The 125,756-nt window shown below is 40.3% G+C and overlaps 2 protein-coding genes across 3 annotated transcripts; one reads left to right on the top strand and one right to left on the bottom strand.

Moving 5' to 3' along the window:
- The first annotated feature begins 32,373 nt into the window (after positions 1-32,373).
- On the top strand, positions 32,374-80,121 carry SYTL5 (synaptotagmin like 5). The gene is made up of 17 exons (XM_058854820.1): positions 32,374-32,492; positions 41,643-41,858; positions 51,452-51,564; positions 52,816-52,948; positions 54,780-54,905; positions 57,616-57,754; positions 59,073-59,202; positions 61,015-61,121; positions 65,008-65,100; positions 69,110-69,175; positions 70,138-70,316; positions 71,162-71,264; positions 73,362-73,523; positions 76,581-76,689; positions 78,101-78,236; positions 79,094-79,302; positions 79,906-80,121. The coding sequence occupies exons 1-17, from the start codon at positions 32,374-32,376 to the stop codon at positions 80,046-80,048; spliced, it is 2,283 nt and encodes a 760-aa protein (XP_058710803.1). The 3' UTR covers positions 80,049-80,121.
- A 10,377-nt stretch (positions 80,122-90,498) lies between these two features.
- On the bottom strand, positions 90,499-112,635 carry SRPX (sushi repeat containing protein X-linked). Of its 2 annotated transcripts, XM_058850312.1 has the most exons (10): positions 112,547-112,629; positions 109,258-109,317; positions 103,472-103,663; positions 102,389-102,565; positions 99,218-99,344; positions 96,383-96,504; positions 95,559-95,738; positions 95,003-95,136; positions 93,580-93,701; positions 90,499-91,471 (listed from the first exon to the last, which is right to left on the bottom strand). In XM_058850312.1, the coding sequence occupies exons 1-10, from the start codon at positions 112,614-112,616 to the stop codon at positions 91,291-91,293; spliced, it is 1,365 nt and encodes a 454-aa protein (XP_058706295.1). In that variant the 5' UTR covers positions 112,617-112,629; the 3' UTR covers positions 90,499-91,290. The 2 variants fall into 2 exon arrangements, with proteins under 2 accessions (XP_058706295.1, XP_058706302.1); XM_058850319.1 differs by lacking the exon at positions 109,258-109,317 and having other exon boundaries at positions 112,547-112,635.
- Positions 112,636-125,756: the final 13,121 nt, after the last annotated feature.

The following is a 125,756-nucleotide window of genomic DNA, read 5'->3' as shown; positions in this document are numbered from 1 at the left end:
GTCGATAATGAAGCATTTCTAAATTATAAAAGACTGAGATTAAGACTAGGATGTTTTTATGCACAGCACACTGTAGCAAAATTCACAGGCTGGATGTTTTTAAACAAAATCTTTTAAAAACAGTTCCTATTTTCACTTAAATGTTTATACATCATGAAATCTGTCGTCTTCAAACACACATGTTGTGGGAGTATTTGGGCATGAGCTCTCAAAATTTATAATTTTACAACAGCATTATGATGACTGCTTAAATAACATTTAAAACAAAACCACATTCCATGTATTTAATCTAATATTATTTACCAGAAGCAAATGAAGAGTTACAATCATGTGAATAGGCTGTCTTGGTACATTTTGATGTTTGCACAATAAGGTCACTGAAGGTTATTTTCTTTACCACACATGAGTATTTACAGAAATCTTGATAAACAAAACAGTTGCATCAGAACTCATTCAAATTTCTGAACCTCCACAGTCATATGAATATTCTCAATAAAACTTATTTCTGACTTGGTTTTATTACTAGGGAGGCTACTCTTATATTTAATTAAATAAAATAAATTTAGATTTCAATATGGAGATCACATATTGTTCCTGAACCATCTGTGATGAATTTTGATTTGAGGGATGAAGTAATTCATTACATTTTGAACAAATAGATCTTGAGCCCTTCTCAGTTGAAATCAGCTTATTTCTGCATTAAAAAAAAAAATAAAAAATATAGACTGATAGAATTGATTTGCTTTCAGACTATTTTTAAATTTTGATCACTAGAAATTCCCACTGAACTGCTTTGCACATTGCTTTGCTAATGGCTTTGGGAAAATAAATATATTCTATAGCACTCATTTGAACTCCTTGGGAAATAAAGGGGAAATAAAGTCTTTTCCAGCCACACATACAATCACATATTACTTGGGTTGCTGAGTCCCAAGTTACAGCTATAATTGCTACAAAAATGTTAATTCACTATACCTTATCATAGATGTAAAATCTAGTAATATGTCCTAAATGCAGTGTCCCTTGCTTTGGTTAGATATATTCTCATTTTTTTATCTTACCGGGACAAAGAGGTGGCTTTCAGAAAAAAAGCCAAGCAATATCATGGAGAATGCCTATTGCTGTGATATGTGCTAGGCTTTTCCTCCAGCACTCTGCTCCTGAGCTGTTCCTGCTCTGTATTTACCACATCGTGGGGAAAACGACTGAAGTGGAGCAAATGACAAACAATGCATCTTCCTCCCCTGCTCCAATCAAGTTGATATTCAAAGGCCTTCAAGTAATACCTGCCACCCTGCTGCCTTTTTTGTGTCTCTAATTGCTGAGTATCAGTGAACAAAGTGATGCTGGCAGCCGGCAGGCTGGAGGAAAGTGCTGCTCTCAGCTGTGATGTGCAGAGGGAGCTGTGATCCCGAGGCAGCAGCTTGGTCCATGGGCCCAGCCTCGGGCACTGCTGGATCCATGTCCAAGGAAGATGCTGGGCACTGCTGGATCCATGTCCAAGGAAGATGCTGGGCACTGCTGGATCCATGTCCAAGGAAGATGGAACCAGCTGTGCCTGATGTGGAGGCAGCTCCTGGCGTCTTCTCACAGAGCCCACTCCTGCAGCCCCCCAGCCACTGCCTGCACATCATCCTGCAAACTCAGCACAGGAGGTTTGTGCCATTGCTTGGTACCTCTGTGCCAGCACAGGAGGGAGCAAAGTGGGAAATCAGATCCCTGTGCTAAGCCAGAAATCTCTTGTTCTCTCTGTAGGCAAGAGTTTGCCTATTTCCCAAAAGCAACAGATAGAAATGTTCTCAAGGAGCACCACTGACAGAATCAACTAGCCTAAGACCCTCTGTCTCTTTATTTGAGGCTAACATCAGAGCCCCTTCTAAGTTTACAGATTTTCTCATAGCAATAATCACCTCATAAGAGTACTGCTGTGAGCAAGAGTATTTAGCAAAACATCATGCAAATGAAACAGAAACAAATTAGAGACTTTTTCCATGTCATTGAGCTTTCTAAATGGTGAAGAATTATTTTATAAAACAAATGAAAGTATTTTTTGCTGTGCAGATGTAAGTTTGTCACCCTAGTTATTTCTCCAAACCCTGTTTTAAATGCAGAATGCAGCTTCTCTGTTCCTAAGCCGTGTTTCTTGTCAAGGACAAGTTGAACCAATTTGTTTGAGCTAAAATGTCCTTTCAGTTTCTGACCAGAATGAGAAGCACTGATGAATAAATCCTGTCTTAGCTGTCTGTTGCTGGTGTTAACAAGTACCTTTGCTTGCAGCAGGATAATTCCATAGAAAGACAAATTTGAGGATCAAAGAGATGGTACACCATGTTAATTCAATAAAACCCTGCAGTTTTATAGACCCTTTTTCTGGCTGGCTCATACCAAAGTATTGCAGTGAGTCAGGATGATGCAAAGACATTGGTGAAATATTTTGGTTTTAGAGTAGTTCTGTGGCAGCAAACAGAGGAAAAGGAAGAGTTTTGCCCGAACCCCCAGAAATTTTTGCAATCCATATATTATATTGACAGGCTCTAAGGGTCCGTGTCTGGATTTTCAGCTAAGTAGCTGTAGTCATCTTGAAGAGTTTTAGGGAAGTTTTGTTAGAAGAAATGCCATAACTCTTCACCAGTCCAGCAAAATTGTTGAGGTTAAGTGTAAAAAAAATATAATTAGGGAGCTAGGAGAAGACTGTTTCTTTTTATTCTCTATTGTGTGGAATTTTAGGGGTGTTCTGAGGTTTTTTTCCTCTGCATCTTCTAAAAAGTCCTAAATCTTGTCAATTGACAATTGGTTAGAAGATGACTAACATTTCATTCTCTTGAACTATATTCTTGATGAACCTTCCAAATTTTATATTTAGGAAATCAGCTGGTTTTATTAAACAATTCTGAAGTTTGTAGAGGCTATTAAAATTATTTGCAATAAAACATTTGTGAAAACCACAATTATTTTACTGGTTAATTTGCTAATTAGTAAAATTGTAGCTAGCTATTATGAAGTAAAGTTCTAAAAAATACTTTGATACATTTAGGATGAAATTATATGTTTGGATCCCAGTCTATGCTTTGCAGGTGTATCATAAATATTCAAGTTCTTTCAATGTTTTTTTCAGTGTTGCCTGGAGAAATATTTTTCAACATGGAACACCAGGTACCTGGATATTAACTGAACCCTTCTTTATGCAACGCTTCATTCTACAGCTCTGACTCACTTTGCACAGTTCTTTCTTTTGCAAAAAATGGCATAGCTGCCACCAAAATAATTGTCTAAATAAATAGTACACACAGTAATGGGGTTTGTAAGAGCATTCCCTTAGCTTGCATGAGTCCATTCTAGGCAGTAATTCAAATACTGGCTTCATACAGTGAGGCACTAATTAGGGTCTTCTCTTATTCTTCTTCTTTTAAATGTATTAAAGAAAAGCAGGAGTGAGTAAATAGATCCCTCATTTTATGCTGTGAGAAAGGGAAATATAAATGTGTTGCTGCATCTGATATTTCTGAGTCTGCTTTTAACTTCTCCTTTAAAAGGAACAGGAGATGCTGTAATTACTCAGAAAAGCTTTTTGTAAATACCTGCTTTTCTAAATCTTTTCAGGGGCTGAAACAGAAATGGCCTTGTCTCAAAAGAGCTAATGTCACCAGTTCTCCCTTTTACATTTCTAAGTCTGTCACATACAATTTTTCTGTTGGTGTAGTAACTAACATAAAAGAAAATCTTTGCAAAGTGTTGCCCTCTTGTACAAGAGGCTTCATTCTTCCTGTATAACATTTCCTGCATCTTGGTTTTGACAATACTTAGAATGGAGAGGAAGAGAAGTCTGAGATCACAGTAAACAACTGGAATGAAGCTTGGAAAATGCCACATTTCTCTCAGAGGGAAGCTTGGCTGTGTGATAAGAAAACCTCTTCATGTCATGTAAGTAAAAAACAGTGGCTCAAGTAAGGTCAGGGATAAGAACCTCTGACTTGCAGCCCAGTGCCATTGCTACAAAGACAAAATCCAAGTCCTAAGAAAAGCAGGTGGGTCTGGATCACAATTCTGCTTGGTTGTACTGACCACATGAAGATTCATAATGTACACTGAGAAGAAGATTGCTGGGGCTACATCAAATTCTAACAAACCCTGTATGTCACACACTCACCAAGCAGGAATTGTGAAGGAACAGTCTCAAATGAAATTAAATGTATTTTAAAGTTAAATTAATTCAGCAGGCATAATAATATTGATGAAATTAAATTGGCTTTTTCCAAGAAGGAGCTCTGAGTGAACTGATGAATGGTCTGAGGAAGCATGGTGCTATTGCTCCTGAAGCACTTACTGTATTTCTTTTTGAAATATTATCTTGCCTTTTTATTAATTACTGCATAAAACCAGTCATTTTTTCTAAACATAAATTTGAGGTTTTTCCCCTTTCAGCTGGAAGTGCAAAGAAGCACATCAGTATCACAGGCCACATTAAAAATTTTAACAGAGAGTCTTTTTACAGAAATGCCAAAGAGTCCTTAATTTAAAATGCAGAATATACAAGATCTCAAACCACTGGGAAAAAAAAAATACTCAAAAAACAAAGCCATAGAAATAGGACACTTTCTGTGAAATATCTTCCTTAATTTTTTGACTTAATTTTTTAGATGGTACTTCTGAGGTCTCTATTTTTCATCAATACCTCCAGGAAGTGATAGCTCAAAACCCTGAGCACAGAGTTGGCAAAATACACAATCCTCTCTCCATGATGGCTGCAATTACACTTTTGGAATATAGCCCAGGGAGTGCTCAACTGGGCAATGAGAACTTGCATATCTCAGCTTCTTCCACCATGGGTTTTGTTGGGTTTTTTTAATTTTCTTTTTTTTTTTTTTTTTTTCAAATTCTGCTCCTAGCACATGTATTATCCAGGAGAAAAATGTAAATGGCTGTTCCAGAGTAGATCTCCCTGTTAACAGCTATGGGTGTTTTTCAAAAATCTCTTTTCTATTTCATGGTGAATGATCTCTTACTCAAAACCTTTAAGTTTAGAAAATTGCTTCAATAGCCTATTTTTCTGATATTTACTGGCAGATTAAGTGCAGAGCACTCAATGCTACCTGAAATGGAAGTAAACTAGGTTTTGTTCATTCATGTTATTTGAGCTGACCTGTGTGTAATTTGCACAAGTTCTTCCCATTTGGAAGAATTCGTGGCTGGGTGAGCCAGGATGTCAATAAATGATGAAGTTTCTTGATTTCTGGTGTATGGAATTAGCAGTTCTGTATCCAGAGAAGAAAACTGACTGCAAAACCTCTGTCCCAGAGGACAAGAGAGTTGTCACAGTACTCTGGAAAAGGGCCACAAGCACTGCAATTCATCCTTAATGAAGCTGCAGCCTGGGACCACAGTTGGCTAATTACAGCAATGCAAGTGTTACTGATGGAGATTGGAGTCACCAAAGAAGTAGCAACAAGAACTCTTATCTTTGTTCTAAATAGGTCACAGATTTGTGAAATCCTGGTTAACAAACCCCTTGGTTCATGTGTTCTGTTATGGATCACAAAGGGTGATTAATAAATATGGACTGATATGGGCAATGCCACCTAAATTATATGGGGCCTCCAGTTCCTATGGGTGGCTGCATTCTGTCTCAAGAGAAACACAACAGGTCTGTGATGTTTCCCAGAAATTCTCCTTGTACTTGGATATCTGGTTGGCAATGCTGTACCTGAGCTCTTGATGTGCAAATAGCTGTGAGCCCTTCCTTTCACCAGCTGCCCAAATAACATTTGTAAGGTGAAACCGTAAAAAACCCCACGTAAATCTGGAGCTGTTGTTTTAATACTTTAAATGAAATCTTGTATTACAGAATATATTCACTTGGGTAGCTTTTTAAATAATGATTCACACTGTTATAGAGAGCAATGTGTTATTCCAGTAATTGCAGGCAGAGGATGTACCTGAGCATTTAATTTACAGCAGGTCCCTTCAATAACTTTCCCTGAACGAGTCAAAAAACAATGTTATGAGTATAACATGTATCAAACTCAAATTATGTTCCAAAGGTAGTGTATTTTTATACTAGCCAATTAAATATTGTACCTCCCAATAATAAATTTTTTTCAACATATGCATTATTTGGGAGAACACAAACCCAGTGTTTTTTAAGAAATAGTTTGTGGGTAATGAGTAACTTTACATTGCTATTGTGCATAAATTGCAAATTTCATGCTATTTTTTTTTATGTGAAAGCTGAGCAGGAGATTCTGGTTGCATGCATCAGAATTTTTTGAAAGTTATAAAATTTCACAGCTATGAAAAAGAAAGGCTCAACTATTTTCATGTGGCCTATCTCTGTTTATCCCACCGGTTTCAGAACAGTATTTAACATGTAAGGAAGTGCATGTAAATGCTAAATTAGTTTCCTTATCTTTTTTAATTGCCTGCTGTGTGAGCTCTTCAGGTACCTGAGGGCGAATGAATCATCCAATTCATCTGGATTCATCGAGATGAGATTTTTACTGTGTTGTTTTGAATTTTGGAATATTTTGTAATACTTGTAGCTGTTTGATAAATCCAGCTCACTTGAACCATTGGAAGTGATGGTCACAAAGCTTAATAAGTGTTGCTTACAGGTGTATGGAGGGCAGCTATGTCGAGTGCCTTTTATTATACTCTTAAATACAGTTCTACCCTTTGGACACTTCCCTCAGGTGCAGATACACCTGTTATTTAATAAAGATTGAAAAAGTAAAACTGGGAAGTAAATGTTTTTTCTTTTCCCTTTCCAAACCCTTTCTGAGAAATCACAGAATCGCCCCCTGAGCTGCCGGTTCTGCACTACGAAATCCCCTCTGGAAACTAGGAGATGATCCTAATGGGAATCGCATCCTTCCTAACCCTGTCGGAAAGGTGGGGTGACTTGACCTGGGTCCCCACTGTCCCCCCTGCATGGGACAGCGGTGGCACCCGGGGCGGGCGGCGAATGGGGAGAGGGAAGGGAGAGGAGAAGGGGGGGACGGGAGCAGGAGGAGAGGGGAGAAGGAGGAGAAGGGGAGAGAGGTGCTGCTGCGGAGGCGCTCCTGCCCTGCCCCGCTCCGCCGGCTGCTCCGCTCCCGCCAGCATCCCAGACCGGCTCCTGCCCGCATTCCCTGCCCGGCTCCCTCCCGCATCCCTGCCCGGCTCCCTCCCGCATCCCTGCCCGGCTCCTGCCCGCATCCCTGCCCGGCTCCTGTCCGCATCCCGACCAGGCTCCCTCCCGCATCCCGATCCGGCTCCCTCCCGCATCCCTGCCCGGCTCCCTCCCGCATCCCTGCCCGGCTCCTGACCGCATCCCTGCCCGGCTCCTGTCCGCATCCCGACCAGGCTCCCTCCCGCATCCCGATCCGGCTCCCTCCCGCATCCCTGCCCGGCTCCCTCCCGCATCCCTGCCCGGCTCCTGACCGCATCCCTGCCCGCTCCCCCCCGCATCCCTGCCCGGCTCCCAGCCGGCGAGAGGCGCTGCGGGAGCGCGGCCGCGGGGCCGGATCGGCAGCGGGAGAGGTGCGGGGGGACGCGGTGGAGGCGGCTCCGCTCCCGGCGGGGCGGCTGGGCTGGAGCCACCCCCGGGAGCCGCGGGAGGAGCGCGGTGGCGGAGGGGTGACAGGCTGGCTGTCGCAGGGCTGCACCTGCGGGGTCGCTGCGAGCCTGCCCCGTGTGAGAGCGGGGCTGTCCGGGCTCCGTGCGGGCTGTGCGCCCCGCTCCAGGAGCCCAGCCCGAGGCAGAGGGACTTCGCCTCCCGGCCCCGCCGGGCTGCGGAGCCGGCAGCAGCAGCAGCCCTCGGCGGCGGCAGCGATGCTGCTGCTCGTACGTGATTTTCCTCTCCTGCCGAGGTTCCTGGTGAGTCCGTCATTCTTAACAGCAGCTGTTTTGGGGGGTGTTTTGGTTTTGTCCTCTTTTTTTCCCTTTTCTTTACCCCGAGAGCAGAACCCGAGGAGGGAGCCTGAGAGACCCTTCTGGAGAACCTCCCGCCGGAGCCCTGCCCCGAGCGGGCAGCGCTGGCCCGGCTCCCCCCGCCGACACAGGGTGCTTTGGTGTTGATAACTTGGTAGGGGATGCCTGTATATTTGGTTGGGGGTTTATTTTTGAACTATGCTTCCTACAAGGTGTTACTGTGAAAACCCGAGGCGATGGATCTTGCCCGTCAGTGATGCCGCCTGGGGTTGCTGTACCGTGGGAGGGATGATGAAGAACGGGCTCGCAGTTGTTCTTCTCGCCACTGGGCAGGTGAGCGGCTCTGTGGCGCCCAGGTGAAGATCTGTCCTTGCCGTATGCTGCCTAAATTTTTCTTCCTCTGAAAAGTATAGTTACTTACTCTTAAATACAATAATGTATAACTTCGGTTTTGTTTTATGGCTATACAAAGAAAATAATAAATTATGGGGGCTGAGAACCAATTACACAGTCGTTTTGGATGCTTGACAGCTCCTGAATGCAGCTAACCACCACTCATTTCAATATTCCAAATGTGGAGTCATAGCATGGGAACAGTTAGGGACTCTGCACCCCGGAGTCAGTGATTCTTGGAAAGCCTTGGCAGGAAACATTTAATGTGACTGCTGGGGAAGTAGCCCTTTCAATGAATTTGAGAAGACAGAGGAGCAGGTAGGACAATTACTCCTAAGAGCACGTGTGTTACTATTTTGCTGCGTGCACTTCAGCTGAGAGATTTGTTCAAGGTGCAGCCCAGTAAGCATTTTAAAGACCCTTGCAGTAGAGATGCTTGGGACATTTGCTGGTTTTGGTGGAGCCAAAAGGAAGACGTGGTTGGATCCTTGCCTAAAAAGGTTGAGGTGGGGAATGACCTCTTTAGTTAAGAAAATAGGGTTTAAGAACAGCCAGTGCTGGAAATTTGAAGTTGAACTTCCTGAGGCTAGACAGAGAAGGCAGTTTTTAAAAATAAAAGTACTCATTAGACTAATAAGTTCTTAGAGGTTTTCATCACTAAAAAACTAAACCAAGGATATTTTCTCTAAAGGTAGGTTTATTTCTAGCAGGACTTAGTATGGGTAAATCTTATGGGCTATATGTCAGGGAGGCCAGAACAAGTGATCATAATGAACCCTTATTACCTCGATTAGTGTACCACCAGGAAAACCCCACCAGCTCTGGGAACATACTCTCCATGCATTCTCTTTCCTTCACTTCCTGACTTCCCTGATGTAAAAGGGCTCAATAATACTTACAGCAGCTCTGAGGAGAAGAATTTGAGGGTGTTGGTTGATGGGAAGCTCAGCATGACCTGGCCATGTGCCCTTGAATCCCATAAAGCCAAATGTGTCCTGGGCTCCATCAGCAGCAGGGTGGGCAGCAGGTCTGGGGGGGATTCTGCCCCTCTGCTCTGGTGAGACTCCACCTGCAGCACTTCCCCAGCCCTGGAGCCCCCAGCATGGGAAGAATGTGGACCTGCTGTGAGTCCAGAGGAGACCACAAAGATAATCAGGGGGCTGGAGCTCCTCTGCTATCAGGACAGGCTGAAAGGGTTGGGGTTCTTCAGCCTGGAGAAGGCTCTGGGGAAGACTTTGTAGCACCTTTCAGTACCTAGAGGGGGCTACAAGAAAGCTGGAGGGGGACTTTTGACAAAGAGATATCGTGATAGGACAAGGGGTAATGCCTTTAAGCTGAAAGAGGGTTGATTTAGATTGAATATTAGGAAGAAATTCTTCATCATAAGGTTGGTGTGGTACTGGAGCAGATTGCCAGAGACACTGTGAATGACCCATTCCTGGAAGTGTTGAAGGCCATGCTGGGTGGGGCTTTGATCAGAACCTGTCCAGTGGGAGCTGTCTCTGCCCATGGCAGGAGGGATGGAAGTGGATGAACTTCTAGGTCCCTTCCAACCCCAGCCATTCTTTGTTTCTGTGACATCAATGGTTAGACTTTCCCTGTATGTTTTTCTGTGTATCTTTAATATTAATAATTCCACAAGGGCAATTAGACCCAGGGGGTTCCATGTTTCTGTTTTCCATCTAAGCAATTATGGAGGAGGAGAGTTGCTATTCATAGATCTGAGTAAAGGTTTGAGGAATGTGGTTTGTAAGGCTCAGGTGTGGGTACAATTCCCAGACACTATCAAAGTGTTTAAACATTTGAAATTATTTAACATGTTAACATTTCTAAGCAGCCTTCAGCACTATGTTTACGCTTAAGAAATACTTAGTAGGGTGTTTGACTTTTTTCAGTTTCATGGGAGTTGAAATCTGAAGTTCTTTAGGGATGAAGAAATGCTTATTTAACCAAAATTCTATGTGAATTTTTGCTTGTAGCTGTATTTTTTCGTAGTGGCAAGACAGTAGCCATGAAGAATCTTATTAAACAATTTTCAGTGTGATGGTGTAGTCACCTGTTGTCTGCCTGTCTGCAAAACATGTTTGTATTACATAATGTTCTAAGTCTCCTAAGTGGTGTTTGAAAGCAAGCCATTTGTCACTTGGAGATTATATTTTTCACTGCATGACACAGCTGATGACTTTTTGAGCAGTTTTCTGTGCTTTGAATCTGAGCTTGCCTTCTTACTTCTGCAGCCACTGCAGAGCTCTAGAGAAGGTCAGTCTTGGGCAGAGTTCTACTTATTATTGGTTCTGAACCCTCATTCATTTTCCTGAATCTTTGCACAAAATCCCTGGTGCCTCCTGAGTCAGGGAAGAGAAGAATGGAGGAAATAAGGATCCAAATCCCCATTCTCGCAACATTAAGAAAATAAATAGGCTAATAATGCCAAGATTAACAGGTGTTTATACACACATGCAAATTTGCAAGTCTTCAGTTAAATAAATATTCAATTAATTTAACATATGGTCTAGGAATTAGCATCCATTCACTGTAGGTATTAGTGCAGCAATTGGAGTTGTTGCATCATGGACTGTGTTAACATCAACAGCCAAGAACATGAGATTTGTGTGGGGAATGGAGGGTCTTAATCCTGCCTAAAATACTCCAGAATGCTGAAATATGAGGAAGGTGAGCGTTCTTAAAACCTGTAGGTTTGAAACATATTTGAGTTTTGCACTGAAGATTAATAGTAAACAAACAAAAGCAACACAGCTGCTTGCATGGAAATATTGCACTGCAGAACCCACTTTTTCTAACAGTGCTTTTTAAACTAGCTGTTGTTTCTGTGATGTTTTTCACAGTTGCCAGCTATGAAACAGCTTCCTTGTCTCTAGTCATGTCTGGAGTAGAAGTAAAAGTATTTTTGTCTCTCAGTGAGAATTTCTATTCCTTTTTATTCTACAGATGCATTTTAAACCTTTCAAATATTTTAAAATTCAGATGCTGCAGTAGTGAAACTGTTGGCATTTTTATGCAGATTAAAGCTCTCTTTATTTTTATTACCAATGTGAAGGTTTAGAGAGGAAAAAAATAATGAGTTTTTAATGGGAATGTAGTTCTTAACTCCATCTAGCTTTGAAACTCTCCCTGTCAGAACAATATGGATGAGTAGGAAGCAGTTAGGAGGAGAACAGCGATTAATGCACTGAAGAATAATGATTTATTAGGTAAGAATGAAAATTAAATTTATTAGGTAAGACTGAAAACGACTGCTAGGGAATTATGGCAGCAAAGAAAGGTGGAGAAGTTTGAGAAACCTGTGCAAACACAAGTGTCACCTGGCTGGTGAGGGATAAATGAGGAGTGCCCTGGGAGGGGGTGGGAATTCTGTGTGCCATGTGTGATTGTAAACCCTGTGCTTCCATTAGGGAGTGGTTGTTTGGCTTTGACCCTCCTCCATCCAGATGCAGAATCCAACTGGAGTTTATTGATGCCAATTTAACCATGCATTCTCCCAGCTGGGCTCTCAGCTTTGGGCACTAGAAATAATATTGCTTTGGATTTCCTGTTTTTCCTGGATGTATTTTGGCAGGAGTTTGTTTTTTTGGTTATGATTGTGAGAACCTTTAATGGAATTATTTAAATTGTATCATCCATGATAAAGTAGAAGTCCCTCTTGATCAAGTTTTTTTCTTACAAACTCTTTTTGAGAACACCTCTGATTTTGCAGGAATTTGCTGTTTGCCATGACATCACTTTAAACCACGACCTTGCCAGTGACATTTCATTTTGATTGAGCAGAAACACATCAAAATGATTTGTGGTACACTGGTTTTGAAAGTGCACATTCTCAATTAAGTGTCTAAATAATTAATGTCATAGTTGTTATATTTGAATTGAAATTATGAACTCACTTCTGATGAATTTTGTGAAAACATTTTAATATTTGGTTGCCACTCCATGTTTCCTAATATGAGAAGACTGTGTTTGGGAGCAAAAGCAGTTAAGAATTCAGTGTCAGGCTTGGTGAAGACATTGATACCTGTAAAAGTTCTCTCTCTGAAAATGCAGTCTGTCTTCTGTCCCATTCCTGTGCCTGTTGAACCTGAAGGTTCTGGGTTTCAGTCATTGAACCTCAGCATTCATTCACATCTTGGTTTCTGATGGGATTGATCTGAGCCAGTTCTGTTACCAAAGACAGAATAATTTCATTAAATTCATTTTAAACATACTGTAGATTGATTCAGAGGCTCACTATGTCTATCGTGGGCCACCTTAAAATGCACAGCAAAATCACAAATAATGCTTTTTTTCCCTGACTTTTCTCTGTTTAATTGAAAAAAAATGTTTTAACAGCAATAACTGTTCCTGAACTTTAAATCTGTGTGATACCATATTTGATTTGATATCAAAACCAGCCATCAGAAAATACGTCATGGATGAGTGCAAGTTAGTTTGGGGTGTGCCAATGTGTGCCACTAGCACACCAACAGCTGATCTCAACTATAAAAACCCCATGAGCTTGTGAAAATTGAGGCACTTTAATTGCACAAGTTGGAATAGTTTTTTTGAACATGTTATGTGTAGCTCATGTTTTTTTGATTGCTCAAGGATAAAAAGCTAAAAGTATTCCAAGTCTTTTTTGATACTCTTCCCTTTTGATTTGATATGATTCTACTGATTCTCCTTGGCAGTAGACCACTCTTCATGTATAAACTTGCACTTTTTTCCAAACTGAGTTTGTTTCTGGCATTCTCAAAAAAGCCCCTTTTGAAATTCTGGTTTTTATTAATGGGGAGGGAATGAAACCTGGTTCAAAGTTTTCACTGTGACATTCAAGGAACAGAGGAATTTCAGGAGGGGCAGGACAATATATCATCATGTGGCAGCCTCACACAGAATGTGAGAATTTGGTTTTGGGTTGTTTTGGGTTTTTTTTCATTGCTGTTGTTTAATTGGTAGTTTTAATAACAAAATAACCAGTAACAAGACAGGGAATAAGCAGGAGGCCAGTGACAACTAGCAACCTGTGTCTGTGGTTTAGAAAGAGTTTATTTGCTCCCACTGGATTTCTGTTGAGTTTTGAAGGACCTTGTATACCTGATCAGTTTGTGGTTCATTTTAAAAGCATAGAGAGAAACTTGCTCTTTTGAAAGAGTACATAAAAATAGCAATGGAAAATACCTCTCTAATATTGAAATGTGTTCCCTGTGGTTTGATGTATTTTGTTTACCGGTGACTATGGATGGTGCAAAAAGAAAATAGGCCAACAGCAATCTAAAAATGAGAATCTTTTAATCTGTCAATCACTAGTCAAGCAAATGTTTCTGAATTAGCTGAATGTGATTTCTTTTTGTACTATAAAATGTCTATGTCCTGAAATTAAGAACATATGACTATATCCTTTGACCATTAATACATTATGAGTTTTCTGCCCTTATTTAAGGGATTCCATGGTGTTGATCCACCCAGCTTATTACTTCTGAATCTCCAGTGAAACCTGGTGGAATCTGAGGATGGTGATTTGATAAACACACAGTATGGTACAGAACAATTTTGGCTTTCTGTCTGGTTTTTCTGTTTGGTTTTGTGCACTGCAGTATATAATCCTCAGTAGCAGAGGTTGACTTCTCCCATTGTGTTTTGAAGCCCTGGCATAAAATGAAACATAAATAGAAGATCAGCATGATCATGATGGTGTCATAATGAAATGCTGTGTGGTACTTGAGATGTTTTGGATTCTTCAGAAATAAATATAAATTCTGCAAATTATGCTTTTTGGATGAAAATGTGTCCAGTGGTTCCACCAAAGGAAGAGTGTGTTTTAATGTGCTCAGGTGCTGTGCTGATTTACTGTAGTTCCCTGGACAACTGAGACCTTTTGGTTTTTCTCCAACAGCTGCAACACCATTCTATTAAAAGTGTTGGGTTTGAGGGAAACTAAAAATGGAGCTGAAGCCAACTGAACAATATAACAATTCAATTTCTTCAGCAGAGCTGTATCAGTTTATATTACCAGAGAGGTTGGATCTCTGTATTTAACGCAGTTCAAACTGGGCTCTTGTTTCTTGTGGACAATTCTATCTGGCACAATGGATGGGGAGAGTCCTTTTAGTGTCCTTCCAGAGATGAATTTAAATGGTTCATTCCTCACATGTGGACACTCAGTTATATGTGGGAACCCCTGCACATCTGGAAATCTGCTGGGGGCTGGAAGAAGAACTGGAGGCTGGTAATTCTCAGTCTTTAATGAAAACCCAAAACTGAGATGTGCATGTTCAAGGGGACAGATTTTAGTGTCAATCTTGACAATCAAATTAGGCTTTCCAAGGTTTGTGGCAGTTCTGCATTGGAAAAACATCTAAACTGGATTGACTTGAGTAGGTTTTAGTCTAGACTGAATGTGAACAGAATGATTGTTGCAGTCATGATGGCTGAAACACAAAGGAAATAGCTTTGAGCTCTAGCAAAACCAGATGGCTTTTCACAGGTCTAATTATTTCACCCTCAGAGTTTCTTTTCCTACCCCTGGTACAATTACTCTTCAATTTTTTGTTCCTGTGGAGCACTAAAGACAGAGTGACTGCCAAAATACTGTTACACCTTCCCCACATTAAATGACTTTAATTATTTATGTGTCTAGAGACCTCAGGTAGGGTGGGGGTGAGAGAAGCTGCTACAAAATGGAAAAAAAAAAACCAAAAAAGGAAAAGCAGGCAAGTGGAAAACAGCAAAATAGTATTTAAGGCTCACAACCATTAACTGTGATACATTTCAATGATGTTTCATGCCCTGTGATAGTGCAGTTTTTCTTGCTCTCTGAGACCAAAACATAAAAGCATTTGCCTTATGCCAGAAAGTACAAGAGGAGTGAAGCAAATACCAAGGAATACTTTCATTTTCCATTCTACAATTGTCCATAAATCAAAACTTAAATGAAACTATGCCTCTATGCTTATTTAATTAAATTTGTGTCTGGATTGATGTAATTACCAGAGCTGATAGTCTAAAAATCAAAGCCAGCTTTCTAAATTCTGTGAAATCTCCAAACTGAGTTGTTTCTATACTGATGCCCCAAGGTATTAGTCTTAGGTTTCAGTGCCTTGTTCTCTCAATCTACAGTTTAATTAACTTTTGCACCATTTATAGTGTTGGTTTAGATGAGAAAGCAATCAAAGGAATTTTTTTTTGGTGCATAGTGTTTCTTCTTCTAACTAAACAAATAGTCTCAGCTGTTCCAGAAGTTTGAATTTCTTTGTTTAAGGGTTGAAAAGATGGTTATAGAAGTCTTAAAAGGACCTCCCTTCCGTTAAGAGTGGGGACAAGAGAGCAGGTGGAATTAACTGTTTTAGATGCACTATAAGTGGCATAACCAGCAATTCTTATAGATCAGGTTGCCTGATGCATCTTGCACATAATATATTTTTCACTTTGTATTTATTTTATTTTGTGATTGTGGTTGGTTTTTGTTTATTTTTTGGGTTTTATTTTTCTTCACATTATTCCAAAATTTCCTGAATTCGACCATTGGGAACTTTGTCTTCATGTACTTGGTAGACTTTGCAAGACTTTTTGAACTTGTATGAATTATGCCTTCCTCCACAAATTTAAAACATGGTTTTGACCAGATAAATTTTAACAGCATCTGCAAAAAAATATTCCCTGACAGAAAATGTTTCCCATCCTTTTAATTCTGAAGTCCCTTTCCTAAGACCTGTGTATGAATTTTTGAGAATGGAAATGGTGTGCATCTATGACAAAGTAAAGCAATGTTTACTTCCCTGCTATTTTCAGAATGTTCTTTTAGAATATATCCCTAAGCATTAGTGTGAGTATTGAAAAAAACCTAATTTTTGATAGGCAACATGGCAAAGTTATTAGGAAATTGGTGTTTTATAATGGAAAAAAAACCTGTTAGTTTTTAATGGAGAGGCTTCCTGGCCAACCTGATGTGATATGCCAGGCAGGAAAGGAGGGATCCTATTTGCCACAGAAAATAAAAGGAGAATTTTAGCAATTTGATACAATGTGTGCATTTTAGTGCAATGTCTGGTATACCCATAATATCAGTGAGCCTCGTGGCCCTGGATGTGTTTTTCCTTGGCATAATCCCTTGGAGTTCTCCCTGTGCTGGCTGCAAGCAGAAGCAGAAAGAAGAAAGAGATTGGCTGTGTTTCCTTCTTTGTACCAGCCTGCTGCTCCTCCTGGAGGATTATCCCTTTCCATATTTTTGCATGGGTTTAGGAGTTCTCAGGAGAAGTGGTGAACTGATAATCTGCATGACAAAATATCACAGAACAAAAGCATTCAAGAAACTTCCCAAGAATTTGGGGGTTTTATAATAGCTTACATGAAAATTACTTGTATAGATAGAGCTTTAATTTTAGAAATCTCTGTAATAAATTACTGAGGAGACACAATCCAACTGAAGAGCTGGAGAGAGCCAAGTAATACTAAAACTGCCTTTAAATACCTTTAAATGAATTGTAGTGAGCTTTGCCTGCTACCACAGCAGAGGTGAATATATGAAAAGCTGATGAAAATTTCAGAGCTTAGTACAACAAAAATGTCAGCAGGTAAATTGGTGCATGGATTTTGAGAATAGTTTCATGGGATATTATATATATATATATATATATATATATATATATATATATATATATGAAATATTGTGTATTCCCCAAAATTCTGCTGACTCTGACAGTCTAAATCCTTCTTACCCAATTCTGTGGCAGCAGGAAAATGAGAAGTCTGAGTAATCTGTGTCAAAGTGATCAGCTAATCTTCCTTCTGCAGGCTGGAGAGAATGTTCCAGTATCTAAAATCATTTGTACACTTCATATCCAATCATATCTTCCCTTTGTCTCCACAGCAGGCCATGAGTAATCTTCTTGTCAACTGGTTTGTAACAGCAATAAGGCCTGCACTTAGTACATCTAAGAGCAATGAATTAATTTATTAAATCAATTTTAGCCCACACCTAGAGACCTGGAAATCTAATTGTGCCTCTCCTTCTGCCTTCACTGGTAGGACATCCCTGTTCCCAAACATTTGGACTGTGTATAAGTAATTAACCTTTTTATTCTTTTTTTTTAATTCAAACAGAGTATTTTTGAGTATCCTGGCTTACTCACTTCACAAACAATTGAGGAGAACATCCCACATGTGAGATCATCTCCCATTGAGCTCCTCAGTTAGACAGAGACAGCCTCTCCTTTATCTGCCAAGAATCCCAGGGACTTTCTAATCTGGAAAATCAGATTTTGTTCACTTGTGGGCAAGGTATCCTTGGCCCACACCATCTCCAGACCTCTTGTTTCTCATCCCCTGATGTGTGCAGACTTGTATCCCTGTGTCATGGGAACACCTCTGCCCTGAGCTGTGGGATGGGTGCTTGCCATGCACTTCGGGTTATTTTGGGATGGTTGGATCTGCACAGGGAAACTGCAGCTGGGAATTTGGCTCCCTGCTGGGCTGGAACCAGGAGAGATGTTAAGGTGTGGTGCTACACAGCAGATTTTATCCTCATCTCATCTGGCAGATGTGTGGTGAGCTGACCAGACGGGTTTGCTCACAAACAAAAAAAGGGAAAAGCACTTGGGTTGCTGTGAGGGAGACTGAACATTAAAGCAGCTTAAGGTGGGAGCTGAGTAAATCCAATAGATGAGATTTGACAGCTCTGCATCTCTGATGGTAAAGTTCCTCTTAGAAAGGAAAAATGTGATGTTAAGATATGAAGTAATTTCTATAGTGTGTCTGTTCATTAGTTTGCCAAACCCACTCAGTAACACTAGCAAAACGTGTCAAAGTTGGTCATGTCTTGGTTGGGAAATCAATGATCTAAAAGTTGATCTTTTCTGTAGAGAAGCACAGCTCAACCTGCAACCATTTTATCTTGCCTTTCCTTTTTGTTACCCTCCCCCACCTCCCCCCCCCCAAAAAAAAGTGCTTTAGCTCTAATTTAATTCAAGGAAAGCTCAAAATTTTAGTGTCATTAATGGAGTGCTGCTCCCTGCTTGAACACCACGTGTTTCCTTATGGCAGGGGAGCTCGCTGAGGATGCTGTGTGCAAACAGCTCAGCACCCTGGGGTCTCTCTGTGAGGGCTGGAGTTCATACTGTGCTTGACCTACGGGCTGGCAGGGCTGTGCCATCAAACAGGCTGCTAAACAATGCTGAGTTCAGCCAGAAAGTTCTTCCATCTGCCATCCTGAATTGCTTCATAATGCACAGTGCTTCTCTTTTTAAGAGGCTATGCAGAAATGCTACAGGTAGTTTATTTTTAAATGTAAGAGATGAAGGAGTGGAGGGAGAGGCTGAGAGTCTGAATACATTTGCTAAAACATGGCTTGGAGTTTCCAGGACTCATTATTTCAGAGAAGTAACTGCCCTTTCTAAGGGTGACCTGTTATTTCAGAAATGTCTTGCAGTTTTCTCAGTAACAAATTAAAATACTGAAGACAATGTTGTCTTCAGATATTATTTTCAACAAGTATTTAACACTGAATTAGCCCTATAGAGAGATTGCAGGTTGATAAGGGGATAAGGTTAGCCTCTCTTGTTTTGGGGTTGGTCTGTAGCTTTTTGGGGTAAATTTCCAGCAGTTGAGAAACTTCAGTGATCTGTTTCCAAGTAAAATCCCCTCACACTGGAGGAGGATGTTTTGTTCTTTCAATGTGCTTTTCATAGCCTGAGGTGTGTTCTTTACAAAGCTGTGCTTCTCATTCAATAAATCACATGTGGCAAAGACAAAGCTACTTTAGTTATGTTCATTGTTGTATTTTCAGCTTTTGAACAGCAGTTTGTAATGTAGGATTTTCCTGGATTTTACTGCTTCTTCTTGTGCATTGTGCAGCCCTAATAACATTCTAACTTCAACTTTTTTTGTTTCACTTTTGCATCTTTTTAAAATGTTACACAAGGAAAAGCTGATAGAAGTATGAGTCCTGCAGTGTCTTCTAAGAAGATGCTGTCTCACAGCTGGAAAGGACATTTAGCTTATGTGACAGAGTTTCTCAGTGTCTCTTGCTATCCTTCTGTGTGGGAATAATTATGTTTAGAACAATGCTGATGCTTTTAGACAAAAGTTACGGAGAAGTTTCAGATTTCCAGTAGATTTTAGATGCTCTGTTGAATAGGAATATGGAAATATAATCTTGTAACTGGTTTTCCAGTTTATCAGTTTTCCTGTTCAATCACTTTTTATTAAACACAGTCATTGCTCTACAGTTCTGCACTGGTGTGCATCTAAAAAAAATTGTAACAGATAAATCTGGGGGACTCCCCCTTAAAAAAATAGGTTTTGTGGCTTTTTGGAGGGGGAAGTATTTGAAGGGGAGGAGGAAGATAAGTGAAGGATTTCTATTCCCTATAACAAGGTGAAGAATTTTGCACTTCAGGGCATGACACTCAAACTGCTGTGTGTCCATGATTTTCTTAAAAATAATATAGGATTATGGATACATTATATACTTGAAAAATCAAGCTGTCTGAAAATGGAGTGTCCAGACAACAAGATATTTTTGATTACCAGAGTGTTTCCCTTCCTGACCTGCTGTTAACTTATAGGATTTTGGTTTTCTAAATAAAAATTAATCAGTGTTTGTAAGGTACTTGGACACGTGTGTACAAGTATGATATAAAAACTCAAGTCTTCTATTAATTCTGTATTCAGGAGTGAGAAAATGCATCACTAATGAGACATGGGCTATTTGCTGAATGGTAGAATTTGGAACAAATTTTGGGCAGCTGCCTTACCATTATCTTTCCTGATTGTTGAATGGAACAGAAATCCTGTGGAAAACAAGATTTGTGGTTGTGCATTTTTAAAATCTTTTCATATTGCCAAGTGAACTGAATAAAAATTGGCACATTTTTAAGGTGTTGAACAGTTGAAAGCCTGATGTAGTACCAAAAGCTGTACCTAAGACCTTGTGTCTTACAGGTTTTGTTTTGTTTCCTGAAGAATTCCAGGAATATCATTCACAATAGAGCAACACTTGTTTAGGGGGATTGTGCACACACACAATCTTAACTGCTGAGGGTTGGAATATTACTGATATCCACAAGTGGTAAAGGTAGGAGTTACTATAGACTTACACACATCACTTAGGATGATCAGAAAGAGTTTTTGTTAGGTTGCCTTTTTTGTTTGTGTTTATTTACTCTGGTTTCTGGAAACATTCCTGTAGGGACTTTAAATTAAAGAGGAAAAGTGTGTTTGAGCTGCTGTTTTGCAGTAATCAGAGAGGAAAGACTAAATATGTAGACAGAGTCAAAACCATGGGCTTTTTTAAAACTGGGGAGGCTTTTTCTTCAGTCATAAAATAACAGACTTCTAGTCCTGACAGGTTCTTCCCCTTCAGACTGAGGGGACCCACATGCTTGTCTGTCCCCAAAAGGCTGCATGCAGGAACACAGGGCAATATCCACTGGGGAGCAGTGTTCTAAGACCAACAGACTGGAAAGAACACTTGATCTATTATGGAATAAAACACCAAAAAATCAGGTTTCCCGCCCTTCCTTAGTCATCTCAATTTATCATGTAAGGAAGCTTTTTTTTTTTTTTTTCCCAGAGTATCTTGGAATACAAGGTAATCTGCCTCTGACAAGTTGCATTTAGGAATCCTTTTGAGAGGAATCCCTGCTAGGCTGAGAGCAGGAGCTGTGTGCAGCAGCAAGCTGATACACTCACTGGTGTGGGGAAAATAACAAAACCTACCCCAAACCTCTGCTCTGAGAGAGTCAGTGATGGAATAGATAAATCTTATTAACCTTTAGTCCCTAGCTAAAATTTGTGTCCTTATCACTCCTAAGTACTCCCCGAGGGCATCTACTAAGCTATAGCTGCTGCACATGGTATGTAAGGAGAAGTGCTCAGCTGTGGAACGTGGGTATCTAGCTTTGGATCACTGGAAAAAATGTACTTCTATTCACAGTGAAAATTATTAACCAGGCTTCCATAAATATATCCTTGTCACTTATAACCTGTACTGGTAAATGCAAAACTTGGCTTTACGGTCAAGTTGTGATGGGATGACTGCTGTGGGGTAGGAAAAGGCAGCACCAATGGCAAGAGACACCATTCTTAGCAGCTCCTGACTGTGTCCTGACTGTCCTGGAGGTGTTCTTTCCAGGTGAGGACATGGGGCCACCACCATTCTGGGCTGGCAGACTTTGGTTGCCCTCTCTGTGCACACTGACTGTCTCAACTTGTTCTGTTCTGCAAGATTTTTCATAGATCTTCTACAGGAAGGGTGCACCCACTGTGTTTTCTGTCTCACACCCTGACTGCTGAGTACTTTGACCCTCACATAATGATCAATTTTTGTATAATTTCAAATGGCATAAACTGTATTGCAAATGTAATTAAAAAGCTGAAACACTTATTATGCAGATAGCTCCAGTAAATCTTGGCCAAAAGGAAGCAGAAAGATGCTGCAGAAAGGTCAAGTTGTGATTAATATCCTATGAATGCAGCTCTGTGCAGTCTTTCTCCTGAATAATTTGTCTTTTCCCATTCCACCTAAAAGCTGGTGTCCCAGTGTTATGTTGCCTGTGCTCAGCACCTGTTCTTCTGGAAATTTGGACAACTAGCTCTAGGATGGGCAGACAGTCTGGAAGTTCAGTTCTAGGTTCTTGAACTCTTTTGCTCCTGGTGCCACTGGAATTACACATCTAGATGGAAAGAGAGAGATATGTATGGCATGTATGCTATGGTAACAAAGGGAACATGTAGTGAAGAAATATGATTAAAGGTGTCTCTGTGCTGGAGTAGGAGCTGCTTCTTGAGAGCTTCTGTGTCTTCCTGCTGTTTGTACAGAACCCACTAACATTATATTATGGAATTGCCTTGGCAGATCACAGCCAGAAGGGTAGATGAGAAAGCTTGTGATCCTTTCTTGCAGTTATCAAAAACTATCATAGTATCATGTATATTAGATGCCATTTGTCTGAAAAATTCAGATTGCTGACAAAGACTGGCCTCAGGTCTTGTAAGGTATATCTACAATGGACATCTGGCATCTTCTGTCATGTTCTATAAAATAGTGTTTAGCAGTTGCACCCAGCTCCTTCTGGTTTGGAGCACTTCCCCCACAGTGATCCCTTGTGCAGCTTTGAACTTCACTCCTGTCCTTGGCTGCTGCTCAGTGACCACTGCTGGAGACTGTGCTGCTGAAGAGCTGTGGTTGTTTTTTGTGCAAAGTAGACAGAAGCCAGTCTGTTCAGCACTGTCAGCTTCAGCTGTGTGCCCTTGCCTCAGGAGATATCCATCTGAGGCACTGGATGGGCTGCACTGCAAGGGCAGAGCTTTAAAATGGCAATGGGAGCCACCCCAGATGCTCCTCTGGTTTGAATAACAATATTTTCAGAGGAATCTGCCACTTCTCTTTGTCATACAGTGTGTGAAAAAGGATGCTGATCCTGTGCCTGCTGCTGGCAGACAGACCATATGGGCTGAAAGAGCTCCTTGGATTCCTTGGGGTCCTAAGGAGATCCAGCTGCAGAGTTCAGCTCCTTTCTCAGTGATCTCACTCTGCACCTCAGCCATAAACAGCACATGGCTGCTCCCCACAGACCATCTCCTGTTCCTTTGAGCTGTTCTGGATAGACACTGTACAAATCTCACCTTGGAAAGCAACAGGAAGGCTCCACATAGTGCACTACCTCCTCTGCCCTGCTGGAAGGGACCCTCAGGGCTCTGACAGCTGATGCACAACCCAGACTTCAGAGAGACAGCAGTGTAACCTGTGAGAATACATTTTCTAACTAGGTTTTGGTGGGTTTTTCCCCCTGCCTGCCACAAGAATTTTGGAAAATTATATTCTTATATATGCAGGCTTTCAAACCATGTTCATTTTGAGGCAGATACTCTGGAGGAACACATGGATGCATTTAATGGAAGATTTAACAGACCCGTTAGCTTTATTTGCTGTTTGTAGAAAAAGCTTTGTAGCATTGTATTTATTGGAAAACAAAACAAGACAACACTCCAAGCTCATCCCACTCTCTGATTAAGCTGTTTATATCCTCTGGTAGGTTTCTGGATGAGTGTCCTTGTGGCCAGCCCGTTTTATGATGGAAATGAGAAGTAGGACACATTTGCTCATATGTTTTGCATGCCTGAGTTTGAGGTAGTCATGCTTCATCCCCTTCACAGTCAGTGGAGAGAAATGGATGCTACCAGACAAGGGCTCCTCTGACCTTTTTTAAAATGTTCCCATCAAGATGAGGTGAGTCATGCCCTGGAAATGCCTGTTTCTCTCTGCTGCTTGTGGAGAGGGACTGGAATGATTAGGTCAGAAGAAATAAGAGAAATTATAGAATAGAGTCATGGTTTGAATTAGGAGGGACCTTTGACGATTACCCTAGTCCAAAGTCCACAAACAATCCTGATCTCCACCTCTACCCTGTGCAAGTGAGTCTCATAAAGACTTTTCATACCTCTGTAGAGAGAAGTCAAAATGTATGATGTGATACCTTTGGCATGCATGAAGATCAAACTTATTTCTTTCCATTAAAATGTAAATCCTGTTGCTTTGTTAAATCAAATAGAAAGTCATTATCAAGAATAGTGGACAATGAGTGTTACTGCTCCACAGTGTTGTGGCAGAGAGGAAAACAAGCTGAAATAATGGGGGAGGGTTCTCATCTCCTACAGACACACACCACATGCACCTGTCCTCATTCAAAGCACTCACACAAGGTTTGTATTCCCTTCTCCCCATGCCCACAGAGGATTTCACTGGCTTGGTGGGTGCTTCCCAAATGAGTCCTTCTCTAGGTGTTACTTCCCTCTTCTCTGACTCTGCAGCAGTTCCTCAGCAGTCTTCCTGCAGCCCTTTTGCAGAGCTCAGAGAGAATCTCATTTTGGTTTGTTCATGAAGAAAGCAAAATCAATGACAGATTTTTTTCAAGTGGACTAAACCTCAGATGAGTCATGAGTTTTTCTGCAAAATGAAATGTTTGATGAAGTGAAGGCACTTCCTTTGGAGTACTCTTAGTTCAGCAAATTAGTGAAAATATTTGAATTTGAAGATGCAAATACATTTCTATTGTGTTTGAAGAGTCCTCATCCATTTCTGTCCAACATATCTGCTGCTGGTTCTCTGGTGAGAAAATTCAGCTGGGAAAATTCAGCATTTTCTACTTCATCACAGATGAGGCTCCTGTAACAGTGCTGCAGTACAGATCACTGTCCCAGGGATCTCATAACATCAGACAGCGGCTGCAGCCTCAAGTCCCAGTGGAGACTGGGACCTTGAGGAGGATGAATGGAGGTTGTGACCAGATCTGACCAGGAATGCACACGAGAGGGGATTTGGGGTGTCCTGTGTGAGCTGCTCCATTCCTGTGTATCCTGGTGTCAGCTGCAACCATGTCATAACACAATATGTCTCAATTTAACTTCTAAACCTTCTTGATATTATAAAGAAACACTAGTAGTTAGAAAGAAGAATTAGGAATTTTGCTGGCATTGTACTTGCTTTCAATTTCTAAAAGAATTCAGGGCCAAGAAATGACTTCTTGCTCCCAAAACACATTGTCTATTGTAACGTGGGGAAAGGATACTGCAAATTTTTAGAAGAATTGATAAACTTTCTTCAACTTGTCTTAGTCAAATTTCATAGTGGTGAGCCTTGGTTAAATTCATAATTTATGCAGGTATTAAGCAAAATGTGTAAGGTTGATATTGGAATTTGTTTTACAACTGTGCAAAATCCATTCTATTCTAGACCTCAGTTTACTGCTTTTCTTTCCATTTCATCACAGAAAGTGTAATGACGCAGGGACTTACTTAAGTATATTAAAGCAAAGTTCAGTGCTGAACGATTTGCTGCCTTCACACACACTGTGACTAAGAATAAGACTGAGATGACTCAAGCCCTAACTCACATTTTTATGGCTGATTTAACATTGCACAGATGCTATTTGCTTAACAATAGCAGAAATATTGTTCCTTCATTCATTCTTTGATTTGGCAAACTGATGCATTGACTTTTCTTTCCATTCTTGCCCTGGGAAGTATCTTCTTTTCTGGCTAAATACTCTGCCAGAAAGGTAAACCATATTTACCCAATGATGAGCAAAACAAAAGAAACATGTTCCCACCCTATAATATCATTCTTCCTACTCCTTGCCTCCTGTTTGTAAATAAATTATCTTAAACATGACAGATTCCCCTGAATCCTCTCTTAACACAGAAATATTCTTAGATATTTGTTTATTCCAAAGCATCTCTGAAGGAGTTAAATTCTTCCATTGTTTTGTAGGATCTCTAGGGAGCTCAGGCTTATGCTCACAAACAAACTGCCTGGTGTTCCCTCTACCTCTGCTCTGTTCTGCACTTGATCCCCTGCTGGAATGCCTGCTGTGTTTTTCCCAGTTTGGAAAATAATCCAAGCTGCTTGGGGTGGCAGCCAGCAGCGTCTCTGTGGAGAGCTTTCTCTGGGCAGTGCTGTTTCCTGCTCCTGAGGGCTGTAACCTGACTGCACAGTTGCATGGGCCTAAATTTCTACAGACAATGTAATTTATTTTTAAAATGCCTTTTTTTGTGTTACTTAATGCTTTTTATGAGGGCTGACAAACAAGCAGAGGGAGACCTGTAGAAGGAGCAGTGTTTAATGAATGCTCAGGCTGTCAGTGCTCAGCTTAGTCCTACTCTCTTATTTGTACAATCAGGCAAGTTAATTTATTGCTTTCTTACACAGCAAGGTCTGCTCCGTAGACTTAATGAGCTTTAAGATTATTGCTGTAGTCTTTAAACACTCATGATTTTGGTTTTGAAATATTATTACAGTAATTGTAGAAATTAGCTGTAGCTCGCAGGCGTTGACTGTGGTTGGAGAGATCTGCAGTCCTGTAGGAAGGTACACAGCAGCTCTGCCAGACAGCTGGAACTGTGCCCAGCCTAAAAAAATGAACTGCTTCTGAGTCCATTGGCTTTGTTTGATTAACAAATCTGAGTTTTTCTAATTACTCTGAAGTCAAACACACTCATACTACACTAGTTAGGAAGCAGTAGACAGAAGGAATCATATTTTCAGCTTTTCTCTCAGCCTGCAATCACTCCAGTGCACTGACACCTATTTATATGTGCTTTGAATGACTCTTCAAACAACGTTGCTGTCACTCATACATGATCCTTTCTTTATTGCAGTACATGACTTCCCAATTCATAAATCTTCCAGCTCTTACATCTAAGGGTCTTTGAAATTCTTAACCAAAGAATCTGCTTACTATTTACATTGTAATACTGACCAGAGCTCTCACTCAGCCTAATCCACGTGCAATTAACCAAGATCACATTCAACAAGTGTGGTTGGTTTTCCTTCCTTGCCTCTTGACTTTGGTGTCTTGACTGGCTCTTTCTCACCTCACAAATTTGTTGATTTTGTGCAACAAGCATTTCCTGGTCCTTCAGGACCTGCTGACGCCTGGTTTGCTCACCTGGGCGTGTGCCCTCTGCAAATACACTGCTGGGAAGTGAAGCTGGTCTTTCTTGCTCCTGTTCATGGCATTCTGCAAGCAGCATTAAGTGAGAGCAGGAGGAGAACCAAGCTGGCTGCTACAGCTTCAGCATGGTAAGCTTTACATTTGTGCATTTTTACACCTTCCTGCTCTTTTATTAGAATAAATGTGGGAAGCCCTTCCCCTCCTTCCCCCATCATTGGTTGAAATATGGCTGTGGGCCTCAGAAAAAGAGAAAAAGAGCTGTGGATGTGGACCATGCTTTGGTGGCTACCTAATACCTGATGCCATCTTAGTTTTGGATTTTACTTCAGACCCCCATGTGAATGAATTCAGTGTACAGAGAATCTGTGTTTTAGGCAGCACATATATGATATGTGTCTCTTTTCATGTGAGTGTTGAAGCTGTGTGCACTGGATTTAGCTTCACCCTGCTGTGATCTACAGTGCCAGCACTGAGCTGGGAGGTGGAACCTGTGGCTTCCTGAAGCATAGGGAAGACTTAATAAAGCCATTAATCCTGTTCCTGCAGAGTTTCCAGCTAGGCTGCTGTACCTCATGCAGCTTTGGTTCAAGCAATGATTGGTGCCTTTTCAGGAGATCATCTATCCCAGCTTCTCAGGTGGCAAAAGTCAATTACAGCCACCACACCATGCTGCATTCGGCTGCTCTTGTTAGGAATTTCCTTACCAGTATGAAAATACAGTTTATGCCAATCCTAAATACACCCATGCTAGTAAATATACATAGTGCAAACAACATTTTTCTGCTGGTAAAGGATTTCCTGCCAGCAGTAGGTGGAAGCTCTGTCACTCAGGCAATGTGAGGCAATGCTGTGGTTCCTGTACCACTGCAGTCAGTGTATGTGGAAAATGTTGCCTCTGTTGCTGAGTCACTAAATTGTTCCATGTCCTGCCTTCCAGCTAAGTAAACCTAATGGTTCAGCCGTGGGAGCAATTTCTTGCATCAGGCAATTTGATGACAGAGCCATTGAAGAAAAGAGGATAATTCCTCTCCCTTCATCTTGCTTCCTTTCAGCTTTGTCTCTAGAGAGCAGGATGCTTCTCCTCCTTCCCAGGAAGATGGGGGAGAGATGAAGCAGAAGTGTTTTGGAGTGCAGATGACTGTTGTCTTGCTGGGCTCGGGAGGATGCCCATGGCAGGAACATTCATGGTCACTGTGCCTGTGGTGACTGCAAACATCACTGACTGAGAGGATTCACCACAATTCCTGTGGCTCTGGACTGATGTCCCTCCGGGAGGTTCAGTTTTGGGGGTGCTGTAATTGTCACAAGCAGCCTTGTGGCTAGAGTTAGCAAAAATAAATGGTGTGTTCTTCCACACTGTAATGCTTTTTATTTTCTCCTTTTTTGTTTAGTTGTTGTTGTTTACTTTTAGGCAATCCTTAATTCTTTTGTCTTGGGAGGGTGAGCAAGTGTTCTCTGGACAGACACAGTACCTGTGTGCAGTGGATGCTGTTACATTTTATATTAATAAGTGTGTGTTATTTCTAATGTATCCTCCCACAACAATTGCTTCAGGGAGTAAAACTCTATTCTAGAGACACATTTCTGTGGGGGTAAGAGAAGTGGCAAAAGCATGGGTGATAGTCTCACTGAGCATCTTTTCTACCCTTCCCATGAGGCAAGGGAAAACAACCACCTACTTGAGAAGCTCGTTTACACACAGCCTTGGGATTATGTCACAGTGGAGCAGGAATGAATGAAGTGTCTCCTTCCTCTGCAAATCTGATATCAGATCATTCCTTTAATCTGGTTTAAGAAATTAATGTTCTGTCTACATACTGAATGTAGATTAGAACAAAACCCATCCTTTCAGGGGAGGTTTGCATTTTTCACAGTGTCCTAACTCATGTTTTAGTGCTCCTCAAATGCTCTGTTATGTGAAATCTTCACTCACTTTAGGATGAAAACAACTACATTTCCTAATCAGCCCCAGGGCTGCTTAATAAAACATCAGAAGTCTGTTAAAAGGAGCATTATCACCTTTTAAAGGCTGGCTGGCTGGTTTTGTTTTTAAACCCTAGGTTGATTAATGATTCAGCTTTTGTCAACTAATTTATTCTGGACCATTTAGAGAGAGAGCAAAAGTAGCACGGAAAAGGAGAAGAGCAAATTTTCCTATTAAGTCTTAATTTGAAATACAGGCCTGGTCTCTAATAATGTGTTGTCTAAAGCAGGGAAGTCTTAAGTGGTAAGTTATTAAAAACAGCATCTCTTTACTCGTAAGTCTCTGTAACTACAGAGCAAATGTTGCTGCAGGTTGTGATGTCATTGCTCTCCTGTTTAACAACTGTGTGTGCCACAGAAATGCCCAGCACTGACCACAAAGGGCAGGGGGCCAAACCTGGTGTTTCCTTCTGTGAGGTGGGGGATGTTTTGGCACATCTTGTCCCAGCACAAGGCAGAGCAAGCAGCAGTCTTTAGAGTTTCAACACAGAATCTGTCTAACTAGGCAGGACTGATGTAGGATGGAGGACCAAGGATTTTTTACTATATCTGCTTCCTGAGGAGTAAAGATACCTGCAGTATCTTCAGTCCTAAAAGTTAACCTGGCAAGGGTAACATTGCCTAAGAATTATAAAAGAATTGGGAAACCTGTTTTATACAGAGTTAACTACTGCCACTACTTCAGCTAGTCTGGGGTACAGAATATCACCTAGGCAGAGATCATGAGTGTAACAAGTTTAGAAAGAAGCCTGTCTGAGCAAAGAGGAGTTTCTCTTGAGATATTTCCAGAAGCTTCCTCAAGGAGAGAGTATCTGGTTAGGAAAGGGTATTTTTGAGTGGCAATTTCATAGTGCAGCAGATCTGGAAGGTGAGGTGAGTCTGGATCTTACTGTCAGTTATCTGGTAGGTGCACATGTGTTGGACAGGTGGAGGACAGGAAAACTGGGCTGTTTCTCCATCAGGTCTGTTACTGCAGCCTGAGCACAAAACCTGCATTGCTGATGTGCTCAGTGTGCCAGAGCTGTTCCCCCACCAAAGCAATAAGGTCATTGGAGGATGCTGCTTTTTAAGACTCTCATTGGTGAGGTTTACATCTTGCTAATGCTGAATATGAGACCATTAGACAGGCAGCCATCCTGGTTCTGTAGGAGGATTCTGCTGCTAACTGACAGTGTATTTTAATCTACATAAAACTGGTTGAACACATAGGCAGGTAAAATTGTATTTCCTGGTAGCTGCCAAATCCCTCAGTTAGGTGACAAGGACAGTCAAAATCCACAAGATTTTGTCACAGACGGGACTGAAGGATAAATTCTGAGGAATGTTCAGTAAAAATAGTAAGAAAACCACACAAACCATTGTGAATAAAATTAAACTTCAGTTCATTTTAGTCATTCTACTAGAATAGAATCTACTACATACATATTTTTGTTAATGTGGGTAATATGAATGTAATTTATGTATTTATTATGTTCAGATATTATTAGTAGTAGTATGTACAGATATAATGTACAGATATAATGTAATTGTCTGTCCATCTGGTAAACTTCATAATGCTCTGCATTATTTTCTGTATTGCAAACACTGACGTAGTTTCTGTTTGTCTTTACAAACAAGACTCTAATGATTTCTAGTGAAGATTTGCAAAGTTCACCATAATTCAGTTGCCAGCAAGAGATACCAGAATTCTGTTGAATAGACCACTGTGGTTTAGGATTTCTTCCCTGTAAGAAACTGAATGATCTTTCAGGTGAATTACATCTGGCACAGGAGTGTGTAGCACTCTTTGAGATTTTGTCTGACTTACCTGACAGTTTGTGGTCTCATCACTCTTACCAGTGCTTAGTTCTGCTCTGGGCTCTGTGTATTTGATCCTCCAGGTGGCAAATGAAATAACTGGATTCCCATTTGTGGCTTTAAAAACTTTAGATGTCGTATGTGCCTCCCTGCACTGAGAGAAAAATCTCTCAGGACATTTAAGGATCAGCAACACACTTAGTCAAAGGGAATATTTGGGGCTTGTGTATGGTCTTGTAGGAGTACTAATCTCTTTAGAGTTAAAAGAAAAGCTGAGAAGAAATTACCAGATGTCAAGTTAACCTTATCAAGTAGTTTTTCTCTTCCCCTGAATTCCCAGTGCCAGGACATCTCACAAGGTAGAGTGCTCTTGGCAGCCTGCTTGCACTGTGGTTGTGCAAGAAGCCCTGGTTACCTGGGCTTCATCATCAACTGGGCAGCACATCATCAACTCAATAATGCTACTGTCAGAGACAATTTTTAACAAATTAATAATTTTGTTGTCCTGAATTTCTGATTGTTTCACTCAGTCTTTCCCCTTTACCTCTTGGCTTTCCATTTCCAATAAAACCTGGTCCTTTTTTCCCCAGTTAAAAATAATTAATGGTCATGAGAGTAATGCTTCATGTCACCCATGCTACCCCTGCAAGGAAAATCAGCAAACAGAATTTCAGACCACTTTGACTAGAGAAGCAGTGACTCAGTGAGATTTGTGCTGATGCCCCATGCTCCCCAGTTTGCTGCTGTTAGGATCTGGTTGGGTTAAAGGTACTGCTTTCACCAGGCATTTTTCTAGGCAGTTCAAGGGAGAACCTGACCTCATTAATAACAAAGAACAGTTCACATCTTGGATTTCTTCCTTTTGTTTACAAGTAATTTGGTCTTATGGTATGAATAGAAATATATTTTTCAAGAACTGAAGAGCAAACTTAATGGTCCAGCACTGGGTTGTTTTTGGGTTGGTTTTTTTTTGGGGGGGGCGGGGGGAAGTGTGATGTTTTTTCCTATTAAAATAAATGCAGAGAATCAAAGTATTGTTTTTTCCACCTGTGTTTTTATTACTAAGTGGTTGTATGTCTAAGGCAGCAATCTAACCAAAAGCAGTTGTCTATGGTTTGCTGGTTTCCCAATTTTCAGCAATAAGAAATTTATAACTGGCACTCCCGACTTGTATTTCTGCCTTGCATTGACTTCTTGTGTGTTTCAATTTGTGTATCAGCTTCCTGTCCCAATTTCTTACTTGATGAAAGTGACCTGATAGTTGGATCTGTACTGCAGAAACAATGAGATTTTTTTCTCTTTTCTTAGGAAAAAATACCAAACTCTTATGTTTATGTGTGTAAGTAGCCCTTGAGATAACCTGGTAAGTCTGTAGGCTGTTCCTCAGTGGTTTCCAAACCATTATTAGATTTAGCTTTTGTCAAATCAGACTCTGATGGTAATTTCAAAAGTCACCCATACATGTTTGTTTTGACTTTCAGGTAGTTTGATATAAATATACCCAGTGATTTTGTGGCTCCAAACTACAATTATTCAGGAGACTGATTCTGCACCTGTGGATGCAATCTGAAGGCTTGCAGTGAGCATTGGCCAGGACCCAAGGGCACTCAATAACCAGGAAAATGACTGCCTTTCCCAAGGAAGAAGCAAAGGAGAAACCTTCATTTCTTGTATAGCTGGAAGGAAAAGCAATACAATCTTGACAGCCAGTTAATTTAAAAAAACATTTTTCAAAATACCTCTTGACTGTGTGGATCTTGTAACTCTGACACAAACGTGCCTTTGGACTTGTGCAAATAAATCATTGGAAGTATTGATTGGGCAAAGTGGTCACTGATAGAGTGACTGAAGGATCATGACGAAGCACTTGGAGATCATCAATTTGTCATTTTTGCTGGAGCACGAAAGGGAAACAATATTGGGAGTATTGAAGAGAGATGAGTACTTGAAAAAAGTTGAAGATAAAAGAATAAGGTAACCCTTTTTGTTATTGCTTATAATGATATGGTTGGTAGATATTTTTGTGGTACCCAGCAAAAGTTTCTATATGTCTCACATGAGGATGGATGCTGAGAGATGACACAGCTAATTATAAGTTCAAGTAAATTGTGTTAAAAAGAAAATTGCTTGCTAGTATGGTTCTCAGCAAACAAAAAACATGTCCATTGCTTAAAGAGAAAAGTATAAGAAAGATAGCAAGTGCAAAAATACTCAGCAATGGTTTTTAAACTTCAGATTCTGTAGATTTAGTCTGGTTTGGCTGAATTTCCCCCTGTGAATGGAAAGCTTTAGTAAGGCACTTGAACTCTCCTCCTCTGAGAGGAGCTGCACACAGATCCTGCCTTCAGAGCTGACTGAGGGAGAGAAGTTTGGAAAGATGTCAGAGGGACAGAAAGCTGGCACCTGCCTCTGTTCAGGACCTTCTACAGCATGGGACAAATGCATGATGGTGCCCTTCCTTCTGTTGTGGTGCTTACAGAACAGGGAGGAGGGACACCTCATTTTGCAAGTGACTTGGATTTACTAATAAATAAAATTTAAAATCTCATGTATTTATCTCAAAAGTCACTGATGGGAGAAGTGCCTGTGTTATTAGTAGAGTCCATGTGCTTCTTTCTACTCAGAAAAGTAAAAATCGAAGTTCAGAGGACAATGTGAGGAGGCAGGCTGAGCCAGCAGTTTTAGAAGGCTCAGTTTGAGTTAGTTCAGCTAAGTATCAGTTCTGGAAAGGTCCCTATGCTTTTCAAAGATAGTTTTTCTGCTTCATTTCACTTCCCCCCACTGCTCTTGTGAAGTTTCACGCAGTGTTGGTTCTGAGAAAGAGGCTTGGTGTGGATGGATGCAGCACTGGATGCTGGTGAGGCTGCTGAATATAATGAATTTCAGAGGAAAAATTTCCTGCCCTTGCTGGTTTCTGCCCATGAATCCCAAGGCCAGGCTGCATTGCTCTTCCCTTTGACTTTCTAAAAACATTTTAGACATTGCAAAGGTGTATGCTCAGCACCTGCTGAAGCTTCTACTGTGTAAAACAAATTATCTGTATATTTATGCAGACTTAGCCACAGGCTTTGAAAGCTTCTCTCCTCCAGCTGAAGCCAGTCTAAGTGCAATGCCCCTGTTGGTGTGCAGCCCACTCACCTGGGGAGCACAGTGGCTCACCTAAAAGGAGGGGGTGAAAACTGGCTGCTTCTGCTGCTGCCAGACTGGAAGGAAAGGTGTTTCTTTAAGGTGGTGTGGGAAAATTAATTATTTTGTCTCCTTAATGGTTTGTGAGATGAAGAAGAAAACAGATGGAGCACTGTTTGTTCCAGGCATTCTGCTCTATTTAGTAATAAAATAAAAATTTCAAATAAAGTATTTTGGTTTCCTGAGGTGGTGGCCTTGGAAATGTGTGATGTGCCAATAATCATCTGTCAAAGCATCAGTATGGAGTACATCAGATCCCCAGATTCCTAAAGCCCCTGAAAGCTTTTTTCTACTATTGTCATTTCCCAGTCTCAAATGGAAATTTGAAACTCCTGAGGTTTTGTTGTTTTTTTGTTTCATTTGGTTAGGTTGGGGTTTCTTTTGTTGCTGTTTTCTTTTTTTTAAATATGATGGCTTAACTCCCCAAATTTTCTCCTTTTTATGGCATTGCTGGAATTCACTCTGCCAAATCTGCTATGTCTGGGAACCCCTGGAGGGTACAGCTCAGCACAGTCCAGTGAAGTTGCAGTGGTATTGGCTTATTTGGTAAAAATGGAAGAAGCACCCTAAGAAAATACTCAAAATGAAGTTCATCTGAAATATAATGCTAATAAGAATAATTAATGATGCAATGTGGTGCTTCTGCATACTTCTAGAACCTGTGTACCAACCAATTGGCTTCATATTTATTGTCACGAGACTTTACTTTGCCTGATAACAGTGGAATGTGGTCTATAAAATATTTCCAGAATATAAAAACTATAAAGAATTTGATGGTTAACTGCTTCCTAGGAGACTTTTTAATTTTTTTTTCTTAGTACAACTTGGCAAGGCTCTATAATCATGGCTTATAAGCACACTTCAGAGGAACATTTGTTGTCTTTAAAATTCCATTTGGTACAATCTGTTATATACTTTAGTGAAGTACTTTGCAAAAGAGCAAGTCCCTTTTTATTTGTTTTCGAGGCATTTTCCACTCTGGGAAGATGCTTACTTGTACATTGTATTGAAGAATTCTTATTTTCCTGTTCCATTCTCTCTGAATCTATCTTGATAATTGTTTTTTTTCTCTTCCTATTAGTTTTCAAATGCCCTTGTAACTTAAAAAGACCTTTCTATTCATTATGAAAGCAATGGGCAAATGTGGGAGGATGTTCTGATAATGAAATTGTTAAGGGTTGTTTTTACTATCTCTTGTGCTTGTATTCTGGAGTGCAGGTGGCTCTTATATTTTTGTTTGATGCACAATTATTTCACCCACATGAGAGAGAAACACAGAAGTCATCAAGTTCTTTTTCTGAGGTCTAGTTTTGATAATACAGATAATAAATCTCCTCAATAAAGATTATGATTTATGTTCTTAATTCTAAGTGTGCACCTTGCATGAGATGGATAAAACTGGAAGTTTTATTTGAATATTATTTGAAGGTGCTAATAGATTACTTGTAGAAATAACTTACAGTGTTGTAAACATTGCTTTATGATGTGTTTGGTTTTTTTTGTCAGTTGAATTACCATCATGTTTTTTTCAATTGCTAAGATTATTTGAGTAAAATCATCCATTCTTACCTTAACTATTATTTTAGGGTATAAAATGCAAAGTTCCTTTCCATTCTTTATGGAGCACAGCTATGAATGCCATGCTTTTAGAGGAGATAGAGTAATAATTGCTGTGCTGAAAAAGCAAAGAAGGAGATTCCCAGTTTTGTCCAAGAAAAAGTCTTTAATGTGTTGTTGCTTGAACCTCTCCTTTGGCATTTCTGTTGCCAGAAGTTGAGTAAGAATAGCCCCAGATCTGTATTGACAAGGAAAGTTAGCATTCCTGTCTTTTCATCTGACTAAAATGGCATCTTCTCATCAGTCCAAAGGGATCCATGGGAACAATTTAGGGTACTAACTTCATTATAATATAGGAGAAATTGTTAGCGTGGATACCACCATGTGGTAGCTGCAGGCAAGTTCTTTAGGAAAGCAGAAGTTTGAGGACTGGGAATGGGAAGTGAGTTATCTACTGAGTATCCATTTGGACTTGTTTATAAGCACAAAAAGGTTGCAGGATAACATATGTAATATGGTGCATGGTCTGTGTTTCTGTAAATATATAAATATAAATATATATAAAGGAGAGAGCCCTTGTGATAAAGCACATTGACCATCTGCACCTGGAAGTGGCAGAGTTCCTGTCTGGCAGCTCAGACATTTTTGAGGTGTATTCAACACAGTTTAAGACATTGCTATTCTTTGAATCCAAGACTTTTCCATCAAGGGTAGTTACTATTGCCAGTACAGTTAGGGTAGAGGTGCCTGTTTTGCTGTCCTGTGTTCTTTGAGAACCACAATCCTGCAGTGATGAAAGAATTTCTCATGGTGACTAATTTCCATATGCTGGGTGCCATCAGTTTTATTGAGAAAGAAACCAACAGTGTTTTGTCTCTTTTTTTTTTTCAATCTTAGTAACCATTTTTATTTGAGAGCATCAGTGAGTTATCCAGAAAAATTTTCATCTATGGAAGTTTGTGATCATTATGATATCCAGTATAATTTCAGTTCCCATGCCTCCTTTCCTTCTTTCCACTGGGCTCTGTTCTGCCATTCCTTATGCCAGATCTCTTTTTCTTTGCAAATTTATTCTTTGTTTGTTTCCTTATCAAATTGATTTTATATTGATTTATATTTTATACATTGATGTTGTCATCAATGTTCTTCCATACTTGGGTGTTCTTAACACAGTTTTTATCACATTGACCTGCTACATAAACAAAATGTGAAAACCTGTGCTTATTAAATAAGAAATACTCCAGGTATTCATATTTTACAATCCAAGGAGATCTCAATGAAAGTTGGTAATAGCCCAGTTCTTTTTGTGAACTCTCAGTAATATTTGCAGTTATTTTCTGCATACTGTGCCAGACAGTGAAGGGAATTTGGCTGAGTTTGGAGAAGGTACTTAGAATCAGTCTGGAATGAAAACTGCCTTTCCTCTTCATACTCAAGTATGTTGATGCAGCTCCTGCACAGAAAAATTCTCTAGTATCTAAGTTAGCAGCTGCATGGATTCAGAACAAGGATGTTTTTATTCATCTGTGCAAATTTTTTTTTTTTTTCCTGACAAACTCTTTCATTATAATTGAGGAGGAAGAGGGTTGCCCTTTTTATTTTTAATTACATTTTTTATGACTTTTTGAACTCTGGAAATTTAGAATGGCAAAATAAAATTAGGTGTACTTGGATTATTCTGCTCTGCATCTTCAGAGGAAAAAGGAAAATGGGGAGAAAGAAGGCCCAGGAGAAATTTGAAAATCAAACTCAGGAATGATGTATGTAATTACATCTAGCAGTTTGAGTGTTTTTTTTAATGGAGAGGAGATGAGGTAGAAAAAAATTGAAAGTACAATGTTTTCTAAAATCCTACTGAAATAGGAAAAAACCCATCCAAACCAGTCAGTTTGGTATTAAAAGTTACCTAACTTAATTTAAGTGGATATAGTGCTTACAGAGTTAAAGGAAATTATGGCATTCATTTAAGTGAATGACTTGGGCAAAGAATGTCTTGCCTCTTGCAGCAGTATAGCTATTTTACTTTTGAGGGATAAATATTCTCTAGAGTAAAGCTTATTTTTAATAAAAAAATAGATCTGTTAAGGCTTCTCATTGCTTCCTCTTTGCAGTATTATAGAGATTTGAGAATATTTCATCTCTTGAGGCTGCATTTGTAAAGGAACAAGGACTTTTGCCTCATTGCTTTCAGCATCCATAGGGAAGGACCTGATTTCTTTAGGGATTCCTGTGCCTCTGGTGGGCAACTGTGCCAAGAGCTATGAATTCTGGAGCTGGTTTATTTGGTTGTTTTTTTTGTTTTATTTCCTGCTGTATTTTACATGGGCCTTTCAGGCCACCTTTGGAAAGGCTCAGGTTAAGACATGCCAGTGTTACCTGGAATAATGGTTGCAACAGAACTCATCTCCAATGTGCTTAACATATTTTCTCAGACAGTAGAAAGATCTTAATATAAATTCATAGTCTGGAAAAATGGCTACATATTCTGTTATACTTGGCAGAATCTAATTTATTTTTAACAGCTATCTTCCATCAAACAGCCATTGTAATGAAAGGTTTAGAAACTTCAATGAATGATAGGATTCTTCTCCAGAAGCCTATGAAATTGGCTTCTGCTGAGTTTTATTTTCCCTTTCATATTACTAGGAGAAGATTGATAAAGATTAATTCTTGTTTAATATTTGCGATTGAAAATACCTCACTCCGTCTTTAAATGTATACTTTTAAAATTACGGAGCGTGCAAATGTTAGACTGGCAGCAGGAAATTGGGTGTTTGTAATTCAGCTGGTTCCTGCCCTGGGAAATAAACGTAGTGGTAAATCCGTGCAGCCACAGGCTGCTCTTGTTATCCCTTCTCAGTGCAGTGTCAGCACTGCGGCTCAGCTGTGCTGGCTTAGGCTCTGTGGTGATGATGGATTTTTTCAGATGACTCACCCACCTCCTCCTGCTCTTCCTGCCCCTTCAGACAGTTCATTTTTTATTTTCTTAAGATAGGAATATATTTGTTGCTGTCAATCAGGAGTTCAGCTCAACAAATTATAATCTCAAATGGAAGCTCATATCCATTGTATCTGTCTATGCACTCTTTGCTTGCTTTTTAATTTTTCTTTCTTATGTGTTTGAGTGGAGAAACACTCCACTCAAATCAAGTGGGTTGATTTATTTTCTCCCAGTTCCCTGGACGTCATCAAAGGCAATTTCTATTCAAAAATAAGAAAACACTTCTCAGAATTTACACTGTTAGCAGATCAGCTATCCCCTGATAAGAATTTTAGATTGTGTTTCACATAAACAGTAGGAAATACTGTTGTGATCACACTACTGAATAGTAGGAATAATGTCTTTTTAATGTCACAAGGACATTGATAAGTTTTTCAACATGTTGATCTCTAAGCAAACTTCTAAAAGAAAAAAAGCTGTTTATTGTTTTGGGCCTATAGACATTTCCTCATTTTAAACTGGAACTATTTAGAGCAGATTTTGTGCCCAATAATACTTTAAACTAAGCACAAAAGGACCGGAAAGTTGCAGTGGAGAGGGAGAAGGCTGGAGTGGAAGGAGTTCAGTGGAGGCTCTGTTTCACCACCAGACACCTGGATGTGGTGCACAGGACACTGATTATTGCCAAAAAGATGGCAACTGCCAATAACTGCGTGTCAAGTTCCTGAAATGCAATGGGTCATGATAAATTTAAGTTTTTTCAGCAAAAATAAGGCACTGGAAATAAATCCATTATGAAAAATAAACCTTTGCTAGTGCATTAGTATTCTAACCCGTTTGAGATTTGAGGATTAATAATATTCATCCTCTCAGTTACTCTGACACCTGGTAAGGGTTAGGTGCCTGGTTTGCATGCAGACACTCAAGTGCCAAATGAAACTGGAACTGAATTATTTGTGCCTCTTTAGTTCTTTGGTATGTGATCAACCAAACTTTTGCAAACCTGAATAAAAACTAAAGATGTTTTTGAGAGACTAAAGTCTCTCAAAAACTCTCTGTTAAACATTCATTGGTGGTTCTGCTGTATAAAAAGTCACAGGTTTGGTGGGAGACCACAAAAAAATGGAATAGAGAGAGAATGACCAGTGATCAAGTAGAGAACTGGTGGTCAAGTTTGGCAAGCAGATTAGGTGAGATTAGAAGAACATTGAGGCTGAAAAAACGGGGGCTACAGGAAGGCAAGGAAAGGTGTGGGTCTGTTGGAACAGAGGACCTAGTGACAAAGCATGTGGAAAAGGCCAATGTGCACAGCCCTGGCCTCTGTCCTTACAGGCTTGCCAGGTCTTTGGGAATTCCAGCTCCTGAGGTCATTGCAAAAGTCCAGGGCAAGGTGAATTTGAACCTGGAAAGTGCTGCAGTACCTCTCACTGTGAAAGCACAATCAATCTTAACAAATCAATCTTAACAAATTTCTCTAAGGTCAGCTGGTACTCCAAGCGACCAGGTAGCACAGCACTTTATCTCTGACAACTTCACATGTGGGGGGGGCGGGGGGGGGGGGGGGGGGGGGAGGGGGGGGGGGGGGGGTGACAGTAAATCATTAAACATTTGTGAATATTGTTTGATGTTTGATGTTTAGTGAGGTATGTTTATACGTATAAACTCGGTATAAACTCGGTGGAAATTAGATGTCTTCAAAAGCAGCTAAAGGTGTATTTGTTATTCAAGTGGAGAGATGTGGTGTCTTTTGAAAATGGTGTGGTCAGGAGCATTCTGGTGGTAGGTGGTGGTGGGTTGCCTTTAGCTCTCAGTCCAGAAGAAGCAGATGAGTTCTTTTTTGGTGTTTGAAGGCAGACTTGCTTGGAAGATGGATCCAAGGATGGGAATGGCAAAAATAAAGATCGTCCCCCTTCTCTGTGCACAGTGGCAATACCCAGCACCACTGGCAGTTTTCACAGCATAAGTCACCTGTTTGCATTTGGAGCTGACTCACAGAAAGAAAAGAACACGTGCCTGCAACCAAAAGCATCTCTGCAGGAAGTGGGGAGATGTAAGATGCAATCAATAAAATACAAGAACAGTTGACAAATACCAAGAAGGCATGTGAAGCCTGGGCAGACTTTTGAAGGCTCAGGCATGAAAGGCTCTTTGGATTGCATGTGGGAGAAGGGTCTAAAGCTGGATGAAAAACTCACTTTTGGATAGAAGCCAGCAGAGGAAAACCCTTGACTGGGATTTGCAGTTGTTGCCTGGAGGGATTGGACGTGCCCTTTTTGTAAAGCTGTCAGAGGCTGAGCATCAGGTCAGGTGGCTGCAGAGCAGCTGCTGTTCATGGGATCCCAGTGGGAAGCAAAATGCTGGCCAACCTTTTAGCAAGGCAGTGTTATCCACAAATAACCTAATTCTGTCAGAGCTGTCTCCCTGGTGGCCCAAGCAATGTTTCTGGCCTCCTTTACTAGGCTGCAACCTGCAATCTTTTATTGGTGTTATCTTCCATGTGGTTTCCTTCTGACACATTTTTACTGATCTTTAGGTGCAGGTTTTTAAATTCCCCTCAAGCATCTATGATATCATACAGAGACAGTGATTTCAGTGAGCTGGATTGCTTCATGACTGAGACTTTGGGGACCTGATGATGGGCATGAAAGACAGCATAGGGAAGGGTGGGGTAATGGGGACACAGCAACACCCAGGCATGTAAAATGGAAAGAATTTAGCAGCCACTGAGCTTAGTTACATCTCAGGGTTATTTCCTTGTTAAGGACCTGACCCATTGGCTGTTGAAACTTCAGACTTCAAAATTAGATCTTTAACATGAATATTTTATTCTGTAGAGTCAGAGTGGTAGAAATGGTAAGATCTACAAGTCACACTATTTCAACTGGCATTCTCCTTTTATACTTTGATTGTGGCATCATAATCAAAGTATGAAAAGCATAACACCACTTCTATTTAGATCTTTTGGTTTGGGCTCTTTTAAGGCTTTGAATAACTGGTGCAGAATTGTATATGTACTCCTAGCTAACTCTGCACTGGTGTATTATTAAATGCACACTAATTGCAGAAAATGTCTTCCTCTTTTCCCTCTGTGCATGCGCTGGATTGTCTCAGTTCTGAGCTGCTGTCAACCTGGGCTCAGCATGACTTGAATTATTGATAAGGGGCAAGCAAAGATGGTTTATCAGTTGTCCAGAACTGCTCAGCTATCTGCAGTTACTTGTGGTCATCTACCAGATTTTCCTCTTGACTGCATGTCTGATATCTGGAGGGTAGACTTGTTCTGTGTCATGTGTGTGTCAAGAAATACAGCAAATACAACCAAAAAAATTGCACTTACTTATGTCTTGTATTTTTAACACAAAATCTTAATCTGTTAAAAAGTTCTAGCAGATCAATTAGTTGAATCTCCAAATTATAAGATTTTATTTTTTTGCTTCTAGGAAATTGAAGAATGAGCTTCTGGAGGTGAAAAGGAAAGGGAGAAACCGCCACTCTCAGCAGGAAAACAGCAGGGTCTGTGCTCGCTGCCAGAAAAGCCTGGGCTTCATCTTTGACAGGGGAGACCTGTGCCAGAGCTGCAAGCTCCGAGTCTGCAGCACGTGCCGTGTGCTGGGAGCTGATGGGCACTGCAAGTGCTCGGTGTGCGCCAAGATTGCGTAAGTTGGGTGATTTTTATAACCACTGGTGCTACCATTGTACATCCCCTCAGCACAGAGGAACATGCACAGGCAGCACACAAAGGGAGAGCCTTATCTGGGGGTTTTATTTGCTGCGCTATCTCTTTTCCCAGTTCCAGGCCAGTTTCAACTAGCTTGTTTCCCAAAGACTTGGAAGAATAATTCACTTGATTAGTTCTGTAATATGGGATTTTTTTAGCTTGACTTGATAAGATAACCATGAAGGAAAGGAGAAATGTGTTGGGCAACAAAACTCAGTTATGTATCCTGACATAAGGATGATGTAAGGGTAGAGATGTGATAAAAAAAGAATTGGAGAGATTTTTTAAAACAGACTATCAAACTAACGAGATGAGAAAGGGAAGGCTTTCTGTAAATTGTTTCAGGAAGTGAACCCAAATCACTAGTTCTGTCAAGAGTTTGGCTACCTAGACAGTTAGTGAAAAGTTAACACAGCAGAGCATGGAGTTTAGGGCTTGTGTCTTCTAATTTTCTAATTTAGCTTTAGAAAGTTGCATCCATTTTTAAGTAGATGCCTTAACCTCCTCTGCATCCAGTGGGGCACATCCAAAGGACAGTATCTCACCCCTTAAGATGAAAAATCTTTAAGTGTTTGATTTTTGAAATGCTTTTAAATTGGTAGGGGCCTGGCTGAGCTCCTTATATTTTGCCTCAGGCAGCTCCTGAGATAATGTCAGTGCTGTGCCTTTCAGAAGTGATGGGGTGCAGGTGAGGTGACAGCACGGAGAACAGCAAACACAATGCTACTCTTTAAAAATGAAGAAAAGAACAAGGGATTTGTTGACCCTGCCACACTACCTCTAATTTCTCTAAAAACACTGAAAATAATGGTAGCTATGTTGTTTGAAAGCCGAGACAAGGTGACAGGATGGTAAGTAAAAGGTGGCTCAAGAACAAATAATGTCAAAACCAATTTAATTTCCACCTTTGATCGGTGACAGAGGAGGATCTGTTGCTGTCTCATAACTTGGCTAAAATTAACCTTTTGATACTCTTTCTTGTTCCTTTCTAATAGGCTCACAAATTAGGGTAGCTGTGCCCTGGAATAAATTCTGCCAGTGTGATTGCAGACCTGCGTGGAAAACTGTAAAACTCTGTTCTCAGCATGGTTATAGATATTTCACTGTCAAAAAAACCTCAAGAAAACAAAGCCCAAAAAACCCCCAAAAATGCACCACACATACAAACCAAAAAAAACCTCAGTGATATAGAGCAGAGTATTTCCTGGCTTGTTACTATTAAATATTTTAGTTAAGGACCTTCATGCAGCAGATGGATTTTCCAGTTACACCTGCAGGAGACATAAAACTGAGAGGTGCTCCAGGCATGCAGAAGGACAGGATTGGGTTTCAAAGTGATGCTTAGAATTTAGAGAAGTGGTTTGAAGGTAAGGGAAGTGATGGCTCCCTATGGCCATGTGGAAGTACTACATTTGGGAAAAAATGCAGCTGCAGAAACATAAAATGAGGATAAAAACAGCTTTCTGCAGCTGTTCCTTAGGAAAGGATCTGGGTATTGTACTGGATAAAAGCTGAACATGAATCAATAGAATTTTCCACTGCAGAAAAATTGAGCATCACACAATGATGTACAAGCCAAACTATGGCCTGTAAAATACATGATAAAATTCTGTTTTATGTAGAGTACCTGCCTGTTTCTGTGTATCAGAATTCATATTGGCACCTGGAGAAAGTTCAGCAGAAAATAATGCAATTTAGAACAACGATGTCCAGAGCAATAGGAGTTAACTAATGTTCAGCCTAGGCAAGAGAAGACTGAAAATACCTGAGTTTTAAATCTACAGAAAGTGGCTTACAGGCTGTTCTATGACACCTCTTTGGGTAAGAAAAGTAATGTGATACTTAAATTGCAGTGAAAGGATGTAATTTAGGTGGTATGAACATTGGCATAACTTGGAAGGGTTGCAGAAGGCTGTTTTACAACAGGTTGGATAAACCTCTCTTGGGGAAGATGACATCAGTAAAGATGGTCCTGTTCTGGGGCTGAGAGATGAGTGAGGCAACTTCTCCAAACAGATGTGACCTCTGCTCCTCCTGATTGTGCTGCATTTCTGTGTGCCAAGCAGTGGTCTCAGCAATCACCTTGACAATTAATTCTGGTTGAAGTCTGCCTCTAGGTTGTTACAAATCATGGTGTAATTTGTTTGCAAAGCGCTAAACTTTCCAAATGCTAGTGTTCTGTCCGGATTGAGTATCTTTATTAGATTGAAAGCTCTCTCTCCCCTTTCTTTTTGCTCATATGAAGTGTTTCTGCAAGGCTTCATGACAGTTAATGATGTGTAAAATGTCTTTTGTTGCCGGGAGTACACAGAGAGATTATCTTCTGTGTGGGCAGTGTGGAGATGGAAGTTTGGGAAAGGCATTTCAGTTACATCATTTTACATAGTTATCATTTAAATCATTTCAGTTCTGTTTTTCTACCAAGTAAGAAATGCTGGGGAAACCAGGATTTTTAGTCCTTTTTAATCACAATTGATGGAGGGGCTGATTAAGTTAATAGGGTCTTTGACAAGATGAAAAGGCAGAAGGCAAGGAAAAGAAAATAATCCAGTGTTAAGAGACTTTTAAGTATAAGTAATAAGTTATAAGTAGCAAACAAAAGGCAGGAAGAGGAGAAAAATATTTTAGCTCTGTAGCACTGACCTGCAGACAGTGTTTGTGTCTGTCAAATTGGACTGGTTTACCATGCTTTCCAAAGAGTCTTGGAAAACTTTTATATTTTTCCCTGTCCTTTGTCCCTCTTTTAGCAGCCTTTGATTATGTTGATACCTGCATAGACTCTAGTCCCTGCTGAGCTGTTCCATTAGCAGAGCTAATGGATTAAGAGGTTAATCTCTTATTGTGATATGTCTGTTGTCATATAGACTGTGAGACCCTTAAAAATCAGGGAGAGGTGTTTATGGCCTTTGTGAACCCTTAACAGTTTTGGTGCTGCATTAGCTCATGGCTGAGCTCCCCAAAATGTGCTCCAGAGTGACTTTTAAATGCTATTTAAGGTGATAGTTACAGCAGTAGCTTGTACAAGCCCTCTTCCTTAGTCATGAATTACACCTGCAGGAATATGTCTAGAAGTTTTACAGAACTGTTGGAAATCCCAATTAGTACATCTGGTGTCAGAGAAGAAGGTCTGGTACTGGCTGGGGAATGTGCTCATTCAAAGAGACAACTACTGCACAAATTACTGCAGAAATACCTGAATTACACAGGTATTACAAAGTGGTTGCAGAAACAAATAACTTGTTGTGTCAGTAAAAAGGATGAAGGTAATATCAACCAATATCTGCCTGTTGTTTCATTTAATACATTTTGACATTTCTCTCCTTATGAGGTTTTTGAGTCCTGCTTGTCCAGTCCTAACACTGGAGTTTGGGATGCTTTCAGTACAGTGAAAGGGCATTTTGTCAAATGGCCTGGGGTCAAATATTGTTGCTTTAAGAGTTATGGTGGATTTATGTCTAGCTACAAAAAGAAAAAAAGTGGCAAACTGCAAGCATGCTTATTTTGATTTGAAGATTTGAAGAGCAGTAATTTCAAGACCAATTTTATAAATATGTGGTAAAGCATAATATTATTGTCTGAACAAATTAAAAAACCCCATGCACGACATAGTAACATGATGGTGGGTGTAGGGGTGAGATACCAGTTCATTTAATAATACAGTCTCTTTGTTCATCTGTCAATCAACTGGCAACAAGAGAATCTGATTTCTATAAAATAATATTTAGAGTATTTCATCTGCCATTTCTCCAGAGACAGACTTGCCTGAAAAATAGCTTATGGTGATGGGGAACCTTGGTAAAATACATTAATTACATTCTGAAAAGCTTTCCAAAAAAGAGATTTAGTGAATTTGAAGAAAGACATTTGAATGTGAATAGTGAGAGAGGTTCATCAGTATTTTTAAGTATAACAAACAGATTTACATGTAATTTGCCTTACAGTTTACAGTTACTGTCAAAGGATATCTCCCTTGAATGTCCATAAGGAGAATTACACCACTCAGTTGGATTTTGCCCCTCATGGGTTTTATTTCCAGGTAAAATATAAAGTCTCAAGAGAAAGCATTTACAGGTCAAGAAGGATTAGAGCTGTCTTCAGCTAGACCATTAGTTCTCCAGCTAAGGTCAGAGAACAGGACAGTCCTTATCCATGTGATTGTGTTTGATAGTCGTGTTGTTGCACTCTTTAATGAGCCCATATGTAGTGATGCACTTGAAAGAGGAATCTTTCTACTCCACACCCTGCATACAAAGAACTGAGGTCATCAGGAGCTTTCAAACGTGGGTGTTAAAAGAGAAACTTTCCATTAAAGTCTCTTTTCTTCCCCCTGCATCTTCTTAAATTATGACCAGTTTTTGTTCTAAATTTGGCAGACAAAATGATCAATAGATACTATATCAAGGAAATAAAGTTCTTCCAGCTGTCTTCTGAAAGGCATATTTCACACCTTGATACTGTCTGTATTTCTTATTGCAAGTGTGTCTGGGTATCTGAAAGCACTGCCTTTATATATCAAATGCCTAGGTAGCCCAAGTTATTACAGCAGAATAAAGCAGTAATGGAAAATTTATCTTAATCTCTGATATAATTATGCTGTCTTAACATGTCATGAAAATTCATCAGTATCTCTTAGTAACATTTATTCCCATTAGGAGCCTAAAAATAGAGGCATTTCCAATGTTTTAGTATGCAAATGATTTTCAAATTTCTTATAATTTTAGTAATTTCAGGCAAGTTTGCCTTCTTTTCACAGGGTCAAAAAATCTGTTTAACAGCCTCAGAACATGATAAAACTTAGAGTGGAATTAATTTATGTTGTAGAAAATATTCTGTGGAATTGAGTACATACAAAGATGAGGGTATGTGAGGGTGTATGATAAGGGCTTTGGTGTTTTCAAACACATTTTACCCAGCCTTTGGTTTTGCCTTTTTTCCCACATTTTCTTCCTGAAGAAGTAAAATAACTTGAGGGGATAGAGAGGAAAGTGGGCTAAATCTTTTGTTTCTGCTGTGATTGTGAGTTAGGATGATCAAATGGAAATGAAACTGTTTTACCAATGTGGGGCTTTTCCCTAAAGAAATAATTGAAAGCAACAATTGGATCTGTACTTCTTAAATGTTTTTTTTATTATTATTAACTGGGGCATTTAACCATGAAGTGCCTCACAAAAATGAGAGTGGAAAATCTGAGTTTTTGACAGGGTCAGGCCTGCCATAGCATAGGTTATGTTCTATTTTCAAGCAGCATGTCATTAATTTGCTTAGTAGGAGATCACAGAGGGGGAAGAAGCACGGAACCATATCCTGTTCCCTCTCACATGATGATGTGAGTGGGTGGATCAGTAATAATGTAGAAGGACTTTAGCAGATACCTGAAGTATTTGTACTCAGTTTAACTGTTTGAATGTTAATTTTCCTGGCTGTTCTGAGTGTAGGAAAGAGCAATCATCCAAAAATTGCTTTTATTACAATTTTAAACACCGTCTTCTTTCTTTTTAGAACTACCGACTTCAGCATCTGTTGAACACCTTGGAAGGCCAGGCTAAATCCTGTTTTGGTAGAAATTATACATGTTGTTTACATCATGGGCTACATCTACCTGGGAAAGTAAAGAAAATGCACACACATTTCATAATCTGCAGTCAGTATGGACCTTGGGCCCATTTTGCAAACAACAAAGTCAAACCTGCAAGCACTGATTCAATGTACTCTTGAGTAAAGCCCTTGTTTCTTTTCACCTGAAACAGTTCTTTAGACAGAAAGGGTTCATTTAAATGCTGTATCTGAAATAGTGCATCTTTCTTCTAACTCAGTAGGAGAGATTCCCCTTGTCATAATTGCATGAAAATAACATTATTATTATAAAACTGTTTAGGTCTTGCTCTTCAATTCTTTGATTCAGAATGTCAAATGCAATTATTAAATTCAAACTTCAAGTCAGAGACTTAGGCAATCATTTGATGTGAAGTAATTTATATTTATGAGTAGTACAAAAAATCTTTTAATAGGTACTCCTGACATGTATGAGTGATAAGGATAACATGAACACTAGTCTTTGTATGAATTGTTCAGCATACATGGAAAATAAATCCAGTACTAGTGCACTAGAAATTCAAAGCTGCAAAGCTTGGGGATTTTCCCTTTATTTCATTAGAAAGTGATATTTTTGTAGAAATTATCTGTTGAGTAAGGCAAATTTTGCAAAAAAAGGTCTACAAGTTGAAGTCAGGATCTCAAGACAGTCTTGAAGCTCTGAAGTGAGGGCTGAGGCCTCTCATTTCATGCAGCACTTGCTGGCTGTCAGTGCCTGTTGCTTTTTCCCTTTCCCTGTGGATAGACAGGGATGGCCAGAGAGGTGAAGCACCTGAATAAAACAAGTGCTCTTCTATTATGTTATTATATCCTGTGCTGTTCTATTATATTATAGCAAGTGCTATTCTCCCTCTGTTTGCCATGCTTTGTGCCTCTGTTGAGGGAGTTGTCTGTGTTTTGCCTCAGACCTCATTCTCCTGGTGGAGTCAGAGCAGAATGGGTGTGAGTCTCTTCAGAGTATCCCTGCCAAGGAGCTGGCACCTCATCAAAAATGTGGATCTCAATAACATCAGTCTGATGAAGAGGATGGGCATTCAGTTTGCTGTCATTACCTGAATGGACACACGGTTCAGCCCTGTCAGTGTAGTGCCTGTCACACCCCTTCGCCTGCTCAGCCCTGAAAAAGGGATTTGCACCTTCCTCTTTCCTTGGGACCCAATTTGGGTTTGGCAGCAGCAAATTCCTGGAAATTCCCTTGCTAAGCAAGAGGGCACAAGCTGTGTAATTTGGGGCTGTGTGGTAGTGGCAGGTTGCAGATAGCAGAGTGAGATTAGTAAAAGAAGTAGATTGCTTAGTTCTCCTTTGCCAGAAGATAAAGGGATTGAGTGTTGCCCAAATAAACTAATTTATCCCTTCCCTGCAAAGCTTATGCTTGGAGGAAGATGGGTATTGGGTCAGTGGTTACACAGGAATGGCAAGAGGAAGGGAAAGTCCTTGTGCAAAGTGGTCCTTCCTCACTCCCAGCCTGGTGCCAGCCTTTCCCATCTTGGCTGCTTCACTGCCAGAGAGAGAAGCAGCAGAGGTTGTTCAGAGGGCGTGGGATGGAGTGGGGACACAGAGAAGGAGACTGATGGTGAGCTCTAAGGTCCCATACCACAGTGGAACGGAGGAGAGAAGGGCCTTCTCCAGGGATGGATGCTGAGGGAGGATCTGCCTCCACCAGCAACACCACTGCTGATCCTTCCTGGCACAGTCCTCCATCTGCCTCCTTCCCAGTCTCCTTCCACAGCTGCCCCAAGCATCCCTCCCTTGTCTGCAGCTCCTTTGGTCTCTCCAGCCCCTGTGACTCTCCCTGAGCTCCTGGTCCTGCTGTTGCAGGGTCAAATCTCCACATCAGATCACAAAACTACTGGACAGTAAAACAAGCTGATGCTCTGCTCTCAGCCACCCACCCTGGATGAAAGCCCCTGGGCACCTGTGATGCACCAGAGAGGTTTTCTCTCCCTCATCACTATTCACATCTGGCCAGAGAATGTAGGGGCTGGCTCTCCAGGAGCTCTGTGGCAAAGAACTACCCCTCCATGAACCACAGCAACCCAGGTGGGTGTCACTATCAGGGCTGTGTGTGAAAACAATTGCAAGGTTTGGTTGTAAAAGTCTGGAGCTTCGTGTGAGGCAGCCTCAAACTCTGCTGAAACCCTGGGTGAAGGTCACAGCTCCTTTAGGCTGTCAGAGCTGGGAGAAGGGTGAAGATGCTCCTCTGGGTAGGGATGTGGGCAGTGTTCTGTCTGACCTTGATCAAGTTAAGTATTTCTGGTAAGATATCAGGTGAAATCTCCATCTAAGGGGAAAGCAGCACTTGTGGAGTTTCATGGTCAAACTTGAAGGCAACTGAGGAAAAAAATGAACAAACTAAATAGATCATACTGCAGTGTGATATGTCACTCACATTGCAATGGAATTCGATGGTGTAATGAAAGGATGGTTTGATATAAAACATTAAACATGCCATAAGTCTTGGAATAAAATAACTGCACAGAGAAGTGTGTGCTGTGAGGGAATTGTGAAAATACCCGGTCAGAGAAAAATAACATTTTTCACACCAACAAGGCCAGGCATATTTTTTAATGAAGTGAATTCTTTTCAGTGTTTGGAACCAACAGAAGTAATTTAAAAATTCTTGGTTGAAGCATAAAAATTTTATTTAATACCCTTCATAATGACTGAGTGATTGTGATGATGAATTATGGAGAGGTTTTTCACTAGGAGTCTGCAGCACCAAGATAAGGCAAAAACCTATTTCTATGCTTGTGGACATGTATTTAGGATTTTGATTTTTCTAATTTTTTTTTTTTAGTGAGTCATGAAAGATGCATGATTCATTAACAGGTGAGGACAAACTGATAATATTAGGTTTTTTTACCAGTGTGAGGATGTTATTCTGTAATCTTTAGTATTTTCTGAAGTAAGACTCCATTCAGGCATGACTCAGAAATAACTTAATAGTGAAGATATTGATCAGTGCTCTAAATCCATCTATAGTAATTTTCATGCCCAAGAGACTGGATGATTTGTTTTCCGGTAGAGGTTTGAAAGTAAGTTTTCTTATTGAACAGGAAGCAGGAACATATCTGGAGCTAAATCAGTTTTAAATGTCTGGGGTTATTAGCTCATTTATTTGTTTTTTATTAGAGTATTCATAATTATTAGCTTTTTACCATCAATTGTGTGTAGCGAGGCAGTAGAAATGGTGATGCTGTGCCATAGTGAAACCAATTCAGGAAAAGGCTGACAACCAACACAAAAATATACCCAGCAAAAAACCAGCAATGCCAGAACAGTTTTTTTTTTAATTGCCAGTATAGGTAAAAGAATTTGAATCCAGAAAAAGCAGCATTATCCAGACCAGCAGCAAAGACAAATTTTCATTGTTCTGAACCACTGACACACAGCTGACTCATGGCAGCACTGCCATGAGAAGAAACTGCATATAGTGTCAGCATATAAAACCAAAAATGAAAAATACTTATGCACTTGCAGCAGCCTGTCTATAACCACATAGGGTCCATGAACTGCTGATTCATCCAGCAGGAGCTTTGGGGGGGGATTTTTTCCCTCAATCTACTGCTGCTGTTTCTATGTCTTGTCATTTTGGAGATATTGAAAACTGACCCTGAGTAGTTCACAAAAGACTGGGATGACAGAATGTTCTTTGTTTTTTCACAGAAATCTTGTAAATGTGGTTGAAACACTTCTTTGCCAAGTAAATTTCCATCTACTAAAAATCCATTTCCATTCACAAAGTAAGGTGGTATTTTACTGCAGAGTGTCCTATTATTCCAAGATTTATAATCAATCTCTTTACATTTTATTTTGAACTGTCACATGTTGTCCAGAATTGATGAGCCTGGCAGTTGATTGCTGAACTGCAGTAGCTTTGCTTGGCTAAGTTTGTTAATGTGCATGTATCCCTGGCTTTTTTTCATTTTCCTTGTACAGAGAGCTACGCATAGTGACAGGAGAATGGTTTTTTGAGGAGAGAGCAAAGCGCTTCAAACAATCAGATCTTGGAACTGATGTTGTCAGACAGTCAATCCTTCACAAATTCCCAGGTAGGGACCTCAAGAGGGAGATTTGCTTGTGCTTTATAAGTTCTAAACATTGTTTCTTGTGTGTTTGACTTGTATTTCTTGTATTCCAGACTGAAGTATTTTAATCTTAATTTTTTTTTTATTTGTGCCTATACAGTGATTTATGAATGATAAATATTCAGGAAAGGCCTATATGAAAGAAGTATCTCTGTGGAGATAGGGAGCTGCTGAAAAGCTCACTTTCCAAACAGGTGGACAGTGTTATTCAGCTGCAAAGCCCAGCAGCAGAGACTCTCAAAGTTCATTCTTCATTTCTGCCAGGAAGTTTGGCTGTATGGAGAGGTCTCAGCCTGGTCGTTTTTTTGCCTGAGACTCTCTTAGTTGTGATAGTGGTGTGTAAAATTCACTCAAATTTTCTTTTTCAACTGAAGAAGAAAGGTAAATGTGAGCTGCTGTGCTGTCTGCTGGAGCATGGGTTATATCCAGGTTATTTGGTATTCAGACTTTCCTTTTGCCCAGTTATCTCAAACAAGCTGCACCTGCATTTTATGGTACAGAAAATTGTCTGTCTGTCTTGGCCAAGCACAGCCTGGGGTGTGTGAGCTGCTCTGGTGCCTTGCAGGTACCACAGGAGTGAGAAATAGGAGTTTTTCCTGAGTGCTGGTGGTTTCTACTCAAGCCCTTCACTCTGAACACAGAAGCTGTTGGGTAATCTCTTTCACATTTAGCATTTATGCCCAGTTTTGTCCCCTAGCTTGTAAGGAGAGGGACTGGTTTACTGCCACTGGAAAAAATACACGGTGCAAACCTTCTCCTTGGAAAATACAGACCTTGCCAATATCACCGTGCTTCAGAAGCTATAAAACTGGAAAGTGTGTAAATTCTTCATATTATGTCAGTGGTCAAATTGGGTATTTCATGGTTTGTTATTTAATAGATATATTGAAAAATATATTTAAGCCATTTTCCCCATACCTTGCTCCTAGTGGAACAAACATTTTAATTATGAAAAGATTCTTTCATTCAACACAGAAGATATTGTACATTTGAAAATTAAATTTCAGGTCCTTTGGTTATTAAATATTGTCATTAATAATACAGAAGTGTAGTTTAAGACAAGAGCTGATAATGAGGAACATTTCAAGCTAAAGTTTTATTTTATTACCAAGATCCCCCAAGGTTTTTTCATTATCTGTTTTTGTATGCTGTTTGACATGTGCTGTGTTTTCTGTGCAGAAATTCACTTTTTATTTTCTTTCCCCTCTACTGCAGACACAGTTTCCAATGCAGATGACAAAAGACCATTCAAAGATCAACCCCAAGAGAATGAAGAAAAAAAGCCAGATGTACCAGTCTGCTCCTCAAATGGGCACAAATCTGTTTTTAGCAGACCTAGAAAGATTGGGTAAATCCTTTGGTTTTGTTGTTGGCTTTTGTTTTGGTTCCTGGAGGTTTTTTTGAACACTGATAAATGTAAAAGCAGCTGTATATGGTTGGATAGATTTTATTCTGAGCTTTTCCAGTCTTCCATATCAGCCTCAAACTTCCTGGGATTAGAAAAAGCCTACAATAAGCATACTTATTGTAATTAGATTGTTGTTTCCCAGGAAATGCAGCAGTAATTATCCTTCAGCTATAAAGGAAGAAGAGAAAAAGTCAATTTTCCTTTTGGAATTTTCTTGTTTCTACTTAAAAGTAACAGAGTGTCTTTAAAGGCATGCTTGCCAGAGAAACAAATGGAAAAAATAGTATTTGTAGGACCTGGTTTTTATGTATACTGGTCAGTTTGACTCACAAAACAAGTTTTCCTTTGAACTTCCAGCTGTGCAAATACAGCCTGAGACTGTGTGTGTGAGAGTGAACAAAGAGAGCTGCTGCTGCTCATCTTGCAGGGTTTACCCCAGTTTGGCTGTGCCCTTTGAGGGGCCCTCACTCTCCAGGGACACAGGCAGATGCACTGACTGTGTGCGTGCCCAAGTGCTGTCTGGACCTAGCTTGAAGCTATTGTGTGAATGGCAAGAAAACCTGGATGGAAGTTCATATCATGGCTGGAGCCTCCATGGTATTTGGAACTGTTTATATTGAAAGGAAGAACACATTTTTATCAGGGATCCTAAATATAGGGCAGGGGGATGCTTTCCATGGGTTTTTTACTTCTGAGGAGAGATGAGAATGGAATTACCTGCTCCAGTGACTCCAGAAATTAACAGAAGTTATTTATCTCTCTTTAATATAAGGGGAAAGAGCATCAGAGCACCTCTGGCCTCCCAGGTTACAGTGAAGAAAGAACCAGCCTAGGGAATCCTTTATAATAGACCTAGATTTTGCTCTGAGTCATGCTAAGTGGTAGCTAGAGTAAGAGGGCATCAGAGTTTACTTTTCTAATCCTCCTTCCATTTAAATCCTTTAAGCAAACCAATTAGTCATATTCCCTTACAAGAAACAATTGTTTTTATAATTGTTATTTATTTTAGTGGTGCTGTTCATGTTTGTGGACAGAAGTGTTTTCGCTGGTGACATTCCCCATAACAGAAATTTAATCTTACAAGAAATTGGCTTGTTTTCCTAGTGTATTTGGTGGCCTCTTTTAGAAAGATTCCATTATTGTTCCTCTTCCTTGCTTACTTCTTCCTCCCTTATGTTTCACAGTCATGTATGTCCTGGGTGGGTTTGTTTTAGCAAGGCTTTTGTGGGGTCAGCTGTGACTGACCATATAATGAGATAACTTATCAGTCTATTGTGGTTTGTAAGGTCATGGGGAATACTATTACTCTGCAAAATTCCATTTTATTCATTTCTGTCCCATTAGGCCATGTTTTGCAGGGTAAGGGGGTGATGCTATGTTTTTTTAGAAATGTCATGTTTGGGGCATTTGATGCATATAATTCTAGAAATATCTAAAGAGAAAATACATATAGCATAATTTTCTAGAGGAAAAATATACACACCTAGTCAAAGATACTTTGCTAACTATTAACTAGTCCCCCAGAAAAAGACATTAATTTTCACAAAAGGCAGCTCTGGTTCTAAGCTCAAATAGAAGGAATGTTTTGCTTTTTTGGTGTCTTAAAATGCAGTTTGCAGTAAATATGAAGTTTTTATCCCCAGGAGCCAGTTTCATAACCAGATTTGGTGCTCTGTCGACCTTTATATCCAGAGTTGTCCATAGTTTAGACGAAATTAATGTACTGTGCACATGACAACTTTGAAAATCTTTTATTCCCTGCTTTCAATAGGAGGGTTATCAGGGCAGTTACCAAAGGAGAAATTTCTTATGGGAGAGATGAAGGTGAAAGGAACCCAGGCTCAGAGGCTGAGAGCCCAAGTCTGCGTGGTGGCAGATCAGCTCTGTGCTTTGAGAGGTGAGCTGGGGTTGGGACAGTTCCTGCTGGGACCAACCTGGGATGGGCCAGTGCCCTGGGCTGCTCTGTCTCTTTGGATTCTCAACACAAATGCTGCCTGAGAAACAGAGTTTATGTTCATAAAACTAACTAAAAACACCCAACAAACCAATAAATTATCTCCACTCATATAATTTTACTGTCCTCGTGTTCAGCTGGTGACCAAGGTCGGTATGTTGTTTTTGTTTTCCGTCTTTCAATTGATGAGTTGTGTTCATATTACAGAACTGAGGCTCTTTGTTTTTTTCTTTACTAATGAAAAGTTAATTAATCATAATTTATGTTTTCTTCTTCAAAGGCTGTTTGCCCTTCTCTTTCCATGATTATTGTCCCAGCTATTTTATCATTCTTCTGGGCTTAAGTGATCTCTGCTGTTGCCTCTGATGTTGTTATAAAATTCCAAGAGCAACATTCCTTTCATGTCCTGTCTTCAAATTGAAGCCAAAAGCAGCTCACTTTTCCCTTTTCAGTTGGTTAGCCTACACTGGATATAGACCCACATTCTTTGCTCAGGTGCACACACCTAGAAATTTTACAATTTGGTTTGAAAAAATACTAACAATTTTCTGAAAGTTCTAATAACAATTTCCTGTCTCTGAACTTGTGTTTCTGAGAGACTCCAAAGAGATATGCAGGAACAAAGGATAACAGGTAAAAGGACCATCATGGAGTTTAGTTTGCACATAGATAAACTTTCTTGTTTAAGCAAGAACTTGCTTCTCTTTGTTACCTACAATTCAAATCCTAATTCCTAGACGTTCTGCAATATGATTAAAGCTGATATTGGCAATATTCTTGACAGTTTGATTTCTTTTTTTTTCCACTGGCTGCTGCACTACCTACCACCCAATCCAGCTTTCAAGCTAGTTGTTTTCTTTAATCCATCCAGTTCACTATTTTTTTTCACAAAGCTTATTGGGCCTTCTGTATCTCACCAGACTCATACCTGGCTTCTATGAGACCAGAAGTAGAATTTTTACTGGTTTTCTTCATTTGCATTAAATAGAGTAGAGATGAGTGAGGGATCTAAGAGACAAAACCTCAGGCAGCTGGTGTCTGTGCTGCTTAATACTGAGGTTATGCAATGTTAGTAGCTTTCTCTGAGAGTTTATCAGGGTAAGGACAAAGGGATGCTTGTGAAAGGTCTGTCCAGCTCTCTTTGTGTGCCAAACTACAAGAAAGTTATCATGCAATTAACCATAAATGAAGCAAAAAAATTTTGTTTGGGTGGTGGAATTCAGCACCTGGTAAACTCTCTGTACAGATTTAGGAGTGAAGTAGTCTGTAAATACAGCTTTTATGTTTGATTGCCCTGCTTCACTTTCACATAAATCATTATTTTCTAGCTGTTTCTCAGAGCCAGAGCTCAAGACTTGTTAAATTAGGGGTATTGAGTCACTATGACATCTTCTCTACTTGTCATCTCATTCTCACCTGGTGAAATTGGTGTCCTGTGCCAAAGTCCAGAGTAACACTGTCAAAAATTTTACCAACCAGCAGGGAAACCAAGAGAGAATTCTTTTTAAACGTTTCTGTTTATGAGAAGGTATATTGAGCTGGGAACAGGGAAACCCAGGCCATAAATTCACCTCTTCTGCTGGTTGTTTCTACTCCAGCAAAAATGTTTACTGCTGAATGCTGTAAATGTTTCTGCTGCTGAATGAAATGGGAGGCTGCATCAGGTCAGGATACTTCTAGGAGAAATACTGTGGGAATTTCAGGCTCATTTACACAGGCACTCCACCCCACTGCACTCAGGTCTTGTCTACCACAAGGAGAAGCCTGGCATAGTCACAACACCATTTTTCTGTTGTCTACTCAACATGTATAAAATGTGTCAAATCTCTAATAGCAGACTGAAATAAGAAGTAAGGACACATTTTAAAATAATTTTCATTGTTTGAAAAGGTTAAAAAAGTGCAACAGATTACCCTTTCTAACCCTCAGTGTTCATATGGGTTTACCAGTATTTTCTAACAGAAAATGTTCCATGGAAAAAATTTCACCTGTTGTGATGTTAGCATCTGGGGCCTGGTGTGCTGGTGCAGGTGATTTTTTGTCACTTTTACTAATGTGAAACCTCCAGGAAGACCTGTCCAGCCTTCCTAAATTTCTACACTGGTTGAAAGAATCAACCAGTTTGGGTCTAGAGTCATAACTGCAACATGAACAGGACAGTGAACCAGTTGGTGTTTTTCTGGAGGTAGATGGATAAATAGAGGGAGACACAAGCACACACAAGGATTTTAGAGTTTCTGGAGATAGTGCTGGCATTAAATAGGCTGTAGAAGTGTCCAGAAGTGTCACGTTACTGTAGTTTCCCTTTACACCAGTGGAAGAGCCTGGCAGGAATGTGTGATGAGTTGTCCCTCCTCCTGCTGGATGTGGGTGCAGTGTGGATTGAACAAGGACAAACACAGCATCTGCAGCCTGGACAAGAGCTGCCTGCTTGGGCCATCTGCAGTTTGGGTAGACAATACCTGTGTGACTTGTACTTGCAAAGCAATTGTGATTCATCTCTGCCTGTGTTTTTCCTTCCAGGTGTTCCCCCAGCCCCTCAGGGCTCTGTTATTCTGGCAAAGCGCAGCGCTTTTCTTGCAGCGGTGCGCCAGATGAGCTGCCTAGGTTTGCTCACAGCAATAACCCTTCTCTCCTCCTGTCTCCACTGCAGAGGGAGCACGCTTTCCCTGGCCAGCAGCGGTGCAGGAGCTGCTGCAGGACATGCAAGGTGCAGAGGCAGCGCTCCCAGGGCTTCCCTGGCGCGCTCTGGGGCGCTCAGTGCGCGCAGCAGGACCGTGGATTGCAGCGGGGTAAGGACAGGGCTGGGCACTGCCCAAGGACAGCTGGCACCAAAGCAGCCACTGGGCTGGCTCCTGCCCTGCTGGGGGGCTTTAGCACAGCAAGGACCAGCCTGACAGCGAAAATCTGATTTTTCCCCAGCTCTGCTGGGGCCTGTGGAGAGCTCTGCTAGAGCAGCAGAGCTTGTCATGCTCTTATCAGCGATGTGGTTTTGGGTTTGGCAGGCGTTTCTCTTTTGTCTGAAAAATGCTGAGGATATCCAGCATTAGATAATGAGTTACAGATTCTGAACTGGGAGGCACAAGGGATGGGAATAAGCATTTTTTTGGCACTTTAGAGCCTCGAGTAAGTGCTGTGAAATAAGGATGTGACTTTCAAGCTTGCACAATCCAGCATTTTCCCACTGACTCCTAAGGGAAACTTTGCAAGTCCAGCACTTGCAGAAATCAGGCCAAACTGATTTTAGTTTTTTTTCTGGATTTGGACACTGGGCTCTGCATAAATTATTCCATAATGCAAAATGTGTGATAAGCACGTTATCAGAGCAATTCCTCTTGTGCTATTAGGCCTCTTAGGAGATATTTACCATTAATGTTTGGAAAAAAAATTGATGAGTATTTCAATCAAAGCCCTGTTGAATGCATCAATTTCCTTTCTGACTTCCAGATACTTGGTCTAATATGTTGTCTTTGTTAATAAAAAAATGTTAGTGTCTATGAAGAGCAGTTTTGGAAGCTATATATAAGTGAATGGTTGTTTTATTTATTTTCTTGTTGGCACATAGGCTGACTTGTTTTCCAGTGCATTACATTTGTTTGAAAAATCCATTTAATTTAGATGGAGTTATGTTATTAGCTTTTCTTTTATAGGCAGGCAAGAGGTCATAATTATATCAAGGATATTTGCTTTATTTAAGGTGTTATACTGGCATAATTTAATTAGTTCAAATACATTTGGTTTTGCTCTGGCTGAAATCATTATGCTAGTACAAAAAACATAGGTTTTTGTCTTTTGTATTTCCTTTTTTTTCTTTCTGAGCTCTGAGCTGAGCTTCTAATAGATTTGAGTGTTTCCTTTCCCTGATACTTACTTTGATTCTTCAGCTGCAAACTCAGAATGTAAGCTAGAATTGCATCTTCGTGCAAATTTTATGTATCATCCATGCTAAGCAAAGCAGAGTACACTGGAATCTAAATGTATTCAGTAATAGACTGGATGTTAAAGGAGCTTTGGAGTTCTGGAATGTAATAGAAATTATGCTTTTATAAATTAATAATGAGTAAACATTGGTTTTGTGTTTATGACATGTACATTTTTCCTATTGGCCAGGACACTGACTTGGAAAATGGCATGATTATTCCAGCAAGTGAAAGTGTACCTGAGGATTTAGTAAAGAGGCACTGCAGGAAACCATCTGGAACACCTTCCATTGCGGTTTCCAGAGTATCTTTGTCATCAGGCAAGTATTAAGTCTATTCCTTCTCTCTCACAGCCTCTATTATCAGAGGAGTGTGCCCATTCTTGTGACTCTGCTCCTCTTGTTCTTAAAAACCTGTTGAAAGACCAAATGTAAGTTTCATAAACTTGTTCATTCTGAAAACACTTCCTTTTCAGTAATCAAGTTCATACCTTCACAAGTTTTACATTAAAAAATGGGGATACTTACCCCAGAAACTTTGGTACAATGTTATTGTTAGGTAAATCACATGCTCTTAGATTTGTTTCAAGGTTTCATCCACAGCAGCATGTTGTTCAATCATTCTCTGTCTGCCTCCCTGTATGAAATACTACCTGTATATAAAATTACTCTGCTGCTGCCATTACATTTCACACCCACTTTGCTCAGAAGCAAATTTGAGAAACAATGAGTGATCAGAGAACAAGACCCTCTCAGACTTCTCGTCTGTTCATTTTTATATGTGGTGTTCTGAAGCAGTCAATCCATCTGTAATTTACCTCATTTCTTTGGAGGCTGGGAGGTAGAAAGGGCCTGCACAGGAAGGTGCTGTCACAGCCACTTTGCAATAATGGATGGAGATGCTCTTTTTCCTCTCTGAAATGGGAGGCAGGAGCATCCTGCACTGTTCTGCTTCCCCCAGGCACTCAGGCAGCTTCTTACAGGGCTGATGAAGCGGGTTTGGGTTTGAAGGCTTCTCTCTGAAACACAGCAGGACTCACTTTATTGTAGCTGGATTTAGCCCAAAGTAGAAACCTGGTGGTGTATTCCACAGAGCTAATCCAAAGAGGGAATATTCTTTACCTCAGACATTTCTGCTTGAAAGCTTCGGTTTCCTTGAGAATATTGTTCAGGGCAACTCCAGGCAGAGGTGTTACAGATGGCTACTTAGGAAGTAAAAAATTTCCTGTTCCTGCTACCTTACAAAATAAAGGCTTTCCTGGGAGATAAGGACTGACCTCATGTTACCAAAGCAGATGGATGCTGAGCAAAACTGTAGGCAACTTGGGAACAGGCCTCAGACTCTGCACTGTCTCCTCAGCAGATCTCAAAGAACATTAAGCTCAGGAGAGTGACCTCTCCTGCCACATCAGCTGTAGACCAGGTAGAAAATGAACAGTTAAAAACCTTTCAGATTCCTATGTGCAGGATCTAAAAGTACTCTCTTCACCCTTTTCTTTCCAAATACATTGAAACAGACCAAAAAAGACTTATATGGGGAGGACCAAGAGGCCTTGAAGAAAGATTTTTTTTAGATTTTTTTTTCTATGTCTTATGCTACAGAGTGGATGAGAGCCCTGTAGGACTGAGAGAAACTGCTGGAGCTCTTGAGATTATTTGTTTCCTCTTAATTTCTGCACAAGGAACACTGTTAATGACAGAAGTACTTTCTACATCCATCTGTATCCCCAGTTGCTTGATTCTGATGCAGGTGCTGGGGAGATTTTGGTGGTGGTGGTGGATGTGACAATCACTGTGAACACTTGGACAGGGAGCTTTGCAACATTCCAGGCTGGCAGGATGAAAGTCAAAATCTTGATGACCTATGATATCATCCACAGAAGACAATCACAGTAGATAAATAAATAGTACAGGGGTAAAATTATTGACCAGAAGGCTGAGCAGCATCAGGAAGCATATTTTTCCATTTATCATAATGATGTTCAGTTACCACAGTTTTTGACAAATAACTAAAATAATGTTTTAAATTTTTTATTAAAAAACCAATGGGGTTGGGACAATACTTGTACAAAAGTGAGATGGAATATTTCTGTACAAACTATAGCAAACATTGAAATTGTTTTTGTTTCCCAGACCGTAGCCGATCTGAGATAGATTTGAGTGAATCGTTCTCTGAAGGAAATGAGGATACCCTGAGCATAAGAAGCAAATCTGTGCCTAGTGCCTTAGATCAGGAACTGGTGAGTTATAAATATGTAAATGTTCATCTGGTGGAAATTCTGTTTGTTTGGACCAGTGAAATCAGGACTGTATGTGTATCTATATAAAATATGGGTAAGGCAGAGCATTCTTTCAGGGATATTTAATGAGTTTTTTAATAGTGTCATCTTCTGAGTATGTTTGATATAGAGTGATTTCAATGAATAGTCATGGCTCCAGTTTGCTGTTAATTTGCTGGGTGTTTGAGTTCACAGATGAAACAAACCTAGCCTGGAAATAAGTTCCAGGCACTAAACTGCACATGCTCCAAAAGTCTGTTAATGCATATTTTCATAAGTTTTAATTTTGAGGCTGAGAAAGTTCAAAGTTTAAAGGCTTTAATCTTTGTCTGGTTTGGTTTTCCACATATCTGTATTTTTAATAGGAAGGCCCAGCTTTCTGTTCTGGCAATGTTGCTTGCCTCATCTTCCTGTTGACTCTTCCATACATCTCCATGTCTTTTTTTGTGTATTCTATGGACTGCTTTTCCTGTAGTGATTCACAACTTCCATCTCCTCTTCTGCACATATCCAATTTGCAGATGTGCACCAGTGTTATAAAAGGATATCCAAGCCTATTAAATATGCATCGGGGGGGGGGGGGGGGAAATGTTATTTAAATAATTCTTTGTCTAATCACAATTTATTCTAAAATTTCCAAATGTGTGCTTGTAGCTTATGCATTTTGCCTGTTGTCACAGTCCCACTCTTCCATCTGCTCTTTCCTGAAGAACATTGGCCATGGCAGATGTGTCCCCTTCCTGTAGTGTTGAAATTTGAGTCCCGGTGGAAAATCATGTGTTGGGATTTCCATCTTTTCTTGGATTGGTAGCAGTCAGAGAATGTGCCTGCAGCATTGATTTGGGTTAATTTTTGAGGAATTAACAAAAGACCTTCCTGTGTGTCAAGTGTTGGTGGAAGAAAAACCTCAAAAATAAGTGGCTTATTTTTAAATTGTAATAAAGAAAAAGGATCTGTTCTTTATTAAGAAGCTGGAAAATAATGCAGAAGAAAAGCACAAAATTAAAAATGCAGATTTTATATTTCTTTGTATCTGTTCTCTGCTCTAATTGACAGCTACAACTTAGATATTTCTCTGAGGCAGCTGCCAGAGATAACAAATCCAGAGAGGTTTTCTGTTCTTTGATTTTTGTCTTCTTAATCAGAGATTTTGTTTCGTATTTTTTCTTGCTGACTCTGAATGAAATTTCAGATTGCATCTCTGCAACTCTGTAGCTCCTTTGCTAGCACAGGACTCCTCTCCTGTGGCATAACCTTGATTTAGATGCTCTGGAGTCTGGTGTTAATTCCCATTTAAAATGAATTCATAGCAGGAGTCACAGATCTCTGATTTTACCCATATCCTCGCTTTCTCTGCCTTATGAAATGGACTGATTGCATTCATCAGCTTTTGTGTTACCATATTCATTTAGGGTAGTTTGTCTCTCAGGAGTCCTTCAGAGTCTTGTCCCATACTCATTATGGATGCAGTGTTTTGAGATGAAAGCTGTATTCCTGCTGGAATTTAGGTTATTTGATGCTTGCATGTAAGACACAAAAAGGTATCTGATGATGGTAACAACAGTTCCTGCAGCCTGAGGAAAGATGGAATTTTACCTCCTTTCCTTCTAGCTGAGGTCCTTCATTCTCTTATTCCTGGGTGATGGGAGCTGACAGCAGTGGTATGGGAGCTGCCACATGTCCAAAGGATGTGCAGGTTACTGGAATTTATCAGCAGAAAGGATGGGAAAAGGCTTTTGGCTACTTTGGTCCCACCTTTATCAGGGAAACCCATTACCCATACAGAGAAATCAGCTGGAAAATGGAATGGATATATTGCTTCTCTAACTTAGTATTGCTTTTGATAGTGAAAAGGGATGAGCCCCAAAACTCACAATTTGTGGTACAGATTTATCAAGGAGCACGGGGAACCAGCTAAATCCAGTGTTATGTTCAAGTGTGAGCACATTTTCTAGACAGGTGTGTGTTGAATTCCTGACCAAGTAGTGTTCATTACATGTTCAGCTGCTTTTTTAGGAATAATTGGATGATGTGCATTTCATAGCCCCCACTGGAGCACATGAGATGAATATCCTACTAGCTCTAACTTTAATAAGCTAATAACACCAACCAATTACATAGTTGCAATTCTGTAACACCTCCTGAGAAATATAATCGTTGTGTTGCAAAATAAATTAAGAGTGTAAGTTAAACATTAATCTTTTTTTAAGTTTTAAATTTCTGCTTGCAGACAAAAATTGATATTCAGCAGTTGCTAGGACTCTGTGAAGCAATGTCAGTATTTGAGTGTCTATACCTGAAACACCCCAATCTGAAGATGTTGCCTCACCTTTTTTCCCCCTGTGTTTTGTCCCCTGTGTTACTGTGGTCAAGAAAGTAAACTGTGTTCTTGTTCCAAATTTAAAACTAGACTACATCACCTGGCATCTGATCTCAGTGAGGGGAGTAGAATGGGTGGAGTGGTTTTTTTGTTGTTGTTTTATTTCAGTTTTTTGTGAGGTTTCACTTTTGAATGATTCAGCTGTCTATCTCCCTGAAATGGTTTGCTCTGTTGTACCTAGGTCTTTAATTTATTTTAAGGTATTTGTTATTTCCTTATTTTTTTTCTTTGGGGTGCTAACAGTACCTTCAACAGATTAGAAAGATAAGAGACCAGCAGAGCAAGCTCATGGTAAGGACTTGAAACTAAGTTTTCTTCAGTATGTAAATTTTGGTGATAGCTTGTTCTGATTTCCCTCTGCTCAACATTCCATATGCAGTAACAATTGGAAAGCAGCAATAGAAAATCACTTTTAGGTGATTTCATACCAGCTCAATCACTGGAGCAAAGGAGACGAGACACAGAAGCCAGTTTTATGTACAGTATGGCAAATGGGCTGCAAATTTTTTATGTAAACTGTGAGTTCAACTCTCACAGCACTTCCTGCTGTGTTTGCTGATCTGCACAGAAGTCTTTGAGACTCCTGAACTTGAATACAGTTTTCTCTGTTTAGTTTCAGAGTGAGAGCAACTAAGAGCAATATTCAATAAAGAATGAGGTAGCATCCCTATTGCAAATAAGCAGTAGAGAATGAGGTAGGTCAAAAGGTGAGATTTTTATAGCTGCAAAGCAGATATAAGGAAGTTGAAAATTTAACTTCCATTAAAATTAAAAGCAAAGTCTTTCAAAATAGGCCTGACATAAGGCTTATGGAAACACTGAGATTTCCAACTATGCCTAATAAGATTATAATTGTCGTCTGGCACTTTTTTCATATCATTTTAAGTAAAGTAAGTAAGTATTTTAAGAGTCCCATTAGGATCATCAATCACATCTAAAGACTTGGTTTCGATTTTACTTTATTCCTGTGTTTAAACAATGAAAATTATTTTTTTTCTGTATATAGGTAAAGTTGTTAAACTTCAGTCTTGCTTATTAAAACTCAAGAACCTATATGAAGCTGTGCAATTACTGATTTTCCACATTTTTATTATTTAATTTAATAATTATATTATTATTATTATTATTATTAATAATAATAATAATAATAATAATACAATACAGTAATTTAATTATTTTTCAAAATGTTTATCAACTGGCTTGATACAAGACATGAAATGTTTGTGTCAAGATTTTCAGTTCCTAAACAACTGAATCCTGAAACCACTGCTGTCTCCTCCCCTTACACTCTGTGTGTGTGCAGAGATGTGGAAAATGTGAATCAAAATTCCTCTACAGAACAGAATTTGAGTGTACATCATACCATCTTCCTAAAGTGCAAAACTTGTGAAACAAAACTAAGTGACAAAGCTGACCAAATACAGTGCAGAACAAGGCATGACAACTAAAAGCCTGTTTGTCATTTAGGGCTATCTGGAGGAAACAGAAGAAGATATTGATGACATAGTGGCCTCTTGTTATCCAAGAACACATGAACATATGACAAGTGGATTATCAACAGTAAGATCTTGAGTAGAAAACACATTTTCCTTCAACAAAAGACCATATTTCCTCCAGAAAGGAATTTATTTCATGTCATTTGTCACATTCATCTTTCATTCTACACTTGAGGAACATCTTTTAGCATTCATCTTGATGCTGAGAAACAACTTTTAACATAAGATAGACTTTCTGTTATATTATTAATGCTGTTCAAAGCTAAAATGCTGTTCTCTGCAGGGCATGGAAAGAGAAAACTATTTTGCATACTCATTAGCAGACTTCCTCGTATTCTCGGGTTATTATCAAGCTTACATGTGGAGAAGGCAAACCAGAGGTGTTTGCAGTTTGTGACTGCTCAGCTTTTCACAGGAGCACTTGGTCTTAATTAAATTGAAACAAAGAGAACAAGGCTGTGGGGAGGATTTTCCTTCTCAAACTGCTTTCTGATTTTTTAGGTTCTTGGGACACAAATATTTTTCTGTGGGTTTGCATACATTCCACTTCCATGGAATCATTGTCCATCCCCAAAATCAGCTCCTCTCATTCTTCATGCCACCCACATCTGAAGAGTATTTCTCTTTACTGCAGGAGAGAGGTGCTTGGGGATTAGCTTGCTGACAATAAAGGGATAGCTGCACCTGATGGTAGCAACAAAATTGGTATAAGAAGCCTTGTGCTGTTCATTATGCAGTTTGTTATTCACTGGGGGAAAAAAATAGATAATAAAAGCAGCCTTTAACATGTCTAGTTTATTATTACCTGCTGTATACTTCATTTTTGGGCTCTGTGGGCAGCGGATAATATCTTCAGGGAGCCCTCTCTGGCCACTCTTCTTTATGGCTTGTATCCAAAAATAGCTTAGTGGACAAAGCTGCAACAAACTCTACATAGAGTGTGTGAGTGCTGAAGAGGATGAAGAAAGATGAGTCTAAACACTAAAAGGGAGGAGAAATGGTCTATGACAATAACCAGGGAACTGTCCTTTCTAGATTGCACCCCCATTAGTCTCTGTGCAAGCATCAAGCAAGGCCAAAGGAATCCCCAATGAATCTCCTGATCCCAAAAAATGGAGTTGACTGAACTTAAGCTTGGCCTACATGGAGAGGAGAAAGAGCTGAGAATATTAACATCACAGAGGATTTTGATGTCTTAGATCTGGCCATGTCAGACCATTTTTCCCTTTGATTTTTGTAGTTCATAGAAACTGACACAGCAGAGACTGCAGCTCTTCACACCACGTCAGACTTGAGCTCCTGTAGCCTGTGGCCACTGGACTAATTACAGCCACTTAGCCAAGGCTGGCAGTGACTCACAGCCTCCAAGGCCTGCTGGTCCCAGGGATTTCATAGACAGAATAATTTTCATTTCCTCTGAATGTTGATAGAAGGGTTGCAGGGGCTTAAATGTTTTCTCTGTTAGGTCACTAATTAAGAACTGCATTTAGAGATTCTGCCCTCCGTGCTTCAGGCAGCATTCTGTCCATGGGTTGGGTTTTGTCCTTTGCTGTAGATTTCCCTCTGACCTTTCTCTTAAGCAAAGTGCAGCTTCTCCAGTGCTCTAGGTTTGAGTTAATCTCACATCTCAATGCTCCCGTTTCTCCTTATTCACCATGACATGATTTTAATGTCACTGCATGCAATGTAAATGGCAAAGCTGTGAATGGCCAGCTGCTTCTCCCTGCAAGAGCAGGGCAATTTTACAGGTTCATTTCTTTATTCCCCTTAAGTGTGTTGATAACATTTCCCCATCATATTTTTACCTTCACTTTTTGAGCCTTCTCGCACAGTATGTTTTTTTATTCTGTGCTGTCAAATTACTGTTAACTATTAAATCACACTGATATGTTATTAATGAACAGTAGACTCATAACTGTATGATCCTTTCCCTTTCCCTTTCCCTTTCCCTTTCCCTTTCCCTTTCCCTTTCCCTTTCCCTTTCCCTTTCCCTTTCCCTTTCCCTTTCCCTTTCCCTTTCCCTTTCCCTTTCCCTTTCCCTTTCCCTTTCCCTTTCCCTTTCCCTTTCCCTTTCCCTTTCCCTTTCCCTTCCCCTTCCCCTTTCCCTTTCCCTTTCCCTTTCCCTTCCCCTTCCCCTTCTCCTTCCCATTCCCCTTTCCCTGCCAAGAATATTTGAGGAAAAGAAAGAAATATTACAAAGGGTAAAAGACACTTGAAATCTACCTGCAATATGAATGAGCAAAAATGGAAGTGGAAAGTGGCACTGAAGAGAAACTGTACCTCAGTGTTAGTCTTCTGTTTTGTGTTTTCCCAGTACTATTGCATCAACTGTGAGTTGATTTTTCTCTTCATCCTTCATCCTCCACATATTTATGTGGTGTTGTCAAGACCTACCACATCAATGAGACTAAAATGTTCCAGTGCCTTACTGCAGCGATATGATGCAAAACAAATATAATTCTTAGTGAGGTATCAAAATGAGATTGCATCCTTCATAAGTGGTTTTCTACTTACTAAACAGGAATATGAGTGTTTTTCTTTGGGATTTTACATTTAATGTATGCAATGTCCAGTGTAAATGCTGCAGAACAGAGTCTAGGGGTGGGGGATAAAAAGTGAAGTGTATCAAATTCTACTAAATTTGTATCATTTTCTTTGTGGTTTGCAAGCAATTCAGAAATTGTGTTTGCATAAAGTCAAGGGTCAGGGGACATCTATTTGTTTTGGACCTTCTATTATTTTATTTTTTCCCTAGCCATTTATCCCTTGCTGCCTGCTTACATAAAGACTGAGGAAAAAAGTATTTAGATTAGAGAGAGAAGTGTTTGGAGCAGAAAACAACTCATCCACCTCCTTGTATTGGTATAACCTTGGGTTTTTTTTCTGAAGTGGGTGTACAGATTGTTGTGGGGATAATTTAGGCATTTTTTTAGCACATACTGAACTGGTTAAATTCCCCAAGAGTGTAATGGGATATTTTCTTGTATTTTAGAGGTGGAAATGTATAAATGGTAAATGGAATTTAGCTCAAGGCATGTTAGAAATTGGAGGAAATATGTCACATTGGTTGTGCTGATAATTCTCCAGAAATTTTAACTAGTCCAGTTAATGGAATTTCAGACTATTATAAAAATGTTATAAAAAAGGACAATTTTAAAATGCTTTTTTTTTTCTTTTTTTTTTTTTCTTAATTAAGAATAAATCCAGCCATCAGAAATACATCAAAACCACCTTTTTTTGCTGTTTATTTTTCCTACACGGGGTATAAAATTAAATTTCTGGGTAATAATCACTCATACAAATACCACTTTTTCCTGTCTGTTGTTGTTCACCACATTGACACAGGAGTGTTTATCCCTTGAGCCTCCTGTGCTGCAGGGCCCTTGGGCAGGGTGCCTGGAGAGCTGGGTTTTGTCACAAACCAATTCTTTCTGTGTGCCCTTTTCCCTGGACTGTGCTCTTCCCTGCTGCTCACAAGGAAGGAGATGGATGAAGACACAGCTCAGAGATCCTGCTCTAGCAAGTAGAGGAGGGAAAATGTGCCCCCCAATAATGAATTACTGTACTTTTTTTTCCCCAGAAAGTGACACATTTCAACATTTTAGTGCAGTTGTCATCTATTCTTAAGAGCTCCACAGAGAAACTGCCATTTCTTACAAAGGCACTGATGCTGCAAATAGAGGAATGCTTAGCTTTTGACTGGCTTCAGGGAGGATTGACATGCTCATGCACATGTAAACAAAAATAAATCCAAATGTAATCCAGTATGAATCCAAACCTGCTGAGTTACTGTTCTAAAATATAATTTGTTTATTTTGATACATAGGTTACCTCATTTTTATGTAATTACTTTGAACCATCCTTCAGCACTTGAAGTGTATGGAGAACACAGAATTTCTCTGATTTTGTGCTACCTTTTTCTTTCTTTATTTCTTTCTTTCTCTCTATAGCTTTGCAATACAAACTTCTTCTACCTTTCTATATAGATAATGACTTCTCACTGCACTTATTCTTTCTTATTGCAGCTGTCTAATGCTCTTTTTTCTTGATCTTTTGCACTGCCTTTTTTAAAGAACTCCCCAGAAGGCTCTGAGAGAAAATGGACATATTTAAATGTTCCCGAAGCAGATGGTGATACTGTGAGTTCTCCTGAATCCTCTGCTCTAGCTTACTCTAAAGGTTTCTCTCTCCTTTCTCCCTTTTTGTTGAAGACTGTACCTGTGTGTCTTGCCAGGTTCCTATGTGTCAGAATTTAGATGGTTATATATGTTCTGGAGTGATTGTGTTCAATGACTCAAAAGGAAATGTGTGCCAGATTTCTCAAATGCTTTTGGTTCTGGTAGTGTGCATATTTCTTCAGTTTTCATTAAAAAATACTCAGTTATTTCCTAATTGTAAACTTTTGGAAGAGGGAATCCTCATAGCAGTACTCTGCAATTTATGAGTATGAAGGAAGAAGGATCGAGGGATGATATATTATACTGTAGTGGAAAAAATTGTGGTATTATTGATAAACTTCTTGACTTTACAAAATTTGTAGCAATGAATTAGGGATTGAATTTTGCTCCTTATTTTAGAATTGTTAATGAGAGACAGGTGCCACTTCAAATAAATATGGTTTTATACTATCTCCATTATGGGAAGCATCCTTGTAAGTTTTCCTGAGGGCTCTGTCAGCAGCTGTCCTGTGAGTCTCAGTAAAAATGAGGTGACCAGCTCAGCCACAGAAGTGATTTTTTACTTTTTGTTTTTCTGCTTGGAACTTACATGAGCTTACAATTTATGTAGCCTGTCTGCTCTTCAGTTCATACATTAATTAAAAGGTGGTAATTTAGATTTAGTCATGTTTATAAATAGGTTTGAGTCTTGCATGGAATAACATCTGTCTAGACATTTAAACTACTAATAACTACATTTCTTATTCCCTTTACATCAAATCCTGGCAATTCTATTCTATGATATATCTGTTTCCATAGCAAGTCCTAAAAAAATGCGACAATATTGCAAGGCTTATGAAAAAGAAAACAACAAAAAACCCCAACAGATTTTGGAAAAGAATAATGTGTTTCAGCCTCTGAGCCCTCTTTCTGCTCCCCTCCAGACAAGCATTAACAGCATGACGAGTGTGTACAGTGAAACTGGTGACTATGGCAATGTGAAGGTCAGCGGTGAAATCCTCCTCAATATCAGCTACATCTACAAAACAGGTGCCCTCAACATCCTGGTGAGGAGCTGCAGGAACCTGGCCATTGCAGATGAGAGGAAGCAAAGGACTGACCCGTAAGCACATAGGAGAATTTCCTTCAGCTCTGCTGGGGGTGATCCCCTCCACATCCTTCCCCCCTGCCTCTCACCAGGGGCTGGGATTTGAGCCTGGGAATTCACAGGATCCAGTTGGTACAAGCAGCATTTTGGTGTTGGTTTAGTTTGGGTTCCCTGTGGGAAGGGCAATTTCTGTGTGCTTCTTAGGGCAACATGTGCCTGTTCTGGGGTAAAAATAAGATTATTTAAATTACCAATCTGTTTGACAGAAAAAGGGAAAAAAAAGAGAAGGAATAGGCAGGCAGCATCGAGTTTCTTTTAATTTTATAATCAAAACTGAAGTATATGAGAGGAGTGATGTTCTGGAGGCAAGGATTAATGGAAATAACTGTCTTCATGGGCCCATATACTCACTTTGCAATTGTTTTCTGAGTTTCTCATCATAGTTTTCAGTATAATGTGTAAGCTCTCTCATCAGAAGGTAACAATCAGTGTCTCTAATCGTGATTAATCTATGGTATATAAATTATGAAGTTTTTAATTATCTTGTATTTTTAGTGTATATTTTATCATGGTAATCATATATGGCAAAAGGGAAATGGTAAGGAAAGCTTGTTGCATTTCTGAGGATAAATAAATTAATTTAGCTCTGCCCTTGTTTATTGATCTTATCTGACTTACAGCACTATGTTTGTAGGTGAGGGCCATACCTCTCCATGTTTTGCATATTCTCTGTTACGTGTTTACACTCTTTACACTGAGAAAATTAATTTCCTCATATGTTACTGATGCAGCAAAGTCAGGTCTTTGCTCAAACTGGTCATTTTTTATTCTTTGCTAATCCTTTGCTCCTTGCTCTGCAGATATGTCAAAGCCTACCTTCTGCCTGATAAGTCCCGCCAAAGCAAGCGCAAGACCAAAATTAAAAGTAACAGCACCAACCCAGAATTTAATGAGACGCTGAAGGTGAGAACAGTCTCTCTGTCAGGCTCTGATGAATGTTTCCCTTGTGCTCACAGGGATTTTCTATATGTGTTTCAGTACAGGGATTACAACTTGGAAGAAATGCCTCAAAAGGGAAGGTGTTTAAGCAAAAGCATCTAGTAAACATATGAGTTTCTATTTCTGGCTTTCAGCATTAAGGGAGGGGTTCTGTTTGGTTCTCCCCTTTACAGTTAAAAATTCCATTATTTTCCATAGATTTGTTTCAAAACTGTTGATGTTCCCATCTAGCCTGAGCTTAGAGTTGTTAAAGACACCTTAAAGATTTTATATGCCTGCTCTGAAATAAAGCTGGATTAGAAGTTCCCATCTAAGTGATTTAGAAGAGAAAATAACATTTTGCAGTAAGATCTGGATTCTTCTGGAAGCTTTAACTTATTTCTGAAGCAGAACTAACTTTGATAAGAAAACGTCAGCAACTGCTTCACTATTTGTCTTCTTGAAAACTCATGGTGAGGTTAACTTTCTGTTGCAATGGACTTGAGGACACAGTGCCCACAGCTCTCTCCTTCCTTGCCCTGTACCCATCCCCAGCAGAGAGGCTGAGCTCTTCTGAGCCCCTTGTGCACCTTCCTGGCTCTGTGGTGCAGGGGGGAATGCTGGGGCTGCTGCCTCTTCACTGCCTCTCTGGCATCTTCACCTCAAGGCTCCTGATGATTCCCTTCCCTCCAGTTGAAAGGAGGTATCCAGCAGGCTACCATGCAAACAGAACTTCTTTTAAGTTTCTCCTGAATTTTTCTTTTTTAAATTTCTGTTACATTTTAAGTAAATTTCCTATAATAGATGCAAATATATGTTCCCTGGCTTGGCTTAACCTGGCTACAAAACCATTTTGCAGGCGCACACACTCGGTCTGGCCGTGCTGCTTGCCAAGGGAGAGCCTTTTTATAGCCTCATTTTTAAATGGTATAGAGTAAATTAAGGCTTGCCTGAACTGGGAAAAAAATATAAAGTATTAGACTTGATTTATCAAGTAATATAGCATTAATATAACTGCTGTGTAAAGATAACACATAGAAGTTTCTCAAAAATACAAATTGTAACAAAAGGGAGTTACTTGAAATGTGCATAGATAAGGAAGAGTTGTTCATCCCAACTGAAAATCCTATTTAAAAAAAAGAAAATAAAAATAATAAAATCTGTCTTGTATCTTCCTTCTTTGACTTTTACTTTGTTGTTGCAGAATATGAGGTTTCTCACAGTGGAACAGTTGGCATTGAGGGTTAGGCATTGTAGATGTATCTGTATATAATTAGCCAACTGACCTGACTGTTTCAGCTTTTGAAGAGTGTTTGTCCACATCCAGATATTGTTCCTGATACAAAAATAAGACATCTGGGTGTCTTCAGCTAACACTAGAAGGGTGAATGGCAGGGAAATAATGGGCGTTTTGCTAAAAATAGAGTGTGAAGAGCCAGAATTCCAGATGTTTATAATTTTCTGTTCATTTGCTAGACTGCAATGTGAGTTTTTTAATAGTTTGATACATTAATAGCTAGAGATTATTTTTTTAGCTTTCAAACTCAACAATGATAGACTCCATGCATGCCTTGCAGATGCTGCTGTGCATGTTTTTAGAAGAATTTTTTATAAGCTACAAAGAAAAAATTGGAAATGAGAGGATGCTTTCTGGAAAACAGTGTTCAGCAGCCTCTCTTTAGGGTTGAAAGAACCAGTGGGGTTTCTTTTTATCAACCTAGATGTTGATCTGCTTCTTTTACATAAACTTGCAGGGAATTAACAGGATCATATTTTTAAGCATCATAATTTACTTTATAGTCATAAATAACCAGTAAATAATAATAATAATAATTTTAAAAAGCCACAATAGTGATAGTGACATAAATTATCACTGAATGTATGCAGCAAAAAAAGATTTCACATTATCATTATGAGCTTTCTGGCTAGATCAATCTTGTTTGCAAGGAAAACAAATCTTTCATGCTCCATTTGTTAAGTGCTGTGGGCTTGGTGAAACTGAGCTAGAGCCATAAAAGGCTCAGTGGAAAATATTATTTCTGCTTATTCTGAGTGTTTCTTTTTGTCTTTTTCTGTTGGTAGTATGTCATCAGTCAGTCACAGCTGGAAACCAGGACCCTGCAGCTTTCTGTCTGGCACTATGACAGGTTTGGACGCAACAGCTTCCTTGGGGAAGTGGAAATTCCATTTGATTCCTGGAACTTTGAAAATCAGGGCGATGAGTGGTTTGTGCTCCAGCCCAAGGTAAGCGTTTCCAGGACTGGTGAAAGTGCTGTGAAGCAAATTTAGCAATAGTTAGTTATTTTTTCCTTTGGAATTTGTTTATAAAGCAGGACTTCATAAGTGTCTAATATGACAATAAAAAAAATTACTAGTTCTTAATTCAGTAAAAGCTTACTGGTTTTAAAGTCTTCATGAAAACTTCACATATGAGGTTATTACTACTTAAAAACAATTTTAAAAAAGCTTTTAAATAAACCATAAATTCATCCTGCAATAAACTCCAATAAAAAATGACCTAGTAAATCCATTAATTTTTTAAAATAGCACTTTCCTACCATTCCCTCTACCCAACCTTTAAGAGGTTATTAAAGAAACAAGCCTTATTTTTTTCTGTTCAAAATAATAATGTGACAAAACAACTTAATCTCTCATTCACCTTAACCAGAAGGGCACAAGATAAAGCTTCTCAGCCAGAAAATTAACTGAAACAGAGCCCTGTATTTAGTGGAGGATAAGGTGACTTCTGTGCCCAGGGCTCCCCAGCTTTGGCAAAGGTGTTAACTTTTGGAAGAAATTCAAAGAGCTGTTCTAAACTAGAGGATTAAAGGCCTCTGTCTTGCTTGCCTCTGCAGCAGCCATAATCCCCAGGAATTCCAGGGGTTTAGACTGACATTAATGAAAGTGTATTTTTCTAGTTGGAAAAAAAAAAAGTGTCCAGCTAATATTGTCAAGATTGATTACATGATTTGGTTTTTCTATGTTCATTATATGTAAGGAAATCATATTATCTTTTGAATTTCAGAAGAGTGTGTTTAATTTTTACCTTTCTATCAGGTGGGAGATGGATCTGTTTGCTCTGAAATTAATTTCTAGGTAATTTCTTTTAATCCTAATGGGAAAATAACCAAAAAAGTCATGAAGCTCTCCTGCTCAGGAAAATAAGTAATGAGGCATTAAGCATTTCAGCCAGTCCAGCTGGAAAGTGGTATCTGATTATTTCCAATCCCATTAAAAGAATTTTTAAATTACTTCTTTTACTGTCAAAGAAAGCAAACACAGAATTGGTCTTGTCTGCCTCCTAAGCTGTTGCCAATAATGTTTCTAAACTTAAAACACGGCTAAGGTTTTTGATCAGCAAGGATGATATTTAAAAAAAAATCAATTATTGCTTTTTGAATTAACAAAAATGAGACACTGGTTAATATCCACACAAAATACACACTGTTCTCCTATATGGACTGCCTGATGGAGACAGGAATGAAGGAATGGCAATGAAACATTTTCTGGGATTTATTACAGTGCTTTGTTTGTTTTATCATAAGTCATTTAGCTGCTTTAGTGAAAAGGTTGGAGACTTGAAGACGTGTTTCTTCTATGAGCATTGAGAGATCTGTTCTCCAGAGGAGTGTGGTTAAGTCAGAAAAAGTAGAGAAAATAGTTCTGTGGCAAAAGAGGGGACAGAGTATAGAGTCATGTTATATGTGGGTTTGGGGGAGAGGCTGACAATTTTTTTCTGAAATTAGGACTTAGACCATTGCTTGTTCACTGGTTGAACTAAATGCAAAATAACCCTTGATGCCTTTATGGGAAGCTTGATCCTAAACTTGCTTAGTTTAGGCCATAAGTGAGCTGCCTGACTGGCAAAATGTAGATGTGTAAATTATTCCACAGCCATTTACTACAGGTTTTCTTTAGTCTTTTGTTGTAGCAGCTGGCACTGGACACTGGTGTGAGACAGGACTGTTTTTCTGTCAGTGCAGCAGTGCCTCTGTTGCTCTAAAAATGCTTCAAAGTCTCAAAAGGGCCCTGTTGCTATGATTAAAATTGTTTTGTTCCCTGTCCCATCCTTGGGTGCAGACTCAGCCCCAGTGAAGGTGGTCAGTGCCTCAGCCTGGAGTCTGTGAGGTGAAGGCAATGCTGACCCTCTGCATACACCTTAGGAATTCCTGGTGGGGGCTTTTTGCTTGCTTTCTCTTGGTAATAGAATTTTGACCTTCGTGAAGTGCCAGGAAAAAAGCTGAATATGTCTCAGAGTAATACATTCACAGGACAGACATTCCTCCATAAACAGTTCTTTAAAGGCTTCTGCGGTGCCTTTCCCTTTATCCTTGTCCTTTGTCCCTCTAAAGGAATCAGAAAGATTTGTTCATTTGTACCCAAACCTAAGCACTGAAGCATGTAGAGAAATCATATCACAGAATCACAGATTGGTTTGGGTTTGAAGGGGCCTTAAAGATCATCCTGTTCTGATCCCCTGCCATGGGCAGGGACAGCTCTCACTGCAGCAGGTTGCTGAGAGCATCTGAATAGTCCCACCTCCAGCAGTGAAGTTAGATCTCTCTGTGTACCATCCAGGGTTTTTAAAATGCAGTTTCCAACTTCCTACAACATTAATGGAAGTTCAGTGCCCTGCCAATGAAGGACTAATATTATTTTAGCAAGGATAGACTGAAGAGCATCGATTGCATTTCTCTGGGTAAGATTAAAAAAAAAGTAGAAATTCAGAAACACTAGCTGTGTAGAAAAGGAAAAGAATACTGGAAAAAACAGTTTTTAAAAAGTTTTTCTGTTTCAAAGCTGCACTCTGCTCTCCCTCACCTTTGTTCCCCACACATACACATCTATTCACATCTACTCAGGAATGACTTCTCTAAAATGCATGAAACTAATTACATTTTAAATACTGACTGGTGGAAATAAGGGCTGACTATCAGCATAAATCAGTTACAGTTTATATACTCAGAAATAAGTTTGAGGGGTTTTTGCTGTTGTTTTTTTTTTTCACTTACTCATGCTAGATAACTCTCTGTGTGTTCACTGAACAGTGTCTAGTACCACATGGGTTTATTTTTCTGAGAGCTTGTATTCCCTAGCTCAGACAGCTTTCTAAAATGTGATTGCCTCCCATTTGGAATGCCTAATTATCTGAAGTGGGCTGGTACATCTTGATGCGTTTAAGAAGTGTTTAAAACACTATATGGATGTGTTGATATATTTCAACAGAATTAAAATCAAAATAAGAAGGTGAATTATTAACCTTGGCTGGATTTCTGGTTGGTTTGTTTGCTTTCTCTTCAGATGGAGGTTGTGACAGATTTTGGGCTTCAATACAAGGGAGAACTGACAGTGGTTTTACGTTATATTCCTCCAGATAGAAACCTAATGCTTCCTCTGGGGCAGTTTCAAGGTAAAACAAACATTAGTAATGATGATTTTAAAAATCATATGATGATGATATATTAAAAATTCTTACTTAGAAATGACTTACCAAATAATGGTACTGGTGAAGATTGAAATCATACTTTAATAGGCTTGTTCTTAGAATCACAGAATATTAAGGGGTTGGAATAGACCTGAAACATCGTCTAGTCCCAACCTCCCTGCCATGAGCAGGGACAACTTCCACTAGACCAGGTTGCTCAAGGCCTTATTCAACCTGGATTCAACAGTTACGTGAGAAAATTCTGAACCACATGAATGTTTCTTTTGCTTCATCCTTTTCTGTAACACTGAACTTAAGGAGAGAGAAAGGAAGAGGAATATGAAGTCAGTGGTTGATGCAAGGCTCTGACTTAAATTTAAAAAAAAATCTAGACATTAGGTAACATGGTCAAGGGCAGCCACCAAGAAATAAATTGTCTGCATTGTAGCCAGAGAGTTGTTTTTTTCAGCCAGTCATATACAGTGTTTAGCTGATCAAGTAATAGACTTCACTTAGTTCTTCATGCTTAATTCACCTTAATCTGCCTCCTCATTTTCACCCTTTTTTCACACTGCTCTTCCTCTGCTCAGTCTTACTGTATTACTGCTGCAATTTAGTCCTGTGAAATCGTATTTGAGTTCTTTAGGGTGAGCAATTACTTTCATCAGCAGTGAACAAGGGAAAAGAGCTACTATCTCTTTGCATTGTATTAGCATGAGGAACAGCAATCCTTTGGAGTGAGAGCAATCACTGGGTAGCACCTGAGTGCACATGGATATACCAGATGCAGGTTTATCACTGTCTTCATGACAGCATAGCTTGTTAGCATTTGCATTTGATAGATTAGATTTCTTTCTTTCTCTTTCTTCTTTTTTTATGACAGATGATATTCCCTCTACTAGTAGTAAGGTTTACTCAAGGCTGGCTCTCTAAAAGCTCATTGTTATCAGCTCAGTCCAGATGCAGTCTGCATTTTTTAAAATCAGTACATTTTAACATCACTCCTGATTTTCTTTCCCTGATGTTTTCAGCCTGAATTAGTGTGTACAATCTCTGCTGCTGCCTTAACATCAGCACTGGAAGTGGATTCTGAAAAGAGGGCAGGATTTACTGGGCATGAAATTTTCATGTTCAGCATAGCAATCCTCAAATACTTATACTGGGACAGGACTTCAGGTAGAACATGTTGTTGTGTCCTGCAAGGATTAGCTAGCTAGTCCTTGGTCGAGTTCTTCATCAAATATGGAGTGATTTTCTGCCCTGCCTTAATAAGGAATGCTTTAATCCCATTGCAATAAATTACTCATAAAAATTTAGCCAGTTTACATTTCCAAACCAGTCTTACAGTGTATATATACTTTCTGACTGTAATTTTGCAACTTTGTTCTATGCTTAGGAAAGAGAGGCTTCAAAAAAGGAAAAAAAGGAGATTCTCATCTGCCATCTGGAGGCATATTAGAAGTCCTCATCAAAGAAGCAAAGAATTTAACAGCAGTGAAATCAGGAGGCACATCTGATACTTTCGTGAAAGGGTTTGTGGGGTTTTTCCTCTCCTTTTTTAAATGACTGCACTGGATCTAATTTAAGATATGTGTCACATGCCTATAAGCATGGGGGTACACAAAAAATTTACATAGTATGACAATATATTGTTTTTGTTTTTAGATACACAGCATTTTGTGTTGGACACTCAAAATCCAAACTACAAAGAATGCTTGTGTTTTGAAAAAATGAACATAATCCTGCATCTCTTATTAAAATGGATTTCTCATATATGTAGATTATACATTTATGTTACATTTAGGAAGTAGTAGATATCTTAAAACATTTTCTTTGCCAGTATTTGCTCTGAATGCTAGTTTTCAGGCTTGCTGATTTCTAGATATGTTCCAATTCATAGTAATGGTTTGAGTGTTGTTACTAAATAGGAAAAATCCTGTTTTTAATTCCCTGGTGGAGCTTAGAATGAAAATCTTGATCTTCTGCTGTGCTTAAAACTATCACTCAGCACATACATTTGAAGTAGAGAAAGAAATTGTCATTTCTTTCTGGACAATCTCTTCTTACACTTTGAGATGGACACTGGCTCCAGAGAGGTCCCTTCTAGCCAATGTTTTTATGACTCTGTATTTAACCTCACTGAAACAAAAAGTTTGTGGTTGAGACTTGGGGCAATGAGACCTAATTCCAATTTCTGCTTGTGGTAACTGATACTGTAGGTATGAGAACAAACGGAGCACAAATGCAAAACAAGCACTTGAGGTAGATACTTAATACCAGTGGGAGATGGGGTACTGATCCCATTGGAGCCTCTACATGATTGTAATATATTGTGAATACTATGTGAAAATGCACTTGCATATTCATTTTCCTTTTCTTTATCTCCCAGATACCTGCTCCCAGATGACAGCAAAGCTACAAAACACAAAACTCCCATAGTTAAAAAGAGTGTGAACCCTCAGTGGAATCACACCTTTGCCTTCAGTGGCTTGAATTCAAGGGACATACGGAATGTCTGCCTGGAACTGACTGTGTGGGACAAGGAGTCACTTTCCAGTAATATTTTTTTGGGAGGTGTCCGTTTGAGCACTGGAAATGGTAAGGTCCCATCTGACTGATGCTGCTGTTCTTATTCTGCTCTTCTCTTTCTTTTACCCCATGTGATCCATGTGTGTGGAGGACAGAAATGTTACTGAGTGTTTTGAAAATATATGGGAAGTTGTGGAATTTGAAAATGGAGAAAAGGCAACAGGTAGATAATCTGTAGATAATTTAGTTCTTTCCTCCACTGAGACACAGAAATTATGTGTCCATTTGTATTTCTACACAGTCTAAAAGAACTGTGAATACCTTAGGAAGCATTCCTCAGCATCCCAGTGAGAAGGGGTCAACTACTGCCCAGCAGTGGCCTTTCTGCTGCTGATGGTGTGAGCTGGAAGAGGTGTGAATCTGTTCCTCCTGTGTTGGGCAAAAGTTGTTTGTGGTGCAGTGTGGGGAGGTTTATGAGCCTCTGCCTGTGTGCCTGAAAGAGTTCAACCAAACTGGTGCTCTCCAGGAGCTGCCTGTTTTCAGTACAACTCCCTGTACAGGTGGAAGTGTAAAGTGTTTATCATTTCCCTTGTACGCTGCAGTAAATGAGCAGTGACGTTATCCAGCTGCTTCCTAAAATGGCAAATTTCCTCATGTTTTTACAATTGTCAGGTGTAAGCAATGGCAAGGAGGTTGACTGGATGGACTCTCAAGGGGAAGAGCAGCACCTCTGGCAGAAGATGATTGACAGTCCGGGAGCTGCAGTGGAAGGGGTGTTAATGCTGAGATCCAGCATGGGAAAACGCAGACTCTGAAAGACTTTAACTTCTGAGGGTGCCACAGGTACCCCTGGCTTTAGTGGTGTCCAGGCTCTTGTCACCTTGCCCATTTGAACACGAGAAGGGTTGTACCCTTTGCCTTGGATATTAAAGCTCTGAGTAAGATTTTAATGCATTCTGCACTTTCATGCTCATGTTTTTTTACTCAGGCTTCTTGTGTGAATTGTTTTTCCTGAAGCCACTGAGAGCTGGACACCTTGTACACAGATCAGACTGGCTTTCTCTGTCCCTTCTGGAGGCTGGTGTGCAGCTGATGAACACTCTGCCTGCGGGCTGCTCAGAGTGAGCAAATTCACTCTCTGGTCATTTAGTGAGTAATGCCAGGTTTATGAATCTCCTGGCTCAGAGACAGCCCAGAAGGCAACAGTGGCACAGCACAAGCAGATGCAGAGTCTGTGCTTTGGTGTTTGTAAGTTAAGAAGCCATAACGTTATGAAGGACAAGAAACACTGTTTCTTTATTGTGTTTGCTTGTTGGGCTGTGCAGAGGTGAAGCACAACAGGCTTGGGACCAAACCCAACCAAGTAGGGCCAATGCTGTGTGCTGCACCCTAGAAACAGACAGCTGGCAGGCAGTGCTGGGGGCCTGGCATCCTCTGGGTATTTTAATGCACATGTACAAAAAGCAGACTTGGTTCATCATAATCAAAGAGCCTCTAATGAAAATAATCATAACAAATCCTCAGTTTCCAGGACTACAAGATGCTACTGTGTTTTTCGTTCAGTTGACAACTCTAACCAAGACCTTCTGATGTCATTGAACAGAGGGAATATGTCCACATGCCAGTTCCCATCTGATGTGTTGCTGAGATGAGACACATGCTAGGTTTGGACAGTTAGCTAAAACTCGATTCAACAGATTGTATAGAACAGAATGGGATTAAAACACACACCAAAATGATTTGCATAACTGTAAAATCTTCTCTGAATGGGCTGTGGTTCCATTCAGGCCCATGCACATTAATTATAACCCAAGCAGGACATTTTTCTCCTGAACATCCCCCAGAGGATACAGTGATGAGTGAGCCTTGCCCAACACAATCATTAATCTTATTAACCTTGACAATTGTTCAACAGTAATTTTGTGATTCCTCAAAGTATAAGACAAAGGAAGATCAGGAAACTGAGTGAACAGCATTTCTTCTGAATTTTCCACAATTAGAACACAGCTTTCTATTTATAAATTCTATATATAAATTAATCTGTAGCAATTCCTACATTTTGATTTTTACCCCAAAGTTTATTGCAAGAAATCTAGACTATGAACTGATAGCTAAGCAGCTACAACTGGAGATTTTGATATCTGTAGTTGTCCTAATGTACAATTATGTACATGTATTTAGAGCTGAATTCAAAACCTTAAAATGTAACATTCTTTTCTTTTTCAGATATTTTATGCTGTTTTTTTGTGGGAGTGGCTGGAAACTGCAGGGAAGTTCACAGCCAGTCTTCTAAAATCATAATATTATTGGATAAAATAAAGTATTCATTAGTGTTGAAAACAGTAGTTTTAATAATTTATTTTTTTTTCATTTTGCATAAGTTATTTCAAAATTCGGATATGACTTTTAAAAGTCACTGGAGGTACTGCTTGCCCAGATGAAGACTCACCATATTCTGAAATTACCGAGTCATCTTTGAAAATGAAAATTCTCTTACAGAATCTTAGACTGGGAACCAAACATCAGTGGTTAGTCAAGAAAACTGACTTAATTTTCCTTCTTCATATTTTCTTCATTTTCTTCTGAAGTTCAGCTCAAATTGGGCAGTCAGAGAAGTCTAACTTGCTTTTAGCTTTTAATTTTTCTAACCTAAATAATTCTGTCATTCTACAATTCTGTGCTGCAGATGCTGTGAGCTGATAAGTAAGAGCACAAATATCAAGCACACAACATTTTATGACCTTGTTCTTATAAAAATAGTCTGTCTTTAAGTATTAGATTAATTTTTTATCTGTATCTTCCCAAATGAAACCAAACCAAGCTTTTGACACCTAAACTACCTCTCTTTAATAGAATTGTTTTGAGTTGTCTTGGTTGTTTGTACTACAAAGCTGAATTTATTTTAGGAACAATGGCATTACATTGACATATCGGCACAAATGTGTTGGGTGTTTTTTCTTTTGCTAGAAGTTGTTTCAAACAGATAAACTTTCTGAATCTAAGGGAAATGTTCTTTGAGGTAAAATTCCAGCTCGAGTTGTAGAGGAACATTGGTCTGTTGAGTGGTTTGCTTTGATTAATTTTGATGGCAAAAATGGCAAAAATAACAAAAAAGCCCTTCCAAGTTGGACCTTGGAATGGGCATTTTTTCATTTGCCAAACTGAAAAAACTTAAAATAATATTAAATTGAATTTACTTTTGCATGGAGTACAAGTGTTTGCCTAATTTCTGAATGGTACTTCCTAACCTCCTAGGCATGAACATTTTAGGTAAACCACGACTTGATTTGAAACAAAAAAATTTGTATTTCACTGCTTCAACTTCTGCCCAGTTTGGTCCTGAGGCAGAGTTTGTGATGAATGGACTCATCTGGGAAATGTCACCCAGCACATACATGGGCTTTATGCTCTGCCTCTTCCTTCCAAAAGGCCAAAATGTCACTCTGAGCCCACACCTGAAATGCCAGGCTGCAGTCCAGCTGTGGAAGGAACAGTTTCACCTGGGAAGGAGCTCTGGCCAAGGTGGTGGTGTTTGCCATTGGTGGGGTTTGGGGTAGAAGAACAGTGAAATGACCTCCTGGGTTAGCAGGGACAGTTCTGCAGCATGGTGTCACACTCACCAGAGCCTCAGAGAGATGATGAGCACCAGATAAACACTGGAGCCATTTGGAAAGTTTTGCTGTTCTCTGACGTTATCAGCTCATTTGTAGGAATCATCTGATTTATGGAAAATGTCACATTTAATTATGTCTCTTTGTTCTCTTCTTCTGTAAAGGTGGTTTATGGTTTGGAAAAAGAACAAGATGATTAACTGCAGATGTGATTTCTTGTTTCCCGGATATTTGAATTATTTTTCCATAATTGTGTGTCATCATCTACCGAGTGTTACCAGGCTGAACAAAAAAAGACAAAGCCAGGAATTAGACCAAAGCCTTCCTTTTCTATCTGTGTTTATGGTATTGAAGGTGCATGAATGGTTTATTCAAACCTAATTTTTAGGAGGAAATAGCCACAATTTTAACATTGATTCATAAACTCCTGCCCTGAGTAAACAGATACAGCAGAGCTGATGTTTCTTTAGTCTTTTTCTACAAAGACCTGAACAACTGAAGCTGCATCAGTGGAGAAGAAATCTGCCCTATGGTAGAAAATGTGTTATAAAATACATTTTACTCTACTACATATTTTTGTAGCAAGGTTTGTGATTAAACTTTAAGGGTTCAACCTATTAAAAAAGAATAAAAATGCAACTTTTGCTGTAAAAGGTCAAGTTGGGCCAGTAAGCACATCTATAGACAGCAACAATTACCATCAAAAAGAGCTGATGCCGAGGGCTTTCCAAGCCTTGCCAACAGATTTTGGTATCCAGCCCTGCTCTCTGCTGGTTTTCTCTATCAGCTGTATGGAGGTGGGGGAAGGGACTTCAGGCTTCTAAACCTGCATCCATGTTGAGATACCAAAACCAGGGTAAAATAGGCTTGAAATGTCCTTCCTGCCTCCTCTACTTCCACCATGTTACGCTTGGGTGAGATGAGAGGAAAGCTGTAAAGACTGAGGGCTGCTGTTGCCATCTTCCAATGCTAATTCAAGTGCCACTGCTCTCCCTGGATGCCTTTCAGATGCTTCATTTTCATCCTTCTTTTCCAGGTGTAATGGTTTGAGAGAGAAAGCATTGGGAAGGTGAGCATGTTTTGATCATGGTACATTAGACTGGAAGCTTTTTCTTCTATGCGTCTTCCAATGCAGATTATGCTGAGACAGCATGATTGAAGCATTTTTATATATTAATTTTTGATTTTTCTTTTCCTGACTGCTTAATCCCTGCTAAATGCAATTATTCTAAGTTGTATTCTGCAAAATATCAACTCAGCTAGAACAGCAGAGCAGCCTTTGAACATCCACTGGTCCCAGTTGATAAATTACAGCAGAGTTTCATTTTAGTCTGGCATAATTTTCACTTCTTGATGGCTCTGCACATCGCCCAGCTTCAGGAATGTAAAGTTTGCAGTTTGCTCTGTAGCATCAATGAGGAGAAAAGCTGCTGGGTCTCTTACAGCTTTGGAGAAGAGATCAGACTCCTGTTTCCACAGCTGTCTAGTTTGTGGGCTCACACAAGACAATAAAAGTTGTACCTGAATCTTTGCAAGGTTCTCTCTTCCCTTCGTTTCAGCAGCCCTGAGCAGAAGGCTCTCCCTGGACATTGATCCCCAGTATCTGGGAGAAGGCAGCATGCAGAGGTGATGGGACAGCCCCACTTGTTTTCTTCTATATGAGGTTAAGACTGAAATTTTCCTTTGCTAACATACAGTACTGATTTTCAGCACTTTGCCACCATGACAGAAACAAGTATCTTCTGAGAGCTGACCCATGTACTCTCTAAACTTTTAAAAAATGCTAATTTTTAGTTTAAAACTTAAAAACTAGTTTTTAGTTTTCTACCCCCAGTAAAGTTAACATTTGATAACCCTAGAGAAATGATGGTGAATTCCAGAACAGGATGCAGACTTTTATTTGCAGTGATGCCCTTTACCATAGCTCAGCAGGAGATGCTGAGAAGCATGCTAACAGAACCTGACCACTGTGCCTGTGAATTTCCTCCCTGATGATTTCATGTATGCAAATGCTGTTAAATAAGTAATGATAATACAGTGTTAATTATACTATGTATATTGACACTGGAAACTGAATCTCAGCTTGCTTTTTAGGTGACTTTTTAGGTTGCTTTTGAAACTTGCCCTGGCTGCATCTTGACCTTTTATTTAGATTATTTATTTCAACAATTCTACTTTGTGGCAATAATATTTACATGGCTGTGTGCTACTGTTCCTGACAGCTCTCTGTATATTTTTCAGAATAGTTTTAATTGTGGAGGTTTGCCTAAAGCCAAGCATATTCATTTGTTGCAGCAATTAGAGAATGTCACATATCCCTTGTGCTGCCTTTGTTCTGCTTAAAATCTGTTGCTAGCAATTTGTTTAATTATTCTGGTGGACATGAACAGTAGTAGCAGTAAATGGCACCGCAGTATGTTAAGCTCTGCCCAAATTGAGACAAAGCAATGTTTTCTGCTGAGAACATTTTTGTACTGTTCATTGTACATTGTTTTGTGGACAAAGATGGCTGGTAAGACATTTGCAGATGTTGTCAAGATTTCTGTTATGTCTTTTAAATTAAAATACTGAAATGTTGCTGTGTCTTTGTCTCTCCTAAAATGAATTACAGGAAAATATGTCTCCCAGAAATATCCCATATTATCTCACTGAGGTAAAGACATCACTTGATGACTAATGCAAGGGGCCTGGCATGTATTTGGAGGTGGGACTCCACTGATGGTGTCTGTCTCTTTTTTTTTTGTTTTGTTTTAAAAGCACTTAAAGTGTAGAAATTACGCTATTTTTTATTTCATAAGCATTAAATCTGATTTATTTAAAATATGCAATTCTAAGGAAAAAGGGAAATACAATGTTCTCTTCCTCCTTGCTATAAAACTATTTTACATGTATATTAACTCTGCCTGTTCACCAGGTCCTCCTCTCCACCTCTGAATGTCCTGTCTCTTCCCTAGTTCAAGGGCCTGCCCACCTGAAAATCCAGGTATGTTCAAAATGCATATTTTCTGTAATTTCTGGCCCTGATTTATTTTTTTTATTATTATGAGAAAAATCAACAAGCATTTGACTGCTCAACTTACACTTTCAGCAGAGTCATGTTCACTTTAACTCACCTCAGAACTGAGGGCTCTCTTACATCTTCTTGTGGTTCTCCAGTTCCCTGGGCTTTTGTGTCTTGCTGTGCCTTGCCAGTGAGACAGGAGGCAAACCCTGCTCCTGGGCTCTGGGCTTGTGCTGCCTCTGCTCACTTTGGACAGTCTGGAAGCCTGGCTCAGGTCCTGTGCCTGGGTTAAGGGGAGAGCAGGTCAGCAGGGCTCAGTGGTCTCTCGGTGTGGTTTGGGCACAGGGTCTTTTGCCCTCACTCCACTCTTGTCTAGCTCGTCCCTGTGCTGGTTTTGGCCTTTATGGGCAGGTCAGACACCCAAAAAACCGGAAGGCAGCTGTAGGTAGGGGAAGAGCCCTCCTGCCATTTCTCTGCTCTCTGTACCTTTGCTCAGGGCTGTACTCAAGAACTTGCTTGAGGGTCTGGAAGACACCTCTGTCACTCCTGTACAACAGAACTGCAGTTCCTCCTCCCCATCTCTTTGAGGTGGTAGACAACAAATTCTCCTAGTAAATTTGAAGTATGGGCCATCCTAATTATTGAAATTCAGGTTTTGTTTACTTTCTGGCTGCATGGGTGGCAATGGGAGACACGTTGGTAACTAGATGTGCACTAGCACATTCTGCATGGACACTGGCATTCCCATTTGTTCCCTCTGTGTTTCCCAGAGCATGCAGCAGCTGGGTCACTGCTTGAAAGAGGCCAGAGGAAAAAATCTATGTGCTCTCCTCAGCTGCCCATGTCCCCACTGGCTCCTCTAGCCCAGGCAGCCTTGATGCTCTCTCCTTCCAACATCTGCAGGTGGTTTCCCACTCTTCCCTTCACCAAGCTACCATAAAAAATCCTCCAGCCACAAATGGGGAGAGAGAAATGGGCAGCAGCTACATGAGCAAGAGGAGCTGTGCCAGCGCCTGACAGTGTGAAGCCCTTTTTGCTTCCTGTGGATGTACAGTAGGAACAGACTGGTGAGTGGCTGGGAGTGATCAGGCACTGAGATTGCACAGCCTGAGATCTATTATTCCCCCGCCTCAATTTAAAAAGTGGGTTGTAATCGTAAGAGTATTTAAATATACTCCAGGTTACTCTTTAGCCTCTGCATTTTCATTAATTATGTGATGCAGTCTGACTCATGCCCTTATGTAAGTACTGAGCTGTAATGAAGTCCCATGCTCTGGTTGTTTAGTGCAGAGCTGTAAAGCTTCATTGGTGTTCTCATTAAAACACAACACTTCCCAGAAGGCTTTGAACTTCAAGAATAGGGATGTGAAACTTCAAATTTTGTCTCTCCTCTGGCCAGATGAGGTGTGTAACAGCAGGGGTTGTTCTCATCTAATTAGGTGGATTATCAGGTAGAATCTGGGGAAAATCAGGCCCTTTGCAAATAGTTTTTTGCTGAGAAACTGCTGCCTCCCACAATTTATCTCAATAGTTTTGTTTGTAAAAGGTGCTGCATGTCAGGAACAATAATTCTTTTCTCATCTGAAATAACTGAAATCTTCTGGTTCATAGTCAGAATCTCCAGACTTATGTAGGAACCTCCGGCCCATGACTGTGTCTGCACACTGTGATGTGTCACATCTCCTGCAATGAACAGCCTGGAGGTGGGATGGAAAGGATAAGACTTATGGCAGGTCTAATATTCATGTTTTCAATCAGATTTGCATTTTAACAACAGTGGTAGGATTAGAGCTATGTCAAGAAGATCTGTGCTGGTAGTACAAAAGATACTTCAGCCAGTAAAAGTGTGAAGGAGGAGAATTTTCTGTGAAACCTTTAATAAAAAAGTGCACAGGGATAGATACTGAACCTTGCTTATGCAGTGTTGTTTTTCTGTGACCAGAAGCGTACAGGATGAGTTACTGGAATATATTTGCATATATAAATGCTGGGCTAAAGCCAGAAACACTAAATCCCTTGTTCAAACACTCCCAAAAGGCCATTCTACCAAATCCCTGCATACCATACATGAAGGCTGATTTGACTCCAAAACAGAGATGGCACATGATGTTTTTCACTGCTCCCCACAAAAACATACAACAGAAAATGCCAGAAACCTTGTATTACTAATCAAGAACAGCTTTTCTTAATCATAGGATTTTAATAAATGTTCTGTGCAGAATATAACTAGTAATCCAATCACTCATGCACTCTCCTCCACTTAATTTAATTTCCTGTAACAACCTAGTGATTGCAATCACTTCCCTGATTGTAGCGATTGTAAAGCCCTGCTCCTGCTCATCCAGTCATGAAAGGTGAGTGGATGCACTGACTATGTACCTAAATCAAAATGAAGCAGCAGCAGACTGGAATTGCAGCAATAAAGGAGAGAAATCAGACTCATCCAAGATTTTTATTTTTGTAATAGATTTTAAATCATTGGAAATCAGTTGCTCTCCTTTTTCAGTGAGGAGTGAGCAGAAAAAAACCCTTAAACCTGTCCACCTGTGATTCATGCTCCAAGCATGTGCATGCTGTAGAACCTGAGCCAGACAACTGGGGCCACAACAGGCTGTGGATGGATGTGTCCTTGGGCTGCCTCTGTTCCACAGGCATAGAATTACAGAATGGTTTGGGTTGGAAAGGACTTGTACCAATCTCCCTCCTGTGGGCAGGGAATCTTCCACTACACAAGCTCCAGAGAGCCCCATCCAGCCTGGCCCTGAACACCTCCAGATTCCTGGCCCTCATCACCCTCAGAATTTCTTCCTAACATCTAAAGTAAACCTGTCCTCCTTCAGCTTCAGGTCTTTTCTATCACTGCATGCCCTTCTGAAAATCCCTCCCCAGCTCTCTTGCAGCCCCTTTAAGCTGCTCTAAGGTCTCCCTGGAGCCTTCTCCTCCCCAGGCTCAACAGCCCCACTGCTCTCAGCCTGTCTCTATAGAAGAGGTGCTCCAGCCCTTGGACCACCTCAGTGGCTCTTCTCTGCTCTCCTTCCACAGGTCCATGTCCTTGGTGTGCCCAGCCCTGATTTCCTTAGCCACTGACTGCTGTTAGGCAGCAGAGGGAAGGCAGCCTGGGGTACAGCTGTGTCCACCACCCCACGGGCCCTTACCCTCCTTGTTCCTTTACAGTGGGTTCAGTTTCCTTGGTCAGGACTGGAAGAGAAATGGTATTTTCTGTGATTTTGTCACCAATCCTGCCGTCACCCATTATTCCTAACAGCAACACCCAGAAAACTCAGGGCTTCCTTGCCCCTCAGCTGCTCAACCTGGCAAACTTGGCACCACCACCTGCAGAGTTCAGGGTGTATGCTGATCTTGGCCTTTGGCACCAGCACTGCAGGGCCAAGCCATGCTTTCATAGCTGCTTTTGAGTGTTTAACAACACTCTGCTAACACTGGGAAGCAGATCATCCTGTTCAGAAGACATGGCATACCCCCAACACAGCTCCTCCTTGGCGCTGTCATGCTTCAGCCCACGAACTAGCTTTTGCTAGCCAGTGTCAAGGGTGACACCTCTCTTCACATCCACTCCCTCATTAATTCACTTGCAGAACCAATCTTTTTAAAAGAGTTTTCTTTCCTTTGGTTTTTTTTTTTGCCATTTCAGAGGGGAGACCAAATTCTGGTAAAGATTGCTTTAAAGATGCTGATAAAACTGTTCTTCTGCTGACACCACTGTAAAATTTAAATCTCTACCTTATGGTCAAAGTCAAGCAAGCATTTGGCCGAAATAAGACGGTGCTCTTGAGGAGCAAGAATGAACAGCACAGATGCTGGAGTGCTAGTCCAGACAGTCAAATTACACATCATACCCTGTGAACAGGCATCCAAACTGTAACTCACAGTTTTCACTCCTCTGATAGTTGTATTCTTCGTGCATGATTCTTCTTGCAGTGTATTTTCAAGACTGTGGGCTGTAATAAAAAAATGAATTTTTTTCCTGTTTTGATTACCTCCTGGTATTTTTTGATTTAACAGGGACCTTTTTTGTTAATTTCAAAGTGATGACTTGCAAACAAGTATTTTCACAGCTCTGGAAGTGACAAATCCTTGATGACGTTTCCCTGGAGTAACGTTTCCCTGTCATCAAATCAACAGCCTGGTCTGTCTCCAAGGTGAAGAGGGAGAAAAAAAGTCTGCTGCTCCAAGACTGTTGGACATTAAAAGCCAGAAGCAGAAGTGTAGCAGGTAAGAACATATGTTCCATTTAAGAACTGTAGTACACGGGCCTTAGTAATTACTGCCCATCCTCTACACTCATCACTGCTCCTTCATCATATTCCCTGTGGCAATGACTTCCATGCTCCTGCTATCACCAATTTTCTCCTTGCTGCTGCTGAAAATCAATGCTAGTGTTGCCTTTGGCTTATGCTTTTTGTCTGTGATTGACACTTTTTTAGTGGAACTAAAAGGTACCAGTGGGTTCCATGTACACTTTCAATGTGAGGCTAATGTCTTTTATAATGGTTTGCAGAAAGATATTGTGAACCAACTTTTGTATCAATTGACCAACTTTAACCCCAAGAGGAATTTTAGACAACTATTTGTTTGCAAAACAATATTTTATTAATAAAAAGAATTATAAACAGTAAGAAAGAAACCCCAATTTTACACTGAATGAAAAATCCAAAATAAACTCCCAGAAACATGCCACCGTTCTTCACTCTCTGTACAAGAAATTCCATTAGGTAGTAAATCCTATATCCACATTCATCCAGCTGTGGGGTCCCCAGCAGGAGAAAGGACATCAACCTGTCAGAGCAAGTCCAGAGAAGGCCACCGAGGTGATCAGAGGGAGAGAGCACCTCTCCTGTGAGGAAAGGCTGAGAGAATGAAGATTGTTCAGCCTGGAAAAGAGAAGGCTTAGGGATGACATAATTTTGGCCTTCCAGCCCCTGAACAGAGCCTACAGGAAAGATGGACAGGGATTTTTAACAAGAGTCTGGAATGACAGACAAGAGGGAACAGCTTCAACTTGTAAAGAGAACAGGTTCAGATTAGATATTAGGAAAAAATTCTTCACTGTGCGGCTGGTGAGGCCCTGGCACAGGTTTCCCAGAGAAGCTGTGGATGCCCCATCCCTGGCAGTGTTCAAGGCCAGGCTGGATGGGGTTCTGAGCAACCTGAGATAGTGCAAGATGTCCCTGTCCATAGCAGCAGGGTTGGAACTCGATATTTGAAGTCACTTCCAACCCAGGCCACTCTATGATCTAAAGATGACTGAAAGTACAAAAGAGAATCGTGCACCCTTCTATGCAGAGCAGCTACATGGCTGGACAGATTTACTAATACACACATTCACATCAGTGATTAAAAAAGCCATGCTTTGTGTAGCACCAAGGGGAGAATTATGTGGATTAAAAAAAATTCACCAACAACTGCAGGCCCTGGAATGCTGAATTAGGGACATGACTGACCAATTTCTGCTTGCAGTTTCATCTCATCTTTTCTCAAGGGGAATTTGTCAATAAGAGCAAAGAGCTCAGCTGGTGTTGCTGGGAAAGGGTAGCGCTCCTTGTCCATGCCATGCTTGTCCATCACCACGATGTTGAAATTGTAGTGGGGGATCCTCAGCAGCAGCCTGCAAAGTAAGGAACTGATTTTGTTAAAGGGCAGCACCAGCCTCTTGAGTCTGAGCAGAGGAAGGTGGGGATGGTCACAGGGGCTACACAGAGTGCAGTTGGTTTCAGCATTAACAACGAGCCAGATAAAGAGGAGGTGCCTGCAGCGCTGCAGTTCCTGCCTTCAGATTAGGGGAGTGTCAAAGGTGACTGCACCCAGCTCTGTTCTCTGCCATTACCCACTGCTGTCACAAGAGTGAAACAAGGTTAGACAAAAAAGGTAGTGTGAACACTGCCTAAAGAAAACCCTTGTGATGAAGCTTGAGTTACAAGTAAGACTATTCCCTTTCTTGGCTTCCATTTCTTGGCTTTCCTTGGTACAAAAATCACAGTAAGAAAAAGCAGGACAAAATTCTTGGAGTCTGCTTTCACTGTTACCTAAAAGTAATAATCATCTGTGACTCAAATTTTAGAGGAACAAAAGCCACTGCTAATCATGGAGGAGTCCTTCTTCCAAAGTGGTGAAAGTGGTCCTTTGAGCTCCTCAAGTGGCAAAAGCTGAGTAAGCAACAAAAGTTTATCTGTAGTCCTCTTTTCATCTTTTGTTTGAAGGAGTAATGGATTAGAAGATCCTTAGATATGAAGTCAGTCAACATTATTAGTGTGGGGTAAATAAATTCAGGCAGCCATGAGAGAATGAGAGAAAGCTGCCATGAAGAAGAGTCTGGGGCATTCTGGAAAGGTGTGAAGCACCAAAATTTGCCTTCCTCAGCCTCCTAACAAGTCTGAGTGCTCTAAGCATAGTCTTGTTGCCATTAGGAAGCTTGGCCATTAAAACTAAAATAAAGATTAAAGCTAAGCAATGGTGATAGAAAACCACATTCACCTTGTGCCATATATCATCTAAGAAAAAATGCTCCTAAAAATCGAAATGTTAATCTTCTGTGCTTTCTGAAGTTTTAACTGAGGTACCTATGCTCATTAGCTTACTGAAATGTCAATTCTGAACACCTTCATTCTTAAGAGTGCATTTCATATTGATTTGAGCACCTTGCAGAACTGGAAAACTATAATTCACACACTAAGCAGCAACAAAGAAAAAAACCAATGGAAAACTAACTTTCACTGAGTGCAGGGCAGGGCATACCAATTTCTAAAATGCAGCCTCATTAAAGGTTGCAGGGCATCAGGGAATGAGGTGTTAAGAGAGCTTATTATTTTCTACAGAGCCACAAGAAAATAATTTCAACTTTAGTAAAAGTATCTTTATTCAAAAAAGGAAGCGGTTTTTTTTTGCTTTCCTTTTTCTTTTATTGAGAACAGGGTTTTTTTAATAATTTTTTAAAAATCCCCTCTCTGCTATGTCAGCAATTTTCATTGTCTCCAATTAAAACTTACTCCTTTTCCTCATGCATATCAAAGATTATGTTGCCTAAAAAGCTCCTTGACGTTTTTCTAAACAGCTCTTTCTTTTCCTGCCAATGAGGCCATCCCTTTTGGCTTTTTTTCACTTCCAGTCCCTAGGAAATGCTGGCACTTGAAGTCTCCTTTTCAAGTGAAAACCAATCCTCTGCCAGTCTAAACCCAAGTCAAAACAGTTTAGGCACCTCAGTAAAACTGCTGATGCTGCAGTCAGGCTGGCAAGGCTGAGATAATTTCCTCTTTGAAATACTGCCCATCCCACTCCTACATGTGGGACTTCAAAGAGTTTCCCCTTTCACTGCCTCCCCTTCAGGCCTGGCCACAACCACCAAGAGCCCTGGTGCAGAGGATGGGCTGTCTCTGCCATTTGGGGCTGTCCTTGCAAAGCAACTCCAATACGAATACAGACAGTAAAAACACTGAAGTGTTTTCAGTGGCAGCACCCAAAAATACCAACTTATACGCTTATGAACACAGTCATATTAAATATATAATTAAATAAATTTGCTATTGTGTTTTAATTTGCTGTAGCTATTACACAGAGAGCAAATAAATCCTCAAGTGTGCTCACCAATACCTACTTTCCAGTGTCTAGCTGTGTACATTCAAGTAGAAAACGTGTATTTGGAGAGTAAGCTGCAGGGATCACAACAATGCAGCTTGTAGGATAAGGTGCAAACACAACAGCAGTGACAGCTTCCTTTACCTGAGCTGCAGGGCAAGTGATGGGGGCAACAGCTTCACTCCTATTCTTCCTATCTGTGCTGGGAAGACACCAACCAATTCCACCACGGTGACATGTCGCAGGTCTAACCCACACTGTGCCGGCTGCAAGGTTAGGAGGAGAAAGAGGGGTGTTGGTTATCCCTGAGAGAACAGGGGGATGTTTTGAGTGTGCAGCAAGTGTTCACAGAGTCCCCTCTTCTGAAGTTATTTACATGTTTTCAACTGATTTGAGAGCATACTTTGCAAACATTTAAATTCTCATGGCAGAGAACTGAAGCTTTATGACTGCAGGGGAGGTTAAGTAACAGATTCTCAAATACTCTAAGAAAACCAACACACAGGGACCACCTAGGAAAAAAATCAACTTTTCTCTAGTTATAAGAAAAGATGCCAGGGTCTAAAGCATTGTACCAATAATCTAATTTGGTAACCAAAGCAAATTCTATGAAACAGAAGTTGACAGCAGAAAGTTTTCTTCCATGCCAACTCATTTGCTCACTGTCAAGAAGTGGAAAATGTACTACAGCCATTAAATTCAGTTTGATCAATATATTGAATTTTCTTGCCAAGTTTATCTAATAGGGAAAAGGAGCGTCTTCTTTTTCTTCTTTCTTCTTGTTTTTTTTCTTACATACTACCGTAATATAAGTCAGCAGTTAAAAACATCATCACATTCATATCTCAGTAACTATTTATACTGAATTTTGTTACAACTGGTGAGAAAAAAAAAAACCGAGATAGAAGCACTTGTAGCTGTGAAAGAATACAGGACTAGCTCCTCTCCTTCCCTTCCCTGAGGACACACACATATTTTGGAGATCTATCCATAAGTCTAGCAAAAAGCCAACAAGGGCATCACACTTACAACACATAAGGAAAAGTACCAGGTGTTTTGGGTTTTTTGGAACAAAACACCCTAGTGTCATCTCAAACACTATGGATGATTTCTGTGCTGTGTCTCTGGTCCTTTGTTTGCTGGTGCACTTTTTACTCCCTTGCACTGTAGTTGCAAATTCTGTAAGCCTGGTCTGCATGAGCTGCTGAAGAGCTGGAGGGTTGGGTTTGGGTTTTTTTTAAACTTCTTTAGCAGCTGAGAAAGGGAATTATTATTGAGCATGAGTTAAATAAATCTGGGGAGGATGGAAGGGCCAGAACTGCCTGGGATTCAGTGACTGGTCAGAGGCAGCACAATCCAGAATGGAGCTGAGTTAGTGACTGGGGGATATCTCAACTCAAACCCCTGTGAAAAGGATTAATCTTCAACTATGACTGCTTGAGCCAGGTCTTCCAGTGGCTACAATATAACAGCTGAAGTTTGTGGATTTATTTTAAACAGTGGAGCTTGTCTTCTTGGGTCTTAAAAGAAAAAAAATAGTTGCACATACTCCTCAAATGTGTTTTACCTGCAGCATCCCCAGCTGCATCCTGTAGAAGAAGTTAGCTGCAGTAGGAGTTGAAATAATTAGCAGTCTCCGCTTCTCATAAAATTGATCCAGAAGTGCAGCTGCAGTCCTAACATTCACATTAATATTCATGGCTGGAATAAAATTAAAACAAAAGTTATGAAGCATACTGAAAACAGATCCATTTCTAGAGGCAGAGTTAGACAGCAGAAACACAAGAACAAGAAATAATAATAATGAAGATATGGGTGAAATTCTGGCCTCATTGAAGCCAACAATTTTACTGCAGATGGTTCCAGCTTGCACAATGGAACGACTCCAGAATGTGACATTTTGTAGAAAGCTTTGAACTAAAAACACTCTAGGAAAGAGCAGTCAAAGGTGGCAAACGCTTCAGCCATTAAGTGCAGACTGGGAAGGGAGACAAAGATGGTAAGTTTCCTACCTCTGGGACACTGCAGCTGTATTCCACTACACACCCCCTTCCCAAATTCTCACTGCCCTAAGAACCATTGTGCTGGATTCCTCCTGGTGGAGTGGTGAAATACTCACTTACGTGCACAGGTTGGCTCCACTCCTGACCACCCCAAATTGTATTGGCAGACTCGGGCTGGGCTTCCTTGCAGCTCATAGCCACCAATGCAGGAGAACTCACAGGTAGCACCATAGTTATTTCCATCACCTGAGCACTTGATGTAGCCATTATCTGGGGCATTTAACTTCACACAGCGCCTGACTTTGAGCAAAAGAAAAAAAAAAAACAAAATGAAAGACACAGCATGAATCACCATTTGTTACTAAGGTAGCACAGGTCAGTGGAATACCAGTATTGAAGACATTTTTCTGTTTGCTTTCTGTTTGATTAGTCATGCACTTAAAACCCCCAAACAACCAACCTGAACTCCCCCACCCCTCACTCTTACGTAAAATGAAACGTGTGTAGGTGTATACATGTAACAAAGGGTCATGGAGCACAAAGGGCTGATGCTGAAAACTATGGGTCACTTCTGTATATTCAGCTCCAGAGGTTAACCTGTGAAAGGGCAGCCCTGCTTTAGAGATGAGAGCCTCAGTTGAAAAAAATGCCTTCACCTCCTCATTTCATCAGCTCACAGGCTATGCATCATGGAGAAGCTGGCAGAAGGGGTGTGCAGCTGGAGGCAGGGCTGATCAAAGCAGCTCTTCCTGAATGTGCAGGAATGCTGCAGACCTGGCCCCCAGGGTCTTCAGCAAGACTCTGTTCTCTCTTTCAGCATCATCATAGGGGTTTATATACACAGACATATGCACATAAATACAGAAATGAGGACATTTTCAAACTGGCTACTAAGCAAGGTGTAAATCAGTGTCTGTCTTTACAGAGTAAAACATCATCCTTACCTCTGACTTTAACAAGAAATTTGCAAGTGCCTTTGTTTTCAGCTCTGTCATACACAGTATAGTGGATTTTGTGGTCGCCTTCTGGAAAATGTGACCCCGGTGGCAGGCCTTTCAAAATAACACTAAACCAAGAGATAAAACAGGGCAGACATGCATAAATTCACCAGTATTTATTCACTCACAATCCTGCAAAAGCCTGCAGAGGGATGCTTGTGCCATGCTAGGACTGTCTTGCTGCCTGCAGAACAGAAGACTTGAGAAGGAAGAAGCTGGGCACCAGCAACCAGAGTATTTAAATTTGCTACCTACAGCCCACCCTGCTGAGACAAGCAGACAATGGGCAGGGTCTGCCCCCTTCCTATAAAACAATGCATGGAGTAGCCAAGCCCATCATGCTCAGAGGAACTCAAGCTTCCTTCTCCTTTCATAAGAAGAAATCAACATTAAAAAAGAAAACTTCCAGCTTCTTACAGCGGGGATGTATTCCCATCTGTCTGCTCTGAACTGCTCCTATGATTGGCATTTGTGACTATTAATATGTACAGAAATGGAACAGAAAGTGAGATTCAGTGTCACAGCATTAGGGTATGGTGATCTACAGCAGCATTTTCACCTGGAATTTGACCCTACCCTGCAAACAATGTGGGAGAATTCAGATGAATAAAACAATCTCAGTATAGAAGCAGAGAGTATGTAACCAAAGAGGTTTCCATGTAATGGAAAATCTTTTGTACTCCTGAAACTGAAGGACTGTGCATTTAAGAAAAGCACTGCATACTCTGTAATATAAACAGCACAGTTTAGCAATATTTTATAGAGATATGACTTATGGAAAAGCTTCCACTGAATCAAGAGTTTGGCTCTTTTGAGCTGACAAGTTATTCATATGACAAAGTCTGCATGGGATATTCCCCATTTTTTTTGCCTATCATCAGACCTTCCTTTGCCAAAACGACTTCAGAATTTCTTCATCCTGACATTTTCCAAGTCTTTACCACCTGTCGTTTTTGTTGGAGTCTGAAATACAGACTGTGTACCCTTGTTTTTAATATTTAGTTCTGGGACTCAAGAGAACACTGAATTTCATATAATATGAAATTCATGAGCATGTTTTCATAGTGATACATGAAAACAAATGTTAAAGTTAGATAAGAAAGGTAGGTGTGTAGATTAGAAAGTTTCTTAAATCACTGGGTGAAAAAGTAGTTTAGAGAACAGGAGACAAGATGGAGGATTTAGGGTGTTGTCTCTTGTCCTTCTTCTTTCTTCTTCATGTTCTTCTCCTGGAGGTTTTTGGGTAATAGTTAGTGATTGGATAGAAAATGCCGCAGTGCATCACAGAGGTGATGGGTTATTGGGTCATTAAGAACAATAATATACGTGTCTATTGTTAATTGGATAAAAATAGGTATAAAAATAAAAGAACTGCGTAGTTCGGGGCCATTTTGTGTATCAGACATGAAGTGTGCCACAAGGCCTTGTTTGTACCATCAGAAGAAAGAAATGTACCAGATTGCAAAGATTAACCTTGTAACCAGCCTGGAGAGACCTGTTAAGTTTTGTAAGGATCCTTCAATAAACACGAGAAACAAGATTCTAACGAGCTCCAGAGTTTACTTCAAATAATGAGGACTAAGATAAGTGGAACTCCCCACAAGGGAGGATCCCAGAAGAATTCAGCCCAGAGGAGGCTGGGGGACTATAGAAAGCTCTATCTACAGAGAATTCAGCCCAGAGGAGGCTGGGGGACTATAGAAAGCTGTATCTACAGAGAATTGAGCCCAAAGAAGGCTGAGAGACTAAAGAAAAGTTATATCCACAGAGAACAGAGCCCAAAGGAGGCAAAGAAAAGAGAGACAGAGGTAACAGTTTTTGTCGTTTTTATTAATTGTCACCAAATAGTTACATCAGACCTTAATGGCAATTAAGCTTTTAATTATGTAATGAATTCTTTATGAAATAATTAAATGACAGCAATAAAAGGGCAATACCATTGTCTTTGATTAGTTTTTTTTTGTATTCACATGAAACTGTAAACATCTTCAAGCTTAACAACTTTGAGCTTCTAAGCTTAACTGGTCCACTAATGTAATGATGTAACTTGCTGACTGAAAGAAACAGATTTTCCATGCTCCCACTGTTAGGATAATCCAGACAGATTGACCTAAATCCTGCATGATAAAAATGGGAAAACCAGAGACAGCAGTACCACCAGAATTACACCCTGTTCTTCTGGAAAATGGGACTGTGAAACCATCGAAACTGAGAAACAAAGAAATTTTGAAGTGTTATGTCTAGATCCAATGTTTAAATCCATCAAGGCTACAAACAAGAGTTGTTAGTTTAAAGGTAACTGCAGAATCCTGGGACATCAGTGGCCAGCACTACCTTATGAAGAAACCTAAAGGTGGTTGCAGACATTATTTTGTGACACACCTTGGGTTTTTTTTTAGACAGTCAAGTTTACCTCTTCTGTTACCTCCAATGCACTACTGTGTTTTCATTGTTATGTACAAAAGGTAACTTGGTGTAAGGAAACTTGTTAATTATGAGACTCGCAAAGAAGCTCTGGAAAACTTCACAGGTGCAGTCAAAATGCTGCTGTGGTTTATTCCACCAGCTCTAAATAACCACAACTGGGTAACCAGCTCCTGAACAACTCAACTCCAAATTGCCAGCTTTTCCAGGTAAACATGTGACTCATTATAGAACAGTGGTATGTGACAGCTATAAAAAAGCATCTTGGATGAATGAAGGGAAAAGGGTACCTGGCCTGCTGAATTGCTAACAAAAGAGTAAGGAGAGGATGCAAACACAATAGAGATTTTCACCTACTCTGTCAGAATCCCGTCAGCAGTGTCTCGTCCCTCCGGAGTGTCCCAGAACACTCTGGCTGTCAACTTGTTGGGCTCCGCCGTTTTCTCCTTCACGCTTGGGCACTGGATCCTCGGAGGTTCAGTATCTGTTGAAATGAATGTCACAGAAAAGGGCACTGGAGCATCTGCTAGAGCTGTGCATTTTCTTCACAGCTCCTTCCCCGGTGTCAGGGTAACCCAGGACCACCTGCAGCTGGCCTCCTCAGCCCTGGATTCATCCCAACCAAGTTACACAGAGCCTCTACTTCTCACACTTTTGTAAGAAGAGCCGACAATGATCAGCCCTTTGCAGTGCAGAAAGCCCAACTCAAAGTAGTTACTGTAAATTTCTGTACATAGTTCAGTTAAAAAGTAATGTTGACAAATGAATGGCTTTGAACTCCAAGGAGGGAGGTCCAAGATCACAGCCAAGGAGCCTGGATGCTCCGTTTATCTGCATTCTTTTCTTTGTCCGTCTGTGCAGTAGTTAAAGTGATTAAGAGCATTTTTAAAGCACACTGAACATCAATCTGTCTCTGCACGGTAACTTTGCATGTTACTCTTAACATGCTGATTATTTTTCCTGCAGTAATGGCAAAATGAGAAACAGAAGACTGGCACAATTACCATTTTGTGGAGAATCAATGCTGCATTTGATTTTTTCCTAGTAACTCCTATAATAATGTCTTACATCAGTAGCCAGCACTACTAGGACAAGCATCCTATCAATACAGCCTCAGGATGTGACAAAAGGATGATTTAGTTTGGTAACAGCCATTTAAAACAACCTCTGTTATACAATCAGCAGGAAAAGGCAATCTTTCCAGAAGAAAAGACAGCAACATTTTTCAATCTTCTAGAGGAAAGTATCTATTTCAATACATGTTACAGTGCATTAAAGATATAATGGAAATATTATTCAAGTGAGTATTGGCATTTTAGCTAACTGAAAAGAAAAACCAGCTGTACATTGGTTTTTTCTTTTAATCAAAATTATTTCAGCAACATGAAGGGTATCCCTCCTCTTACAGGGTGGGGAGAGGAGACAGTCTGCTTTGTTATGACAGAATACTCACTGACTATAAGGACTTCTGTAAGTCACTTGTAGAATATACCTAATTAAAAAAAATATGTATTTTTTTTCCCTCCTTTAAATGAATACATGTTTGACTACTGATAGCCTTTCCTATGTGGATCTTCACTGCTGCTCTGTGAAGCCCACATAATTTAGTGCAAAAATGCTACACAGTGCAACTGCAGTATAAAAGGGTAGAGGAAAGCCCCTTGTTTTCAAGAGCACTTTAAGTTCAGCTCTGATGGTAATTTTAGCCATACTCAATGCCAAAAACTGTGGAATCCCAGGACAGTTCCATGACATGAAGTTTACCAGCCCATGCCTCTGATCACAAATAGCATCCCTACTGTACACAGTGCAATTGTTTGTATATCAAAGTTAAGAAATCAAGCAGCCTTTTTGCCTTTGTATTTCACTGCTCCCCTCAATTTCACTCCTCAGCTGCAAGTGGGCTGTTCAGCCAGTTCTCTCCTGGCCACTGCATAGGCTACAGTTCTGTAACTTCTGAATTACACTAAGGAACAAGTGTTCAATTGCAAAACTCATTATACTGTTAGAATTATGCCTGTGATGTCTGGTCACAAAAAAAAAAAAAATCTCTATCCTGCCTATATCAGGATATGCCTATCCTGACCTCTGTATCAAGAGGTCAAAATACAATCTTATTAATGCTAACAGCAGATTTCACCATTTGTATATAAGAACTGTGTGCACACAAGATTTGAAGGAACCTTTCCAAACTATGCAGTATTACCACAACTTAAATTCTAATATTACTTTTACTGGGTTACTTGGGACTTGTAATCCTAGGCAACGACTTGAAACCCTACAACAACTACATCTACTCTGCATTTTTGGAATAAAAGAGAAGTGTTAGTGCTAACTTAGCCTCTTTTCTTTGCTGCTTAAGGTGCTTACTTTACTCTGCAATACAGCATCCTTTGTAACAAGCACACCATCTCTGCAAACAGATGAGCTTCTGAAAGTGCCAGGAAATACCGAGGACAATATTTTATCATTTCCAAACTTAAAATGTTCGTTTTTCTTCCTCTGCCCACACCACTGAGAAGGACAAAGCTTGTTTTTGCAAACAAAAACAAGAGACACCATGAACAGTCTAGACCTAAGCAGCTCATTTCTACATTTGTACAACACCAAATAACAGGAAACCTGAAAAGTATTTTATGAACATCAGGCCACCGTGGAGAGGCTCCAAACCTAGGCTGAGACACAGGCATTCTGAGGAAAACCAAGTTATCATACATACAAGACACTAAGAGCAAACACTCTACCACCCACATGCTCTAAATTAGTGGTAGCCATTTCAGAGGGCCAAAAAATATTTTCCTTTGTGGGTGGCTGCCGAAGCTTTTATCACAGGCTTCCCAGAAACAGGGGCAGCAGGCTGAGACTTCACCATGTGCTGAAATTTCATTAGTAGTCAGGAAAGTTAAATCTCAATATTTGCTCCTCTCTCTTCAGATTTACATATATAGGAATACTTCTTCCAGCCAAGGTTCCCAGGAGACCACTGGCTATGTAATGAAAATCGCTGGCATAACTAGAGTGAACTAGGCTGAAATTTAAATTAGCTCACTCCAACCATGCTGGTAACTACAATCTTGGATATAATTCTCTGGATATATTTAAGGACCATGATCCCAAGGAAGAAAAACAGTTCAGACAACAGGCTTACTTTCAAACCTGTTTTTACTCATTAAGCAGAAGAGAGAGTGACAGACTCCAGCATAGAGAACATGCTGGAAGAGCAGCACAGTAATCACAGGCTACCCAGGAGTCACTCAGGAATCACCAATGGCCATTACAAGCATTGTAAAGTGCTGGCCATTCACACCAGGCTCATCTCTATTAAAGTGGTAATGCTTGGATACTCACTTTGGACTGAAAGCACTGAGGGACAGAACCTCGAACCCTTGGAAAATTGTTCTCTGCTTCCTTAAGAGGAACAGTTGCTTTTTCTCCCCATGAACTGGATAAAAAGGCCTTTTGGAATTTATGTGTGCAGGAGTTGGGCACTGGCAAGTACCTCAGGATGCAGACCAAAAACCCACTCACCGACACAGGCGGCTGGCCTGCCGCTCCAGACTTTGTTGTCCATGCAGGTGACGATGCGGTCCCCCTTCAGCTGGTACCCTGGGGAGCAGTAGTACTCACACCTCGAGCCAAAGTAGGCACCATCCAAACACTTGAAGCCCCCGTTGGTTGGCATGGACAGGGTAGGGCAACGCTTTTCTGGAAAAGGAAACAAGGATTTATGGGAACTTGATACCCTCCCTCTAAAGTAATGTGCATGTGGGGTACTACAGAGAAATAAAGACATGGCTGGCAAACTACAAGTGGGAGAAAGTCTCGTTCCATGTGAGGTTTTTCCACATTGTTCTCATTAGCTGCATTTCAAAATATAACCTTATTAAACAGTCTGCTAACAGCACATCTCACTATTTTCATATAGGAACTGTGTGCACACAAGATTTGAAGGGACCTTTCCAAACTATGCACTATTACCACAACTTAAATCTCAGTATAACTTTTACTGGGACTTGTAATCCTAGGCAACAACTGGGACTTGAAACCCTATGGAACAGCTACTTTGCATTTTTGGAATAAAGAAGTTTTAGTGCTAACTTAGCCTCTTTTCTTTGCTGCTTACGGTACTTGCTTATTTCACTCTGCAAGACAGCAGAGTACACTACATAACACTACATAAGCATTAGTGGCCTGATACAATATTTATGAGAAAAGGGATGACAAGTACCAATTCCTCTCTTCTCAGAAAATGTTTTGCTGTAACAGCCCAGTTAGTACAAATTTTCAACTTAGAAAGTCTAAGATGGGCAATATTTTAAAACAGCTTCATGGTTCTGTCATAAAACTAATCCCATAAATCAAAATCTCACATTGATAAAATACTCCCTATCTGCCAAGAGTGTTTGTACCACTGAGATGCTTATCATGTCACATACCCCTGTGAGATCCTCAACAACAAACTAATCTACATCTCCAAACGTACTGCCAACCTTTAAAATAAAAAAACCAAAAAACAATCCAAAGATCAGTTTCAATGGCAAGTGAGAATTTATTGTCTGAACCTGGAGCACAAGTCACACACACACACACACGGATTTTGTAACCACTTACGTTTGCACAGCACCTTCCCAGACCAGCGTTTGCTTGACTGACAAATGAGCTGGTGAGGGCCATGCAGTTCATAGCCTTTCTGACAGCGAATATCACATCTTGTGCCCAGCACATTCTTGTAATATTCCCCTTGAGGCGTCCTGCAGTTTGCATAACCATGTTTCACTTTAATGGGGGAGCACCACGGTGTTTCTGGCACAGAGAAGAAAAAAACCCCACACATAGCAATTAGAAAAATGTAAAAGTTCAGACACATATAAAATCACTTTGGTTAATCATGGTTACAGAGAAAAAAAAAAGAAGAAATCCCTCTCATTTAAAAAGCCACCAATCTTTAAAGTAAAGAACACTGCAGAGGTGCACTTACCCATGAGGAGGTCAGCCCTTTAAAGACTAGAAGCTCTTTTTTTTTATGACAAACATTAAAGATTGTAGCCATTACATTGGAGGGGTTGAGAGGGCAGGTGGGGTTTTACTACACTCTTTGTCCATGGGATAAGTGTGCCACCATGTGGGCAGTTTGATGACAACTGGGCCATTTTTCCCTCTTGTTTTCAAGCAGGCACATCTAATTGCTCTTTGATAAGAGAAGTTTGCATTAGGAACATCTTGGTCTAGCTGCAGTTGTCAGCTTTCCACATTTAGCTTAGTGCTTATTAAAAAAAAGTTCTGCATCCATAGTAATCTGTGCCTTGCAAAACTCAGTGATGGTTCAAGCTCTCCCACAGTTAGAAGATATCACTTACATAAATCATATTACCAATATATCACACTGAACCTGCTCAAACTGAACCTTTATTAACTGGTCAGGGCTACACTGTAAAATATTCAGGATATGGGTACCCCCAGCTTGTGAGGATTTACCACCACCCTGTGGTGCTGATGAGAACAGTATCAAGTAGAGACTTCCCTTCCTAGCCAAAGTTTCACATCCCTTTGTGCAGCTTTGCCAACAGGATGCACACAGAAAATGGACAGCTCCTCAATAGGAGTTTCCTACACAAGCAGTGACTAAGCCTGCCCCTTTCTTTCTCAGATCCAAGATTTGAAAAGCACATATTAGGAGAGGAGAGAAGGAGGAAGGGAAGGACTGCAAAGCAAAAAGAGAAAGATGACAAATCCTGAAATCCTGTGTGACAATGTGTGATATGAGGGAGAGGCATGAAAAAACATTTGAATTTTGCAAGAAAGGTGGAAACCCTAAGCAAACAAAACACATGAATTTTAGCCTTCATACTTACAAAGTCACAAACAACATTAAAAAAAAATTCTAGATCTTGTTTGGCAGATGTTCACTTCTAGCTCAATTCCCATAGTGATTAAGTACGTTTTCCTACACTAGTTGGATCAGCTTCATACATAAATAAACAACAATCAATACAGCATTTCTCATACATGGGATATTTATATTCAACGTGCTATGTCTCTAGGACATAGCTACACTTTCCCAATGGAAACTACACTTTACATCTGTATTTTGCAGTGCTGGTCCTGAGTGAACACAAACAGCATCTGCAGACTACAATCAGAGACTAATTATCAATCTTTGCCCTTTTGCAAGGGCGCATTTCCTCTAGACTAGTCCATTTCTGAAGGAGTTGTACTGTGATATGCTTATTTTTGTCTTTCACCAATACAAGTAAAAACCCTTTACAAAGATGTGTAGGTGAAATTATTCCCAGTGTCACCAAACACACTGAGCAATAAACAAGCCAATCTAACAGAACCCCTCAGGTTAAGGGTAGAGTACAGTTCAGCTTTTTGGCTCAGCCACACAATCATCCCAGCTCTGTTTCTTCCCACCTATAAGTCTGTTTCTGAATGTCAAATACATCCTCTGCTATTTAGCTTACAATTATGCAAAGTGCTTTGGTGGAAAGTGGGTTTTGGTTTGGGGGTTTGATTTTTTTAGAACTATTTCCTGTCCTTCACCCTAATCTCTATCCCACAGGTCCCAAAACACATTTTAAAAATCCCCACATCCACTGACTTGGGCAATTTTTTTGAGGGACCGTATCACAGTAGCTCCCATTTTTCATGTTTGCTGTGCATCAAATTAAAACTGAGACAACAGATGAGGAGTGTGAGCTCACAGGAACAGAAGTCTGCTGAAAAAATGAGTGATGCCAACACCCAGCTCTGTCTCCTTAACTGCTACCCCAGGGCTGCTGGTGAAGTCTCAGGCACCACCTCCTACCACTTTCTGGGGGAAGCCACACATCTTGGATTCACAGCCTCTGTCTCATCCACCTCCTGGAGAAATCCTCCTACTCCTGAGCTTTCCCATAATCTCTGCTTCAGTGGTCTCATGCCCAAACTCTCCAGCTTTTCTGTCCCACTTGTTCTTCCCATGCCCTGAGACCTTAAATTCCAGTTTATTTACACACCCAAGTATGTAAGACCTCCTTAACTAAGAACTAAGCCTCAGTTTTTTCTGCAGAAGGGCTTAAACCTGAAGTTCCTAAGACAACGCTGTCTGCAAGGGCAGGACTGGGTGAATGCAAACTCATTTGGGCTGAGCTGTCACCACAGCCAGTTATGTAATCCTTCAGCAAATCAGTTCAAGACATTAATGCCTTGGGTATTTTATATGTATAAACTCCAAATGCACATTTCTGACTTCCTTTCTAAGGGTGTTAAGACAAATATGCTTTGCAACATGATCAAGAGGCTAATAAAAATAAAGAGGGCAAAGAAGCTGTTTCAGGTGCTGTAAATTGTCAAGAGTTTTTCTGCAAATTTCTGTGGTTTTACAAATGCACTTAACAGCTATCCATATATATATATATATTTAAAAAACCAGGTAGCTAACAGCTAAAAAATGCAGTTTAATGCACAAACACAGTACTGAAGAAGTAAAAGCCTTTCCTGTAATGTTGTTGCAGCTACAGTGGTTTACAGAAAGCAAGCAAGCAAGCTCCTATACAGGGGCAAAATGCATCTTACAATGGACCAAATGATTCTGCCAGAAAGAAAAACAAAAGCAAACATGCTTTTGGATGCAAATAACTTGAAAACCTTAGGAGGAACATCTGTTTGATTTAAAACATTATAATGCTTACTCTAGAACGGATTGTGATTAGAACAAAGTGGGTGAGGCAGGGTTTACAAGCCATTTACAAATATTGTAAGCTAAACCAAGTGATACTGCTGGAAAAAAAACCCTGCTTGAAACTTGAAAAGCACATCAAACAATACAATAAAGTTTCAGATCAAAGTTTGTTTAAGTGAAGGCACATATTAGTTTTCAAAGGCTAAGCAGCTACATAGAGCACTTGCAGAATATTAGGTTTGTGTGAGGCCTCAAGGGGTTACACAAGCTATTCCCTGCCTCAGGGCAGGATCAGCCATGTTCCTGAAGGCTTTGGGGATTATAAAAGCTAGAGGTTTCCCAGACACCTTTTCTGAAACTTCAGCATCTATACCAGGCTCTGTTCAACCAACTGAAATTTGAGTTTTTAGGCACCAAGACCTATATAGTGCTTTTTGGTTTAACAGAAAGTTTGCACCTCAGCACAAAAAAGAACTGAAAAGTCCCTCAATATCCCAGCAATACAATAGCCTGAATTTTCACTTAGTAGCAAAACATTCCAGAAATTCAATCCCATGTTTGAAACCCCTGGAAAACAGAGAGCGAAGAGAAATGGTTGAAGCCCCAGTGTTGCCTTTAGAGCTATGGATACTGCTTGATCATTACAGTATCTGAGAAAATATATTAGGAGTGAGGCTCACCAGAGCAGTGGCACTGCAGCTGTGATGAACACAGGAACTGCTGTATTCAGGAAACCTTTCCTCATGAAATATGATCAGAGATGCCAAGTGGCAGCAAGGAAAGTTCTTTCGAAAGCATCATCTCTCCCAGCCCCTTGGTCCTGTTTAAAAACCAGCCTCAGCTCAGCCCTTCCTTCACAAACAGCACACAAAGTGACCAGCTGTACTGCTGCTTGCTGCTACACCAGCCAACAGAGCTGATGGTTCACCAGGGAGGAGGGGAAAAACTCCTTAAAAATGCTGTAGGCACAGAAAATCTTGGCCATGTTTCTCTGGAAAGCTGAGCAAGTGGGAAAACATCCAGATGAAGAAAAAAGGGTTTAGTAGGAGGCTGATTTTCACTCCTCCCAGTAAACTGCAATGTTTTGTTTGCAGATGTCAAAGAGAATGAATCTGTGTGCTGCCTTGCACATGTGTAGAAAGAAAAAAAAAATAATGTTGCTTTTATATGTGAACATCAATTACTAAAAGCAATTCAGTTCCTGTTATTGGTAAGTTTTATTTACTAAGAAATGAGCCACACCCAAAATGCTGGACTGCACATCTGAGGGGAGAAGCTGTGAAGTCTGCTACACAGCCCGTTTTTCCTTGCTGTCTTTCTCCATCCCCTTCCCCCCAAAACCAACATAAAGAAGTATGCTAATGAAGAATCAGCCTTTTCTGTTCCAGTGCCTTATACTCTCATATTCATTGTCTGTTCCTCAACATTTGGCAGTAGTGCTTCCAAACTTGGGGCAGTTTTTAATATCTGTGTGAACGAGTCATTCTGTTTCACTTACCCTGGTGACATTTTGGCTGACATGAGTATAATCCATTTTGGATCACCATACAAAAGGAATTTGCACAGAATCCACATTTTAACTACTTGCCTGCCCTGGCATGAACTGGCATTGATTTATCTTCACGATCTCTGAGTTCATTTTCTATGTGTCTGCAGAGGATTACATGTTAAAAGGCAAAGAAAAATGACTTATCCTAAATAAAGATTTAGAGAATTACTTGTGTACATGTTTGAAATCAAAATTTTATACTTGAGTATTTTACTGGAAGGAAGATGAGACATTTATGAAAACAGCAACAGAGCCATAAAAGCTGTGCTTTCCCCTTGGCTATTCATAAATGTCTGAATTATTTTATGACTTACCTCTCATATGGCCCATTGATTCTTTGCAGAGAATCAATAATGTACAACAAGACACCAATGACCAGTATTTTCAAGTAATCAAAATGGTGACTAGTATGACACTAGTATGTGCATAGATTAATTTACTAAAAAGATACACAGTAACCACTTAAATTACATGAAGTGATACCTTTCTTTAATGTCTAAGCTTCTGAGGGAAGCCTTTTGGCAGAGAAGAGGGATATTAAGACAAAAGCAGTCTTTTTAGAAAATGGACAAAGCAAATGGAATATTCACTGGTAGTAGCAAAAAACTTCTCACTCATGCTGAATGGCAAAGTCTTCCAGAATAGGGAAGAAAATCTGAATTTGCTTTATAAATATGCCCATCCATTCACTCATCCAGCTACATAATTTGGTTTTGGAATGCACACATGCATTTGTTAGACACGCTTCACTTGGCACTTCAGGTAGCAGGTTTACATCTGAAATGCAAGCAATTTTATGGAAAGAAAAAAGCAATGAAAATCAAGTTCTCTTGCATGTACTTCTATACATTACCATCTGTAAACTCAGCTTATCATTGATGGTTGTGTTAGCATGTATGGATAAGAAAGAGAAGCTCTTCCTGATTTTCATAATTCAACAACCTGATCTCCCAGGAGCAAAGGCAATGTAAAAGTTACTTACTCAGGTGCATGAAAGAGCTGTGATCAATAATTGGTCTAATTTCCATTGTTAAAAACAGCAGAAATTAAATCTTGATCTAAATATCCATGAGAAAAAACATGGAGCTGGATCACCAAGATTGTATAATCCACAAAAAGCAAAAAGAATGAAGCTTTCTGTCAGCAAGCAGTTGATCCTCCTTAGCACATAAGCAAAGCATTCACCTTTGTATCTACTGCGTGCATAAACATCCTCATCATCTTCAAGGAGTGAATATCCCGATCCTACAATACAAAATAAGAGAAAAAAAAACTGCAGCAAGAAAGGAAATATAAATTAAAAATAAAAGAAAGCTTTGAGAAAAGACATGCAAGATTAGGATGCAATAATCTATGCAATGTCATCAGCATGGGCTTCTCTGAAGCTCAGAGTCATAGCAAATCCACTTTATAGTGAATTTAGAAGGGGCAAATTGATTTAATAATGAAGTGAAATAGTAAATTTCTCTTGGTGGTACTAGAGCAATGTTGTGCAATATTAAGTGTCACGTGCCAAGTCACAGCTCCTCTGTCACGGAGATCCACCTACCATGTAGGTGATGTACTGAGCAGAGAGAGCAGAGCAGGTACAGGTGAAGGGCCTCATCAGAGGTTTCACTATAAAGTGGTTCCATAGTGTCAATGGCTGTTAACAGCCATCAGGCCAAACAGCAGAAGTAACATGTAAATAATGCAAGTACAACCATCCTTAATGATCTGTAAGATCCTCACACCAAGAACAAGACATAGAGGTGCACGACCTGCAAATACAAGTTACACCCAAATCAAAATCACAGTTTGGTTTCAAGCATTCTTCTGGCATTGTTCAAATAATGAGACAACAAAGCTCTGTACTTTTAAAACCCTGTGCAATGGCTGAAAAAATAAAGGTGAAAGCTGCTTTCTAAAAACCAGAAACCAGTTGGAGCACTACTACTCAAATAATCCATCAATAAAACAAAGCAGTTGGGAAGAAAGCCTTCAAAATTCCCTAAACAACACTTACTTAAAATTAGCAAATTCAGAGCATGAAGTCCAGTTTAAATTCTAGATAAATGTTTTCTACAAAGAAGGGTTCATACAAATTCCCCCTTTGAAATATCCTTTTAAAAGCTTCGCATGCAACAGGCAGCTACCTCAGGAGCTGCTCACATGGTAACTCAAGTTACAGCATTTGGGATAATTTCATCATCTTTTTTTGACTTCTGAGACTATGGTCTGTACAAGCTGCTGCTTAAAGTTAGACAAAATTATTTAATTCAGGCACCTCAAAAAGCTACTGATTCCACGTGCAAAGCATCCAACTGTTGAGCAAAAATCAAAGCCAAGAGTTTTATTTCTGTCAACAGACTCCATTTCTTATTAAAAAACCCAAAGTATCTACCCAGAAAATGATGAAACTTGATTTCTTACTCTACCAGACTCAAGAAAACCCAGCCCATGCATCTGCAGCTGCTCTATGGAAGCATCTTCCTCAACACTGGATCTCTGGGAATCCCTCCACCAGTTTGAGCTGGGACCTGAAGAAGTGAATTTCCAAACAACTCCTCCTCTGAAACTGAGGGACTTATACACAACAAAGTCTTTTTATCACTTAGTATAATTTCTCTGGATTTTTTATATTTATTGTTGAGGTTCAATTTTGATACCTAAACACTGACATCAGAGAGACTTCTGAACATAAAACCAAACTTTTTTGCACTTGAAATCTGACTGCATAGCAAAAAAAGCAAGCTGTGATCCCTGAGGGCTTCAGGAAGACCTTGATATGTAAATGAATAGCTCTCTAAGCATCAATTTTTCTGCCAGAAATCAGAATTTTCTTAGCTAATTACTCACTTTGCAGGTTATAAAATTGTTACCTTAGTGTTTTCACTAATAATTGTCCAAATTTTAGTGTGAAGTGACTTTAGCGTTTAAAATTGGTGAATCGTAGAATTATGTGAGCTCTTAAGCAAATGCCTTCCCTTAGACAAGAAACAACTAAGTGCTTTTGAAAGTTTTCTAAGAAAAACTGGCCTTAAAGAGTTTATTCATTACTTTTGCTCTGAAACAAGGCTGTTGATGGAGCTCAACATCTCCCATTTCCAGGTCATTTTCTACCTCAAAATGAGAAGCAAGTCAGGTCTCTTCCCTAACAATCAGTGTTTTCTTAATAACCACAACAGGCTTGGCTTGGGGAGCCACACGAGAGGTCGCCACTTCATCTCCATTTTCTCAGCCACAAATCAAACTGTTTCTGCTTCACACACATTTAAAGTCAAGTCATGTAAGGACAAAGCATTGTTCTGTGTTGAAGTCCGAGGTATAGCAGGTTCCTGCCAAAAACAGGTGTGGACTTTGTTCTGGCAGATGTCAAGCAAAATGCATGAAATAACACTTTAATTTTAAGATTAATCTATGGATTTACATAATTCCGTTTATGTCTGGAAAAAAAAAAGATTTCTTCATTCACAAAATAAAGTTCTGTCCCTATTGCAAAGGTTCACCTGTACAGGTCTGACGTCAAGATCAGGGCACAAGAACGTAGTGCCAAGCCAGGCACTGCATACACATGAACAACACTTCACATACTACTGTGCTATAAATCCTTTGTAACAGAGAAAAAGAAGGAATGTGACACAAAAGAGGCAGAAGAGCTATGCACACTTGCTTTCCCAGGACTGACATAAGAAGTATTTACCTCTTTTAATTTAAAGTAAGCTATAGACAACAGCATTACACATTAAACCAACCTGAAACTTTTCAGTTTACTGCCCTGAAACAGGTCAAGTTCTGGAACACAAGTCCTATAAGGAATTGCTGAGGGAGCTGGGTTGTTAATCCTGGAAAAAAGGAGGCTCATGGCTCTCTCTAACTCCCTGAAAAGATGCTGTAGCCAAGTGAGGTATGTCTCTTCTTCCAGGTAATAATCAACAGGATGAGAGAGAGGAAACAGCCTCAGGCTGAGCCAGGGGAAGATTAAAACAGCTATTAGGAAAATTTTCTTCACTGAAGGGGTTGTCAAAAGCATTGGAACAGGCTGCCCAGGGAAGTGGTTAAGCCAGCATCCCTGCAGGTATTTAGAAGACACCAAGACGTGGCTCTTAGAGACATGGCTTAGTGGAGTATTAAAAAGAGACATTTTGGAAAACCATTTTAGAACAATAATTTTTGGGGTATAAGCCCATATCTTCTGCTTCTGTAAACTGACCTTACCCCAAAGAGCACTTGAAGGAAGTGTGTCTGTCTACCTTAGTGTATTTTTTATGCTGCTAAACTAATGGATAATCTGCCTTCTAATATTCCTGATAAGGACCTTGAAGGAAGATTCTGAGAAAGCATGGCCTTATGCCACTGCAAAGTTCTGGCAGGGAAAACAGCGCTGAACCCGACTCGTGGGGAAAGCAGAGCCCGGTGCTGTCATTTCTATGCCAGAACTCAGTGCAGCGGCCCCGGCCCGGCCCCGCTCCCCGGCCCCCCGCCCCTTCCTCACCCTCGTACTCCAGGCTGGCCCGGGCGCCCAGGGCGAGCAGCGCGGCGAGGCGCAGCCAGCAGCTCCCCATGCTCCACACGGCGGCCCCGCCCGGCCCGGGGCTGCGAAGGGACAGCAGCAGCAGCAGCAGGGGGAGGAGGAGTGGGACGGGGACAATTCTCCGAGCGGCTCCCGGCCGAGTCTCCTCCTCCCGCTGCCCGGCCCCGCCTCGCCTCCCGGGGAGGCGCTCGGGCGTGTGGGACCTGCGGGGGCTGCACTGTGGCCTGTGCCGGGTGTTGTCTCTCCCGAGGGGCTCCTGCTGCCCGCTGCCCTCCGGGAATCGCCGGTGGTGCCCGGTCCGGAGATGTGAGGGGTCCCCGCTTGGTCCGGGAGCCCGGCCCTACCTCAGCCAGGGCACCGAGCGGGCCGGGACAGCGTGTCTGGCCACATGTCTTCCCATAGATCACAGAATCAGCTAGGCTGGAAAAGACATCTGAGATCATCGAGTCTAACCAGTCACCTCCATGTCAGCTATAACATGACACCAAGTGTCACGTCCAGTCTTAAATATCTCCAAGGAGAGTGACTCCTCCACCTCCCTGGACTGCCCATTCCTTTGTGTCATCACCCTTTCTGTGAATACCTGTTCTTCCCAATGTCCCTGCCCTGGTGCAGCTAAAACCACGTCCTCTCATCCTATTGCTTGTTGCCTGGTGGAAGAGACCAACCCTCATTTTGCTACAGCCTCCTTTGAGGGAGCTGTAGAGAGTAGGTGCCCACTGAGCTCCTTTATTCCAGGCTAAACCCTCATCCTCTCCTCACAGCGTTTGTGCTCCAGGCCCTTCCCAGCTCAGTTCCCCTTCTGTGGAAATGCTCCAGCCCCTCAATGTCCTTCCTGAATCACAGGGTCCAGAACTGGACCCAGCAAGCGTCACCACTGGTGTGGCCTCACCAGTGCCCAGTACAGGGGGATGGTCACTGTCCTGGTCCTGTTGGCCACACCACTGGTGACACAGACCTGTGCCCTTGGCCTCCTTGGCCCCCTGGGCACACCTGCTCCGTGTTCAGCCACTCTGCCCCTAGCCTATAGAGCAAAGATCACCACATTTCCAACTTTTTTAATGCTGCTGGGAAATGGAGAACAGAAAAAAACCCTAAAAATACAGCAATAATAGCCAATTTCAGCTGCATGGCAGATTTCATAGAATAACAAAAAGAAGAGAGCAAATGAAAAACAAGCAAACAAAAAAAAACAAACCAAAAGCTACCTCTAAACTATAATGATACTGTGTCTTGAGCACACCAAAACAACATGAATTAAATTAATTTAGGCAATGTCTTCTGTAGTCTGTGGGCACTGGCTACTCTTAATACTGGGAGGAAAGAGAAAGCTCCTTTCATATTTAACCTATCCTTCAAATCAGAGAAAAAGTGCTTGAGAATTCCTCCCATTTTCAAGAAGTTCATCAGTTTAAGCATGTGTTAGAAGAGAATGACCACTTTCCACCAGTAAGTCTCTAACATCTGGATTTAGTTCCTCCAATGTTTTGCCTCAGAGTTCTACATTCCACAGTACCTGAAGGCTTATCAAATATGTGCCATATCAAATATGTGAATTTAAAACCTTAACTCTGCTGCAGCAAACTGAAGAGCCTCTTGCAGTATGGCAGGGCTAAGGTCACTCTTAAGACCTCAGAAGTCTGGAAGAAGCACGTGATGGGGCAGAAAAGGCACAAAATGGTCACAATGTTCACATTTTGTGCGTAAAAATATTTGCACTCATTTTTATGATGGTACTAAAATTGGAAAACTGGGTTTTTCATCTCATTCTTTACTGGCTGAACATTACACCCCAGAGGTCTGCAAAGCGCATGTTTAAAAACCATTTGCTTTGGTGGAACCTCAGTATTTGTTCAAAAACTGCCTGCACAGTTAGGTGTTTTGCTGCATCTGGTCTGTGAAGCTTAATATATATATATATATAAAATATTATATATATATATAAAATATAAAATAATATATATATTAACGTATGTATGTGTGTATATATCTATATATATTATTTTTGTTGTTATAGAAATCCTACAATCATAGAATGGTTTGAGTTGGAATGGACCTTAAAGCATTGAAACACAACCATTTTGTATTCAGCAAGAGTTGTGCTCAACTGAGAAGCAGAATATATCAAGAAAATCATGGCATGTTCCTGAATGGCAACCAAGTTAATAGTCCTATGTGCAGTTTATTAGCCCAAATGATTAACTTCCAGAGATGTTTAGGGATTTCCCTGCTCATATATATGGAAATACACAGGTGTATAGCACAGATTTCAGTTTCCACGCACAGCCACAAGCTCCAGTCCACCGTTGTGCTTCTATTCCTTGCAGGTGTACAGTCTTTCAGGCACAGAAAGTAATCCTACACCAACCCCTCAGGGCTGTACACAGATTAATTCACTGTGTCTCAGTATTGATTAAGATGCAAACACCGTGTTTTAGCACACAGGTTTTAACTTGCTTCAAGAGAGATGCCTCATACAAGATCCTATCAAAGAACAGCTCTTTCAAAGTCACAATCAAAGCACAACTGAAATGCAGAACAGAAAACTTTGGAATTATCAAGCTCAAAAGAGGTCAGAGATGCCTGAAGTTTGCATGCCAGCAGCAGCTTATGCTTTGTGAAGTAAAACCACCCAATTACACAGAAATCATGAATTGGATTAGGAAAATGCAGGCATGGGTTCTTTTCCCAAAAGATAATCTCTTTCCGCCTCCCTTGCCATCTGTGACCCAATGTGACTATGAAGAAACATTGCAGCTGACACCAAGCCATGCAGGTGTTTCCAAATATATAAATTACATATGAGACAGCTATTGCTTTGCATAGAAGGCAGCTAACAAAATAAAACTTGTTTCATGTGTTGGCAAATACTGTGCAACAAAACAAGCACTACTCCTGGCACAAGGAGTTTCCTTCACTTCAATGAAGTCCCATTTCCAGAAGCAGGTAGCCATGCCCATGCAGTTTACTATCAGAAAAATCAGTGGTGGGACGGAAACTGCATGGACACAGAAGTTAATGCTAGTCCAGAAAAGCTCTTTAAAATGCAACTGAACCCTGCTTCCTTTTATGGACACATGTAGATATCTTAGATACAGAAAAACCAAAGCAAAACACTTTCCACCACTTATTTTGGTTTATTTTTCCCACTCCAGACTGGACCTAAAAAGTGGAAGTGGCTAAAGTGGCTCTGACTCAATGCAGGCAGAAGTTCTGTAACACAGCTGCAGTCAAGGGAAAGCTGGCAGACATAACAAGAAGCTGCAAACCCCTTTGCCAACACATCCATATGATCCAGGAACCTTAGTGCAGTCCCAGGCTGCTGCTGGATACCTTGCTCCACTGGAAATTAATTTGCTTTCACTGTAATCATGTGTTTAGTGTTAGAATGAGCAGTATGTTCAAATGGTGCTTGCAGTTTACACACTTAAATGGCCAAAGGTTGTTTTTTTAAGTACTATTCACTTGAATCTGTGGAGAAAAAAAAAAAAAAAAAAAAAATATCTTTATTAAAATGGTGTCCTTATATTCAATGAAAAAAAATGAGGCATTTCCAGAACACCACTTATGGGAATTCTAAAGAAAATTCCGGAATCCTAATTCTGGAAATTCTGTTTTGCCCTGAATTGCTCTTGTGATGTGACATTTTGGGTGATTCAACAGGAAGTGAGGATTTAATTTAATTTCAAGTATCAAATGTACATACATCTACATATTGGGTTTTCAACAGAAAATTAGAGTGAATGTACACCAAAAAAAGTTAAATATATGAATGAAAGGCTTCTGCTACTGAAATAAAGCATTGATTACTGTGTAGGGAAAAAAGGAAGCTCAATAAAGATACACTTTGGAGTTAACATTGGTACAACTTCAAGAAAATTATCAGTCATCTCCTTTGTTGATCCATGTTTCCCACATAAGCCATGCTCCCTTGGTTGCTGAGTTGTATGAGCCACAAGGTGCCACAAACATTCATCAAGATGGGCTCAAGCTGGGAACTGGGCTAAAAGGGAAAAATCAGAACATTACATATATGAATAGTGCCCTCAAGTGATACTGATTTTCAACACAGTGAGTTGGTTTTTATTTGTTTTGGCTCATTGCCCAAAAGTTTTAAACAACGAGGAGCAGAGGAAAAAGAAGAGGTTAGCTTCCATTACTTTTTAGCTGCCAAGAGAAGGTCCAAAAGCCTCTTTCCTCCCTTATAAAGGGCTCCACCTAAATAAGGATCTTTCAATAAAGTGAAATACAGCAAAAGAAAATAACTCTGAAAAGACAGGCAAACAAAAGAAGTCACTGATCATTTGGAAAGGCACCTAGTTATGCCAGCAGGAGACTAACAGGGAGACCAGAGAAAAATGTTTCCTTTGTTCAGGCTGTGAGGAATTCAAAGTCTGATTTTTGCTTAAGGCACTCCTCAATAGCACTAAAAAATTTAGTGGCACCATCTCTCTTTCTGATCAGAACCTGTCACAGGCTGTTACCAGAGAAAGGATGAAAAGTGTCATGAACACTAAAATGCAAATCAATTCAGCTGAACAAAATGTACATCCTTTAATCGATAGTTTTAAGGAAGGTAAGTGCTGCATTTCATCTACACAAAACACAGCTATTTAGCTGCATACTGCAAAATATATTTGTTATCCTGAACACAGATGTGTCCATCTTCAGATGTGCCACAACTCTGGCTAAGCCTTCAACAGGTACAGCAGCTATGGGGTTGTCCGTGGCTATAGAAGAATGTTTTATGCAGCAGAATTTGCACTCTGTGACTGACGAACTAGCAGAGTCTCTGCAAAGGCTGTTTTCTGCAGTGGCTGTGAGGTGTCAGAGCCTGGAGCAGCGTGGGCATGTCTCGGTTGTTATTCCGTACCACACACGTAATCGCTGCCGTCAGGAGTAAGGGACTCTCATTTCTGGGAAGAAAGGAGTGACTTTGAGTGGAAAGAAGAGAAATAATTCCTGTGGACATACTCAATATGGGGTTTTTTTCCCCTTATATTAAGATATTTAGAAATGTAGGTCTACATTTTAGGAGCACACTGAAAACATGGAAAAACAGGAAGTCACCTATAGAAGGCCAACAATGGACGGAAAAGAGGTAGAACTACTAGTAACTGTTTAATTAAATAAAGACATTTTCAGCTAAAGGTCTCTCTAATGACAAGTTCCAGATTTTGGATAACTTTCCAAAGGAGGAGATTGAAAACTAATCATGATCTATTCTGAATTGGTGGCAGACAGAAGAAACGTATTTCTTTTTTTCCTTTTAATACTGGCACTGGAAACTGGCACATCCCAGTTTCTAACTTTTAATACCCCAGATACACTGGGGTTTTTTATCCTTGAGTGACATTTCTGAAGCTCTGCCATTTTAAAAAGGTCTTTCAGATTTTTTGAGCAGACTAAAAGAAAGGCTCTCTATGAAAAAATCTCAGCTTCAAGTGTCAGACATTACCACAACACTTGAAAACTAGTATCAGGAGCTGCCTGTAATCCATGGCAAACTCTCTAACAAGTTCCTAGAAAACAGAAGGGGAGTGGAAAGATGTGATGTTACTGACAGTGATCTCCTCTTGCTCTTTAGTAAGTGGAGTCACAGAGTGTCAGAAGCAACACACAAATACTATAAAGTCTCAGCTGGCACTGAGCACCCTTCTTTGAAGAAAATAGGGACTTTAAGGGTTCCAGGACTACTTCTACTCATGCTTTACTAATGCTTTGCAAGGGTAGGAAAAAAGCAGGCATTACACTAGTGAGGAACAGCTGAAGGAATGACTCTGGGGGGAGCAGGGCAGTCAATGGGACAAAAACTGAGCAAAGACAACAGAAAAATGGGTGAATGCAAAATCCAAAAAAAGATGTAAAGCTTCAAATTTAATAGCAAACCAATAACTGAAGGAAAAAGTAAACTGCTGTCAAGACTCAGGAGATAGGAATTTAATTTATTTACAAAGAACAGTATTAAAAACAGCCTCACAACAAACAGTATTTAATATAGCCAAAAGCACAGAAGTTGTATAAACCAATTTATGAGGAGTGGCTTGCTCCTTTTGTTTAAAATAATCAATGTTAATCATATCCTAAGGTAGAGTCAAAAGTTCTTTTCAAAGAGCCAGCATAAAATAATGCTGATTAGATTTTAAAGAAACATTTGAGACAGCCTCTCCAAACCCCTGCTCTTTTTTCATTACTATTCATGTCAGTGACAAATCCGCATCAGGAGGATGTTCTCACTTCCATCAAGAGGGTAAACAAATTTCCTTCTGAAAGAGTGGTTACCAAGGCCGTTTGCAAAGATATTGGCCTAGAAGATCCAGCTTCACTGATGATACACACTGTTTGGGGCACCACAATATAAAAAAGATATAAAGCTATTAGAGAGTGTCCAAAGGAGGCTACAAAGATGGTGAAGGGTCTGGAGGTGAAGCCGTGTGAGGAGGGGCTGAGGGCACTGGGTCTGTTCAGCCTGGAGGAGACTGAGGGGAGACCTCACTGCAGTTACAGCTTCATCGTGTGGGGAAGAGGAGGGGCAGGCACTGATCTCTGCTCTGTGGTGACAGTGACAGAGCCCAGGGAATGGCCTGAAGTTGTGTCAGGCAGAGGTTTGGGTTGGATATCAGAAAAAGGTTTTTCCCCAGAGGGTGATTGGGCACTGGAACAGCCTCCCCAGGACAGTGGTCACAGCACCAGCCTGACAGAGCTCAAGCATTTGGACAATGCTGACAGATGTGATCCTTTGGGCTGTCCCGTGAAGAGCCAGGAGTTGAACTTTGATGATCCTAGTGGGTCCTTTCCAATTCAGGATATTCTATGATGATGGATGGATGGATGGATGGATGGATGGATGGATGGATGGATGGATGGATGGATGGCCGTAGTGCTGAAGACAATACTCAGAAATTGCAAATGCCCCAAACTAGAAAGTAAGTAAATAAAAATAAATCAAAATAATATTCAATTTCCTCTGCCTTTCTAGGAACCCTATCTGCTGGTTTAAGGCAGAAGGAGACCCGGCAACACCAATATAATAACTTCAAGTTAATGACCTCAACACACTGAGGCCATGTTTCCAGAATTACACCCTGCTTCTTCAGGAGAGGTAAAAGGGCTATGGAAAAATTCACTGCCACTACCAGAAACAGGAGAGGTGACAAAATCGCCTAAAATGGAACCCTAAAAGAAAGCTGTTTGGAAAAAAGAGGTACATGTACACAGCCAACTTGTAGGTTTTACTAAAGGTATGGCCATTACCATGGTCCTCAGCAATAAAGATGATGATGCCCTGTTTCCTTCAGCTCCTACAGATGCAGTGGCAGGTTCAGCCCCAGCCTCCTGACACCAGGGCAGAGCGTGTTGGAAGCTGCAGGGCGAAGCAGGGAAATGTGAGGCTGTGCTGTAATTTGGTAGAGCTACGGTACTCAAGGATGGCCATGCTCTGGGTCCCTTTCATTAAGGGCAGGTTGATATGTAGGGATTGATTAACAACATCTGGCAGGAATGACAAGCTGCAGCAAGCAAAGCTGGCAGACAGCTTCAAATTACCAAGGTCAGGGTTCACTCAATATAATTAGGATATTATCCTTTAATAGCCAGGTCTGTGAATTTTAGTTTCCACAAAATCAGCTTAGTACTGAAAAAATTCTCAAGTTTCATAAATATCCTGAAGATGACAACTAAAGGCTGTCAGAAAAAACAACAGTAACTCAAAACAAGAGAAACTTGTAGCAGAACAGATATTTTTTAAATAACAGATGTATAGACTAGTTGGCATTCTTGCTACACCAGTTTCTTCTGAGTGTCAAAATATTACACTAGTCAAAGACACTGAAGACATACACTGAAGATCAGCTGTTTGCCTCAGAATGGCAGGATTGAGGTGCCATTGTATTTCTCACTGTTTCCTCCTCACAGAAACATCGAAGTCGGAGACACTGACTTGTGAGGTTTCAGGGCTTGCCATTAAAAGCAGACTGACAACCTGCAAATCTGCCATGTGGACCAGAGATACAGATGTAAAAAGGGAGCATGTTAAACATACTGGGGGAAAAATAATTCACAGAAAAGGTACAAAGCTAGTAATAGTTCTCACAGAAAAATGAAATCACTGCCTAAACTGTCACAGCAAGTTAATCCACTGTAAATAATGTGGAATTTTACCCAAACATGTGAAACATATCACTACCCATAACGCTCACAGCAGCTCCAGCCCTGACAGGGGCTTGGCCCTGGGGTGCCCCTAGTCCCTGCAGCCAGAGCCGATCCCTCCCTCAACTCTGCTCACGCCTCTGAGCTGCTGGGGGAGATCCCTGTCCCACTTCCAGCCCTCACAGAACCAGGACAGACCTAACCCTGAAGTCTTCTGCATAGAAAAGAGAAATTTGAATCTCCCCACACCTTTTTAAAAAATGTAATTGAAAAATATTATTTTGAAATTAATTTGAAAAATAAAGTTTCACAGTTTCCAACGTATCTCAACCAGGTCCGACATTTCATAGAAAAGTAATCTCTTCAGCTGAGGAACCTACATAGGTTTTGCAAAAAGCCATTATGATTTGGACCACCTTGACACAAACATAAAATCAAGTGTTCACATTACTGGATGTAATGCTCTCACCTTCCCTCTGCAAATCTGATCCCATGCCATTAAAAATGCTCAGAGTGTACTTGGATTTCCATTACAGACAGCCCAAATAACCAAAGGATACACACAGTTGCCTATCTAATAATGTGCTTCTGAGCTGATTCCTTTCCACGATTTAAAGTTCCCCCTCTTAAAAAATTTTACTATAACACACGAAAAAATTAAGAAACATACTGTACAGTCAGTTCCACAGTGTGGTGTGTCTTGGGTGCAAAAGACAATCAGCATCACTCCCTTGCTGTTATTATCACAGACCTGTAATGGCCTCATTACATCGAGGAAGATGGGATGTTATGTTTGGCAGGAAGTCCTGGCAGAAGGCAAAGGGTCAGACAAGCCTCACATGGCAGCTCCCCTGTCACTTGCCTCTTGCCACTCTGCCCCTCTGCAGTCACAGGCTCTTATCTGTAAGGATTCAATGGCACCCTGAGACAAAATTAACATTTGCCAGTAAGAAAAAAGGTCAAGGGTAACCTCCAGCAACACCTGACAGTAACCCAGCTTGCTCTGGGAAGAGGAAGCATTTTCTGGGAAAAAGCAGATATAGTACAGCATGTTTCAACCATCCCTCGACAACCCGCTGCCTTGGCAAGGAGCTGTCAGCAGGAGCAGTGTGTCAGCCAGCTGCCTGATGTGAGCTTGCTCCAGCTGTCAGAATATTTCAGGAGCCTGTTACAGGGCTGGAGCACTCTCATTGCAGGTGGCTGAGTAGTTAAAGCCCAAAAGAGCTGCAGTCCTGTCTGAACTTGTGAGTTGCTGTGCACAGTGGTGCCTGCCAAGCTTTCCCCTCCCCTGCTCAAACACACTCAGAAAGTACCTCGATGCAATGGCAGGGATTCCTCACAGCTCTTTGCACACTGGAAACAAGATGTGACTAGGAATTGAATAGCACGGTTTTAAAAGAAGTGTTTATAACACAAAACGTGAGTTGCAGCATCAGCTCTGAAAAGGGCTTGGAAGGAGGACAAGGAGTTTGTTGAACGGAACTGGTGCACAGGGCTTGCCACCTAAACTTTAAATAAAGTACTCATCTTTGCAGTCATTAGGTCTTACTTTTGTTTTCTCTTTGTGCACTTCTGTAGCCATTTGTCAGTTCCACTTACCATGCTGCCTTCATACACGGCTAAGAACATTTTGGAGAGCATGGCTTCCTGAGCACCATCTACACCACAAAATCCATTATTAATGCTTTAGTTTATTCTCATGTGTCACATACTACAAGCTTGATTTTCTTCTGTTCCCTGTGCTGCCTTCTCGTGGTCTTTGTGCAGTAAGAGAAGCTTTGTCAATGGCAGAAGAGTAAACAAAGACCAGAACTGTGTTTTAAAGACAATATTCACCCACTGCAAATAAATCTAATCCTGTACTCCTTGTGATGGTCTGACAAATAGGGACATACTCTCTAACTCAGATGGAAGACTTACTTTCAATTCCTTTGGACTGATCTGTTTTGGCAAACCAATTTACTCTTCCAATAAGGAAATGAGCTATAAATCAGTATTATCCCTCTGATGAGTTAAAGGTTGCCTTTTATTATACACAACATATTTATGGCTTTTAATGCATATTACTGCTAAAATGTCTGAGTGATTTTATAAGTATTAAGTATGTTAATATGTTAAGTATAACATAACATATTATATGTTAAGTATAACATATTTACAGTTTGCCTACAATATGGCAGACAAAAATATTGCAAAAGAATGGGTTTGGATACGATTAAAACAAAAGAACTTAACGGGCTGCAGTGCTTGTCTCATGCTGTTACTGGTATCCAAAAGGTCTCAAATGCCTTGGAGACATCTAAATGTACAGTTTAATATTCTTGGTATTGACATGCAGTTGGAGAGAGGTACAGAATCCCCAATCAGAAACATTTCTCCTAAAAACAGAGGCAAAACACAATTCGGGTGTTCCAATCTCCAAAACAATGACAAGCTGTCAGACTGTTAAACACTGCAAGCTTCCAGGGTGCTGGTGAAACAAAGAGGCATCAGTGATACATCAACAGCACTGCTGGTGTTCCTACAAACGCTACCTTCCTTTATTACAGAACCACTCATGATTCGATGTATTTGACTGGAAATTTCCCTAAACTCTAAGTCAAAGCAAGTTTCCAGTTTTGGTTATCTCCTGTTCCTCCCAAACATGTATTTCCTACCTCATTATAGTAAATGTCAAGTACCAACAAGAAACTCAAAATATGATTCCCAAAACCCACTGGCACAGATGCACATCCAGAAGCAGTAAGGAGAGCAATGGAAAGACAAGCCAGAACAGCACACAGGAATGCCCAGAGCCACAACCAGGTCCAGGTCACCCCCTTTAAGCTCCAAAGAGACACGAAAGCCACCTGTAGCATTTCCATAACTACACACACACACACAGTGGCACTCAATAGGGTGCACTGCATGTGCAATGGCAATAACTGCAGCTGAATGGATGTTTTCAGTCAAAGCTCTCTGGACAAACCACATTACAAAGGACATGCAGACAAAGGCCAGCCAGCTGTCTTAATGGATAAAAAATAAATCAGTGCTGCAAAGCTGAAACAAACTACCAGCCAGATGCCTTCACAAGAAACACCTTCAGCAGGTCATGCATTTTTATTCTTACTAGAATAATAGGAAAGGTATCTGCTTTCAGCACAGGGCACCCACATCCACTCTGTTCTCACAAAAGTATAGGAAAGACCTTTATATTATTTGTTGGGATGGTTTTCTTATTTACATTATTTTCTTATTTCACTACAGCTGTAACTCAGTGCCAGGTGTAGTGTTTCTGGTATCTGTCACTGCAGTTTAGAACATGGAATGTCTGCAAGCCAACACAATTTTAATCTTCAGGAATAGCTGTACAGAGGCATGTTAATTTTGGGCTCTTTTACTGACAAATCACACAGTGTAACTAGAAAGCCACAATGGATGGACTCAAGACAGGCAGACTTGAATTGAGTAATCATATTTGAGTGCACTGCACTGAAGTTGACAACTCCAAAGAAAACTAGCAGTCACAGGCTGACAATTTAACTGAGGCAGGAGCTGGAGGCAGCATCTTCCCCCATCTGGCCTGACAAAAGACCTCTGAGGGACACCAGGATGGATCACAGACTCTGGCAGGTTAAATCTCTCATGACACAGCCTAAAAGGAGACAGACTTTGCGGAGTGACTCATGTTGCCAGCCCACACTGGTTAAGTGTAGGCTTTGGGTAAACCACGTAGCACAAGGCATAGCTACAGAAGCCTGAATACAGCACAGCTTCCAAACTGCAATGCTATTCTTAGGGAATGTATGTGCAACACATCTAAATCCAGTACCCTACGTAACAATGGCATTTCCTCAAAAGAACAAGAGGAGGGCGAGAATAAGGAAGAAAATAATTCAGATGTCTTCAATCACGCTGCTCAAATTATAAGGAAATATGTCTATTCAGAGTTGTGACAAATTTTAAATTGTACACAACAGGAAAAAAAGGGTTTCCTTCCATATCAACCCCACAGTAATTTCAGAATCTTGAAAACAAGATTAACTTATAAAAGTTCTAAATCATACAATCTGCACATGTGCAGTACTCTCACACATGCATATTTTTATCTACTGCAAGATGTGAAACAAGTGATAGCACTAACATAAAACGTAATGTTATATATCTTACTGCAAAGCTGCAGAAGTTTCTTCTGTGTCTCCCTGAAGGACACAGCTGCACATCACAAATCAGACTATACAAATCTAAAATATTCACTCACCAGTTTCAAATGAATGCAATCAAGAATCTTTATGATATAAAGCATGTTTCAAATGTGGATCTTCCTTTCTCTCTTCAAAAACAGCTCATAATGACCTGTTAGTGTCCCACGAGAACAACACAAAATATGCAAAACTTCAAGCATCCTTTGTTTTTCAGGTCTTTGCATCAGGCAGCAAAACCTGGTCTTTTAGAGCAGCCCACCTGAACCCCACAGATGCCATCTGTCCTTAGCTGAAGGCATATTTTCACTGAGCAAGCAAAAAAGTATGAAGTTAGACAAACTCTACCTGCTCAAATAGCAAAAACCTTTTCCAAAAATGTCCAGCCACCCCTAGCTTGAGCTGTACAGGCTGGCAGAGGCTCAGCACTGACATGGCTGGAGGTGCTTTCCTCTCCCAGCCTGTAATTTGCCCTGCATTCTGCCAGCTCTTCCCAAATATGGAGCCAATACTCGACAGCCAAACTGAAGGCAGTGAAGACGTGCAGAAGGCTGGAAGAGACAGCACCATACAGAGCAGCAAGATGGGTCCCACCCTCAGTGCTTATTTCACATCAAATAGAACAAGAGGGCAAGGAAACTTGAAGTGCATCATGTGATTTGGCTCACTAGCAGGCTTCCCTCTCTCCAGAGGCTTGTGATCCCATGGAAACCAGCGTGTTAACTCACACCCAGGGAGCCAGCGATGCTCATCCAGGGGAAGGCAGGACAGCTGGGCAGCCCACTTCAGAGTCCAGGGGCTAACTTAAAATACACAAGCAGGAGAGTAGCAAAGAGCTG

The sequence above is a fragment of the Poecile atricapillus genome, chromosome 1 (genome assembly GCF_030490865.1).
Source record: "Poecile atricapillus isolate bPoeAtr1 chromosome 1, bPoeAtr1.hap1, whole genome shotgun sequence".
NCBI lineage: Eukaryota > Metazoa > Chordata > Aves > Passeriformes > Paridae > Poecile > Poecile atricapillus.
This window is presented reverse-complemented; position numbering and strand designations above follow the sequence as displayed.

Bases quoted from the DNA above. Each gene is read 5' to 3' on its own strand.
- SRPX (XM_058850312.1), bottom strand. From the start codon at position 112,616: ATGGGGAGCTGCTGGCTGCGCCTCGCCGCGCTGCTCGCCCTGGGCGCC. The intron at 109,318-112,546 runs GTGAGGAAGGGG...TTTGTATTGTAG, and splicing joins GGCCAGCCTGGAGTACGAGG to GATCGGGATATTCACTCCTT. The intron at 95,137-95,558 runs GTAAGTGAGTAT...ATTTTATTCCAG, and splicing joins AGTGGAGCCAACCTGTGCAC to CCATGAATATTAATGTGAAT.
- SYTL5 (XM_058854820.1), top strand. From the start codon at position 32,374: ATGACGAAGCACTTGGAGATCATCAATTTGTCATTTTTGCTGGAGCAC. The intron at 61,122-65,007 runs GTGAGTTATAAA...TTTGTCATTTAG, and splicing joins GTGCCTTAGATCAGGAACTG to GGCTATCTGGAGGAAACAGA. The intron at 65,101-69,109 runs GTAAGATCTTGA...CCTTTTTTAAAG, and splicing joins TGACAAGTGGATTATCAACA to AACTCCCCAGAAGGCTCTGA.